The sequence below is a fragment of the Notolepis coatsorum genome (assembly GCF_963971535.1).
Source record: "Notolepis coatsorum genome assembly, chromosome: 3".
Taxonomy (NCBI): domain Eukaryota; kingdom Metazoa; phylum Chordata; class Actinopteri; order Aulopiformes; family Paralepididae; genus Notolepis; species Notolepis coatsorum.
This window is the reverse complement of record NC_140167.1, coordinates 180,869,185-181,013,363: the sequence shown is the minus strand read 5'-3', so window position 1 is coordinate 181,013,363 and position 144,179 is coordinate 180,869,185.

Sequence of the window (144,179 nt, the reverse complement as noted above, 5' to 3'; positions counted from 1 at the left end):
GTTTTCATTCATTCATTCATTCATGGAACTGTTACACTGAGCTTGCACTGAATTTGTTGAGAAACCTGCTTCTGCAGCAGTCTGTGTGTGAGCAACCAGTCAGCAGCATTGTGAATTTAGAGATTCACTAAAAGACACATTGAGAGACAGGTTTGTGTGTGGATTAAGAAATGAAGGTTCACAGAAGAAACTACTGACAGAGAGTGATTTGACACTGGAGAGAGCTGTCAATATCAGTGTAACAATGTTAATGGCATCAAAGGAAGGGCACAGAAAATTACGATAAATCTGGTTTTAAAAGAAACACTGGAAATTACAAAAAGAAGAGACATGTTCATGCTGTTGAACAAGGAGATAGAACAGCCAGTGACTCCTCAGATGAAGAGGAGAGGATAAATCTCCTCCTCTGGTCATTATTTGGGTAGAACACACCTATTTTGAACGCCTTCGGCAGACTTTTTTTTTTTTTTTTAGCCATTTTAATCTAGATTAATCTAGATTAATTCCAGGATTGCAGGTAGATTAATCTAGATTAAAAAAATTAATCTATGCCCAGCTCTAGTATATATATGTGCATAATTTATGTAGGTATGTAGTTGTATATATGTATATAAAATGGCTAGAGAAACTATACAGGGTAACCTACAGTTTTGGCAAATATTAATAAGGTATTATTAAAAAATGTTTTGTTCTGAAAGGAAAGCAAAATAAAAACATTTATAAAAAATAAATAATGTTTTGTTAACTAAGTAATTTTTTTTCAATATAAGTCTAGTAAAGTATGAATTAGTAAAGATAATATAGTATGATCTGATGAGTAAAAAGGGGTGGGATTAAATAAGTGTATGCTTCTTCCCACTCCTTTTCAAATATGTAAATGCAAAAACCTTTCCCCCTCCTCCTCTGTGAATAAGCATCACTTGGGTCCCTGGTGAACTTGAATTGATAGAATGATTGATTGATTGATTGATTGAAAACTTTATTAACAGATTGCAGAATGGGTACAGTACAGTACAGCTCAATACATTAAGGGGATGCAGACCAGAGAAAGACTTTCGTCTTGTTTACATCAGGGTCCCCCATTTTAAATTCATCATAACATATATGACATACACAACATACAGATAGACAGTACTGTTACATCTATACATTTATGACATACCAGATTTGCAAATACAGTACTGTTTGTGATACAAAAAGAGTCCAGAAAAGAGAGTGACTTTAATGGTCATTTATATTAAAATACTCACCTCTGCCAAGACGGTTACTGTATGTTACACACAGGTTTGTCTGTCCTGTGCGAATAAGATATGTTGAAAAGTAATGGTCGGATTGCCATGAAAGTGGCTGTGGACATTCAGGCCAACCAAGAGAAAGAAATAGATTTTGGTGACCCCCATGACCTTTCTTCTAGCACCACTATCAGGCCAAACTTTGAATATTCAAATAAGAGTATCTCCTGACCTATTTGGTGTTGTTTTTTTTGTATTTTATTTTTTTATTATTTTTTAAACACATTTTTGGTGTTGTTGCGTTTCTTAAATGATCAATGTCCAGTACATTATTTGGCTCACAGTCCACCACGTGTTACATTTAGGCCTTTGGCCCTTCATGGCAAAAAGTGTGGGCACCCCTGCGTCACATACCATCACAAAATCTGCTGAGGACATTCATGAACCCTCGAACAAGATACCTATTGATTTTGGTGACCCCATGACCTTTCCGCTAGCACCACCATCAGACCAGTGTATCTCCTGATGCAGCTCCTCATGGACAACACATAGGACCTATGCATTGGATTTGATCTGCCTCATGGTGACGCTATTCTCACAAAACTAAAACCACAAACTCAAAAGCTTGTCTGATCATGATGACACTTTGTCCCTTTGTGACATCCTGCTGATGGTATCAATATATATATAATATATTATTTGTTGATAAACACCCAAATCCATTTTTACCACCCAGTAAAATGTTGTGTGTGACAGTAACAGCAAAGTGTTATTACTAAGCCTTATAATAAATAATAATAATAACTTGGTTTTGTATAGCGCCTTTCATAAAACCCAAGGTCGCTTTACATGGGGCGAAAAACAACAATAGCAAACATGGTAAACAGACATACAACATTCAATGTAGGAAGTTAGGGGTCAAAGGCCATGTTGAAGAGGTGAGTTTTTTGAAGGAGTCCAGAATTGGGGCGTTGCGGAGGTCTGCGGGGAGGGAGTTCCAGAGGGTGGGAGCTGCTACGCCTTGGCGGAGGTCTGCTCTCTACGGAGTACATTCTTCTAGTTCCTTGTTTGGCTCGTAGCGCCACATTAAAATGGCTGCCATGGAATGTTTGACAGTGTCATTATGGATGTCAGTGTGTTGGTTTTGGCCAGAGGCAAAAGGCTGTCTTTACTTACTACATGAGATTCAGAAAACGTACGTGTTTCTATGGCAAAGGGATCAATTGGCTGAACATTTCAGTGGCAGTTGTGACAAACATTCCAACTCTAAGCTGCGACCAGCAGCTCTATAAGCTTGCTCTGTTGATTGGTTGGTTGGTTGGTTGGTCCACAAGTGTCCCCACCCTCTAGCGACCACAGTTTTCATGGAGGCATGGAGGTCAAGTGTGTGTGTGTGTGTGTGTGTGTGTGTGTGTGTGTGTGTGCGTGTGCGTGTGTGTGTGTCGCGGGTGGGGGTATGTGTGGCCGCCTAGTTATAGTTGAAAGTGGGGGTGCACTTTTTTTTTTTTTTTTTTTTTGTACTTTTTTTTTTTTTTTTTTTTTTGTGACAGGCAATGGGTGGTTTGGAGGGGGTCCGGCACGAACCCCTCCATAGCAGATTTTTTTTTCATTTAATGAACCTGTACGTGCAATTTCCTGCAATATAGAGCCTTAAATCATTATATATATCATTCTACATTAAAGGATAACTCCACTATTTTGGGAAATTAGCTTATTTAACATCTTCCCTGGAGTTAGACAAGAAGATGCATACCTTTTTTGTCTCTGTGCGTGCATTTTAGCTTTGGGAATAGATGCTCCGTTAGCATAGCTTAGCTTCATCACTGGAAGTGAGGCAGGACAGTAGCCTTACAGTGCCTTACAGTGTATTGCAAGGTCTGACATTGACCAAACTTGATATGCATGACCTTGGTGGGCTCTAGGTCAACTCCTGAAAAGGGGGTCAATGTCAGACCTTGCAATCAAAAGTTAGGGGCGCACTGAAATTATGGCAAGGGTTATTAGCCCCCTAACTTTTGATTGCAAAGTCTGACATTGACCCCCTTTTCAGGAGTTGACCTAGAGCCCACCAAGGTCATGCATATCAAGTTTGGTCAATGTCAGACCTTGCAATACACTGTAAGGCACTGTAAGGCTACTGTCCTGCCTCACTTCCAGTGATGAAGCTAAGCTATGCTAACGGAGCATCTATTCCCAAAGCTAAAATGCACGCACAGAGACAAAAAAGGTATGCATCTTCTTGTCTAACTCCAGGGAAGATGTTAAATAAGCTAATTTCCCAAAATAGTGGAGTTATCCTTTAAGGAGAGCAATACACTTATGAATACACTGAACCGGTTTGAATACACAATCTTTATGCTAATCTGTAAAGAAAGGGAGAGAGGGGGGGGATATATAATCCAAGTATTTGTGTCTTAATTTGTTATGTTATCCTACACTGCTGTCTGATATTTCCATTACCTGTGACTCTTGGGTCTCTTTCTCTCCTTCTCTGCCTCCATCCCGGGTCTGCACAGTCACCATATCATTCTACATTAAGGAGAGCAATACACTTATGAATACACTGAACCGGTTTGAATACACAATCTTTATGCTAATCTGTAAAGAAAGGGAGAGAGGGGGGGGATATATAATCCAAGTATTTGTGTCTTAATTTGTTATGTTATCCTACACTGCTGTCTGATATTTCCATTACCTGTGACTCTTGGGTCTCTTTCTCTCCTTCTCTGCCTCCATCCCGGGTCTGCACAGTCACCATATCATTCTACATTAAGGAGAGCAATACACTTATGAATACACTGAACTGGTTTGAATACACAATCTTTATGCTAATCTGTAAAGAAAGGGAGAGAGGGGGGGGATATATAATCCAAGTATTTGTGTCTTAATTTGTTATGTTATCCTACACTTTAAGCTGTCTGATATTTCCATTACCTGTAACTCTTGGGTCTCTTTCTCTCCTTCCTGAGTCTGTACAGTCACCATATCATTCTACATTAAGGAGAGCAATACACTTATGAATACACTGAACATCATTATGAAACATTTCTATTGCACCCTTACTTACAATTCATTATGAATTGAAAATGGGGGACCCTGATGTAAACAAGACGAAAGTCTTTCTCTGGTCTGCATCCCCTTAACAATTGTGTGTATTGAGCCGTACTGTACTGTACCCATTCTGCAATCTGTTATTGATTGATTAAAAATGTTATTAACATATTGCAGAATGGGTACAATTAGAGCTGCCGCGGTATTGATGTTTTCCTTACCGCACACATTTGCGAAATATTTCCTACCGCTGCGGTTATTACCGCACACACACACACTAAAAAAAAAGTTTGAATGCATTTTTTTTGTAGTCTACTCTTTATAGCATATAGCCTGCCTCTAGTCTAAATGTCTATCTTTAGAGGATGACTTTGCAGCATGAATATTGTTTGGGATTCGGCAAGCACGCATTCGTTAAAAGTGAAACACGGATTCGAAGTATCCCCTCTGTGTCGCGGGCAGGGGTGGTAGCGGCGCGCGCGCCGGTTACCCCCCGACCCTTTCTTCTTCTTCTTATTATTATAACGTTACTACTTATGATTACAAAGGCATTCGTTTTGTGGCATTACGTTATATAGTTACACGTTCGTATTTACCGGACCATAGCAAGGCAAGCGTTACTCAATTCATATCTCAGTTCCTTTCTTTGCTCAGAGCGTGCAGAGTTGTACCCATTCTGCGGTCTGTTAATAAAGTTTTCAATCAGACAAGTGTATAGAACGAAGGGCTTTTATTATAACATTTCGTTGCAGTAAAATCATTATGCCTCGTTCCCTGAGGAGCGACGGTACGTCGGTAATCCACTCCGGTCTCCGGTGGGAGCTAACGTATATTAGCCGTGTTGTGACTGAGCTCTGATCAATGGCTGAGATTCAGGAAGTAAAAGCACTGCAAGACGATCCAAGGTGTGACGCGTCTCTCTTCTGACCAATCAGTGGTCTGCAATGTTTCACATGACTTTTCTGGTACCCAATAGGGTCGCTTGGAACCTCGATAGAGGAGTAGGGTATATCTGCAGAGCCGCAAGCCCAACGAGAGAAGGCCGGGTACTTTATTATTATAAAAAAAAAACAGCGGTGACGCGGTATTCAGCCTACTCTTGCGGTGGGCGTGATGTAACAGCGATACCGCGGTAATGCGGTAATCGCGGCAGCTCTAGGTACAATATAGTACGGCTCAATACACACAATTGTTAAGGGAATGCAGACCAGAGAAAGACTTTTGTCTTGTTTACATCAGGGTCCCCCACTTACAATTCATAATGAATTGTAAGTAAGGGTGCAATTAACACCGTGCAATCCATTATTTGTGGAGCCCGCCCTTTAAGTCTTTGAGCTATTAGGCTACTATAGGGTTCTTACTTTGCGTTTTGGTGTACTGAAAAATGCTCTGATGTCTGTATTTTTTCTTTTTTCTGCCATGGTACCTGGTTGGCTGGACACACACACACACACACATTTTCATTTCAGGTATTGTACCTTAAGATAATTGAAAATCTTGATTTACCGTAAATCCTCAAATATAGGTCTTCTATTTACCTCAGCTGCAAAGAGCACCAGGCCTTTATTAGAGAGACTTGTTATATAAGAGGCAGGCCTTAATTTCTAAAACTGACACTCATGGACATAATCCCTTCATTTTCAGACTTTTATTGCATTATTATTATTATTATTATTATTATTATTATTATTATTATTATTATTATTATTATTATTATTATTATTATTATTATTATATTTTTAATGCGTACATTGTCTGTCTACATTTATTTAGACTAGCATTGGTATTTAAATATTGAGTGCAGTTGAGTAATTGTGGGATTAACATAATTCACACACTGAACAGAGAACAGAGATGGAGGAGAACAGAGAACAGAGATTATTATTATTCTAGATAATATGACAACGTTAGCTAGCGGCTAACGCCAACGTAACGTTATATTATTATTATTTATTAGTTACGGACTTACGGTATGACCAGATGGCATTTCGGACCGTGAAACACTTTTATTGTAGATGTGCTACCACTCGACAGTAAAGACATCATGTCTAACATAATAGTTTGTTTGAACAACTGAACTTACTTAGTGGAAAATCCTGCTGTTGTTGTAACTTGTGCGTTGTGCCTAAACTAGTGTTCACGAATCACGCTGCCTGCCTGTGTACCAGCTTACTGTTACACCTGGAGTGGAGGCTGCAGGCAGCGGCGCGCTGTGCAGACTGGAGTGTGAGCCGGCCGGGCTCCACTCTGTCTATGGGACTGGATCAAACCATATCGGGCAGGGGGGTGTCGCAATCTTTGGAAACTTAAAAACTTGCTATTAAGTGTCATTGCGTATTATTAATTTGATTGAAATTACGTAGTTATGGTTAGATAATATTTATATATTGGGGGGTGTAACTGAGGGGTACAATTCCCTGACTGTATTGATAAGTATGGTATCATTAAACCACTACCGCTTTATGTACTTTAACTACTGGCCACACAGTACATGATATAGATATGATGAACACTTTCCCACCATGAAACCAAGTCCACACAAATGTATAAGTCGAATATTTAATATATAGCAAAGGGTATATACAACGTTCACTTAATGACATTTATGATTTGAATGCACTTGTAAGGCAAATGAGTATTCGTAGGCAAATCAACATTGAATGTCCAATCTCTGGTTACGCAGGAAGCAAGTATACAACCTGGTTCTTTAGGGAACTATAGCGATGGTACTTAATGATTATAGCTGGATATACTAAAGGGGGGTCCTGCTGGTTGTAAGTCAGTAGGGGGGGGGGGTTTAGGAGAGCCGCCGGCGATACCCCATCTGGCCAACGATTTCTTGGGAGAATTCAGAGTGCTGAACACGGTGCCCACAGAACCTTGGTCCACAGATGAATACAGTTGGGCCCTCTTGTAGACGGTAGCTGCCGGTCCACAACGAAGAGACGTGAGGCGACCTCACTCGGGGTAGAGCGCCGTCTCACCTGGACTCCTCTCGGGGGGTAGTTCCAACACTCACCAGTGTTGGCTGTTATCCATGGCATAAATCAAAGCACCCAAAGCAAGTAGATAATCCAAGCCGTGTAGGGCTCGCCGTCGTCCGAGTAAGGTAATCCAATGTGCAGGTCCACTCGTCCTAGCCCAGAACTCCTCGGATGAAAGCACCACACGTGGTCTGCCCAGCCTGGTTAAGACTCTAGATAACGCGAGGAAACGATGGGGGTACTACTCACTGTATAACTCTAACCGAACGATGCACCATACATAATAGACTATTATTAACTTAATAGAAATACGTCCCACTCAACGGTATAGTGCCAAACTATGACAATTCAACTATTAATCCACACGATGTCTCAATGCCATTCTAAGGCCAAGTTGACCATACTGCACCACACGTGGATCGTGGGTGAGGCTTAACGTCTTGCCACTAGGTTGGAGGGTAAAGAACTAAGGGCTAAGGGACTAAAAGAAAGTTCTACTTTACTTGCGCCATATATATATGCGCTGTGAACAAATAGTACCATTCGTATTTCGCCAGACGTATTCCTACGCGGAACCGGGCTAGTAACGACATGTTTGTCGGCACGATTGAACTTGAACCAAGGGGCTTGGCTGCTGGCGCCAAGTTCTTGTCCAATGAGAGAATGAAACTATTATGGGCTGTTAGTAGACTAAAGGGATATTCAGTGTATATGTACAAGGAATATACAAGGGATATCAAACGATATACAAATACTATTAAATATATATCCATAAATAAATATATATATTCGGTTTAATCTGATCCTTCACAACAGCCGCACCCTAATTAGTCCCACCTAATTAGCTAAGCAGAGACAGATTAACCGCACTGTCTACCACTCAAGGTCCGCTGTAAGGGTCAGTCAACTCACAAAGTCGTGGGGTCATGGTCGTCATCGATAGTGTCTGGGAGTCTGGGCAGTTCTATTAGCCTCGCCACGGGTCGTGTGTAAGTTCGCCCTTGGACGAGCACCTCAGCTGCTCGGACCTTGCCATCGGCACCGGTGATCACTTTGCTTACGCGGCCAGCCGGCCACATAGCTCTGGGTAGTGACTGGTCGATAATCATGACGACTGTTCCTTCTGTCAAATTGTCTCTCTCTTTTACCCACTTCTGGCGGGTCTGTAGAGACGGTAGGTAGTGGAGTAGAAAGCTGTTCCAAAACTTGTCAGCTAGTACTTGACTGTACCTCCACATTCTTCGGCCGTTCGCTTCTTCAGGCCTGTACATTGTCTGGGGTAGCGCAGGGTCCAGCCGCCCCATCAAGAGTGTGTTGGGGGTGACTGGGTCGACATCTGCTATATCACTGGAGACGTAGCCGAGGGGCTTGGAGTTCAATACTCCCTCGATCTCCGTGAGGACTGTCATTAAGACTTCTTCCGCTACAGTCTGGGCCCCAAGCACGGCGTACAGGGCTGTCTTTATAGAACGTACTTCTCGTTCCCAGGTTCCACCGAAGTGGGGTGCGTTCGGGGGATTAAACTGGAAGTCAATCTGGGATGGAGCGAGGTGGGTCTTAAGTTCTGGGCCCATAGCTTGGAAGCTCTCTCTCAGCTCTCTTTCTCCGCCTTTGAAGTTTGTCCCGTGATCAGACAACAATGTAGACGGTTTTCCTTTCCGTGATGTGAATCTTCGGAAGGCCATAAGGAATGAGTCTGTGCTCATGGTTGGAAGGAGTTCGATATGTATCGCTCTGGTGGTCATGCATTTGAATACAATACCCCACCGCTTCTCGGTTCCTCTTCCTTTCTTTATATACAACGGGCCAAAACAGTCCATGCCTGTGGAGTGGAATGGCTTGTCGCCGAGTCGGAGGCGACAGGGAGGTAGGTCAGCCATCCGGGGTATGCTGGGCTGCGCGCGCCACTTTCGGCAGTCTAGACAGGTTCGCTGGAAGCGTCGCACTGCTTCTCTTCCTTGAAGTATCCAATAGCGACGTCTGATCTCCGCGAAGACTCTCTCTGCTCCTGCGTGGTGTACATCCTCGTCGTGTCCATAGCCTCTCGACATGCTGCAGGAGAGTGGTGTCTTCTTCTGTCACTCTGGAGTGGAGGCAGCTAGTGGCTGCTGTTCGGTTGAGAGATTTAGCGAGGGGGCCTTGTAGTGTCCATCCTAGGCGGGTCTCGACTGCTGCAGGACAGCCTCTGGGTCCTGTATGGACCCGGTCTATCGGGACTATGAGGTCTGCATGGTCGGAGCCTATCAGCAGGGTCGGGGTGGCGCCGTCTATGAGCGGGATAGGTAGTTGACGCAGGTGCACATATTTATCCATCAGCTTGGCGATGGGGTAGGTGTACTGTGATAGTCCTATTTCTTGGCTGGTGAAAGCATTTGTAATCCTATACGTCTCTCTGGCTGCCCGCTTGCTGCGATAGTGAAGGAGACATTCTCGCCTTTTATCGTCTTTAAATCTCTTCTTATTGTCCGAATTGTCATTTGGTTCTCGCTCCCCCGCAGTCCCAGCTGGGCCGCAGCGGACGCGAGCAGAAGGGTCTTCTCTGACCCGTCATCAAGGACGGCGTAAGTGTCCATGACTTTATCTTGGTAGCTCAATGTTACACGGACTACCTTTAAGAGCACTTGGGCGCCGCTGCTGCTGGCGGGGTCAATGTACATGACACTTGCCTTTGTGCTGCTCGATGGTGCAGGTGCAGGCTTTCTTCTGTTACTGTCGTGTAGGACATCTAGGTGGGCTCCGTCACACCGACTGCACCTCTTCTTTAGGCGGCACTCGGCTGCCATGTGACTGCGCGCACATCGGTAACAGCGCCTGTTGGACTTTATCCATTGACTCACTTCTTCTGCATTCATCTTTGTGAACAGGTCACATTGTGACAGCCAGTGTTCCTTCTCGCAGTACGGGCACACCATCTTCCACTTCTCTTTTCTCGAGGGGGTACTGTGGTTCTTACTGCTCGGTACTGATTCTGATTGGTGCATGACAGTCACCGATCTTCTTCCATCGTTTATTCTCCTGGGTCCCTCTCTGGAGCTTGGTGTGCTCCGCACGAACGTATCCAGTCGTAGGCTGCTGACTTCTCTCGCCAGGAAGTCGGCTAGATCGAGGAGGGATGGTTCGGGACCGTTAGGATCACGGTGGTCTCTCTGCCGCCTGAAGCGCTCTTGTCTGGCGGGTGGCAGCTTCTCTAAAATCCTCTCGACGTTAGAGTTGGCGTATAGCTCGTGCATACCCTTTTCTCGTTGCGCTCCCAGCATCCCTACCAGGGACTGCACTTTTATAGACAGGTCGTCTAATGAGCGATTGTCTGTTGCTGGGGGTAGGCGGTCAATATGCCTTATCTCTTGGATTACGTAATCCCATATACGTCCATATCTCTGGTCCAGCGCTGCTAGAGCCGCGGTGTATGGGGTCGTAGAGGTGGCATAGGCTAGCGCTATATTGTGCGCTCGGGGTACTTTCAGGTGCTTCAGTAATATTGCATACTTGTGGCGTTCATCAGCGACATCCACCATCATTGTCTCTAAGCACATCCGGAGCTCCGTGTACTGTGCTCGATTCTCATAGGTGAAGTCTGGAAACGTCGGTGTGCCAATGTATGACGCCGTGGATGGCTGATACATCGGCGAGCGTTGGGGGAGAGGCCTCCTAGGCGAGTCTCCTCTTGCGCCTCTCTGTGGGCTGGTACCGGCAGGGTACCATGGCCCGCTGGTCCAGGTGCTATTCCTCGGGGCTGGTCGTGCGTCATGCTCACCCGTGAATAGAGTCGGGGGTCTGTAGCGCAGCGCCGCGGGGGTATAGCCTGGGCTGTACTGGACCTCCTGGTCCGGTGGAGTACTGTGCTGTCGTCGGGCTTGGTTCTCCTCCTCTTCCTCTTCTTCTTCTATCAGGTCCTCTAGATCCTGTAGTCGTTTATTTAGCTTCTCCGCAGTGTATGCCGCTCCTTCCTTGTAGCTGGGTCTCGCTTGGACCGGTCGGGGAAGGGGGTCTGCGGGGGGTATAGGCTTGGTCTGTTGGTCAAGTTCAGGGTCGCTTGCTCGGTTAGGGGATGCTGCCCTTGACTGTTGTCTCGACGAGTTCCTTGAACCCCTGGCGGAGGGAGAGGGTGTTGCCTTGGTGATCAGCTGCTCCATTAGCTGCGCTTGTAACTTGTCGCGCTCGGCTTGTAGTCTGTCGCGCTCGCCCTGTAGTCTGTCGCGCTCGGTTTCGCGCTGGATGAGAGCGAGGTCGCGCTCTGTTTCTCTTTGGGCACCGGCAGCGGCACGCTGGGTGTCTGCTCGGTCTCTTGCCATATTCTCTTCCGTCTGAAGGCGTCTCATCTCCAGGCGTATGCGCTCTTCTTCGCTCCGTTGCTGTGTCTGGAGTCGATCGCGTTCACCCTGAAGTCGATCGCGTTCACCCTGGAGTCGATCGCGTTCGGTAGAAGCTGTCAGGCTGACGAGGAACGCCTGTGATAGCATCCTCTCCGCTTCGCTGGGGGAAGACGGTTGTAGAGGTGAGCCGCTCCTGGCTGTACTCGTTGGGGAGTCCTGGAGCTCTATCTCCTCGGCGCTCTCCTCATCTTGTTCCGTGCAGAGTTCTCTCTCTGTAGGGTTGTCTTCCTCCCGGGGCTGGTCGGGGACTACTTCTTCGGTATTGGCGGGGGGTAAAGGCATGTCAGCTCCCTCCTGGTCCCCACCGTGAGCTTGGTCAGTTACATTAGAACCCACTAGGGCCTCTGTGGTCGGGGTAACCTGGTCGTTAAGGTCAGACATAATTTTACTTTCTACTTTTACCGCGTTTACCGTTTGTCGAAGGCTAGGTAGTTGACTGACAGCGTAATCCTCTAAGTACTGAGGTGTCTGTCGTCTGCGCCGCGGGCGTTCTACGTTAGGAGGACCGTTTCGTGGAGTGTTCATCATAGGCCATTTCAATATTAATAACACTATATTAATATTACACTAGTTACCCTCCGGCTCGAAGGACCAATTGTAACTGAGGGGTACAATTCCCTGACTGTATTGATAAGTATGGTATCATTAAACCACTACCGCTTTATGTACTTTAACTACTGGCCACACAGTACATGATATAGATATGATGAACACTTTCCCACCATGAAACCAAGTCCACACAAATGTATAAGTCGAATATTTAATATATAGCAAAGGGTATATACAACGTTCACTTAATGACATTTATGATTTGAATGCACTTGAGTATTCATAGGCAAATCAACATTGAATGTCCAATCTCTGGTTACGCAGGAAGCAAGTATACAACCTGGTTCTTTAGGGAACTATAGCGATGGTACTTAATGATTATAGCTGGATATACTAAAGGGGGGTCCTGCTGGTTGTAAGTCAGTAGGGGGGGGGGGTTTAGGAGAGCCGCCGGCGATATCCCATCTGGCCAACGATTTCTTGGGAGAATTCAGAGTGCTGAACACGATGCCCACAGAACCTTGGTCCACAGATGAATACAGTTGGGCCCTCTTGTAGATGGTAGCTGCCGGTCCACAACGAAGAGACGTGAGGCGACCTCACTCGGGGTAGAGCGCCGTCTCACCTGGACTCCTCTCGGGGGGTAGTTCCAACACTCACCAGTGTTGGCTGTTATCCATGGCATAAATCAAAGCACCCAAAGCAAGTAGATAATCCAAGCCGTGTAGGGCTCGCCGTCGTCCGGGTAAGGTAATCCAATGTGCAGGTCCACTCGTCCTAGCCCAGAACTCCTCGGATGAAAGCACCACACGTGGTCTGCCCAGCCTGGTTAAGACTCTAGATAACGCAAGGAAACGATGGGGGTACTACTCACTGTATAACTCTAACCGAACGATGCACCATACATAATAGACTATTATTAACTTAATAGAAATACGTCCCACTCGACGGTATAGTGCCAAACTATGACAATTCAACTATTAATCCACACGATGTCTCAATGCCATTCTAAGGCCAAGTTGACCATACTGCACCACACGTGGATCGTGGGTGAGGCTTAACGTCTTGCCACTAGGTTGGAGGGTAAAGAACTAAGGGCTAAGGGACTAAAAGAAAGTTCTACTTTACTTGCGCCATATATATATGCGCTGTGAACAAATAGTACCATTCGTATTTCGCCAGACGTATTCCTACGCGGAACCGGGCTAGTAACGACATGTTCGTCGGCACGATTGAACTTGAACCAAGGGGCTTGGCTGCTGGCGCCAAGTTCTTGTCCAATGAGAGAATGAAACTATTATGGGCTGTTAGTAGACTAAAGGGATATTCAGTGTATATGTACAAGGAATATACAAGGGATATCAAACGATATACAAATACTATTAAATATATATCTATAAATAAATATATATATTCGGTTTAATCTGATCCTTCACAACAGGGGGGGATATATCATATGATCAAAAAGTGATGGAGCAAAGAGACAAGTTTGCTCCCCCAAGTTCAATAGTCCTAGAGCACGTGCATCGTCTGCTCTATTACGTAGGCGTCTATATATGTATGTGTGTTGATGTACCTACGGGACCCTGAGAGGAGGACACGCCCAGTGATGGTCCTGATGAGGACCTAGATGCTTACCTGGCCGTTTTAACAGGCAAGTGTAATTCCAACTGTGTTGTGTATTGGACTCTCCTATCGCAGTACTGCGCCATGCTGTCCCTTCTTCCCTCTTAGATGAGGTCCATGGAGTCCCGGTGGGAGCATGGGGAGCCGTCCTGGGATGGTGATATGTGCAGAGGCCAGTGACAGCAGGCGAGTGCGGGCCACCAGGGGGGGATAACCTATTTGCAGTCGTACAGTCTACACATGTGGTCCCTCTTTCTTACACAGCCGGGGTGTGCCGCTGGAGGGAGCAGGAGATGGATTGGCTGGCTGGCGTGGAGGGACGGTACCCGGAAGGATGGGGCGCTGTTGAAAGGAGGATTCGTGTTTGGCAGTAGGCAGAACAGAGTCGCACGCACGACACCAGGAACGCGGAACTGCGGAGATACGAGGACACGCTACCCTTCTCTTGTGCCTTGTTCCACAGGAGACACTTACTTCTCCAAGCCTGCTGTGTTCACTTTCTCTCTGGGGAACGAGTGGAGCCGAAACCAAGAGAGAGACATTGTAGCCACGCTACACGCCATGAGTAAACACAAAGTATCGGTATATCTGCACCGGATGAATGTACTGTTTCCCGAGCTATCAGTAAAAGGAATATATAAACTGTGCTATAAGGAACTTTGGATAATACAAACTGACATTACAATTGAAGAGAATTGAGAGCACCGCATGCTGAAACGCTGCTACTATTACGCGATAGACAGGGGTTATAATGTTCTTGGGGAGGAATGAGAACAGGTGCACTTCCAATGCAGCTGTAGGCAGGGGACACAGGTCTTGTGTCGCTGAGAGAGAGCAGGGGTACTCCTTGTTAGGCGCGAGACGTCCAGGCAGGAAGGGCGCTGGATCGGGGGTCCTGGGGCACAAGAGACAGGAGGTTAGAGAAGGGATACAACAGGAGTAGATACAACAGGTGGAATTGTCTTACCTAGGTAGGCAGTTTAACACTGCGACGCCGGATGACAGGATCTGCCAGGTGATATAGGGACCGCCTGATGAGGGAATCCCTTGCAGCCGCGCTGATTGATCCTCAACTGGCAGCGCGGGAACGCTCCAGCAGGAAGCCCATGTATGGGCACGTCCGGATGACGGCAGAGGAAGGCCCGAGCCCCGATCGTGACATTTTCAGCCCGGGGCCGTGGGAGAGAGAGGGAGGGGGGGAGAGACCCTCCCCGCCCATGTGCCTCCGGGCCGCGTTATATCCTTTTTGTCGTATTGTCTACCAACTATGACCAGCGCTTTTCACTGCCCCAACCTAGGATAGGATGTGGGAGGAACATTCTGGCCCCAGACCTAAACCTCGTAGCACCCCATACCCACTACCCTAGACATGCCCCCTTATCTTTGCTGTGTGCCACCAGTGTGTATTGTTCCTAATAGTACTTGATTATGTGCTGTGATTGTGACTCCCTGAGACCAGATGTGTGGTATTTATTAGGGGTGCACGATATTGATTTTTTGACCCCGATACCGATACCTTTCTGCTCCTCAAGGCTGATACCGATACCGATAACCGATATTTATTGTATTATTAAAAAAAAAATTATGTTTAAAAAAAAAATTCAACATGAAACAAAACATATCACAATACAATAATAATACGTCAAATGTATATACTCTCTTTTCTGGACTCTTTTCGTATCACAAACAGTACTGTATTTGCAAATCTGGTATGTCATGTATAGATGTAGGCAGTACTGTCTATCTGTATGTCATGTATGTCATTATGTTATGATGAATTGAAAATGGGGGACCCTGATGTAAACAAGACGAAAGTCCTTCTCTGGTCTGCATCCCCTTAACAATTGTATGTATTGAGCTGTACTGTATTGTACCCATTCTGCAATCTGTTAAATAAAGTTTTCATTCATTCATTAATTTGCTGTCTCGTTATAACACAAACAGCTCACCATGAACCATGACAAGCTTAATTACGTTAGTTAGCATCCAAGCTAGCGTGATAACGTTAGTAGTTAGAAACGGCTAGGCTGCCTGCTTACCTGCAATAATGTTGTCATCGTCCTGGACAGATAGACTTGTTAAATCATAATATCCACACTTTGTGCTGGTCCTCAGTAAATGTCCCGCCGCCCGCCGGCAGCTGGTTTTGGATTAGTTTAGCCTTTAGCTGCTCGGCGTCGTCGGATTTTAATACACCATCGTAGCGGTGGTGATGTTTCAGGTGACTTATTATGTTGGATGTGTTATAGCTTGTTGCCCCTTTCCCTCCTCGTGGAACTTCTGCATTTGTTACAAATAGCAAGCAAACTGTTTTCCTCTGAAACTTTGAAAAAGTCCGACGACGCCGCCATCTTTTTTTACTATCTTGCCTCAGTCTGAATGTCACCTGACTACGTCACAGCCAAGAAAGGAGCGCTGGATTTGTGAAAAACTCCCTCTTCCTAAACCACACGCTATCAGTCGTACCACAGTACTGGCAAAACGGGAGGAGGCTATAATAAAAACAAGCGCCCTTCATCTCAATCCACCCACAACGGATTTATTTTAAATGTATTATATATTATCGGAGCTATCAATAACGTTATCGGGTTTATCGGGATGACGTCATAATTGCTGATATCGGCCCGATAATTATTGTGCATCCCTAGTATTTATATTCTCAGGCTATGTTTGTAGTGTAGTGTGCAGTGTGATTCTGGATTCGTTTGTGACCATTTCCAGACCTGGGTACAGTATCGGCACCATTTCCCACGTGTGCAGTGCTTCAGGGGCAGAACAGATAGTGGGGGTGGGAGTAGCAGCTTGGGGTTGGCCTACAGTGCAGAGAAGCGCTTCCTCTCTTATTCACCCTAGGCCTACGGGCACTGGTCTTTTAGATTAGGTTAGTTAGTAGTTATTTATCTAGGTTTATGAACTTGTATGCTATATATATATATTTCCTGTAATAAAGCATTTCTTATTGTTTCGTAAACATTCTCCCGTGTCTGTTTGTGGTCTTGGGGAAATTCATGTGTGGTAGGTCAGCTGAGCCCTTTGGGAAGTGTATCCGTGCGTTTGCACACTTTAACCCTAGATCTGGATACTTCCCATGGGGGTCTGGTGACATGTGTTTGAATGCATGCATGCGTACCATGTTGCAAATATTGTGGATCTGCACTTAGTCTTAGGCCATGTTTAGACGGAAACGCTAGCAGGTGAATCCGGAAAAATATTTTTTTGGATGTGCCTTTTGTTTATACGGCAACATCGTTTTTGCGGGGAGAATCCGCAAAAAAGTGAGACCACCTTCCTGGGTGGAAATCCTAGAAACGATACATAGATGGGAGGCCGAGTCTCTCTAAAGTGAACTTGATTGATCCATGTTGGCAGACTACACAATTCTTTGTGTGTAATATCTAGTTATTATGTTGAGTCAAAATACGTTTGTTGGCCAGCCGTCTGTTGGTCATCGGTGTTCGTAATCTTACATTTAGATTCAATGTTTGCTCATGCATATCTTGGGACACCTCTAGCTGATAAACCAATCAGGATACAGAAACGGGAAGTACGGACCCCAAAATTGTCAACAAGAACGGAGAATCTGACTGGAACGCTAGCTGTATTATACATCGCAACATGACAGTAAATACTATTGTAATAAAACGTTCAAAACTATGTTCAATTTGTGTATTGTTTTGTTACTATATAAGATTGTATTTCGCACTGTATTAACCATAACGACGTCACAGATGAGCTTTAGATGGTAGATGGTTAACGTGATACGTTAGATCCGACGGTCCGACCTAAATACTATTGTAATAAAACGTTCAAAACTATGTTCAACTTGTGTTTTGTTTCTTACTATAAGATTGTATTTCGCACTGTATTAAGCCATATCGACGTCAGGTGAGCTTTCTAGCCATTAGATTGTTAACGTGATATTAACGTTAGATCTACGACCACAATTTGATTCCAAGTTTTTACATACCTCACTTTGTTGGTCTCTCACGAAAGTCTTTCTCTGGACTGCAAATATACTGTCTCATAAATATACTCTTCCAATATATAAATATACATATAAATATATTGTTTTAGATGCTGTTGTCACTATGAATTACAAATGAGGGACCCTGATGTAAACAAGACAAACGTCTTTCTCTGGTCTGCATCCCATCTGCAATTGTTCTGGACTCTTTGTATCATAAACAGTACTGTATTTGCAAATCTGGTATGTCATAATTAAATGTATAGATGTAGCAGTAGGCCTACTGTATCTGTATGTCATGTATGTCATATATGTTATGATGAATTGAAAATGGGGGACCCTGATGTAAACAAGATGAAAGTCTTTCTCTGGTCTGCATCCCCTTAACAATTGTGTGTATTGAGCTGTACTGTATTGTACCCATTCTGCAATCTGTTAATACAGTTTTCAATTAATGTCAGACGTCCTCTCCATAAAAAAAAACATTGAATTGCTCAGAATTTTAAATTATGTCCCCAATAGGACATAATAATATTAATATTATTCCCCGGTATGACACAATAAACACAGAATGAATGCTACCAAAGAGAATGCTATATGCAATTTGTGTATAAAGTGTGTATTAATCCTGTAACATGAGTCAAGGTCAGATCTAGCCTGGCATAGAGAACAGAATGTTGATTTTTTTTATGTTCAAGTTTCTTTATTAGTTGTCATACAGAAGTACAGAATACTTTTATATAAAATGCTTCTTTCTGTTTTGCTCCAGAGATTGTGCTAGATAAAAATAGATAAGTATAAAATAGAAGTCAAGTACGTAGACAATTGTTCAATATATACATACAATGTACAATGCAGAGTAGAAAAGTAACTGAGTTACAATACAATATACTATACAGTACAATGCAGAAATGGGATGAGGTACAATTTACAGTAAGGTGTAATGAGGTATGGGTTGTAGTGCAAATTCTTTGCCAATAAATATAAAGTGTGTTTAGGTGTTCTAAAGTGGGTGCTGCAGTCAGTTGTTTGTTTAATAGTGAGTGTGTGCGTGTGGATGTGTGTGCTGTGAGTGCATTTGATGGTTGTTACATAGTGTTATTGTCATTTGTATGTGTGTAATGTGTAACTAGTACAATGGAGGGGTGTCCAGTCCAGGGCCCAGAGAGTAGAGAGCTGTGTGAGTCGTCCCCGGACAGCTTATGTGAGACCATCCTTGTTCAAAAGTTGAGCTCTTGCAGATTAGCCTGGCCCCACTTCTATCCAGAACAATATATAAAGGGACTGCACATTGTTTATTCACTGTGCTGTTTACCATGGCCTCTCATTCAATCATGATATTAATTGTTTTGGGAAATACAGGTCCTGCAGTTGCCACTCTGATAATGGTTCTTGATATAGAGCAGTCACCTCAAGAGCTCAATCTTTGAGCTTGCATGATTGATTACTATAGAACCCTCAGGCTAGGGTTAATTAGGCCTAGAATATATCTGTCGTGTGGTCCAGGGTTGAGCATCTGGGGAAACAGAAAAACAATCAATACATTTTGGAACATTGTTACTACAATAGATAACGTTATTCATCATATTAACAGATTGCAGAATGGGTACAGTACAGTACAGCTCAATACACACAATTGTTAATGGGATGCAGACCAGAGAAAGACTTTCATCTTGTTTACATCAGGGTCCCCCATTTTCAATTCATCATAACATATTACATACATGACATACAGATAGACAGTAAACAACAGCACAGGGACCATCCAATATCAAACTATTGTTAAGGGGTTGCAGACCAGAGAAAGACGTTTGTCTTGTTTACATCAGGGCCCCCCATTTGTAATTCATAGTGACAACAGCATCTAAAACAATATATTTATATGTATATTTATATATTGGAAGAGTATATTTATGAGACAGTATATTTTGTACATATGTAACTGTTGTGACAACGTCTTGTGACAAACAGTACTGTATTTACAAATCTGGTATCTCATAAATAGATGTAGCAGTACAACGTCACAGGCAACAACACATACCGCTATACCATAGTGTAACACACAGCAAGAATGTGAAACAAGTTACTATTATTAGTATTGGGTTAGAGTTGTTTGATTTACACTAACGTAATGTTAGATTGCTATCTGAGAAAGTTAAAATGCTAACGTAACGTTAGTCTGTGAGCTGGCTACAATATTTTCCAATGTGTAATCGCCTTAATCGGAAGTCAAAACGGATGCATATAAACAGCTGATGACTCATAACTTCCTATCACGTTTGAATAATGCTGTAGAGTTAAGTAAAAATGCATTTCAATAGTAATGTATATGAGTATTGAGAGCTCAGCTTACCGATGCAGAGCTAAATCCAGTGTTGTCAACAGAACAGACGAGTCGCAAATTTACTTCCTAGTTTCCGGAGCTTGAGGAATGTCATTGGGAGAAATCAAGTCACCTGACGTTGTAACGCGTTTTGATTGGTTCCGCAGCAACGCCCCTTTTCACAAACGTAGGTAGTTTTTATCTTATCAACACATTAATTTCATAAAGATATGACCCACCAACCGTTGCCAACAAACGGAAATGTGTTATTATAGTATATTATGTAGTTCATATTACAATAACATATAGTCTGTTTAACCAGATCAATCATTTCATTAACGGAAGCCTCTAGAGACCTTCGGCCTCCCATCTAACACCTTCGCGCTACCATCTGAACAGTCAAACCGCATAAAACTATGACGAAAGGGTTGTCAAGGCTCTCGTCGCGTACTGCTTACGTCACAGGCATGCGCCAGTAGCCTAGAAGCGTAAACAAAGCGAACAAGCATGTCTGATTCTATCCACGGAGATCACCTGAAGGCTACATTGGCAGTACTTTTAAATACACAAGAATCAGTCCAGCGGCTATCGCAACTATTAGTGACTGGAGCCACTGTCTGTGTGACTGCTTTGGTCCAATCACATTCCCCCACCCACAGTCTGCGAATCAGAGGCAGAGTAGGGCGGGTCTTCACAGCATGCCTGGTTGTCTCAACGACCTGAGGCAGTGTAGCGTATGGGTTTTCCCTAACGGAGTTGCACTTCCGCGTTCGGTTTGCGCGATCTGATTGGCCACTGACGTTTCTGGTCATGTGACATCTGCGCCAATCGTGTGACAGCGCGGCTCCGTCGTCTCGAGTCGACTACACTTTTACAGCCTCGTCTGCACGCAGAATTCCATCCCAAAACACTAGTCTAAACGCAACATTAAAAGTGAGACCGCAAGACGACTTTTGCGGTTTCTGTTCAGACTCTCTCCGTCTAAACATGGCCTTAGTCTCATGCGCTGTCCACACACAAAAGTGCACTCATTCCCATGGCAACAAAATTCTATCGAGGCCATCTTGGGTGTACTGAACGGAAATTATGGCGCACTGGAGGCCATCTTGTGTGTACTGAATGGAAATGACCATGGCGCACTGGAGGCCATCTTGTGTGTACTGAATGGAAATGATCATGGCACACTGGAGGCCATCTTGTGTGTACTGAATGGAAATGACCATGGCACACTGGAGGCCATCTTGTGTGTACTGAATGGAAATGACCATGGCACACTGGAGGCCATCTTGTGTGTACTGAATGGAAATGATCGTGGACCGCTGACCTTGGCTTTGCCGCTCTAGTCACTGTCTCCCTGGGGTTCTCTCAGCTACACCATACTCTTGATCGACTTCTCCTGGATTTTGAAAAATGAGGTGTACTTTCTAATGGCTCATTTAGCAGGAATGCTATCACAGTGCTGGGTGTTAGTTTATCTTCAGCATATTAAAGGGGTTAGGTGCGCTTGATGAGGAGCGATGGCTGGTGTAGCCGAAGCGACGCTGCGCATGACAGCTGGCTACTAATTTGCAGATCCATCACCGGTGACTTTGAGGTGTTTGATGGTGTGTGGCCAGTCCTACTTCTTTTGAGGATGTGTCTTTACACAGACATCCTCTGAGCTTGTGCACTCATGGGGCCGATACCAGAGATGAAGGATAGTATAGATACAGTAAAGATACTGTAGTGAACTGTAGGTGAGTGTATAGATACTGTAGTGAACTGTAGGTGAGTGTATAGATACGAAATTGTAGGTGAGTGTATTATCATACTGTAGGTGAGTGTATAGATAGTGAACTGTAGGTGATCATAGATAGTGAACTGTAGGTGAGTGTATAGATAGTGAACTGTAGGTGAGTGTATAGATAGTAAACATACTGTAGGTGAGTGTATAGATAGTAGGGCTGACCCCTATTAGTAGATTAGTCGACTAATCGGTCGAAAGGAGCCGTAGTCGACTGCCAACCTCTTAGTCGAATAAAAAAATATATATATATATATATTATTATAATTTTTTTTATCATTCTTTCCAAAAGAAAAGAGGCCTAGAAGCGTGGCTAACGCTAATGGCACACATACCAGAGGCTAACTGCCTAAGAAAACAGGCACAGAGGCACTGAAAGAGGATTTCACCCATCTAATGAACACACTAGACTAGAGAAATATCAAGATGTATCCATCAGTGGACCAATTGCATGCTTTTGCAGAGGACAAGAAGCCTTCAGTCCGGTTTAGCTACAATACGCGTTTGGTAACAGCTCCGCTCCCGTCAACGTTAATTTCGTTCAAAAACATTATTTTAACAAATACCAATGAGATTAAACCACATCGTATGTATTAATAGGAACTTCTACTAACTATATCAAAAGACATAAAGACTCAACATGGTGGGTAAGGATGAGAAAAGGGTTGGAAAGAAACACGAAGCAGCAAATCCAACGGCGACGATTGAGACACGCTCAAGAAAAACAACAGTCGACACGGCAGCAGATCCGTTGTTGACAACCCCCGATGAGAATATACCGGGACCATCGATGACTGGCCCCGAGAGGGAGACAATAGAGGACAACATAACGGGAACGACAGGAAAAAGTACCGTGAGGGACAAAGCAGAGGATTTTGAGAAGATAATAGCCAACAAATCCATCGCTCCCATCACTGCACCTACAATATCAACTGACACAGGCAGTGCAATTACTCAACCCGACTTCAACTCTCTGACTATCCTGATGAAAGAACAGATGGTCGCTTTCAAATTACACGTCGCACACATCGATACTAAATTCGAACACATCGATGCTAAATTCGAAGAAGTTATGAAAGCGGTCGCTGTACAGTCCACGCGAATCACGACAGTGGAGAATACGGTGACAGAAATGACACGGGTAGTCAAAGAGAACGAGAATAACGTCAACGATGGATTGACAGAGTTAACGGAGGAGATAAAAAAGGTGGAAGAAGCATGTCGGATAAAAATACAAGAAGTCAAAGATGAAGCGATGGAGAGGCTGCTCGAGACCCAACGTTACTACAGGCGAAATAATATCCGCATTGTGGGACTTGATGAATCAGTCAATTGCACAGACGACAAGTTCCCAACAGTGTTAGCAGAGATTTTGGGTAACAACATTCTAACCACAGAGCCGATAGTGGACCAATGTTACAGAATCGGTACTCGAGAACAAAGAGGCAACGGTCCAAGAGTCATCATTGTTACTCTGCGCAAGACGGCAATAAGAGATGACATCATCAGAGTTGCACGCAACCAAAGGGGTAAACTGAAATATGGTGAAAATTCAATATTCATCTACGAAGATCTATGCAAAGAGGCCATCGCTCAGCGTTTCCCCTACAAGGAGGTGATGCAGAAATTGTTCAAGTGTGGCCTCAGACCAAGGCTAATATACCCGGCACTATTATCGATCGTGGGAAAAGACGGCCGGAGGGAAGGATTACGCACGCCTAAAGACGCAGAGGAATACTTGAATCTACATGGAGCAGATCCCCCAGGGCAGAACGCAACACTGTCTCGCACCAGATAAGCCTACTCATCTCTCTCTTTCTCTTTGTATTTCAGTATTATAATGACTTTACCACCACTCTACAAAAGTAGCAGATGATATGCATGCCGGCAACACCAAGGCACAATGCTTATAATATGGTTCGTAATGCATTATATTTACAGACTTCTGGTCTCCGTGGAGACAAGAATATATCATTGACACTGTGAACAATCTGGAATATTCTGGGCTCATCGCTCGACTGCTCTGGGACAATGAATGAATGAATGAAAACGTTATTTAACAGATTGCAGAATGGGTACAATACAGTACGGCTCAATACATACAATTGTTAAGGGGATGCAGACCTGAGAAAGACGTTTGTCTTGTTTCCATCAGGGTCCCCCATTTTCAATTCATATAGACATATATGACATACATGACATACAGATAGTCAGTACTGCTACATCCATACATTTATGACATACCAGATTTGCAAATACAGTACTGTTTGTGATACAGAAGGAGTCAAGAAAAGGGAGTATATACATTTGACGTAGAAACTGTACATTGGACACTAAGGAATATCCCGAAAATACAAGTAGTCAAGAACCCTGGGTAGGAAGATCATTCTGGAACATAACAGCAGTCTGTTTGTATATACTAGGGCAGGGGTTCTCAACCTTTCTGCTGCCAAGGCACCCCTGTGTTCAATAAAATATTCCAGGGCACCCCTACATACGATAAAGACTTTTTCGGTCCTGTCTTTTTTGCTACAATGATGATACAATGATTCTTTATTTGCCGTGCTGTCGTTGAGATGTTTTGTTGTTTGTTTGTCTTTGTTGCTTGTTGGTGAATCTGCAAATATGAATTGCCCCACGCGGGATCAATAAAGTTGTCTGAATCTGATGACAAAAGTGCTTGCTTTCAAAATAATGTTTATTTAAGAAAAAACTGAAAATCATGTATTTTTTTTTTAATACAGAAAAGGATCACTAAAGTGCTATCTGTTGCAGCTGCACTGTTCTCCATAAAAATAGCATATTTGGATAAGTTTGACAATTTCTCAAAAACAGAAAATCATGTATTTTTTTTAAATACAGAAAAGGATCACCAAGTTACCATTTCTCAAAAAATATAAATAAATACAGAAAATAAGCACTCGTTCACTCAGTGGACATTTCTAGCTCAATGCGAGGTCCGCTGCTGCTGGCTAATAATACGGTCAATACGTGGGGAGATCTTTGACAAGGCAACACGCATGTCATCATCAAGGCTCAACTTGGCCCTATATTTTGTTTTCAGAGCTGTCATGGATGAAAAGCCAGCTTTACACAGATATGTGGGGCTGAATGGTATCAACACCTTAACTGCAGCATCATGAGATACTTGGTACTCAGCACCACACTCTGAAACTAGCTCTCCAGGTGGTATCAGATGAGATTTCAATGAGTTCTTCCAAGAGTTTGGATGGAGATGTGTCAGGAAGCTTTGTCTCAATGTTGTCTGTAAAGTCTTTTTTTATCCAGAGTGACTTAATGATTTTCAGATTTTTAGAAATGGTCAAACCTATCCAAATATGGTATTTTCATGGAAAACAGTGCAGCTGCATCAGATAGCACTTTAGGGATAATTTTCTGTAATCCAAAAAATAATTTGGATTCACTATAAAGTGCCTGTTCACTATAAAGTGCCACGTTTTGATATATTGAGCTTTAAACTTTAAGTAAATTTTTTGGAACACGCAACCTAAAACACCTTCCTCTCCCAAACCGTTCCTGCAATTGTTTTATGTTGCATGATGATCATGGATACATTTATTATGTATTGTATTTTTTATGTTTAAATATCAACATAATCTGTCTGTCCACCCTCAGTACATTTACTATCAATATAATATAGTAGTCTGACTTCATCATATCTTTTCAAACGCACACACATAGAGGGAGAATGCCCCCCCCCCCCTCCTTCCCAGTCCTCCTTCCAAGTCCCCACCCTGCTGTTCTCTGTCGCTCTGAACAGGGCTTGTTGTTAGCTTATGCTAAAGGGACATTAATTCCGGTCTTAAACACAACGTGGCCACAAAGGAATGGCAAGGATTGCAAAGCATGTTATATGCATTTGACCCGTTGCGGAATAAAACAGCAGGGATTTGTTTTGGGTCGCAAAAACACTATCCTTGCTGTGTTTCAATGTCCGCGTTCCAGATCCAGAGTACGCTACTACTGCTGAGCTGAGAGACGCTAAGCTCACTGCTCAGCCTGCTGTGTTGAGATGCATCCTTATTGGCTGTGTGCTGTAGAGCGGATATGAGTCACGACACCACGGAGTTTCAAAATAAGAGTATCATAATGACCTAAATGTTGCTAGCTTTCGGAGCCTAGTTATTTAGCTGGAGCTGCGCGTGGGCAGAAATGAGACCCGCTATAGGATTTTCAAAATAAGACTGTTGTCATTCTATATTTTTAAAGAACATTGCCAGGCATCTCGCGGAACCCCTGGCAGCTCTCCGCGGAACCCCTGTGTGCCAGGGAACCCCTGTTGAGAACCGCTGTACTAGGGTATTCTACAACCTTCTAGAATATAATGCACCATTACAACGAAGGCCTGCAACTTTAACATTAACATCCGGTGTGTATAAGCATATGATCAATTGACTGAAGTTTAATCAGGCCTTGATAAGGCTTTAAAAAAAATCTGCCACATCTAAATGTATGAGCACAACAAGGTTATTCTAATAATTAAAATAATCACTCCACTGATTTAGAGATTGGCACAATGTAGCTCTAAAAGTCTCTGTTTTTCTCTTTTATCTATGTATTCAATTTTATTCTAGTGGTTTCTCCACGTTGAGTTTTATTTTAGCTCTCACTCCCTTTTTTTATCTTACATTGTTCTTTTCAATTTTTCTTCATTTTAAGGTGTTAGTGTTTGTCTACAATCTTTTCCTTTTTCTGATGTTTCCTACATAAGTTAGTAGAAGGTTCAAATGAATATATCAATGAAGGTATTCTTTTTTTTCATTTTTCATAATATTTTACTACATTAAGGGAAGGCGCAAGACCAAAATCGACATTCTATTGAATTAGAATGGAAATGTTAGATCCTATGGCAATTAGCATAGGACGAGTAGGATTACAAAGCTCAGTTTGGGCAATCCGGTGGCCTAAGGGAGGGAGTCATACGCGGAGGATGTGTCTAAGGAACACAGGCCTGTACGACTCTCTGGGAGAGGGGGAAAAAGGGGATTTTTATTTTGTATATATATATGTTTTTAAGCACGGCTCTCAACGGGACCTCAATAATTGGATGTACATCTATTGTAGCTTCGCACTCCAGAAGCATTACCAAAAACTACACTACAACATGTATAGATTATGGCTAGTTTGAATATAATGATATGGAACACTGGTGGGATAAATAAACAACACAAACGCAAAAGCGTGCTCACACTGATGAAAAAGGAACATGTGGACGTGGCTCTACTAAGCGAAACGCACATTTTAGAGGAAGACATAGATACGTTAGCGGACTACACATATCATAATATTAGTCACTCTTCTTTTGGTACGAGAACTCGAGGTGTAGCCATAGTCGTTAGACGTAAGTTAAATATTGAATTAAAGGGAGTATGGTCGGATGCAGATGGTCGTATAACTATAGCTATGATTGTACACAATAACAGGAAAATAGCGTTGGCAGCGGTATATGCCCCAAATTTGTACGAAGAGGGTTTCTTCTCTACACTAACCAATGCAATGTTAGACCTTCCCGATTACTCATTTATAATAGGTGCAGATTTGAATGCCATTTGGAATCCAAGGATGGACAAATCTTACCTCGCCTTTTCCAGCGAACAAAAGAATTCATCTAAAGCATTAAAGGATTGGTCGAAGATTACAGGTGTAAATGATTAAGCGATCACTTAATCCCACGACCCGAAAGTACTCTTGTCGATCGGCGAGACATAACACATTATCCAGAATAGATTATGTCTTTGCATCCCTGAGACTATTTGATAAATATGAAGTGGAAATGATACCCAATGCACTATCAGATCACTGTTATTTACTCCTAAAAGGAACATTTGGCATACTATCTTCCCGAGCCCCAAGATGGCGATTTAAACCGATGCTGCTTAATAACAAGGAATTCATTACACAACTAAAAGAAGCTCTTATAGTATTCCTACGGGATAATGCAAACTCGGTGCAAGACCCCAGAATAATATGGATGTCAGTAAAGGGAATGATCAAGGATTTCACTGATAGCTTTTCCTCCAAAATGCGCAAGAATCAATGCACAAAACTGTCTGAACTGGAAACGCTTTACTCAACGTTATTTAATTCTCAACTCGACTAGAAAATCAAGTTAACATACTTAAAATAGAGATCAATGCCATATACCAGGGCTATTCAACTAAATTGTTCAGTGGGCCACATTGTCAGAAACCCAAGGGGCCAGGGGCCGGACTGCCACGGCGCCTCCCCGTGCTATGAATATATGTACACTTGACACAACACGCAACCACATTTTCACAACTTTTATTTAACTACATTGCAAAAGTAGTATACTTTTCAAAAAAAGTGCTTCATTTATGTGCCACATCTGCAACATCTCCTGCAAAAAGTGCTTCATTTATGACTGTGCAACAACTGCAACATCTCCTCTTCAACATTTCAATATAAAAATAAAATAAAAAAGAAACAAGTGCATGATGTGCATCTGAACATTCTAACATCAACACTTGAACAAAAAAACACATTTATAGTGCAGCTGAGCTTATGAAAAAGTGCTTCATGTCTGTGCAACAACAGCAAATCACAGCATCTTATTAGCACTTATTGTTCACTCTTAACTCTCAAACATCAGGGGGGTGGGGGGCAGACAGGCCTAGCCTACATACACACATCTAATGAGAGCGATTGCACTTCTTTGACTGGGCAATGGCAGAGAAAGAGGGTTCATAGGAAGTGAGGGCTACCCGCAAACAGTGATGCAAATGCTCATTTGTCAAGGAGGCACGGTTGCTTGTTTTAATGGCATTCATGTGAGAGAAACTGGATTCACAGGTGTATGTTGAGCCAAACATTGTTAGCACAGATATTGCCAGCGTTTTTATTTTGGGGAATGTCTTGACATGAATACACTTTATCCAAAATGTTGTGGTGGATTCATTCTCAAGTGCCTGCTTCAGAGCAGATGATGCTTGCATGTCAATTATTTCAAGTTGCAGGAGACCTTCATCAATGTGAAGTGATGCAAGGAACTCTTGTCCTTTTGTGGAAATAGCAGCTACATTGGCAAATGGGTTGCTCACAAAATGCATCAATTCTCTGGACATGTCAAATTCATCAAATCGACTTGCAAAGTTTTCCCTCAATTTATCAATGAAATCTGTCATTAATTGAGTGACTTGTGGCTCAATTGTGCGTGTTAACGTTGACATGAAAAAAAATATATATTTTTTTTATTTTTTTTATTATCATGTAATCTTCGGCGGGCCGGTCAGAATCATCCCGCGGGCCGGATCTGGCCCGCGGGCCGCCAGTTGAATAGCCCTGCCATATACAGACAACAATCGGAAATACAAATACGCAGCACAAGACAACAGCAGTACTCCCAAGGTTCTAAACCTAGTCACCTATTAGCCATGCGATTAAGAATTAATGCAAAATTTTGAACTTGAAACAGACCCTGAAAAAATAAACGATACATTCAAAGAATTCTACTCCAACTTATATAAATCAGAAACGACCTTCGATCAAAACAAAATGGACACATATCTTAATCAAATTACTCTCCCTAAACTTTCAGGGGATGACGCTAAACAGTTAGAAACACCGATCACACTAGAGGAACTCAAGAAGGCCATATCCGAAATGCAAAGTGGTAAGGCTCCTGGAAGAGACGGTATACCACCAGAAATGTACCTTTCTTGTTGGGACATAATTGGACCCTTATTACTAAATATGATCTTATACTCAGTCAAGGAGGGGAACTTCCATAAAAATGACAATATTGCACTCATAACAGTCCTTCTCAAAAAAGACAAAGACCCCACCGAGTGCGGTAGTTACAGACCCTTAAGCCTCCTCGGAACCGATATCAAACTGTACTCTAAGGTATTAGCCATCAGATTAAAAAAGCATATGACGTCTTTAGTTCATCCGGACCAAACTGGCTTCATAAGAGGCCGCCTGATCACTGATAACATAAGACGAATACTGCACGTACTAGATGCCGACAAGGACGACACCATACCTAAGGCGATACTGTCCCTGGATGCTATGAAAGCCTTTGACAGGCTGGAATGGTCGTATCTATGGGCAGTATTAGAAAGGATGGGGTTAGGAAAAGGATTCATTGATATGATTAAAGTACTATACAAAGACCCATCGGCCATGATTACAACAGGTACAATCATCTCCAAAATCTTTCCGGTATCACGCTCAGCCAGACAGGGTTGCCCTCTTAGTCCCGGACTATTCGATCTATCATTAGAGCCTTTAGCACAATATATAAGACAATCCCAATCCATAGAACCAATCGTAATCAAGGGCACACAACATAAAATTAGTTTATATGCAGACGACGTAATATTGTTCATGCAAAACCCCAACACCACATTGCCTCATCTGCTCAAGTTGATTGAGAACTTTGGTGATTTATCGGGATTTAAGATAAATTGGCCGAAGTCGGCTTTCCTTCCACTTAACACCCCTGCAAAAAAAGATATAACCCTCCCAGGAGAGATACCTATGGTAAAACATTTTAGATGCTTGGGAGTGGAAATATTCCCCACCATAAGACAAACGGTGAAGCACAATTACACAAAAATCCAAAACAAAATCAAAGACGACCTTGATAGGTGGGCAAAACTTAAAAACTCAGTACAGGCACGGATATCAATAGTTAAGATGGATGTACTACCTAGAATCAACTTCTTCAGGTCAATGCTACCGTTACCCCCTCCAGAGGGTTACTGGAAAAGATTACACTCCTCCACATACAAATTTATTTGGAATAACAAACCACCACGTATAAAAAGATCCACCGCACAGAGAAATAAAGCAGACGGTGGCATGGCATTTCCAGATTTTTTCCACTATTTTAAGGCGTACACATTAAGACCATTGACAACATGGTTTGACCCCCAAGCATTAGTATCCTGGAGAAAATTTGAAGAAAACATAGTAGCCCCACATAGACTGAAGGACATAGCATACACTAAACTACCAATCAAGCACTGTGAACGGAAATTTGGCCCCATAATTACCCATGCGATCCGGATATGGCGTGAAACACAAAAAAAATATCCTATCCCACAAAAATGGCACAATCATACTCCCTTATTCAATAACAATGCACTCTTAATTGAAAAACGACCTATAAGATTCCCTATATGGGAAGAGCAAGGCATACACTCATTAGGGGATGTTTTTAACAAACAGGGTTTTTGTAGTTATGGAGAAATATGCAAAAAATGTAATCTCACCATGTCCACATGGCTTTTTTACATACAGTTACGGCTATGTTTGAAGTCTCACGGTGTTCCATTAGACATACCAATTGAACACCACAGATACCACAAATTCTTCTATGAAAGAGAGACATCGAGAGGTTTTGTTTCAGATTTTTATCATCAATTACTAACGTCCTCGTATGAAACCCTCCAACTAGACTCTGTCTGGAGGAGGGATATACCAGACCTGGAAAGTGACTTTGATTGGCAAGGAGCCTGGGCAAATGTCCGACTTACACCAAGGAACCCGGACCATCAACAAATCAATCTTAACTATATTCACAGGACATACTTGACTCCTATAAGACTGAACAGAATGGGTCTTAAACAAGACTCCAAATGCTCCCAATGTACAAACGGGGACGAAGGGACATTTATGCACATGTATTGGGACTGCCCACCAGTTAAGACATTCTGGAAAGATGTGACCCAACAATTATCAAATCTCGTATCTTGGAATATACCTGTACACCCCTCTGTATTACTATTGAATGATGTTTTTGAGTTTGCAGTAAATCCACAGCTAAAGAGATTGGTTTTATCGGGTATCACAGTAGCTAAAAATGTGCCGGAAAGTTTGGTTTCTTACATATCTCGATGTGATTTATCAAGAAATATCTACAGCAAGAATTCTGGGTCTCAATGAATCCAAAATGTCAATGTGGTTAGAAGTGGTGGAGAGAATAAAAGCTAGCTTATAATGGTAGTGTCTGGTTAGGAGCGAGGGATAATGGAGGTACTATCCAAAGAGGGGTCCGGGAGGGGGGGGTTCGAGCTGGAGCATATGTGTGTAGGTTTTTAGATAACAGGTATTAGGAGTATATCCTGTATAAGACATTGTATAATTGGTAATTTCGTTGGATATACACTGTATATTAATGCTTGTGTATCTTATTGTGTGTTGTCATGTTTGTTTATATGTGTGTTTAAAAAAAAAAAAAAAAAAAAAAAAAGCCTTCAGTCGACTCCTTCAGACATTAAGCACCCCCCACAGCCCAAATGGAATTATTTTTTTTGTATTATTAAAGAAAATATAAAAAATATTATACTTTTTATTTTATTATTATTTTATTTTTTGACCAATAGTCGACTAACTGCAAATTTTGGCCAATCATAGTCGACCATCCAAATCCTTAGTCGGGGACAGCCATAATAGATAGTGAACATACTGTAGGTGAGTGTAGATAGTGAACATACTGTAGGTGAGTGTATAGATAGTGAACTGTAGGTGAGTGTATAGATAGTGAACATACTGTAGGTGAGTGTATAGATAGTGAACTGTAGGTGAGTGTATAGATAGTGAATATACTGTAGGTGAGTGTATAGATAGTAAACATACTGTAGGTGAGTGTATAGATAGTGAACATACTGTAGGTGAGTGTATAGATAGTAAACATACTGTAGGTGAGTGTATAGATAGTGAACATACTGTAGGTGAGTGTATAGATAGTGAACTGTAGGTGAGTGTATATAGATAGTGAACTGTAGGTGAGTGTATAGATAGTGAACATACTGTAGGTGAGTGTATAGATAGTGAACATACTGTAGGTGAGTGTATAGATAGTGAACATACTGTAGGTGAGTGTATAGATAGTGAACATACTGTAGGTGAGTGTATAGATAGTGAACATATTGTAGGTGAGTGTATAGATAGTGAACATACTGTAGGTGAGTGCAGGGCCGCCTCAGGGGGTGTGCGAGCAGTGCGGTCGCACAGGGCCTCGCGGGAAGGGGGGCCTCGCAAAAAATTAAAAATAAAAAAAAATAAAAAAATATATATATATATTTTTTTTTATATTATTTTTTTTTATTTATTTTTTATTTTTTTGCGAGGCCCCCCTTCCCGCGAGGCCCTTTTTCATCACAGACCTAAAATCTAGTTTTGCTTATATGCTTATATATTTCACATTAGACACGTTTGTAGAATGTGTCTGACTTCCTGCCTCTGCGGCTCTGCAGACTGCAGTTTTCCGGTTTCTGCGGATTTGCTGCTCTACAGATTTTAGGATAGTGTTTCCGGGCTCTTCTCGGACACACGAGGTACATGGATGATCTAATTCAGCGCTATTCAGAGGAGCGAGGCGAGTGGATGTCTTTTCAAAAGAAGGAGAAGAGAACTTGTGAGCAGATAAATCTGTTAGGCAGCAATACGCCGAAAGGTGTCCAGTCTGCCGGAAAGTACTCGAAGAAGAAGAAGAAGAAATTACACTGTGGGCCAAGAAAGTCTCCTTCCAACTTGACCATTGGCGCCGCGTTGATACTGCGTTATGGTGAGTCAACCTATGATTATATTCCCGCCGTGGACCTGACCTATCTCTCTTTCTCTCTCTCTGGAGCCAAACTGGTCGACTAGCTAATATAGTACTACTAGTAGCTAACGGTGTGTGCCTGGTGAGAGCACCTGGCTGTATGTAGCCGCATAGCTTGTTAGCTGTTAGCTAACGCAGAAGCAAGCTATGCGGCTACATACAGCCAGGTGCCTGATTGAGCTAACTGTTAGCCAGTTAGCTGTTTAGCGTCAGCTGGGAACGTTCGTTTGATGCTATCAGTTAGCCTTGAGAATAGCAGGCCCTGGCACTCTGACTACGACATCATCTTTGACAGAAGATGTAGTCGGGCCTGCACCATGACAAGGCTCTGGCCATAGCTTATTTGTCCCGACAGAAGGAGGCCTTTCGTCAACGTGGAGACCTGTGTTGCGGCCTTTCGCCCTGCGTTCCTTTTGTGCAGGTAAGATTAATGAAAATGTCATGACATTACCCCACTCTTCCTTCCTTCCCCTCCCGAATGTTTTGTTAATAACGATGTTTTTTTCCAGGCAAAACATATGCTACTTCACAACATTTGGAGATACGACATGTGCTGTGTGTGAATGGTCGTTTGTGTAGCTTGGGTAGCGTTGGGCCGTTGGCCAAAGCTGTGTGTGGCCTGGTGTCACAGTACCTGGCTAGCCTATTTAGCTGATGTCGGCCATTGGCTCCTTGCTGCTTTGGTTTCTCTGGTATAGACCCTCTTCTTGTTGGATTTAAGTGTTGATCTTTGTCCTTTTGAATCTCTCATACATGCTCTAGTCTCTCTCTAACACACACACACACATGACAAACACACATGTTCTCTCTCTCTCTCTCTCTCTTTCTAACACACACAGTCTGCCTATGGCGGCCTTTCTCGATGGCTAGGCTGTGCTCAAGGATCTTCAGTCACAGTGCTCAGGTATTCTGCCACTGTGTACTCTCTGTTTAGGGCCAAATAGCATTTCAATTTCTTTCCAATGTGTCTCTCTCTCTCTCTCTCTCTCTCTCTCTCTCTCTCCTCTCTCTCTCTCTCTCTCTCTCTTGGATTTAAGTGTTGATCTTTGTCCTTTTGAATCTCTCATACATGCTCTAGTCTCTCTCTAACACACACACACACATGACAAACACACATGTTCTCTCTCTCTCTCTCTCTCTTTCTAACACACACAGTCTGCCTATGGCGGCCTTTCTCGATGGCTAGGCTGTGCTCAAGGATCTTCAGTCACAGTGCTCAGGTATTCTGCCACTGTGTACTCTCTGTTTAGGGCCAAATAGCATTTCAATTTCTTTCCAATGTGTCTCTCTCTCTCTCTCTCTCTCTCTCTCTGTACACTGTATATTGACTGTAGAACGGGAGCTCTCTCTCGCTCTCTCTTTTGCTATATGTTGACTGTATCATGCCCCGCCTCGGGCAGCGCTATTATTTAAGAATATGTTGACTGTATAAAAAAAAAAAAAAATATATATATATATATATACATATATATATATATTTTTTTTACCTTTGGGGGGGGGGGTGGGGGGGGGGGGGGGGGGGTGGGGGGGGGGCTTGCGTTAAATCTCGCACAGGGCCTCGCATTTCTCCAGGCGGCCCTGGGTGAGTGTATAGATAGTAAACATACTGTAGGTGAGTGTATAGATAGTGAACATACTGTAGGTGAGTGTATAGATAGTGAACATACTGTAGGTGAGTGTATAGATAGTAAACATACTGTAGGTGAGTGTATAGATAGTGAACATACTGTAGGTGAGTGTATAGATAGTGAACATACTGTAGGTGAGTGTATAGATAGTGAACATGCTGTAGGTGAGTGTATAGATAGTGAACGAGCTGCATAGACACCTCTGATGTGTCTTTGAGGAGAGACACGTGGAACACCAGCTCTGTCCAGGCTCCTCAGCTCTAATACAGGAAGACGGGCCCCCGATGGAAGCAGCATGTCCTTTCCGAGCAAGAGCAATTATGAAAACCATGGAAGCGTAAAGGCTGTGGCCAAGAGAACGGAGAGAGAGCCTTTGATCCGACCGGCTTCCTATTTAAATCACAGCTCACCTCCACTGTGGACGCCCTCCTCAGCTAATGTAAACTGGCTCTTCAAAAGGAGGCCAGCGGATCGGCCAGCAGACTCTGTGGGACTTTCAAAACATCGCTCTTTTCCCTTCCTCTTCATCAGAGGTGAATGGGGGTACTTTTGGTTGGGGGGAAAAACGACTGGCTGGTGAGCGACGTTTCTTTTGATGTTGTTTGGATGGTGCAGCAATATTAACCGCGGTTATGCAGCGAAATGGGAGCAGCATAGAGACTCCAGGGAAGCTGAATTTGCTTTTTAGCTTTATCAGAACAGGGTACAAACTATTTGTAAACACTCACTGAAGCCTATCTGGAGTGTACTCGACAAGCTAAATCAAATTGTGAGGTTTTGAAACTGCTGAAAGTATTGTGTGTAGGTGGTTAGAGAGGTTGGTAGAGAGAGGAGATAGATTTATCCACCAACAAAAGAGCAGAGAGCACAGAGGGTGGCGTTCCCCTTTAGAATAAGCTTCAAATACTGATTAAGGATGTGATCACATTGGATGCCTTTTTCCTGCGCTCAACAGGGTGCAACGAGCGATACCACCGATTAGCGTTGCTACCTCAGCTAACGTGGCATAAATGACATACAGTACGTTACTACTCACAGCCCTCCAGGCGTTGCTGTTCATATCTCGGTCGTGGACTGGTTCGTACCAACAAGGTTTGTCGGAAACTGCCAAAATGAGCTTCTCCTCCGTTATTGATTGGTTTGTTTTGCTGACAATTTCTCGTCAGGTACCTCAGATTTCTAATCCCTGCCCTCAATTGATTTGATTGGTCCATCGTCAAGAAGGTGACATTGATGTTTGACCGCGGCTAAAGTTGAAACCTTTTCAACTGAGAGCATCCCCCCCAAAAAGTGTTGCTTCAAAAATGCAAGGCGCGTAGTTTGGAGGAAGAGGAAGACCATAGAAAACAGGCGCAGGCACGTTCAAAAAGGCGTCAAACTGTGATCACAGCCTTACATGGGATTTCTTTTGCAGTGAAGAATCGATAACTTTGTAATTTCAAGAGACTGAGAGCAACGCAGGCCAGTTTGCTGTACCAAACAAGTATCAAGGAAACTTGTACCCATATGGTAAATGGTGCATTTTATATAGCAGCTTTTATCCAAAGCACTTTACAATTTATTCCTCACATTTGACCCATTCACTCACACATTCACACACCGACGGCGGAGGCAACCATGCAACGTGCCAGTTAGGGGTACACTTCAACACGCTGCCCGGGAGGAGCAGGAATCGAACCGGGAACCTCCGGATTACCAGACAACTGCTCTACCTCCTGAGCCACTGTACTGTGTATCAATTCCAAGAGGATACACCTTCATTACCAAAAACTGAGTTTTGGCTGTGGGCCCCGTCAGGCAGACAGCAGACATGCCACATGTCAGTGTGAGTGTCCAGCCTGGACTGGCGGTTTCATTAACCTGTCTTTGTCCCTGTGGTGCAGCGGAGCGCTCATACCAGCTGTTACCACGTACCAGCAGCCTGCCAAGACCTGCTGTCTAACGCCAAGTCTCTGTCCCATGCCAAGTCCCTGTCCCACGCCAAGTCTCTGTCCCACGCCAAGTCCCTGTCCCACGCCAAGCCCCTGTCCCAGTCCGCCCACCTGAAGGATGGCCCTGTCTAAAAGAGCGGAGCAACATACTGGACATGTGTCTGCATGTGTGAATAAGAGAGAGAAAGTGAGAAGAAATATTTTATTTTGTGTGTGTGTGATGAATATTGAGGAGGACGTTTTAGTGGCATGCCAAGTAATCTACCCAAAGGATTTGTAGCCCCTATAAATATCATGTTCCAATGGAATAAAATAGATGATGAAATATATATAGATGTAATAAAATACATATAAATATATATCCCCCTTTAGTTTCCTGTGGAACAAAATACACAAAGACATAGCACTGGTGAAAACATATTGCCTCACCTTTGTTTTCAAGCACAGTTGTATCTAATAATGCAAGAACATACTGGTGAGTGTATAGCTATAGTGAACTGTAGGTGAGTGTATAGCTATAGTGAAATGTAGGTGAGTGTATAGATAGTGAACATACTGTAGGTGAGTGTATAGATAGTGAACATACTGTAGGCGAGTGTATAGATAGTGAACATACTGTAGGTGAGTGTGAGTATCAGATCAAGTATTCTGTTCCATTCTATTTAACACACACACACACACACACACACATACACACACACACACACACACACACACACACACACACACACACACACACACACACACACACACACACACACACACACACACACACACACACACACACACACACACACACACACACACACACACACACACACACACACACACACACACACACACACACACACACAATCTGATTTTCATACCATTTGTAACACAGATCCAATCTTTTCATGGTTTTCCAACCAGATGAGACCGGATATGTTACGCGTGTCTCAACCCTGACACAGATGTGATATTTGGTTAGGTGATTTGTGTCTGGATGGTTAAATATCATGGACATACACAGAGGTCGTATAAAAACGAATCTTCCATTAAAAAAAATCTGTATATTACAACTGGCTCAGGAATTTAAACACACATGAAGTGACCTCCAGAAGTCCCATTTAATCTCCTTCAACAGGGAACTGTATCATTTATATGAACTGTATAATTCAGGTAAATCCTGTGTGTGTGTGTGTGTGTGTGTGTGTGTGTGTGTGTGTGTGTGTGTGTGTGTGTGTGTGTGTGTGTGTGTGTGTGTGTGTGTGTGTGTGTGTGTGTGTGTGTGTGTGTGTGTGTGTGTGTGTGTGTGTGTGTGTGTGTGTGTGTGTGTGTGTACGTGTGTGTGTGTGTGTGTGTGTGTGTGTGTGTGTGTGTGCTGTGTTTACCCTGAACATGAAAAACTACATTGTTACATAAATCTCTCTGGTTTTTCTATTTGTGCTCTCCGACTTTCTCCCTGCCTGCTGAGAGGTTCAGCTAGATAGAGGTTAAGACTGAGGGGCCTTGTGAATTCATACGTCGGAGGAAATAATAGTTGGAGAACACATTGTACCATACATAAATGGGATGGATATTTGTGTGTGTGTGTGTGTGTGTGTGTGTGTGTGTGTGTGTGTGTGTGTGTGTGTGTGTGTGTGTGTGTGTGTGTGTGTGTGTGTGTGTGTGTGTGTGTGTGTGTGTGTGTGTGTGTGTGTGTGTGTGTGTGTGTGTGTGTGTGTGTGTGTGTGTGTGTGTGTTTCTCCAGCACTGAACCGGCTGACCTACTGATGGAGGGCAAGAGGAAGGTTGGAAAGATGTAGTAAGAGAAGCAGACTGTTGAACACAGGCACGTGCACACATAGAACCCAAGGGGTGCTTGAGCACCTGTCTTTTTGAGCCTCATAAAAAAATGTCCGTTACGCATATAGACTGCATATAGATATTATACTCACTGAGGGACACGAAGAAGTCAAGTCCGATGGGATTTGGGAATCTCGAATACAAATCGGGATTGGAATAAAAAATGCATTTATATTAAACAATACAGAATATACAGCACTTCTTGGGGTCTGTAGGGTAAGCACTTATTCCCTCCGCCCTGAACATTTATGGAGATGTATGGGCCTTTTAAGTCAGTGATAAAAATGTCTTTCAAGGATAAGTGAGCTACTGCACTGATTATTATAGTTCAATATTCAATATTTTATCACCAAAACCCCCCAAAAAGCATAAAAAGTGCCCCCCCCCCCCCCCCCCCCGCCCGAAAAGGGCCCTTAAAAACCGGGCTTGTGCGCCATGCGCGCTCGGTTAAAACACACACAGGTATAGTGCCCTTTTCAGCCTTTGAGCACCTGCCCCTCTAAAGTCCTGTGCACATCCCTGAGTGGGTGTGTATCTGTTAGTGGCTTGATGTGATGGAAATTAGTCAGAAGGATTACGACAAACATCTGTATCTCCAGTATACACCCTCCCAAGTGATGATGTTTGGAGGGCGTGGAGGAGATGTATTATAGGACACGAGTGTCAGCTTCCTCATGGTTTCATTGATCCATTGGTGGACCAACATGGTGGACTTGATCACCTGCAGTGATGTAGACATCCTTGTCATCTGGGAACTGTCCATCTGTTAACAACTTATTTGACAGGAATGAGAAAATGTCTAGTTACACCTGGCGCGTAACAAAACACTTGACGTGTATTGTGTCTAGCACAATAAAAGCTTTCCCAAGCTCTGCATGATGTTTGAAGTGCTGCATTCTCAGCTTATTTGCTGTCTTCTTCTGTGTTTTCTTCTCATGGAACAAGAGTAAGTTATTTCATCAGAAGTCTGTCATTTGATTCAAGCACTCTTCCTGAAATTGTTGTACTGCTCTTGTCCCGTAGACTCGAGTTGATGGACAGATAGGGCAGCAGCCGCAGACTCACACACCTTATTGTCTAATGTAACCAGGTCTTTACTGCCCTCCTCAAATCGATTCCCATTGCTCAGCAACACCTCCATGGTCTTTGGCATGGCGTTGACATTGGTGCTGAGATGCAGATCCTTTCTTGTGATGAGGATGTTCTTCACAATCATCGTTTGTTCTTCACAATCAACTGTTGTTTACAGCTCTCATATCTAACTCTAGTTCTCCACATATTTATTGTCTCATTGTGTGAAATATCATATAAGATATGCTCCAATCCTGTTTATTTTATTCTAGGTTCAATAGAATAAAAGTTATGAAGCGTAATTCGAAATAAATACAGAAATTGCAGCCATCTTTGATTTTTGCCATACCAGAATATTCAAAACATCAATATTTGAACTCCAGTTGATTCCTCAGACAGTATTAACTTAAAATAGCAATACAAAATTATATTACACAGCAATTGTGTGAACATTAAGAAGTTTTTAAAGAATTCATGATTTCCAGTTGATTCCTCAGACAGTATTAACTTAAAATAGCAATACAAAATTATATTACACAGCAATTGTGTGAACATTAAGAAGTTTTTAAAGAATTCATGATTTCGATTGTGGCCATTTTGGATACATTTTTATTAAATTCAACTGGTTTCTTGACACTCAAGCCAAAATTGTTCTATAGATACTTATCTTCAAATTAGAAGTGAAAACGAAACTTTCGCATATACATTTTAAATTGCTGAGTGTCCAGGCACCCCACTATCAGAAAAGTGTGTGGTTTTCTGGTCAGCAGGAGATGTGCATCTCTGGCAGCTTATGGTCAGTGGCATTGTTCGTCAAATAGTGTTGAACTTGAGTGTTACACCCTGAGTGCATAGTATAATAGACATATTAGCATGGTAGGTAGTAGTATACGGATAGTAACATAGTACATAAGGTACTAGTAAAAGACAGTTATTTATATATATATTAGGGATGCACCGAAAATCCGGCCACCGAAAATTATCGGCCGAAAATGGTTAAAAAGGCCCTTTCGGCTTTCGGCCGAAAATATATCAATTTGCAATTCGAAACTGGCCCCTGCAAATGTCCCAACCCAACCCCCTCCAATGTACAGTAAATGACCAAGTATGGCTTTGTCAATATTCCAATGTGACTTTTTAATGCCACTCAGAATTAAAATTGTATACCAATTTCACAATAACAAAATGGCAAAAATCACGCAACGACACCAATTAGTTTAAGTTTAGGGACACATTGGTCCAAAGATGTTTATTAAAACATAACTTGGAAACTTAAAAAAACTTGAACTTAAAGGAGTAACTGGATTGGATGAATTTCAACAAAGGGGTGACAAACATAAATAGCAAATATAGCTATAAAAAATATACCAGGGGCCAAGCAGCAAGTGCAACAGCCACATTTCCGTCAGAACACATACTACCATAGGACTGATACCTGTCAGAACACATGACTATTACTGTAGCTAAGGGGCTACACAACCCTGACTGTATTGAGATATGTTAGATTAAACCACTACTAAAGAATATGTTAATGGCCAGACAGTATAAGTACACAAAATGGCGGACACTCTATTAACGGCGCGGGGACAGGGATACAAGTAGAACAAGCATTTTAATAGTCATAGCAACATACATAGTATATATCACGGTTCTCTTTAATAATAGAATGTCAGTGCAACAAAGTCAGAGGTAACGATAGTTCCTATACTACGGATACTCGACCGGTGGAGCTCTGAATGGAGTGAGACGAAGCGAGGCGGAACAGGGAAAAGCAAGATGGTGGCTGGAGACGGTGGTTCTCTCTAGAGCTCCTGCTCCAGAGAAACTGTAGACTGGTGGGATAATCCTGTCGTCGCTGGGAGAAGGGGTCTCGTACGGAACCGGTCCTTGTATTCCTAGCGCCCGATGGCAGGGTTAATAGCTATTAATCCAAAAGCCCGTTGGCATAGATGATAGCTAGTTAGCTCCGTTTGTACATGAAGCTAACCCGCAGGCGGTCTCCAATGAGTAGTTATATCCAAACGTCGCTGGGTTTAACTATAAGTCTCTCCACGTTACTTCGCTTACACAAGTCACTATACTGTGCCAATAATGGCTCGACAATATTATAGTGGTATCTAATTAGCCATACGGCTCTATAACGATACACTGCTCTCGGTCTGTGTACAACTGCACCAGACGTCTTCTCTCTCGCTCTGTTAGTTTTCCTGTTATGCTGCTGCTGCACGTCTTCTCCCCACACACTCTATATTAGTTCCCTGTGGACTCAGCCTGTTCACCTATACAGATCAATGCGCTAGCTCCCTTGTCCGGGCATGCCTGAACATGTTCTGAAACATGTCTAGAGGGGGCGCGCGCCTGGCGTTAAGAATGGGACATATACAATAAGGCGAATGATAAGTACTGTTAGGCAAACAGATGACGTAAAGATATATATCTTATATATATAAACAATATATAAGTTATACAAAATAATAAACGCAGACTTTCAGTGTTAATCTGGACCTTCAGAACAGCCGCCCCCTAATTAGTCCGAACCTAATTAGTAAATAAAATGTGGGGCACAGATTAATATTAAGGGTCAAATCAACTTCTCCATAATGGGCTGTGGGGGGTTGGAAGTAATCTATAAAGTCGGTGGGTTATCGTCGTCGTCAGGGGGGTCAGGGAACGCAGGAAGCTCTATCAACTTAGCTACTGGTCTGGTATAAGTCCGCCCTTGGACGATAACTTCTGCCGCTCTGACCTTCCCATCTGAACCATTAATCACTCTGCTCACACGGCCGGCTGGCCACGTAGCTCGGGGTAGTGACTTCTATTATCATCACGACGGTCCCCACGGTCAGGTTGTCCCTGTCTTTCACCCATTTCTGACGGACTGGAAGGGAGGGTAAGTAGCGTAGGAGGAAGCGGGCCCAAGACTGGTCGGCCAGTACTTGGCTGTGTCTCCACATTCTCCGTCCGTTCATCCCGTCCTGTCTGTACACCGTCTGAGAAAGGGCAGGGTCCGGCCGCCCCATCAAGAGGTAGTTTGGGGTGATGGGTTTAATGTCAGCTACGTCGCTTGGAACGTAGCCGAGGGGCTTGGAGTTCAGAACTCCCTCTTCTCGAGCCCTCAGGTAGGCCACTGATCCGTACGCCACTTCTGAGGCGTCGCTGAAGACGTGCAAGTCTATCTGACACGTCTCCAGTCGCACGGTAGGGGGGAAGTAACTCCGCAGGATGGCCACCTCGCGGAGTAAGACAAGTTCATCCTCCCACTCTCTCCATGTGGTAGCTAGGTGCTCGGGTATGGGGTCGTCCCAGCCCTGCTCCTTGTCCCACAGTTCTCTCACCAGCATCTTCGCCCGGGTGGTGTAGGGGAGGATACATCCCATTGGGTCGTACTGGCTGGCGAGTGTTCGGTACACACTCCGCCGAGTGGTCAGTCTAGTCGTGGACGTCTCCTGATCCGTCCTCAGAGGTGTGTGTCGGTAGTGAAGCGAGTCCGTCTTGAAGCGCCAGACGAGGCCCAGAGTCATCTCTTGCGCTTCGCCTGGGGTGCGCCATCCAGGTCTCGCTGCTCGCGGCCTTAGTCTCTGGAGGGAGGTGCCGGAGAACTTGAGGGTCGCTACTGGCCCACTGTCGGAGGTCGAATCCACCTTTGGCTAACAAAGCTCGTAGCTTCATTAGGATGCTCTCTGCTTCTTCTGGCGTGGATACGCTCTGTAGGCAGTTGTCCACGTAGAAGCTTCGTTCAACGCTGTGTCGGACATCATCGTCGGCTCTGGGGTCTTCGGCCACGTGCTTCTGTAACGCGAACGTGGCGCAGCACGGGCTGCAGGTGGTGCCGAAGGGGAGTACCTCCCATTGGTATATCGAGGGGCGTTCGTCGTCGAGCCTCTCCCTCCACAGAAACCTCAGTAAAGGCTTGTCTTCCTCCATCAGTCGAACTTGTAGGAACATCCCCTTGATGTCGCCGCTGATGGCCACTTTGTCCTGACGAAAGCGTATCAGGACGCCGAGGAGGGAGGGTCCGAGTGTCGGGCCGGGCAGGAGTAGGTTATTCAGATTCTGCTGTCCAATCTGATAACTGCACTTGAACACGATGCGGTTCCTTCCGTTGTGGGTGACCTTGTGGTGGGGCACGTACCAGGACTCTGTCGTCCCTTCTGCCTCGTGGTCATCGATTTTCTTTATGTGGCCGGCCATTACCAGCTTCTCGATCTCGGTGCGATAGATCGTTGCTTGGGGGGATCCTTGGCGAGGCGCCGCTCAGTGCTCTGTAGGTAGTGGTGCGTCGCTCCCTTAGGCACATGTAGAGTGGGCATCCCTTCCCGCCTCAAGAGTGGGGTCGCGTATCTTAGCACTCCGTCGACCTCGACCCTCGTAGTCTTCTGCTCGAGTAGAGCTATGGCATACTTGTCCTCTTTGGACCGAACCATCTTGCGTTCGTTCTTGAATGGCAGCGAGTCTAGTGTCCATAGACTCTCAACGTGCTGTAGGAGGGTATTGTCTGTGTCGCTCACCTTGGTGTAAAGGCAGCGTGTGGACGTTGGTCGGCTGGAAGGCCCGGAGAGGGGGCCCTGGAGCGTCCATCCCAGTCGGGTCTTAACCGCGGCTGGGCATCCTCTGGGTCCGATGTGGACCGCATCAGTTGGGACAATGAGGTCCGCGTGGTCGGAGCCAATGAGTAGGGTCGGTGTAGCGCCGCTAATGAGCGGTATGGGCAGTTGGCTTAGGTGGTCGTACTTTTCCCTCAGCTGTGGGATGGGGTAATCGTAGCATGACAAACCTATGTCGTAGCTCGTGAACGCCTTGCTGATGCTGTACCGCTTCTCAGGCTGGTCGATCGCTGCAATGGTGAACGAGACGTTTTCACCTTTGATTGTCTTTAAGTCTTGACGAATGGTACGGAGGGTCATGGTCTCCTCTGGGCCCCGCAGGTCCAACTGGGTCGCGGCAGAGGCGAGGAGGAGTGTCTTCTCCGACCCGTCGTCGAGGACGGCGTAGGTGTCGAGTACCTTGTCCCCGTGACTGAGGAGTACTCGTACTACCTTGAGGAGCACTCTGGAGCTCCCACTATTCGCGGGGTCGATTTGGAGCACTTCTGTTCTCGAGTTGCTTTGTGGAGCTGAGTTTCGCTTGTTGCTCTCGTGCAGTGCTTCGAAGTAAGCGGCGTCACGCTTGTTAGCCTTAATCCACTGATTTACTTCGGCGGTGGTCAGTTTCTTGAATGCGTCGCACTGTGACAGCCAGTGTCCGCTGTCGCAGTAATAACATGCGATCTTCCATTCCTCTTCGGCGGGGGGGTTGTGACTCTTCTGTCGTGACACCGACTCGGCCTGGTGCATCACTGTGATGGGCCTGCTTTGGTCTTTAAACGTCCTCGGTCCCTCTTTAATGTTGGAGCCACCCCATGCGAAGGTGTCAATTCTTAGGCTGCTAACCTCCCTGGCTAGGAAGTCAGCGAGATCCAGCAGTGACTGTTCTGGGCCATTCGGGTCACGGTCGTTTTGTTGCCGCCGAAAGCGTTCTTGGCGGAATGGGGGGAGCTTCTCCAATATGTGCTCCACGTTGGAGTTGGCGTACAACTCGTACATCCCCTTCTCTCGTTGGGACCCGAGCATCCCTACTAGGGACTGTACCTTGACGGATAAGTCGTCCAGGGCTCGGTTGTCTCTAGCCGGGGGGAGACGTTCGATCTCACGTATCTCCTGAATGACATAATCCCACGTACGTCCGTAACGTGCGTCGAGGGCAACCAGGGCGTCAGAATAGGGAGTTTGTTAATTGGAGTATGCCAGCGCTATGTTGTGCGCTCTAGTTACCTTGAGGTGCTTAAGGAGAATGGCATACTTGTATGACTCGTCCTGTACTCCGGACATAATTGTCTCTAGGCACATACGCAGCTCGGTATACTGCGCTCGGTCTTCTCTTATGAAGTTTGGGAATGTGGGTGTCCCAATGTAGTGTGCCATGGATGGCTGCGACACTGACGCATGTGGGGGAGAGGCATCCGTGGCGAGTCTCCCTGTACGTTGGGTCGTTGGTTCGTGCTGGGCGGGAACCAGGGGCTGGGTTCCCAGGCACTATTCCTCTGTGCCGTCTGGTGCTCGAACTCCCCACTGGGACGTGTTGGGGGTTCATAACGCAGTGTGTCGGGACTGAGGCCGGGGCTGCGCTGAGCCTCCTGGTCTGAGATGGGGTAGTGCGGGTGGGCTTTCTGTCCTCCCTCGTCCTCCGTCAAGCTTTGTAGTCGCTCGGCTAGCTGCTCTGCAACGTAAGCAGGTTCTTCCCGTAGGCGGGGTCCCGTGTAGCTTTGTCGGGGAGGGGAGGGTGCCCTCGACCCTTGTCGTGATGATCTCCGGGAGCTCCGGGTGGAAGAGTGGGGAGTCACCCTCTGGAGCGCTTGCTCCATCATTTGTGCTTGTAGGCGGTCTCGTTCTGCCTCGCGCTGCGCATTGGCGCGGTCTCGCTCCATGGTTTCTTGAGCCTGGAGGCGCCTCTCTTCCAGTCTGAGATGTTTGCGCTCACTCTCTCGTTGCGCCTGGAGGCGATCCCTTTCCGCCGAAGCGGTTATCGTGGCGTCAGCCTGGAGGCGACTCTCTTCCAGTCTGAGATGTTCGCGCTCACTCTCTCGTTGCGCCTGGAGGCGGTCACGCTCACCCTGGAGGCGGTCACGCTCACTCTGGTGGCGATCACGCTCACTCTCTTGTTGCGCCTGGAGGCGGTCACGCTCACCCTGGAGGCGATCCCTTTCCGCCGAAGCGGTTATCGTGGCGATCAGGACTTGCGCTAGCCTCTGGTCGGCCTCGCTTGGGGATGACGCTGATGATGGTGATTTGGAGTTGGCAGGGCTTGGCAGTGACCTGGTCTCCTCACGCGCTCCGAGGTCCATCTCGGAGGCGCTGTACTTTGTCTTCTCCCGCGCTCCGAGGTCCATCTCGGGGGCGCGGTGCTCTTTACTCTGGTGCGCTCCGAGGTCCATCTCGGGGGCGCATTCTTTACCTTCTTGCGCTCCGAGGTCCATCTCGGGGGCGCGGCGTTCTATGGGTATAGTCAAGTCGTGCCCCGCTTGTCCCCCCCCGTAAGCTAAGTCAGTTTCACTTAAACTAGCTTGGGTCTCTACTTCTGGGGTTGACAGGTCTATAAGGTTGGGCATACTTGAGCTACCAATGTTATCCTTGCTTAACGTACTCGTAGATAAGCTAGGGGGTAACTCTACAGCGTAGCCCTCCAAGTGGGGGGGGGGGGCTGACGCTGGCGCCTAGGGCACTCTAATGGGGGAGAGCCGATTGGAGAGTGTCCGCCGCTGGCCATATTATCACTAATATTATTATTATTACTGATACCCTCCAGCTCGAAGGACCAATTTTAGCTAAGGGGCTACACAACCCTGACTGTATTGAGATATGTTAGATTAAACCACTACTAAAGAATATGTTAATGGCCAGACAGTATAAGTACACAAAATGGCGGACACTCTATTAACGGTGCGGGGACAGGGATACAAGTAGAACAAGCATTTTAATAGTCATAGCAACATACATAGTATATATCACGGTTCTCTTTAATAATAGAATGTCAGTGCAACAAAGTCAGAGGTAACGATAGTTCCTATACTACGGATACTCGACCGGTGGAGCTCTGAATGGAGTGAGACGAAGCGAGGCGGTACAAGGAAAAGCAAGATGGTGGCTGGAGACGGTGGTTCTCTCTAGAGCTCCTGCTCCAGAGAAACTGTAGACTGGTGGGATAATCCTGTCGTCGCTGGGAGAAGGGGTCTCGTACGGAACCGGTCCTTGTATTCCTAGCGCCCGATGGCAGGGTTAATAGCTATTAATCCAAAAGCCTGTTGGCATAGATGATAGCTAGTTAGCTCCGTTTGTAAGTGAAGCTAACCCGCAGGCGGTCTCCAATGAGTATCTCTCCACGTTACTTCGCTTACACAAGTCACTATACTGTGCCAATAATGGCTCGACAATATTATAGTGGTATCTAATTAGCCATACGGCTCTATAACGATACACTGCTCTCGGTCTGTGTACAACTGCACCAGATGTCTTCTCTCTCGCTCTGTTAGTTTTCCTGTTATGCTGCTGCTGCACGTCTTCTCCCCACACACTCTATATTAGTTCCCTGTGGACTCAGCCTGTTCACCTATACAGATCAATGCGCTAGCTCCCTTGTCCGGGCATGCCTGAACATGTTCTGAAACATGTCTAGAGGGGGCGCGCGCCTGGCGCCTACGCCGTTAAGAATGGGACATATACAATAAGGCGAATGATAAGTACTGTTAGGCAAACAGATGACATAAAGATATATATCTTATATATATAAACAATATATAAGTTATACAAAATAATAAACGCAGACTTTCAGTGTTAATCTGGACCTTCAGAACAATTACCATAGGACTGATACTGTGAGGTTTTGTCCGCTGCTCACCTACTCGCTCTGTTCCTTTAAGCTTACTCGCTCTGTTCCTTTAGTTTTCTGTTAATCAATTGCATTCTCCTCACCTCACTAGCCCCCACCCTCGCGTTCGTTTGCTCTCAGCAGCCACACCCTTGGACTACCTGTCATTATGTGTTTGATTGGTCTTGTGCCGAACACACACTTCTAGTTTCAAGTATCAATTACCTTCACGCACCTGAGGTGCATTCTAATTAGTTCCCCTGTGGGCTTTAAGTACCTCGCTCTCCCCTCAGTTCCTGTCGGGTCGTCCCGTATCATTCCTTATCATATCTCTATCACCTAACTCCTTCGGGAGTTACTCTGTCTATAGGCTCCTACGGGAGTTCTGGTTCTGTCTGCTGTGTTATCTCCGGCGTGCAAGCTTTGGCCACCTGTCGCCGTTTGCCTGGATGGAGACATTGTTACTACGCTCTCTAATCCTCTACGGGAGGTATTCCAGTGTTCCACTTCAGACCTCCGCGCAGCAGACGTCCAGACGCGCATCCAGACCTCCGCGCAGCAGACGCCCAGACGCGCATTCAGACCTCCGCGCAGCAGACGCCCAGACGCGCATTCAGACCTCCGCGCAGCAGACGTCCAGACGCGCATCCAGACCTCCGCGCAGCAGACGCCCAGACGCGCATTCAGACCTCCGCGCAGCAGACGCCCAGACGCGCATCCAGACCTCCGCGCAGCAGGCGCGCTCTTCCGCGCAGACGCGCTCTTCACTCCAGACGCGCATTCAGACGCACTCCAGATGCGTCCTCCGTACCGGCGCATACTCCAAGCAGACGCGCACCCCTCAGACCTCCGCGCCAGATGCGCCCTCCGTACCGGCGCGTACTCCAAGCAGTCGCGCACCACTCAGACCTCCGCGCCAGATGCGCCCTCCGTACCGGCGCGTACTCCAAGCAGTCGCGCACCACTCAGACCTCCGCGCCAGATGCGCCCTCCGTACCGGCGCGTACTCCAAGCAGTCGCGCACCACTCAGACCTCTGCTTGGACACCCCGTTCCCCGTGGCGACGCGCTCGCCCTGTTGATCCTGCTCTCTTTACGCACAGCGCCTGGGTGAGTTTTGCAAGACTGTCTTTTACCCTATTCGTTTTTCGTGTGTTTAAGACACTGAAGATATCCTGCTTTTTGTCAGACAGTCTCTCACCCAGCATCAGCTTTTTGGATTGTTCATTGGGATAATATTTGGCCTTAACATCGCTCACTGTGTGTTTACACACCGAAGATATTATCACTTGGATTTGTATTTTGGGACTTCGCTCACAGTGTTTATTTGCACCGAAGATTCTATCACGTGGGTTTGTGTTTGGGACGTTACTCACAGTGTGTATATACACCGAAGATTCAGTCACTTGGATTACTCTGTTTTTGGGACAAGTCACCTCTTCTGTCACCTGCTCTGTTCCCAACTGTACTCTGAGCTAACCCGCTCCCTCTCTCCCTCTCGGTCCCGTTTACCACCTCGGAGATTCTGCCGAGAGAAGTCTGCAGAGCGGCTCTGACGTCACCGTCTGCTTCCCCAGTCTAACCATCCCGGGAGAGGCTGCAGAGCAGCAACATTCATGAATGCTTGTATCCCAGGCGTTGTCTGTTTTCTCTGTCCCTGTAAGCAGCTCCAGCCCTCGCCCTGTTCCAAGGCCTTACCCTGTTTTCCTAGTCCTCCCTGTCCCCAGCCGGCCTCCGCGGGCCTCTGTCCCTGTTTCCCCACTCTAGTCCTCCTAGTCCTCCCTGTCCCCAGCCCGCCTCCGCGGGCCTCTGTCCCTGTTTCCCCACTCTAGTCCTCCTAGTCCTCCCTGTCCCCAGCCCGCCTCCGCGGGCCTCTGTCCCTGTTTTCTCCTCCTAGTCCTCCTAGTTCCTCCCTGTCCAGTCCTCCTAGTCCTCCCTGTTCCTGCCTGTTCCCTTGCCCCGGCCCGGTTCCGTTAGCCTTCCCTTAGCCTTCCCTTGGCCAGCTCGCCTCTTAAAGGCACTGTGCCTATTTTCCCCTTTCTTGTTTTCTAGTATTTTGTGTTCTCCCTTAAAGGGACAGTGCCGTTTTCTGTGTGTTTCAATAAATGCCCAGTTCTTGGCTTACTCTCATACCTGTCTTGTGTTGTGCGATTGGGGTCGGTTACAAACCATAACAGTACGACCCGACCAATCGACGACCCCAGCCAGCACAGACGGCGTATGTTGAGTTTGCCTTTTTTTTTTGTTCCCTCTAGTTTCCCTATTAGCCCTGTTAGCTCCCTTGTTAGCCCTGTTAGCTCCCCTGTTAGCCTGTTGACTCCCCTGTTTGCTTCCCTGTTGGCCTCGTTAGCTCCCCTGCAGCTTGTTAGGCCTCTACTACCAGCATGGCCCCAGTCTGCTAGCTTAGCCCCGGCTGTTAGCACAGCCTCTATGTTAATGCAGCCCTTGCAGCTAGCATAGGCCCTGTAGCTAGCCATGCCCTGGCAGCTAACCCAGTCCCTCAGCATGGCCCCAGTCTGCTAGCTTAGCCCCGGCTGCTAGCACAGCCTCTATGTTAATGCAGCCCTTGCTGCTGGCATGGGCCCTGTAGCTTGCCATGCCCTGGCAGCTAACCCAGTCCCTCAGCATGGCCCCAGTCTGCTAGCTTAGCCCCGGCTGCTAGCACAGCCTCTATGTTAATGCAGCCCTTGCTGCTGGCATGGGCCCTGTAGCTTGCCATGCCCTGGCAGCTAACCCAGTCCCTCTGCATGGCCCCAGTCTGCTAGCTTAGCCCCGGCTGTTAGCACAGCCTCTATGTTAGTGCAGCCCTTGCAGCTAGCTTAGGCCCTGTAGCTAGCCATGCCCAGGCAGCTAACCCGGTCCCTCTGCATGGCCTCCACTTTTTGTGTAGCCTTCCCACTGCTAGGACTGCTCCTTCAGCTAGCAAGGTCTGTTTTTCCCACTGATAGGACTGCCCTTTCAGCTAGCAAGGTCAGTTTTCTCCCACTGCTAGGACTGCCCTTTCAGCTAGCAAGGTCAGTTTTCTCCCACTGCTAGGACTGCCCTTTCAGCTAGCAGGGTCAGTTTTTTTCCCACTGCTAGGACTGCCCATTCAGCTAGCAAGGTCAGTTTTTTCCCACTGCTAGGACTGCCCTTTCAGCTAGCAGGGTCAGTTTTTTCCCACTGCTAGGACTGCCCTTTCAGCTAGCAAGGTCAGTTTTCTCCCACTGCTAGGACTGCCCTTTCAGCTAGCAGGGTCAGTTTTTTCCCACTGCTAGGATTGCCCTTTCAGCTAGCAAGGTCAGTTTTCTCTCACTGCTAGGACTGCCCCTTCAGCTAGCAAGGTCAGTTCCCCACAGCTAGGACTGTCCTTCCAGCTAGCTTGTTCTCTCATGCTGGTCCAGCCCTGTCTGCCAGCCTAGCTCCGGCAGCTAGCGCAGCCTCTATGTTTATGTAGCAGTACAGCTAGCATAGGCCCTGTAGCTATCTGTGCCCTGGCAGCTACCCTTTCCCTCTGCTAGCCCCTTACCGGAGCTCCTCTAGTTACCCCTCAGCTCCTCTAGTTGCCCCTCTGCTACCCTGGTTACCCCTCAGCTCCCCTGTTCCTTTGCTAGCCCCACTTTGTTGTAGCTTCCCCTGCTAGCATGGCCCGGTACCCTTTTGTTTTGTTGCCTTGTTTTGTCCCCTGCCGCTCTGTCTGTATTTTTGGGTCGCCGGGTGGCTCCCGTGGAGGGGGGGGTACTGTGAGGTTTTGTCCGCTGCTCACCTACTCGCTCTGTTCCTTTAAGCCTACTCGCTCTGTTCCTTTAAGCCTACTCGCTCTGTTTCTTTAGTTTTCTGTTAATCAATTGCATTCTCCTCACCTCACTAGCCCCCACCCTCGCGTTCGTTTGCTCTCAGCAGCCACACCCTTGGACTACCTGTCATTATGTGTTTGATTGGTCTTGTGCCGAACACACACTTCTAGTTTCAAGTATCAATTACCTTCACGCACCTGAGGTGCATTCTAATTAGTTCCCCTGTGGGCTTTAAGTACCTCGCTCTCCCCTCAGTTCCTGTCGGGTCGTCCCGTATCATTCCTTATCATATCTCTATCACCTAACTCCTTCGGGAGTTACTCTGTCTATAGGCTCCTACGGGAGTTCTGGTTCTGTCTGCTGTGTTATCTCCGGCGTGAGACGGGGTGCAAGCTTTAGCCACCTGTCGCCGTTTGCCTGGATGGAGACATTGTTACTACGCTCTCTAATCCTCTACGGGAGGTATTCCAGTGTTCCACTTCAGACCTCCGCGCAGCAGACGTCCAGACGCGCATCCAGACCTCCGCGCAGCAGACGCCCAGACGCGCATTCAGACCTCCGCGCAGCAGACGCCCAGACGCGCATTCAGACCTCCGCGCAGCAGACGTCCAGACGCGCATCCAGACCTCCGCGCAGCAGACGCCCAGACGCGCATTCAGACCTCCGCGCAGCAGACGCCCAGACGCGCATCCAGACCTCCGCGCAGCAGGCGCGCTCTTCCGCGCAGACGCGCTCTTCACTCCAGACGCGCATTCAGACGCACTCCAGATGCATCCTCCGTACCGGCGCATACTCCAAGCAGACGCGCACCCCTCAGACCTCCGCGCCAGATGCGCCCTCCGTACCGGCGCGTACTCCAAGCAGTCGCGCACCACTCAGACCTCCGCGCCAGATGCGCCCTCCGTACCGGCGCGTACTCCAAGCAGTTGCGCACCACTCAGACCTCCGCGCCAGATGCGCCCTCCGTACCGGCGCGTACTCCAAGCAGTCGCGCACCACTCAGACCTCCGCTTGGACACCCCGTTCCCCGTGGCGACGCGCTCGCCCTGTTGATCCTGCTCTCTTTACGCACAGCGCCTGGGTGAGTTTTGCAAGACTGTCTTTTACCCTATTCGTTTTTCGTGTGTTTAAGACACTGAAGATATCCTGCTTTTTGTCAGACAGTCTCTCACCCAGCATCAGCTTTTTGGATTGTTCATTGGGATAATATTTGGCCTTAACATCGCTCACTGTGTGTTTACACACCGAAGATATTATCACTTGGATTTGTATTTTGGGACTTCGCTCACAGTGTTTATTTGCACCGAAGATTCTATCACGTGGGTTTGTGTTTGGGACGTTACTCACAGTGTGTATATACACCGAAGATTCAGTCACTTGGATTACTCTGTTTTTGGGACAAGTCACCTCTTCTGTCACCTGCTCTGTTCCCAACTGTACTCTGAGCTAACCCGCTCCCTCTCTCCCTCTCGGTCCCGTTTACCACCTCGGAGATTCTGCCGAGAGAAGTCTGCAGAGCGGCTCTGACGTCACCGTCTGCTTCCCCAGTCTAACCATCCCGGGAGAGGCTGCAGAGCAGCAACATTCATGAATGCTTGTATCCCAGGCGTTGTCTGTTTTCTCTGTCCCTGTAAGCAGCTCCAGCCCTCGCCCTGTTCCAAGGCCTTACCCTGTTTTCCTAGTCCTCCCTGTCCCCAGCCCGCCTCCGCGGGCCTCTGTCCCTGTTTCCCCACTCTAGTCCTCCTAGTCCTCCCTGTCCCCAGCCCGCCTCCGCGGGCCTCTGTCCCTGTTTTCTCCTCCTAGTCCTCCTAGTTCCTCCCTGTCCAGTCCTCCTAGTCCTCCCTGTTCCTGCCTGTTCCCTTGCCCCGGCCCGGTTCCGTTAGCCTTCCCTTAGCCTTCCCTTGGCCAGCTCGCCTCTTAAAGGCACTGTGCCTATTTTCCCCTTTCTTGTTTTCTAGTATTTTGTGTTCTCCCTTAAAGGGACAGTGCCGTTTTCTGTGTGTTTCAATAAATGCCCAGTTCTTGGCTTACTCTCATACCTGTCTTGTGTTGTGCGATTGGGGTCGGTTACAAACCATAACAGATACCTGACCTGTCAGAACACATGACTATTACCATAGGACTGATACCTGTCAGAACACATGACTATTACCATAGGACTGATACCTGACCTGTCAGAACACATGACTATTACCATAGGACTAATACCTGTCAGAACACATGACTATTACCATAGGACTGATACCTGACCTGTCAGAACACATGACTATTACCATAGGACTGATACCTGTCAGAACACATGACTATTACCACCCTCCCCAGGGTATCAAAAAAGTTAACCAACAAACAAGATTCTTGTACCGGATCTCCTCTCTGGTAAACAAGAATGCCCTGAAGACTCTAACAGGAGCACTCATTCAAGGGTACTACGACTATGCCTGCACCTCATGGTACCAAAGCACCTAAAAGGCACTAAAAACAAGATTACAAACATCACAAAACAAACTGGTCAGACTACTGCTTAATCTCACTCCTAAAACCCACTTTACCCCTGCCCACATTCAAAACCGCTCTTAAAGAGCACCTACGGGAGGCTGCAATTCGAAACTGGCCACCGTAAATGTCCAACCCCCCCCCCCCCCCCCCCCCCCCCTCCTAATGTACAGTCTCATCCCCATCATATGTATATATTTTCTGTTATGATCTCTGGGTAACAGTACTGTATATTTGCATATGTCACAAATGTAACAAGTCAAGTCAAGTCAGTTTTATTTGTATAGCACATTTCCAGGCAGCGGTAGCTGACACCAAAGTGCTTCACAAGCAGGTTGATAAAAACAAATTAGTGTGAGGCAAGGTATAAGATTAAAAGAAAGAAATAAAAAAAAAAACATGGCAAAGCAATGAAAGCAACAAAACAAACAATATGGTGCAAGATATAAGATTAAAAACATAATAAAGCAATGAAAGTAATAAAAACTGGTAGGACACAGTAAAACAAAGAGGATAGAAGGGTCAGGGGTCTAGTGGTAGTTAAGTAGGGGGGAAGGCCAAGGAGAACAGGTAGGTTTTCAAGAGTGATTTAAAAGCCTGTACGGTCTGAGCAGTCCGTACGCTGAGGGGGAGGCTGTTCCACAGTCTAGGCGCTGCGGTGGAGAAAGCTCTGTCCCCCCTAGTTTTGAGCCTGGTTCTGGGTACCACCAATAGCATCTGGTCAGCTGATCTGAGGGATCGTGGGGGGTGTGGCGGTGCAGGAGCTCGGACAGATAGGAGGGAGCCGTGCCATTTAATGATTTAAAAACATTTAGTGCTAATTTAAAATCGATCCTGAAGCCAGTGGAGCGAGGCCAAAACTGGGCTGATGTGTTCGTATTTTCTTGTTTTGGTGAGGAGGCGCGCGGCTGCGTTCTGCACCAGTTGTAGGCGGCGGAGGAGGGACTTGTCAATGCCAATGTACAGAGCATTGCAGTAGTCGAGGCGGGTGGTGACAAAGGCATGTATCACCGTCTCTAAGTTACTTTGGGAGAGGTATGCCTTTGTCTTCGCCAGGAGTCTAAGGTGATAAAAGCTATTTTTCACTACGGCGCTGACCTGTCTATCGAATTTAAAATTACTGTCGAAGATGACCCCGAGGTTCCTGACAGAGGTGGAGAGGTTTGGGCCCAGGGGACCAAGTGCGTCAATGAGGGGGGGCGGGGGGGAACTATTAAAAACAATTACCTCGGTTTTCCCTTCATTCAATGTCAGGGAGTTTTCGGACATCCAGCACTTGATTTCTGCCAGGCAGTCAAGCAGTGGTTCTATTGATGTCTTCCCTTGGGTGGGCTTTAAGGGGAGGTAAACCTGCACGTCATCGGCGAAGCAGTGGAATGAGATCTTGTGTTTTGCCAAGATCTGGCCTAGGGGGAGTATGTATAGGAGGAAGAGAGTGGGACCCAGTATCGAGCCTTGGGGCACCCCGCAGGTGAGGGGGGCCACAGAGGAAGTGAGATCACCGAGTTGGACAGAGAAGGTCCTATTACTCAGGTAGGACCGGAACCAGTCTAAGACGGGGCCCCTAAGGCCTACGTAATGCTCGAGGCGAGCTATAAGGATGTGGTGGTCTACCGTGTCAAAGGCGGCTGAGAGGTCAAGGAGTAATAGTAGGGATGAGTTTCCTGCATCAGCAGCTGTAATCAGGTCATTTAAGACACGGAGGAGAGCAGTTTCAGTGCTGTGTCGTGGTTTAAAGCCAGATTGGAATTTGTCATGGATGTTGTTGTGTTCAAGGAATGATTGTAACTGTATGTAGACTATGCGCTCCAGGATTTTTGATAAAAATGGTAGTTGTGAGATGGGTCTAAAATTGGCGAAGACAGAGGGATCGAGGTTGGGCTTCTTTATCCGGGGCTGGACCACAGCGTGCTTAAAGGCAGCCGGGACACATCCAGTGCTGAGGCAAGCGTTTAGTAGTGGTAGTAATGTGAGGAGGACAGGGTCAGGTAATTCCTTTAGAATGCGTGAGGGGAGTGCGTCTGAGGGGCAATTTGTTGGTCGCAGGTGTTTAATGGCATCAGAGAGGGAGGAGAGGGAGACCGGGGCAAACTGGTCAAAAACAGCAGGCAGTGGGTGGGGGGGGAGGAGGGGGGGTAGGGGGGACAAGGGGAGCAAGGGGGAGAGAGATCTAAGGGCAGAGACTTTGCTGATGAAGAAGTGTTGGAAGCCTTCGCATAGGGCTAATGAAGGTACAATAGAGGGGGTGACACAGGGGTTGGTGAGGGAGTTTAGGACTTTGAACAGGGCCTGGGGTTTGTTTGAATTTGCTATGACTAAGTTGGAAATGTAAGCTGTACTATATCCTGTATGTCATGTATGTCCCTATGCCATAAATGTCATGATGTCATGTATGTTGTGTATGTCATAAATGTCACTATGAATTGAAAATGGGGGACCCTGATGTAAACAAGACGAAAGACTTTCTCTGGTCTGCATCCCCTTAACAATTGTGTGTATTGAGCCGTACTGTATTGTACCCATTCTGCAATCTGTTGAATAAAGTTTTCATGCATTCATTCATTCATCCAGTTGTTTTGTTTTTGTGGTTTGGTTGATTGAATGAAAACCATCCATCTGCGACACAACGGTGGCAGCAACACGTTAGCATTATGTCGAGTGCATACTACACTACACGTATGAACTCGACATACCGTTAACGTTACTCCGTTTCCATGAATTGTTTAATTAGCAGCAATTTGTTGTTGAAAATTTTACGTTAAACCGGAAATGGAAATGCGAGGACAGGAAGCCGTCATGAAATCGTTGTAGTCATATTGTAGTCTTTTAGTCTTATTTTTTTATTGATCTTTTTCCCCCTCCATTTTTCCTCAGATTTTCTCCCATCCCAATGTTAGTCGTTATGCCAATTCCCAATCCCCTTCCTGGTCGCTGCGCACTTACCCCCCACAGTCGGTCTGGGAGAGTGGAGGCTATCACGTGCTTCCTCCGACACACGTCCAGCCAATCAACCGCTTCTTTTCACCTGGCAGCGCGGATTCTCATTGAGAGGGCGTAGCGTGTGGAAGGATCACACTATCCCACTCAAGTCCTATCCGCGCTTAGCAGGCGCCCCGACCGAACTGTAGGAGTCGCTGTTTACAACGACCCGGACCCACCCCGCCAGCTTCTCCCACCCTCTAATACTGCCAATTGTATTAGTGTGAACGGCCAGCCAAGCTGGTGACAACCCCGGAGCTGTGAGCTGGATTCGAACAGGCGAATCTAGCCGCTCCGGGGTTTGGTGACGAACGCAATCTCTGTTACGCCACCTGACCGCCATGTCTTTTAGTCTTATTAACTAAAAGATTTTAACAAAATAAAAAGCAGCAGCACTATTGCATAACTGAGTCATGTTTGCTATGTATTTCTTTCTTTAGGGGAGTAGGACATTTGTTTCACAGTTTTAGCATGATGTTTTATAGATGGCTAGGTTAAACAAGAAAAGAAAATGCACTTGACTTGAATGCACATTTTGTTGTATGCAAAGAGAAAATGTTTAAATTGTACAATATTTCAGCAGTCAGTCTGGAATTAATGTATGCATTCAAAAGTGCTGAATAAATGTTTTATGGGCCCATAATAGTGATTATTAATATTATTTAAGTTAAGTATTTTGCCATAATCAGGTAGCTAAAAAAGTAAATAAAAATACATTATATATATATTTATATTAATCATTTTCGGGCTTTCGGCATTCGGTTTTCGGCCAACTGTTTCCTATTTTCGGTATCGGTTTCGGCCAAGAATTTCCCATTCGGTGCATCCCTATATATTATATTGTAGAAATCATCGGAATAGAGAAACGCACAATTTCTATCAGTTGACAACACAAAGCCGTGTGTCATTTATTTCGCAGTAGCACAAGTGACAGAACTATGCCGGGCTAGCTTCTGACAGCTCGTAGTAATCAAACATTTATCAATGAAACCCCACACAGGGCGTCTCCTCTCAGCCCAACCCCAAAACCAACCTCATTAACCTGTTCCACCCCAGGTGAAAATCCGCATAAAATGTATACCTAGGTAAATGGAATATTGCTCCACTTCTACAAGGGCTATTTGCATATTCTTGGTATCTAGGTACATCTATGGACCTCAGTGAATGTATTCACAGTGTCAGAAATATTGTGTCTATTACTAGGCTTGCTTAAATTGTGATGAAACAAAGGAAAATATGAATTATGATTTTTCTTTGCATCTTTGACAGTGAATAACACCATGATAATAATGACCAAACTTAAAAAACTGCCACTGACCTCGTTCAGTACCCTCTTGAGATCATGTGTACAAAGACTCTAAGGAAATTAATAAAGGGAAGATGATAAAACCGAAGGTTCTGTATATACATTACTGAATTCTCCCATCCGGACCAATGCAATTTGAAATATCAAGTCAAGAGTCAAGAGTTTTATTTGTCACGGCATACAAGTATACAATGAAATGCGGGTGGTCTTGCCCGCAACGATGTGCAATACAGTGGTACAACATGTAATAGAATCCAATAAAAAACAACATTGTGCAATAAACAGGTAACAGGTAACAGGTAACATGGTGGGACATCTCGGTATCTGTACATAGTTATTTACAGGGCATATAGGACATGCTAGGTAGCTTAGGTAGTGCAATACACTGTTACTGTTGTTATACTAATATTAAAGTGACCTTTCCTTTTTGGCCATAAGTGTGGGCGTGTGCGGCATGAGTGTGTATCTGCTCATGTTAAAGTGTTAAAGTGGCTACTGGTGTGTGAGCGTGCACAGCGTGCGTGTCATGTGTGTGCTCATGTGTGCTTGTGTGTGGATAGATCAGTGTTCTGTGGCACTCAGTGTTCATTGTTCAAGGCTCTGATGGCCTGGGGGAAGAAGCTGAGCCTAAGCCTCTCTGTCCTAGTAGCTGGGGTTCGCAGGCGTCTGCCTGACCTCAGCAGCTGGAACAGGCTGTTATTGGGGTGGTGGGGGTCTTTCATTATTCTGCAGGCTCTGGATTTGCACCTCTTGTTGTATAGAACCTGCAGGGGAGGTAGTGCAATACCCGTGGTACGCTCGGCTGAGCGCACCACTCTCTGTAGGGCCTTCTTGTCCTGTGCCGTGCTGTTTCCATACCAGGCAGTGATGTTTCCAGTCAAGATGCTCTCTACAGCTCCGGAGTAGAAGGACTGGAGTATCTTCCCCGATACTCTGAACTTCCTTAACTGTCTCAGGTGGTAGAGGCGCTGCTTCGCCTTTTTTACATTATTTTTTACATTACATTATTTTTATATTATTATAGAATATAGAATATATGCTTATACATTACATTATTATAGCCAATTCGCACATTTATATATATATAGTATCTTTCAAATGCCCGAGTTCAATTTAGATTTAGTATCACCAGGCGTGCATAATAACAGATACTGATATCTACTGTAATCGACTGTACTTTTTTATTTCTCCCACAGTGCAACCGTTTTGAAATCTAATAGTTCCTACATGCTAACAATAGGGAGGAGAAACTAACTGCATTTCAATATTTGTCAAAAACGTTAACTTTTGTGGCTTATTATCGCAAATTATTATTGTTATTGACATATTCATACTTCAACTTTGAACCCCCATAGAACTTGAAGGGAAATGTAGTTCGGAAAGATTTCAACACTGATCCACAGCTATGCATGCCCTTGACAAAATGGCAGCAAAAAAACTATAATTCCCATGGTTCAACATTTTCAAAATAGTCGCCGTCTCGGATTATACTTCAGCAAAACGAGAAAGTAAAACGATATAATGACACTTTTAACCTATTGCTAAACTAACGTATTGATGATAATATACATTCTACATGCTTTTGTGACATGTTAGTGATGTAAAACGTTTAAAACGTTTAATTTTAAAATCGCAAATTTATTGCATCACTCATAAAAATATGAATATATGATCATAATGTCAAAAGGGGTGCCCCATCAACACATCAAAACAATACCATGGGGAATTATGTCTCTATAGAACCCACTACAATATAAATATAATATTTATTAATGTTATTTATTTATTTATTTGCATCTCAGATATTGATTGAAGAGGTGTGTTTCTATATGGGTGACATGTCCCCATACACAGGGCATACGAGGGCATTCGCATGCAGTCACCAGCTCTCCACCCAATCCAATGCCTATATGGGAGATTTCCCACAACCTGTTAAGACGGCACTCTTACGTTAAGACAGCACTCTCTTATGCCACCATCGCCAAAACACCAAAAGAGCATCAAATCACTGACCTCTAGGACCATCATTCAGGTCAGTTAGATTAGATTACATTGAGGGCGGCTACGTGGCGTAGTGGACAAGGCGCTCGCCACGAAATGCTGGAGACGCTGGGCTCGTCAGTTCGAGCCCAGCGCTCCACATTTGCTTTCAGTTTAGCTGGTCGTCCGTACTAATACACATTGGCCGTATTAGGGGGTGGGAAACTGATAGGTGGGGATCGGGCGTTGTGGACAGCGACTCCTACAGGTCGGTTGGTGCGCCTGCGCAGTAGAATCAGGAAGTGTCGGGGGCAGCGTGAGCCTCCCACGCGTTACTCCTCGCCACTGAGAGATCGAGCTGCGCAGGTGAAAAGATGCGACTGCTGTTACCTCAAGTACCGGAGGGGACTTGTGCTATGTATGACTTAGTCCACATTGCAGCCGGCTTGTGGGAGGCAAGAAACAGCGTCTGTGACAGGGGAGGGTTGAATTGGATGATACGAAATTGGGATGGGAGAAAATATAGAAAATGGGAGAAAAAGTGGATCAAAAAAAGATTAGATTACATTGAAATGTATTGTCATCATACAGCATAAGTACATTACAATGAAAATAAGGGTGGCGTCCAACCCCACTGAAAATGTAACAGTAATGTGCAATAGTAATATTAATATAGTGATTAAGCTGGGTATAAGATATATACATTTGTTCTACTGAGTATAATGCTAATCACATGTATGTACAGAGTTGTAATATATTTAAATGTTTCAAAAATGTTCTTATGTAACCCAGTTGCTATTGCATGCACATATGTGTTTTATTACACGTATATTTACATACATACCAACTATTCGCCTGTTTTATTCTCCACCCATCCATAGCAACACTATTATCACCGACATCCAAGAAGGGGGATCCCCACTTGAACGGCCCTTCTAAGGTTTCTCTCCTCCACATCGCCTGTGGTGCTTTTTTCCTATTGCTAGGTTTTTCCTTACCTTCGCTGGGGTATGTCTGGGAGTGTTGCATTTATTTATTTTACATTTATTTTGGATTTCATGGTGGGTTTTTTGTTCTTGATTTATTGGGATGTTTCTTCTTGAATAGTTTAAAGAAGACCATGGGGACATTAACTTGTGATTTCGGGCTTCACAAATCAATTTGATTTGATTTAATATGCATTTATATGTCCAGTGATACAGGTATAAAGACGCTATGGTCAGGCACTCTACTACTGGCCCCTGAGCAGCTAACACTGGAGCGGTTAAAGCTGAGGTGCCTTGCTCAAGGGCACAGTTAGCAGGCACGTGCACACATAGAGCCCAACGGGTGCACAAGCACCTGCCCTTTTGTGCCTCATAAAAAAGTGCCCTTTTTATGCCAATAATTTTTACCATATTTTCTTTTTTACCTCCATATAGAGAGAGTGATCTGCAATCTGCTTGGGTTGGGGGTGCAATTCCTAACAGGCTCAACCATATAGATAAAAGTTCCCATATTATGTGCATTACACAAACTAAAAACAGATATTACATTACATTACACAAACTAAAAACAGATATTACATTACATTACACAAACTAAAAACAGATATTACATTACATTACACAAACTAAAAACAGATATTACATTACATTACACAAACGAAAAACCGATATTGTCTGAATTACTAGAAGAAAGAAATGCACCACCTTTAATTTATTAATTTCTTAGGATTTCCTTTGGTCTAATAAATGTTTAAAGGGGAACTATTTTACTATAAATTTCACTATTTATTTTACACAATTCCTGTGAGTCTATGGAACACCTCTGTACTTTTTTTTTTTAATTCATTGTTTTGTATTTTTAATCAAGTACTCAAAAACAGCATTTTTCTACCTCAAGATCTTAAGCCGTTTTGAGCCTGGGCACCTAAACCATGGTGGGGCCTGATGATTATCATGCAGCGGAGTCTCTCTGACATCACAGATCAGCACATTTTCAGATGACTCAGTTCAGTGAGGGTGAATATTGTGAGAGGAGAATTGGAAGAATGCGCCAATATGAGAATTAGAGACATAGATCATATTAATATAAGTCCACATAGCTATGAAACAATGCTAAACACTGAAAAAGGCCATTTATAAGATAGTTCCCCTTTAAGGTCCTTAGATGGATCCCCTGCTGCCTCCTCCTCCTCTTCCTCCTCCTCATCTTCCTCATCTTCCTCCTCCTCCTCCTAATCCTCCTCCTCTTCCTCTTCCTCATCTTCTTCCTCCTCCTCCTCCTCATCCTGCTCCTAATCCTCCTCTTCCTCCTCCTGCTCCTCCTGCTCCTCCTCCTCCTCCCCCTCCTCCTCCTCCTCCTCTTGCTCCTCCTCCTCCTAATCCTCCTCCTCCTCCTCCTCCTCCTCCTCCTCCTCCTCCTCCTCCTCCTCCTCCTCCTCCTCCTCCTCCTCCTCCTCCTCCTCCTCCTCCTCCTCCTCCTCCACGGGGAGCAGCGTACTGGCTCATATTAAATGGCAGGCCATGCATTATGCAGCAGCTTCGGCGACCGCGCTGGATCTTCATGTTCTCGGCTACAGTCCACCTATCGCTGCTCTGGTCGTAGCACTCCACGCCACTCCAGCCTCCGACCACGAAGAGCAGGTTGTCCAGCACCGCGATGCCAAAGTTGATGCGGGGGGTGAGCATGTTGGGCAGGGCACTCCAGGAGTCAGTCAAGGGGCTATAGGCCTCCGCGCTAAGCAGGTGGTTTACACCGTCAAACCCTCCCACCTGAGGACAGGACACATGAGAGGAATGTTTTAGTGTGTGGTTAAGGCAGGCAGGCAGGCAGACACTGTATTAATCCATTTAGGGAAATGAGGGCATCACAGAAGCATTGAAAGTCAAATGATACATATCTATAAAAATATCTAGTATAAAGCATTTGTCTCTCTGTGCACCTACCACATAGACGTGTCCTCCGTACGCAGCGACTCCCACTCCGACACGCCTGCTGCTCATGGGGGCGATCAGAGTCCACTGGTCAGTGTCTGGGCTGTAGCACTCAGCTGTGAGCAGATACCCCGTCCTGTTGAAGCCACCACAGATGTAAACCTGTAACAAGAAAGAATATTCTAATTTAGTTTATATATTCCATTTGATTTCATTCTACTTTAAGTTTTCAAGTTTCTTTAATAGTTGTCATACAGAAGTACAGAATACTTTCATACAAAATGCTTCTTACTGTTACGCTCCAGAGACTGTGCTAGACAAGATAGTATCAAATAACATAGTATAGCATGTAAATTAGAAGTAGAAAATGAGGTCCCAGTGTTCAGTATAGACATATGTACAATGTTCAATGCAGAATAGACGTAACTGAGTTACCATATAATATACAATACTATGCAGTGTACTAATGTACAATACTATATAGTGCAAAGCAGAAATGGGATGAGGTACAATTTAGGTAAAATTTACAGTAAGGTGTACGAGTTGTAGTGCAATCCTTCATCAATAAATATAAAGTGTGGGGAGTGGGTGCTACAGTGTGTTTGTTTAAAGTGAGTGTGTGCTATAAAGTGTGGGGAGTGGGTGCTACAGTGTGTTTGTTTAAAGTGAGTGTGTGCGTGTGGATGTGTGTGCTATGTGCGTTTGATGGTTGTTGTTGTGTAGTGTTCATTGTTCGTTGAGCAGCCTGATGGCCCGGGGATAGAAGCTTCTTCTGAGTCTTTCTGTGCTCGCCTTGAGACTCCGGTATCGCTTGCCTGACCGCAGCAGTTCAAAGAGGCAGTTGTTCGGGTGACTGGAGTCTTTAATGATTCTCTTAGCCTTGCCCCTGCACCGCTTGTTGTAAATGTTCTGGAGGGTGGGGAGCCCCCCTCCAATTGTGCCGAACGTGTCACTCTTTGTAGTCTGCTTCGGTCTTGTGCAGTGCTATTCCCAAACCAGGAGGTGATGTTGGCAGTCAGGATGCTCTCTATTGTACATGAGTAGAAGTTCTTAAGGATCTTCTGACTGACTTGGAACTTCCTTAGGCGCCTGAGGAAGTAGTGGCGTTGTCGTGCCTTCTTCACAACACTGTCAATGTGTGTGGTCCATGTCAAGTCCTCGGATATGTAGGCTCCGAGGTACTTAAAGCTGTTGACTCTCTCAACCGGTGCCCCGTCGATGCTGAGGGGGCTGTAGTCCTTGACCCCCGACCTCCTGAAGTCCACAATCATCTCCTTTGTTTTGCTGATGTTCAGGGAGAGGCTGTTTTCCTGGCACCATCCCGCCAGGACCTTGACCTCTTCCAGGTAGGCCCTCTCGTCGTTGGCAGAGATCAGGCCCACCACCACTGTGTCGTCAGCTAATTTGATGATTGTGTTGCTACTCCGCTGAGCAACACAGTCGTGTGTGTACAGGGAGTAGAGGAGGGGACTCAGAACACAGCCCTGGGGGGCCCCTATGTTGAGGGTGATGGATGAGGAGGTGCAGTTGCCTGCTCTCACCACCTGGGGTCCCCCCCATTAATTGTCTGTTAATGTTGATGCACCAAAGGACCCAGACACATCTTTTGTATGTGCAAGCTTACTTGGCAATAAAGACATTTATGATTTCTGATCTAACGTTCCTTGTGTTCATCTAGCACCCTGTGTCCCTCAGTTCCACCTACCTTGCCCTGGAGGGCTGCTGCGCCGGCGTGGCTCCTGCACTCCAGCATGGGTGAGATCACTGTCCACTGGTTGGTTTCAGGCTCGTAGCGCTTGGCGGTGTTCAGTTCGCATCCTCCAATGGCGTAGATGCAGCCGTCCAACACGACCACGCTGAGCTCACTGCGGCGTGAGTGCATGGGAGCTGCCTGCAGCCAGCTGCGAGTGACGGGGTTGAACCTGCACACACTGCTGAGAAACTCTACACCGTCCCAGCCGCCAAGGCAGTAGACCAGACCGTGGAGATAAGCGGTGCTGTGGCAGGCCCGGGGACTCTCCGCCTCAACGCTCACGTCCATCCATCCACCGGCTCGGATATCGTAAGCCTCCATGGTCAGGCTGCCTCCACTAATGTCTCCGATGGCCAATAGGACCTCCTGGGGCAGGCGTGGACGCATCAGGGGGTTTGGGAGCCTGTTGGAGCCAGGGGGGTTCAGGACACTGAGGATGAGGGGCCTGCAGTCGTGGCTGTCCTTCACCACAGGGTTGTTCTGGACGTTGTTCAGCAAGTAGTCAGGCCTCATCAAGCCCATGCAAACCTGGGAAGAGACAAGCAGACACCGGGTACAACTTAGACATCGGTTGTAGACGGTTTCTGTTGCTAGGGAACAGTTTGGACCCAAATGTTTGAGAACCACTGTACTAGGGAACCTAGTGTTGTTTTAATGTAATGCACAGTAATACAATTAGTTACCTTGGGCAGCAGCAAAGGGATGTGTGTTTTACGCTCCTCACAGGAGTGGTCGATCCAACGGAGGACGGCCTCGAACACTGTCTCCTCGCTCTTCACGTTCAGATCATCCCTCTCGATGATGTCCACCAGTTGCTGCAGGGACAGCTCCACAAACGCCTGTGAGACGCGCAGCATCTCCTCAAAGTGGCACACGATGAAGAGATGGGCCTTGCGCCTCAGGTCAGGGCAGTAGTAGATGGCCGCAAACCTCCAGATGTCGACACAGTTTTCCAGAGACAGCTGGCCTTCTAGGAAGTCAGAGCACGCTCCTACTATGCCAGTGACGAGAAGCTGGTCTGCAGCCACCAGAAGCTCTTCCACGTTCTCTGCTGTCACCAGCACAAAGCGTGTGTAGGCGTACTCTATGATGAGCTGCATCATACCTGGGGACACCCCAGGGATGGTGTAGACTGTTTTCTCTGAGTCGCTCCAGCGAGTGAAGAGGGCTCTGTGGGATGCAGAGTATAGAGATATCTGATGAGTAAACAGTAAGCAACATTCTAGTAATATATTTTCACAGTAGAAGTATAGTATCTTTTTACAGCAGAAGTACAGTATAGTATCTGTTTACAGTAGAAGTACAGTATAGTATCTGTTTACAGTAGAAGTACAGTATAGTATCTGTTTACAGTAGAAGTGCAGTATTGTATCTTTTTACAGTAGAAGTACAGTATAGTATCTGTTTACAGTAGAAGTACAGTATAGTATATGTTTACAGTAGAAGTACAGTATAGTATCTGTTTACAGTAGAAGTACAGTATAGTATCTGTTTACATAAGAAGTACAGTCTAGTATCTGTTTACAGTAGAAGTACAGTATAGTATCTTTTTACAGTAGAAGTACAGTATAGTATCTTTTTACAGTAGACGTACAGTATAATATCTGTTTACAGTAGAAGTACAGTATAGTATCTGTTTACAGTAAAAGTACAGTATGGTATCTGTTTACTAAACAAGCTAACCTGAACCAAGCTAACCTGAACCAAGCTAACCTGAACCAAGCTAAACTTACCTGAAATAGTCACTGCAGTCACACAGGAGGGCCTTGTGGGCATTCAACTCAGTGCTGTTGACTTTAATAACCACATCACAGAACCTTCCCTCCAGACGCAGCCCATTAAGGATTGTACAGGACATTGTTTCCTTTTCCATATGGGGATTTTAAATTGTATCTACAGAATATATTCAAGCTTACAGACAAATAGCCCGAAACAACAAGTGAGATCTTCACTTGTCTTCTGAGATGTGCGATCTTCTTCTTCTTCTTAGAGATCTGCGATCTTCTTCTTCTTCTTCTTCTTATTTGAATTTCCGGCAGTGTAGACGCATCGTGGCGTATTACTGCCCTCCACAATTCTTGCTTCGCCCACACTTGAGAAAGTTTACACTCCTCTTCTTCTTCTCATCTTCAAAACACATTTCTATCGTCTCTGTCTCCTTCTTCTCTGCTCCTCTTGTCATCAACTCATCTGCGATCTTCTTCTTCTTCTTCTTCTTCTTATTTGAATTTCCGGCAGAGTAGACGCATCGAGGCGTATTACTGCCCTCCGCAATTCTTTTTATGGGCTCTTCTTCTTCTCCTTCCAATCTGAGAACTTCTTCTTCTTCTTCTTCTTATTTGAATTTCCGGCAGAGTAGACGCATCGTGGCGTATTACTGCCCTCCGCAATTCTTTTTATGGGCTCTTCTTCTTCTCCTTCTTCTCTTTCTTCACCTTCTTTTTCTTCTTCTACTGGACCCCGTCATCAACTACATTGTCCATTGGAGTGCAGCTACTGCTGCTACTTCCTGCCTGAGCCCCCCTCCGCAGGACCCTCCTTGCCCCCTGCTATCTTATCCTGGGCTGCTTTGTCCCTCGCAGCCTTGTCCCTCGCAGCCCCCTCAGCCAATTCTTTACACACCTCCTTCCAGTCCAGACCTTCCAATCCCAGATGTTGAACCGCTATCCTAACAATCATCTTCACCATCTCTGTTCTACCCGTAACCTCTGCCATACCAGTAACTACCCCTGCCACGAAGGCCACAATACCTAATTTCTCCTCCCTTCCCCTGTCTCTTTCCACCTGCTCTACCCTCACTGCCAAATGCCCTCCTTCAACCCCCTGCACCCTTTCTTGGCTCCCCTGTCCTGCCCTGCTAACCGCCCCAGCATACGTCAACTTACCCTCCCTTCTCTCTCTCCGATCCGCGACCTGCTTCATCATCACCTCGCACCCCCGAAACGCTACACTATGCTCCCCACCACAACTACAGCACTTCGGCTTCACTCCCTCTCCACATTTCCCATATTCATGTTCCTCGCCACACCTAGCGCACCTCATCCCCTTCATACACGTGGTAGCTATATGGCCAAACCCCTGGCACCTATAGCACCTAAGAGGATTATGAACAAATTCCCTAACCCTATACATCCTACGCCCTACTAACACCTCCCTAGGAACAACCCCACCCTCAAACGTAATCACTACCGTCCCCGTCACTGCCCTCTCCGCTCCCCTCTTCATCCTTGCTGCACTCTTAACTATGCCATTACGCCTGTCCTCCTTTAGCTCTTCCACCAGCTGCTCTACTGTAACCTCGACCGGTACCCCAACTATCACCCCCTTACATCCCCCCCCCCTCTTCTCCCCTACTCTCGCCACCTTACTTATACCCACCCCCCCAATGCTCTGCATCTTCCTAGCCACCTCCACCTGCCCCTCACTACCACACCCTACGGCCAGATTCCCATCCCACAAAACTCTCGCGTACTTTACCTCCCCTAATTGCTCGGCAATGAGTTTGGGCCACTCGAGCCTACCTACTTTGCTCTCACCCCTCTCCCCCTCAAGCCTGACCACTATATGGATCACTTCCGCTTTTGCCACATCTTTTCCAGCACCCTCATCTCCCGGCCCACTTGAGCTATCGTCCCCCACTTTCTTCCTCTTCCCCCCTTCTCCCCCACTCTCCTCCCCCCTACTCTCACCCGACCCCTTACCCTTGCCCTGGCTATCCCCATCACTGTCGTCCCTCTCCGTCTGCTTCTTCCTCTTCTTCCCCACCGTTTCCCACACCTCCTTCTCCATCTCTTCTTTCTCCCTCTCCTCCCCACTGTACTCCATTCCGTCATCGCTATCTTCCTCGCCCTTCCCACCCCATTTACTTCCATCACACCATTTACTTCCATCACCATCCTCCCAATACCCTGGACAGCCGCTCACAGAATTGTTGAATATATACTGTACATAAATGTTCTAGAATGTTTGATTATGACATCATACTGTGACATCACAGATGTTCTAGAATGTTCTATTATGACATCATACTGTGACATCACAAATGTTCTAGAATGTTTGATTATGACATCGTACTGTGACATCACAATGGAACATGTTTGAGGTCCATTTGAATATGTTGACATTAAAAAGAACAAATAAAATGATAAAAAACGACATAAAACAATGATACAAATTATAATAAAATATTTAAGTAACATTTATAGAAATAAAGAAAAATAAGACAATGAAATAAAGATAATAATTCATTTAAAAGCTATTTTAAAAAGGTAAGTTTTGAGCAGTGCCAACCGAGTCTGCTGTCCTAACAGACTTGGGGTCTGTAGGGTAAGCACTTATTCCCTCCGCCCTGAACATTTATGAACATGTATGGGCCTTTTAAGTCAGTGATAAAAGTGTCTTTCAAGGATAAGTGAGCTCCTGCACTGATTATTATAGTTCAATATTCAATATTTGATCACCAAAAAACCCCAAAAAGCATAAAAAGGCCCCTCCCCGCCCAAAAAGGGCCCCCAAAAATAGCACAGGCCCAGTGCCCTTTTCAGCCTTTGAGCATCTGCCCCTCTAGTCCTGTGCATGTCCCTGGTTGAACATAACTGGAGCGTGAAGACGACCACAGAGAAGGATGAAGAAGGGATGAAGGAACAAAAAGACTGAAGGAAGACAAGAAGAAGACCATGAAGAAGTGACAGGAGAAGATGCAGCAGCTCTGGAGTCATGGAAACACTCATAGGCGGCGCGTCAGCCGGACATTTGGGTAGGCTATATCGCTATATCAATTTTTTTTCCTTTTTTGTCAATACACACACCCACTAGGGACTAGGCTATGCAAGGCGAGCCCCACTCATTTAATATATAGTGCAAATTAAGTGTTCAAATGAAGGCATCCAATAATAGATTAACCATTGTCTTACCTTAAAGGATAACTCCACTTTTTTTTTAAATTAGCTTATTTAACATCTTCCCTGGAGTTAGACAAGAAGATGCATACCTTTTTTGTCTCTGTGCGTGCATTTTAGCTTTGGGAATAGACGCTCCGTTAGCATAGCTTAGCTTCATCACTGGAAGTGGGGGAGGACAGTAGCCTTACAGTGCCTTACAGTGTATTGCAAGGTCTGACATTGACCAAACTTGATATGCATGACCTTGGTGGGCTCTAGGTCAACTCCTGAAAAGGGGGTCAATGTCAGACCTTGCAATCAACAGTTAGGGGTGCACTGAAATTATGGCAAGGGTTATTAGCCCCCTAACTTTTGATTGCAAGGTCTGACATTGACCCCCTTTTCAGGAGTTGACCTAGAGCCCACCAAGGTCATGCATATCAAGTTTGGTCAATGTCAGACCTTGCAATACACTGTAAGGCACTGTAAGGCTACTGTCCTCCCCCACTTCCAGTGATGAAGCTAAGCTATGCTAACGGAGCGTCTATTCCCAAAGCTAAAATGCACGCACAGAGACAAAAAAGGTATGCATCTTCTTGTCTAACTCCAGGGAAGATGTTAAATAAGCTAATTTAAAAAAAAAGTGGAGTTATCCTTTAATGCAGCAAAATGCGACGTTTCAATGATCTTTTCTGCTTTAACTTTGTCTGTCTCTCATGGCGCATTGTTGTTCTTAGCCAGTTTCGTATGTGATGTGCTTCATTGCTGAGAAAGACCGTTCACAACTTGAATCACAAGTAGCGGTGCTGACAGCAATGAAGGGGACGTTTTTCCTCATTTGGATCGCATCATGCTTTGAAAACAATGTACATACAGTAGCTCTAAAAAGTTTCCACAATTTGATTAACTCTGACTCTCATCATGTCCTCTTAGAGCAGCGGTTCCCAAACTTTTTTGGCTGTGCACCCACCCGTCACCTCCTGACCTAGCTGACGCACCCCCCCCATGCCCAACATAAAAAAGGCGACAGTCTATTCATAGGCCATCATATGATTGGCTACATTTTTTAACCTGAGCCTACGCGTGATTGGTTACTGCCTGTACCTGGAATGTTAAACGCCGCCTCCTAGCCGATTGACACCTTCGTCGTTGACACCTCGGCCGGCCAGCGGGCTTCAGCACAAGACACACACAATATAGTAGCCTATATAATGCTGCGCTGCAGCCTGCGCACATATATTATAGATACATTTCAAAATTCCCAGCATAACATTTGATTTGGGTAGGCATAGCCTAGCCTAGCCTTATATACCCGCCGCCTATGGAAACACTGTTAACAACTGTTACAAAGGATCAGATTAAACCGAATATATATATTTATTGATTGATATATATTGCATAATATTTGTATATCGTTTGATATCCCTTGTATATTCCTTGTACATATACACGGAATATCCCTTTAGCCTAGTACAGACCATAATATTTCATTCTCCTATTGGACAGCGGTCCACAGGCGCCAAGGCCATGCCTCCAAAGTCAGGTTCAAAGTCACCGCCGGGGACATGCCTGGACATGAACGGTATTGCGCAAGGATATGAGACAGGAATAAAGCTGGTACTAGTTTATTCATCTAAGCGTATAAATACGGCGCAGGTGAATACAGAAGCACTTAGTCAGAAGTCTTAGTAACTAAAGTAGAAGCCTCACCCACGATACGACGTGCGGTGAAGTATGGCCTGTTTGGCCCCAAATAGAGCATTGAGACCGCGTGCGAATTAATAACTGAATTGTCACAGTTTAACGCTGTACCGTCGAGTGCGACCTATTCTATTAAGTCAGTAATAGTCTATTTGTGTATAGTGTATCGTGCGGCTAAAGTTCTACAGTGACCAGCATCACCAACGTTTTCCTCGTATCAGCTAGAGTGCTTATCCAGGCTGGGCTGCTTATCATGGCGCTTTCACCCGAGGAGCCCTAGACGAGGACCGTGTGGACATGTACACTGGATTATCTACCCGACGACTGCATAGCCCTTTTCGGCTGGACTATATTTGCTTTTGGTCCTGTAATTAATGGAGCGGAGAATCGCAGACACCCACAAGTGTGTGGGATTTACCCTGTGAGGAGCCACGTCGAGTCTGCCCCTCAGAAGCCTGTGGCAGGCTAGCTTTCTTCCATGTGGAGCTACATGCTACGGAGAACAGCTGTATTCGTCTGTGGATCAAGATCTTATTGCACCGTCTCCTGTACTCGGAGTCTCCTTATCATCGTTGACCCAGACTCTACTACCGACAGATCCTCTACCCTTGCTGGCTTACAACCGGGGGGACCCTTCCAGTATCTCCCGCTATATTACTAGTGTACCATAGATATAATTCCCTAAGATTCAGGTTGTATGATTACCTCCTGCGTAATATGAGAATGGACATTCGTTATTGATTTGCCTACGCACATTCCTTTGCCTTATAAGCGCATTCAAAGTGAAGTAAAGTAAAGTATATTATGTACCTTTTGCTGCAATAAATACTTAAATACAGCTTTGTGTGGAACCGATTCATTGTGGGGAAGTGTTCATCATTAGATACCTGTGTACTGTATGGCCAGTAGGAATGTACATAAAGACGGTAGTGGTTTAATGATACCATACTTATCAATACAGTCAGGGAATTGTACCCCTCAGTTACAATTGGTCCTTCGAGCCAGAGGGTAATTAGCGTAATATTAATATAGTGGTATTAATATTGACATGGCCAATGATGAACACTCCACAAAACGGTTCTCCTAAAATAGATCGCCCGCAGCGTAGACGGCAGACACCTCAGTACTTAGAGGATTACGTTGCTGATATACTACCTAGCTTTCTACAGACGGTAAACGCGGAAAAAGTAGATAGTAAAATTATGTCCGACCCTATCGACCAGGCCACCCCGCCAATAGAGACCCTAGTGGGTTCTAACGTAACTGACCAAGCTCACGGTGGGGACCAGGAGGGACCTGACATGACTTTACCCCCCGCCAAGACCGAAGAAGTAGTCCCCGGAGAGCTCCAGGATAAAGACAGCCCTCCAGGGATGGAACTCGACCCACTACAAGAAGGGGCGAGCACCCCGAAGATGGATCTCCTCGACTCGCCACAGGAGAACGGATCTCCAACGAGTACTACCAGGAGCGGATCACCTCAACCAGCGTCTTCCCCCAGCGAGGCGGACAAGATGCTGGCACAGGCCTTCCTCGCCAGCCTGGCAGCCTCAACAGAGCTGAGATCGACTCCAAGCACAGACGCTTAGTGAGCGTGAACATTCTTCCATGGAAAGAGAACGCCTTCAAGCGCAGCAACGGAGTGACGAAGACCGTATACGTCTAGAGATTAGACGCCTTCAGACGGAAGAGAATATGGGAATAGACCGGGCCGAAGCCCAGCGCGCCGCCGCCGAAGCCCAGCGCGCCGCTGCCGGTGCCCAAAGAGAAGCAGAGCGCGACCTCGCTCTCACCAAGCGCGAAGCCGAGCGCGACCGATTACAAGCGCAGATAATGGAGCAGCTGATTACCAGGGCAACACCCCCTCCCTCCGCACGGGGCTCCAGGGCCTCGTCAAGACAAGGGTCAAGGGCACCCTCCCCTACCCGATCAAGCGACCCTGAGCCCGACCACCAGAGAGAGCCTATACCCCCCTCCGAACCCCTACCCCGACCGGTCCAAGCGAGACCCAGCTACAAGGAAGAAACGGTCTACACCGCGGAGAGGCTAAACAGACGACTACAGGATCTAGATGACCTGCCAGAGGAAGAAGAAGAGGGAGAGGAGGAGAGTCAAGCCCAACAGCAGCACAGTACTCCACAGGACCAGGAGGTCCAGTACAGCCCAGGCTTCACCCCCGCGGCTCTGCGCTACAGACCCCCGACTCAATTCACGGGTGAGCTTGACGCACGACCAGCCCCGAGGAACAGCACCTGGGTACGCGGGCCATGGTATCCAGCAGGTACCAGCCCACCAAGACACGTAAGAGGAGACTCGCCTAGGAGGCCTCTCTTCCAACGCTCACCGATGTGCCAGCCATCCATGGCATCGTACATTGGCACACCGACGTTCCCGGACTTCACACACGAGAACAGAGCACAGTACACAGAGCTACGAATGTGCTTAGAGACAATGATGTCCGATGTAGCTGATGAACCGTACAAATATGCTATCCTACTAAAGCACCTCAAGGTGCCCCGAGCGCACAATATAGCGCTGGCATATGCCACCTCTACTACCCCATACACCGCGGCTCTAGCAGCACTCGACCAAAGATATGGACGCATATGGGACTACGTAATACAAGAGATAAGGCATATTGACCGCCTACCCCCAGCCACAGACAATCGCTCACTAGATGACCTGTCTATCAAGGTACAATCCCTGGTAGGGATGCTGGGGGCGCAAAAGGAAAAGGGTATGCACGAACTGTACGCGAACTCTAATGTCGAGAGGATTTTAGAGAAGCTTCCGCCCGCCCGACAAGAGCGCTTCAGGCGGCAAAGAGACCACCGTGATCCTAACGGTCCCGAGCCATCCCTCCTAGACCTAGCCGACTTCCTAGCGAGAGAAGTCAACAGCCTACGGTTGGATACGTTCATGCGGAGCACACCAAGCTCCAGAGAGGGACCTAGGAGAGCAAACGATGGCCGCAGATTGGTGACCGGCATGCACCAATCAGAATCAGTACCGAGCAGCAAGAACCACAGTACCCCCTCGATGAAAGAGAAGTGGAAGATGGTGTGCCCGTACTGCGAAAAGGAACACTGGCTGTCACAATGTGACACGTTCAAGAAGATGACCGCCGACGAGGTGAGTCAATGGATAAAGTCCAACCGACGCTGTTACCGATGTGCGCGCAGTCACATGGCAGCCGATTACCGCTTAAAGAAGAGGTGTAGTCGGTGTGACGGAGCCCACTTAGACGTCCTACACGACAGTAACAGAAGAAGCCGAGGCCCTTCTGCTCAAGCTCCGCGCCTCACTGATCAAAGGCGGCTTTGATCTCAGGCAGTGGGCCAGCAGCGACCCGCAAGTATTGCGCAGCCTCTCCCCCGAGGACAAGGCAGCAAGCAGCGAGACCTGGATGGCGACCATCCCAGGAGAAGCCCAAGAAATGACATTAGGACTAGTCTGGCGCTTCAAAACAGACTCGCTCCATTATAAACACACACCCCTGACCAAGGAGCAGGGAAGGTCGACTGCACTACCGACCACAAGACGGAGTGTATACAGTGCACTCGCCAGACAATATGACCCGTTGGGATGTATTCTACCTTACACCACCAGGGCAAAGATGATTGTAAGCGCGTTATGGGACAAGGACCAGGGCTGGGACGACCCCATACCCGAACACCTTGCCTCCACATGGAGAGAGTGGGAGACAGAACTCAGCTCACTCCCAGGTGTCAACATACGCCGCAGCTACTTCCCACCCACAGTGAGGCCGGAGATGTGCCAGATGGACCTGCACGTCTTCAGCGACGCCTCCGAAGTAGCCCACGGTTCGGTGGCCTACTTGCGTGCCCGAGAGGAGGGAGGAGAAATACATACTGCTTTCATCCTGGCTCGCTCAAGAATAGCCCCACGCAAGCAACAATCTATCCCACGTCTAGAGCTCTGCGCAGCCCTAGCAGGAGCGCAACTCGCCACGTTAATCCAACGTGAACTCACCATCCCGGTGCAAAGAACAATCTTGTGGTCAGACTCCACGACAGTACTCACATGGATCCGGTCTGATTCGTGTAGATACAAGGTCTTCGTGGGAGTCAGAGTCACAGAGATTCAAGATTTAACAGAAGCAGCAAGCTGGAGGTATGTGGACACAAAACACAACCCAGCTGACGTCATCACCCGGGGAATGTCCCTGGATGACCTCACCCATCACAATCTATACAGTGACGGGCCAGAGTTCCTCAAGCTCCCGGAAGAAGAGTGGCCTACACCCACCCCACGGGAAGCGAGTAAAGAGGAGGCAGAGAACAAGAAATCTATGTTCTGTGGATTGACCACACTCGTCTCCACAGACCCCGACATAGACGATTGCCTCACCCTTGAGAGTGCGCAGCTAAAGACATTCCTGTGGCACCACCCAGAGGTTCAGCTCACTACTGACATTACCGCAGCTAACTACGAAGAAGCAGAACTTCTTCTCCTACAACGAGCCCAGAGAGACTCGTTTCCCGATGAGCTAGACTGTCTACAGGGAGCAAAGCCCGTCCCGTCAGACAGCAGATTGCTCCACCTAGCCCCCGAGAGCGACGCCCATGGTCTCATCAGAGTGGGTGGTCGTCTGCGGAGAGCTCCAGACTTACCGGATGACGTCAAGTAGGGCTGGGCGATATGACGATATTATATAAATATCGGGTACAGTTCATTAACGATACACTTTTTTAACGTATTGTGGATATCGTGATGTTTTGCCCAAGAGGATTGTGTCGCGTCAATCTGGTCCACACCCGTTCAAACTTTTGAACAACGCCGCCCCCACACACACTACTGCATCAAAGTTACTAATTATTATTAACAAAGGCATTCGTTTTGTGGCATTAACGTTATATAGTTACACGTTCAATAACATTAGCGTATTTACCCAAACATAGCAACGTCCGATGACGACAGATAGCAAGCGTTACTGTTCATATCTCAGCCCGTGCGGAGTTGTGCATGCCCATTCTGCGGTCTGTTAATAAAGTTTTCAATCAGACAGATGTATGGAAAGGCTTTTATTATAACATTCGTTGCAATAAAATCATTATGGCTTGTTTAGTCATGCTGCGGTGCGCTGGTAATCACTCGGGGATTGGGAGCTGTTGTTGTCGTTGAGCTGAGCTCAGCTCTCGTCAAAATCAATTGCGGAAGTAAAAAACGCATAGAGCTTGCCGATTGGTGCTAAGAACAGCAGGGCGGGTTCAATCGGTGTGACGTAATTGGCAGACTCGACTGTCAATCAAAATTATTCTCGAATGAATGAAAACGTTATTAACGATTGCAGAATGGGTACAATACAGTACAGCTCAATACAACAACAGTGGACTGGGGGATGAAGACCAGAAAAAGACTTTCGGCTTTTTTACATAAGGGTCCTCCATTTTCAATTCATCAAAACATTTAGAGACATACAAATATACAGTAGTTTCATAAAAATGCTAAAATGCTATTTATTGATTGATTGATTGATTTAAAACTTTATTAACATATTGCAGAATGGGTACAGTACAGCTCAATACATACAATTGTTAAGGGGATGCAGACCAGAGAAAGTCTTTCGTCTTGTTTACATCAGGGTCCCCCATTTTCAATTAATCATATTTCATATCTAAATCATATAATATCTCATTGCTAAATATATGCAATATATAATCTAATAATCCAATAATCTAAATCTAATATATAATATAAAAATGCTAAATGCATGGGTATTTTATTTAGTCTTTAATGTTAGCTTGCAAACTCAAATACTGTCTTGGTAAGCCTCATAATGAATTGTTTGGGGAAAAAAAGAAAAACATCGTGATGTGTATCGTGTATCGCCGAAAGGTCAGAAAATATCGTGATATCATATTTAGGCCATATCGCCCAGCCCTAACGTCAAGTACCCGATAGTCTTAAACAGCCGACACAAGGTCACAGAGCTGATCATAAAGAAATACGACGAGGATGTGCATCACGCCGGGGCAGAGAGAGTCTTTGCGGAGATCAGACGCCGTTATTGGATACTGCAAGGGAGAGAAGCAGTGCGGCGTTTCCAGCGGACTTGTCTAGACTGTCGTAAATGGCGAGCGCAGCCCAGTATACCCCGGATGGCTGACCTACCTCCCTGTCGCCTCCGACCCGGCGACAAGCCTTTTCACTCCACCGGTATGGACTGTTTTGGCCCGCTGTATGTAAAGAAAGGAAGAGGGACCGAGAAGCGGTGGGGTATTGTATTCAAATGCATGACCACCCGAGCGATGCATATAGAACTCCTTCCAACCATGAGCACAGACTCATTCCTTATGGCCTTCCGAAGATTCACAGCGCGGAAAGGCAAACCGTCTATACTATTGTCCGATCACGGGACAAACTTCAAAGGCGGAGAAAGAGAGCTGAGAGAGAGCTTCCAAGCTATGGGCCCAGAACTTAAGACCCACCTCGCTCCATCCCAGATTGATTTCCAGTTTAACCCCCCGAATGCACCTCACTTCGGTGGAACTTGGGAACGAGAAGTACGTTCAATAAAGACAGCCCTGTACGCCGTGCTTGGGGCCCAGACCGTGGCGGAAGAAGTCCTAATGACAGTCCTCACGGAGATCGAGGGAGTATTGAACTCAAAGCCCCTCGGTTACGTCTCAAGTGATGTAGCAGATGTCGACCCAGTCACCCCCAACACACTCTTGATGGGGCGGCTGGACCCCGCGCTACCACAGACAGTGTACAGGCCTGAAGAAGCGAACGGCCGAAGAATGTGGAGGTACAGTCAAGTATTGGCTGACAAGTTTTGGAACAGCTTCCTACTCCACTATCTACCGTCTCTACAGACCCGCCAGAAATGGGTGAAAGAGAGAGACAATTTGACAGAAGGAACAGTCGTCATGATTATCGACCAGTCACTACCCCGAGCTATGTGGCCGGCTGGCCGCGTAAGCAAAGTGATCACCGGTGCCGACGGAAAGGTCCGAGCAGCCGAAGTGCTCGTCCAAGGGCGGATCTACACCCGACCCGTGTCGAGGCTAATAGAGTTGCCAAGGCTTCCCGATACTATTGATGACGACCATGACCCTATGACTTTGTGAACTGCCTACCCCTCACAACAGACATTGAGTAGTGGACAGTGCGGTTAATCTGTCTCTGCTTAGCTAATTAGGTGGGACTAATTAGGAGGCGGCTGTTACAAAGGATCAGATTAAACCGAATATATATATTTATTGATTGATATATATTGCATAATATTTATATATCGTTTGATATCCCTTGTATATTCCTTGTACATATACACGGAATATCCCTTTAGCCTAGTACAGACCATAATATTTCATTCTCCTATTGGACAGCGGTCCACAGGCGCCAAGGCCATGCCTCCAAAGTCAGGTTCAAAGTCACCGCCGGGGACATGCCTGGACATGAACGGTATTGCGCAAGGATATGAGACAGGAATAAAGCTGGTACTAGTTTATTCATCTAAGCGTATAAATACGGCGCAGGTGAATACAGAAGCACTTAGTCAGAAGTCTTAGTAACTAAAGTTGAAGCCTCACCCACGATACGACGTGCAGTGAAGTATGGCCTGTTTGGCCCCAAATAGAGCATTGAGACCGCGTGCGAATTAATAACTGAATTGTCACAGTTTAACGCTGTACCGTCGAGTGCGACCTATTCTATTAAGTCAGTAATAGTCTATTTGTGTATAGTGTATCGTGCGGCTAAAGTTCTACAGTGACCAGCATCACCAACGTTTTCCTCGTATCAGCTAGAGTGCTTATCCAGGCTGGGCTGCTTATCATGGCGCTTTCACCCGAGGAGCCCTAGACGAGGACCGTGTAGACATGTACACTGGATTATCTACCCGACGACTGCATAGCCCTTTTCGGCTGGATTATATTTGCTTTTGGTCCTGTAATTAATGGAGCGGAGAATCGCCGACACCCACAAGTGTGTGGGATTTACCCTGTGAGGAGCCACGTCGAGTCTACCCCTCAGAAGCCTGAGGCAGGCTAGCTTTCTTCCATGTGGAGCTACATGCTACGGAGAACAGCTGTATTCGTCTGTGGATCAAGATCTTATTGCACCGTCTCCTGTACTCGGAGTCTCCTTATCATCGTTGAGCCAGACTCTACTACCGACAGATCCTCTACCCTTGCTGGCTTACAACCGGGGGGACCCTTCCAGTATCTCCCGCTATATTACTAGTGTACCATAGATATAATTCCCTAAGATTCAGGTTGTATGATTACCTCCTGCGTAATATGAGAATGGACATTCGTTATTGATTTGCCTACGCACATTCCTTTGCCTTATAAGCGCATTCAAAGTGAAGTAAAGTAAAGTATATTATGTACCTTTTGCTGCAATAAATACTTAAATACAGCTTTGTGTGGAACCGATTCATTGTGGGGAAGTGTTCATCATTAGATACCTGTGTACTGTATGGCCAGTAGGAATGTACATAAAGACGGTAGTGGTTTAATGATACCATACTTATCAATACAGTCAGGGAATTGTACCCCTCAGTTACAACAACCAAAGAAGAAGACTCTGGAGTCATGAAAAAACTGTTAACAACCAGAGAAGAAGACTCTGGAGTCATGAAAACACTGTTAACAACCAGAGAAGAAGACTCTGGAGTCATGAAAAAACTGTTAACAACCAGAGAAGAAGACTCTGGAGTCATGAAAACACTGTTAACAACCAGAGAAGAAGACTCTGGAGTCATGAAAAAACTGTTAACAACCAGAGAAGAAGACTCTGGAGTCATGAAAACACTGTTAACAACCAGAGAAGAAGACTCTGGAGTCATGAAAAAACTGTTAACAACCAGAGAAGAAGACTCTGGAGTCATGAAAAAACTGTTAACAACCAGAAAAGAAGACTCTGGAGTCATGAAAAAACTGTTAACAACCAGAGAAGAAGACTCCGGAGTCATGAAAACACTGTTATATATCGTATTTGCTTCGCGACCCGCTCTGAGCCTTATGAGATATCCCTTATCTCCTATGATACCTATTGTATCTCCCACGAACAAAAACTACATGCACCCCACCTGTATGGGGCCCCGCCCCCATGGTGGCACTGCCCATATAGCCGTGACTCTGGTCACCAAACACCCTTCCTCTATTTTCGTCCCAGCGTAATGGCTGCGTGCACCATACGATAACTAGTAGGATGAAAAGATTAAGGAAGGTTCGTAATGTTGAGGGCTTACCGGAGGTTGCTGGCCCCTGGCATCTTCGACGCATGTTTTCGGCGACACGACGGGCCTATGTTGATGTTCCTCGTTTGATGACAGCACATCCAGGTTCAGCTGTACAAGACTGGCTGTCGGGCCAGCTTGTACTCAGGTAGGCCCTGTGTCTTCAGGCATGGGTATTAGTGTTAGTAATGCTGGTTTGTTTTGTTACACAACCATGTTGTGTGTTGGCGCCGGGGGCAGGATGGTTTGGTGAACGTTCACTGCAGGGAACGGTTTCCAAGCTGTCTTGGGCGTGCTGCTAAAACATCTAATGCTATGCTACATGCTATCGCTAATGCTGCATGCTATTACTACTGCTAATTGCTACGCTGTTCTAATGTCTCCGCCGTGAGATGTTGTCACTCTCCCTCCTCTTGCCCGGTTCATCAATGAAGGTCAGTCGGTAGCTGTTGTGTTTTTTTTTGCTGAGTCCTATTTACCTTTTTTCGGGTAAATGGGTTGACAACAGGGTAGGCCGTGGCTAGGGTTCCTAGCCAGGTATGTTACCTTGTGTTCCGGCGGGGTTTGTTGAACGGTGTTCCCATCTGGGTTGGCGTCGGGTAGTGGGGCTATGGGTCCAGCCGACATGGTAAACATGTTGCGTGTCTGTGCGCAGGCAATTGTTGTTCTGGGTCCCACATCGCCTCGCGCTAGGCTGCAGTAGTATAAGGGCAGGGCCGCCTGGGAGAAATGTGAGGCCCTGTGCGTTTTTAGACGCGAGGCCCCCCACCCCCTAAGGCGGCCCTGTGTAGTGGGCTATTGTTTCGTTTTGTCACTCTGCTATGAGAAGGTCTGTCTTGCTACAGTTTTCTCTCCTCTCAACCATTCATACTGACGGTCAATCGGTATACTGGGGGAGTAGTGCGGGGGGGGCTTTGTTTACCTTTTTTGGTAAATGGGCTAAACTAGGGCTGGTGTCCTGTTGTGAATATTTTGAATGAAGGCGGGACTAGTTCGCTCTGGTCCGTCTCCCCTTAACTTTGTGTGTATGGGTTTGCTCATTCTACAGTATTTTGTGGTTTAGTTCTTTTATTCATTTAACCTTTTCATGGTGCACACCACAGTGGAGGTTGCTGTTTGCAATCACCACTGGTGCTCCGTGTTAACATCAGTCCTTTGTTTTTGACATATTGAAACAATGCCCCGCCCGGCCGACGCCATGGGTGGGTCGGCCTGGCGAGTGGCTGGTGGCCTGTTAAGGCTTGTACCGCCACGGTATGGAATTGGCAACGATTAGAACTGTGTTCGAATTGCTGTTTTTTTCTATTAAAAAAATGGTGTCTGGTGGAGGGGCCTTGAGGGCCAGCCGACGTCGACACATCGCGCGAGGTTGTTGACGTTATTAGCTTTGACCCAGCCGCAAGCTATAACCGCTCAGGGTTCCCCTCTCCGCAGGGAATTTTTTGGTCTTCTGCTGGAGCGCGGGCGGTATTGTCCTAGGCCCTACACCGCCTCACACCGCGCAGCCAGAAGAAGAGAGAGCACGGCCTCGTCAGCGGCAATGACGAGGCCCTCGACAGGCGGCCATGTTTTTCCCCGCCGGAGGTATCCTGGGCGTTGATTCGACAAGGTGTCCACAAGGCCGACAGCCTTGGCGGCCGAGGGATCGGCCATGTAGGATGGGTTCGGCTTGAACAAACAAGCCGTCACCGTCCTGCCGCGAGCAGCCCGCTCTCCGATCACTCCCTTCCCCAACACCAGCGGAAGAAGTGGGCTCTGATTGTTTCCTTTGGCTGCGGGCCGCGTGCCTTCGTTGATGCGTGGGCGGCCCCCCCCTTTTCGCTTCTCATGGGGACAGGGGCTGACACCCAGTTGATGGCTGAACCTGGGTCTGTCCGTGAGAATGTTGTGCTGTCAAGCGGCTCCCACACCTTGAACTGTGTTGGTTGAGCCTGGTGTTACGTCTGTCAACTTAAGTGTTGTCAGCAGGGGGGCTCGAAACCTTTTGAGGCACACAGTGCGGGCTTCCCCGGCCTCGCCTTCACCAGGCCAGGTATCATGTTGGTGCCTCCCACTCCTGAAATATTGGCAAGTGGTCGCAGCTCACATGATTTGGGGTGGTAGTAATATCACTGCAGGGCTACGGTGTGTAGGAACCCATGGAGGCCTTACACCTTGCATGTCCGGCTGCAGAACAACTCCTTCAGCATGTTCTGGAGGGGTGTTCAGTGGGTTTTTTTTTTTCATCGGAAGCCCCCCGTATCAGACCGGCCCTTTCTGTCGGGGTTCCCCCTTGGGTGCGATTGCCTCGTGGGTGGTGTCAGGGTCAGGTGTTCCGACACGGAACGCGCTCCTCGCACGGTTCCAGGTTTTGGCTACGCACAGCGGGGGGACCGGGCCAACTATCTACAGTTCCTGGCGGACCTGCGCCACGTGAAGGCGGGTGCGTTGGGAGTGTCGTCACATATGACTACGGCAGTACCATATGTCGAGGTGGATGGAGAGAACGCTGTGGCGGGGACTTGTGTTTACACAACCCCACCCGTTTTCAGGTTTGGTACAGACCCTATTGTCAGGGTCTCCAGCAGTGACAGCTCTGGTCAACGAGATCCAATCTCTGTGGACGAAGCAAGCCATCGTCGTGGCGTTCTCCTCCCGGTGTTCTCTGCCCGAGAAGTTGGGAGGGAGGGGTGTAAGACCCAGGCTGGACCTGTCCCATGGGAAGGTTCAGCATTTTTTGGATCGTCTCCTACCTGTTGAACACTGTCAGGTGGGGGTCTGGTTCTCCTCCATAGACCTGTAGGATGCGTATGCGCATCCCCGATATTCCATCCTAGGGCTTACCTACGCTTCCTTTGCAGGGTTAGCGTATGAGTACCAGAGGCTGCCGTTCGGTTTTCTCTGGCTCCCCGCATCTTCACCAAGTGCGTGGAGGCCGCACTGGGGCCTCTGCGTCGTCCGGGGTTACGGAGTGTTCTGCCCTGATGACGTTCTGGTCCTTTGCGGTCAAGGTGGATCGTCAGGTCTCGTACCAGGCAGGTCTCTACCAGCCTGGGGTTGCTGTAGACTGGATGTAGAGTACTCCTCTTCCCAGTCAACGGTTGGAGGGCTATGGGCATCCATCTCAGAGCGTGTTGTCAACACGCTCGGGAGGTTCCGTCCTAGGACGGTTACGGCGCTGTCTCACGTCGCGTTTTCACCGACGCCTCCCTCGCTGGTGACGCGTCGGGCCAACGCAGTAGGGGGCAGCTGGCAAACCATGCTGCCCGGTCTGCGCTACGTTCAATGTGTTGGTGTTGAAAGCGGTCCTTCTGGTCCACAAATGGTGTTGATCAGGACGGACGATACGACGTCAGTGTCGTGTATCGACAGACAGGGAGGAGTATGCTCCCCCTGTCTGCACCAGGCGGCGGGCGGCTGGCTATGGGCGTCCTCCATCTGCGTGGCCTGAGGGCTCCCCACATCCCCGGCAGGGAGAATGTGGGTGCAGGTGTACTGTCGTGGGGCGGTCCTCATCCTGACGGGTGAGGATTACGTCTGGACATGGCCAGGCAGGTCTGGGACCGATGCCGTGCCGCCAGGGATTCTTCCCCATACATCTGTTAGGTCAGTTGTTGGGACGGGTACGTTGAGGGGCGCAGGTTCTTGATCCTGATGGTGTTACCATCTGGAATGCGCATGCTCCCTCCACTGTCGCGCTTACGCGGGCAGATGGCGTATGTTCCAAGTGTGGTGTAAGGCGGGGGGCCGGGACTCAGTCTCCTGCCCCCTGGATGCTGTCCTTAGTTACCTCCAGTCTCTCCTTGATAGACTGTCGGCTTCGACGGTGAGGGTATATGCAGCAGCTATATCCTCCTATCATGAGGGGTTTGAGGGGATGTCTTGTTCAGCCACCCTCTTGTGAAGCGTTTCCTGCTTGGCGCTCAACGCGTTAAGCCGGTGCAACGCTCCTTGGCTCCGACTTGGGATCTTCAATTGGTCCTCGGTCGGTTGTCCTTGGCCCCGTTTGAGCCGCTCGAGCAGGCGCCGTTGGGACAGCTGTCCTTCAAGACCGCGTTCCTACTGGCTGTCACTTCCGCTAAACGCGTAGGTGAGCTCTGTGCTCTCTCGGTACGTCCAGAGTGCCTGTCTTTTCGGACCGATTGCGGTGTCACTCTGCGACCTAATCCTGCTTTCGTGCCTAAGAATATCCGGAGTTCCTTCCGCTCCCGGGATATTGTGGTTCAGGCGTTTCGTCCTCCTCCTCACACTAGTGAGTTAGATGCGTGTCATGTCCAGTCCGTGCTTGGGGATTTACCTCAGCCGTACTCAGGACTTCAGGGTTACCAACCAGCTTTTTGTCTGTTACGGTGGGGCTCGTGCTGGTAAGGCACTGTCGGAGCAGCGCCTGTCCCATTGGTTGTGCGAGGGTATTACCCTCTGCTACACGTTGGCTGGGCAGGATCCCCCTGGGGGCATCAGGGCGCACTCCACTCGTGGGGTGGCTGCCTCTGCCGCTCTCCTGGGTGGGGCCTCGGTGGAGGACATCTGTGCTGCAGCTTCATGGTCCTCCCCGGGCCCCTTTGTAAGGTTTTACCTCATGGACATGACCGGGGGTTCTGTCTCCCAGGCGGTTCTGGGGTCTGTGGCCTTTCCTGCTTCCCGTCCTTTGGTCGGGTAGCAGGAGTGTATGGGTATGGGCCACAGTGTGTTGAGTCACACGTGGTTCCGCCTGTACGGTGTGTTCAAGGGGTTCTAGTTCCCTCTTGTTCGCATTCAGGTGGAGTTGACTGCGCCCCCCCCTTCATTAGGAAGGATGGGGTGACAGGGCTCCCCGCACCCCTTGATGTGGGCTTACGGGTCCTCAGGGGGTACATTTGTCGGGCCTCGCGTCCGCTCTTCCCCATTATCTCATAAGGCTCAGAGCGGGACGCGAAGCAAATACGATATATAACGATAGGTTATGTAGATAACCTAGTTATATTAGTATTGGCTGAGCGTCCCGCTCTGCGCGGCCCTGAGTTCCCTCTTGAGGGATCTTTTCCTGGGACGGGTTTTGGCGAGGAAGGGTGTTTGGTGACCAGAGTCACGGCTATATGGGCGGTGCCACCATGGGGGCGGGGCCCCATACAGGTGGGGTGCATGTAGTTTTTGTTCGTGGGAGATACAATAGGTATCATAGGAGATAAGGGATATCTCATAAGGCTCAGAGCGGGACGCTCAGCCAATACTAATATAACTAGGTTATTGAAAAGCTACAGGTCGCCTCTATATATCTCAATCACCTACTCGAGATATAAACCCGCGGCCGCTCGATATCCCCCGGCGAGGTGCTAAACTCGCCAAGTTCTCGAGTCAATTACTATTTCTGGCTAGATTACTTCAAGTCACTGGTCTAGTTATATCCAGTTGATATGAAATGTAATCATGAAGAGTTGTTAATCTCTTCTTGTTTGAAATAAACCGAATGTATTGTCTAGGAGAACTCTTATATGCCTATAATAAACATATTATATTATTATTATTACAATCATCATCATTATCATTTTACGAAAGGACTTGTAATACTGCTAATTTGAAAGCTCGGTTGTATTACTACTTTGTTAATAAGTATTACCACTGTACTAACACGTAATCATTGTTTGCACGCCCCAGCCCCTCCTGTCCTCCTCCTCCTCCTCCGTCAGCGGAACCGACCGTCTAACCCTGCAGTGATTCAGACGGTCGAGGTCCCACATAAGACAGAGTCCGTCTGGACACAGAGACACCGGAACCCGCAAACAACACACATCTCCATGCATAGTATTTCTACAGTACATAGCATATACATATATATATATATATATCTTTTAGCTGAAAAGCATTAACCAGTCTATTGATTCAATCTGTAGTACATGCTGCCAGTACAAATAGTCACCTTCAGAGGAAATCAGGGCGCGGCTGGTATTTGCTGGCATTGCTGGCAGGAATCAGTCCAAGAACTCAATGGATTATAAAAAGTCATTTTTATTTCAATGAAGTTACAGAAAAAGACTGTATTGGAAATATCCATTACAGTTTAAAAGATTATATAAAACAAAACATGTCATCTCTTAATCTCGGCTTGTGCCTGCCAAAGCCAAAACCTGCATCTTGTCTTCCAAAGTAACACAATGGTAAAATCTTCAAAATCTCTCAAAAATCCAAAATCTGACTGTGATCTGGCCAGTTGGCCTTTATAAAGGGCTTTGCTTTGCTTATTGGTCCAAATACAGCGCTGTCACTGTGATGTCATTTCACCAGCCAGTCAATGCACAATACGTAGGGACTAGCTCTCCTCCCATTCTAGTCATTACATCTACTGGGAAAACCCCATTACCTCAGAACATGAATGCATGTCTGTTCTGCTTCCTCACTGTAAGGGTTAACTTCCTGACTCCCCTTCGTCCTCCATGGGCCTCTTTGTTGGAGAAGTAACAGATTACCTTGTGTTGGAAAATACCCATCCGTTACTTAGCAGAGACCAGAGGCTCCAAGGTTGTCTTCACATTCCTCAGTGGCCAAGCAGTATTGAAGTGAAAGCAACTCACACCTCCAGCATGAGTACATAGTACATAACCCAACACATACTACAGATATATACAGATACTCTGATTGATCACACATCATATATGTATTTTGTAGTTTAAAGTATAATATGTATGTATATTTTTGTATTATAATGTATAAAGGGTTAACTCTTGTAGGCAGAAATTCACTCCTCTGCTCACATCCCAGCCTGTGTGTGGGTTACTCCCTTTTTTTTGCACATTCCAGAGAAAGGGACAGAGAAATGGACTCCATGCATTATCAAAAGGTTTCTGTTTCCCGTCTGACTGCATATTAACTGTAGTGTAGTTTTAAAGTGTTTAAAGAATATACAGGTCACATACATAGCTCCAATCATACACAACAAACACAAGAACACTATATGACTTGTGGCACTTAACATGTGTTTACACATAACATGTTTCTACTCAATTCCTTTCTGACTGGGCGTTTACCAGCCAGAAGGCCTATCACATCTAGACACATATAGTAACATATATAACCCATAAGATTTAAAACAAATATATACAATAAACTGATTGATAAACTGAAATTGATTCCATTGATTCCATTGTCCAGGAAGAATCTACAGACATTCCCCATAATCATATATAAGATCAGGATGTCATATTACCCAGTGTCACTTAGTTGGCTGTGACACTTTACACCCCCTCTGTCATCCTGGTCGGTCATTTTCCATTGTCTTAGTAGCGTCTATACTGGGGGACGAGATGGCGACTGCGGGGTCACGTGGCTGTGACTCTCCACACCCCCTCTGCCATCTTGGTACCTTGTTACCCTGGTAGCCGGCGGGAAGACTTGCATCTGTTGTTCCCTGGCTGGACGGCTCGACAGGATAGGGGTCACATTGTTGCTTGGTATCCGGCGGGAAGACTTGCATCTGTTGTTCCCGGCCGATGCACCCAGGTTGTTGTCGTCTTGGTCATCTTGGGGTCACCCCCTCTGTCCTCTTGGATCTCTCCCATAGTTTGAGGTAGGTTGAATTGTCACTTCTCGGGCGACCCCACGGGTCCCTGAGAATTGTAGCAGCAGTCCTTTATTGAAGGGTGGTTGGCCTGGTTGTGTGACCCTGTCCGTAGGCCTCGCAGGACATCACAGATACAGTCCACAGAGGACTCATTTCTTTTCTCTCTTTCAGGTCCATTCAGGGCTCTCGTCGCCCTGTAACCTGGGTCCAGGCCGATGTCTCTCTGTCCGGTCTAGGAGGTCTGGGAGGTCTGGGAGGTCTAGGAGGTCTGGGAGGTCTGGGAGGTCTAGATGAGGACCTTGAGGATGCTCTGGAGCTTGACCTATCCCGGTCTTCCTCCATTTCCGAGTTCTGACCTGAGTCTGAGTCAGTATATTCCTTCTTGCCATTCGCTGCGTCGTCCACTGACTCCGGGGGACAGCCCCCCCCCGTCTAAGAGTGTGGCACTGGTTCAGGTTTTGTCCCTTTACCAGTGCACCTTTACCAGCGCACATTGTTCACAGGCCTTTCGGACTGTTATCGCTCTTTGTTTGGCTTTAGGTATGAGAATGTTGTTAGTTCTCAGGTATACCAACATCCTCTTACTTCCGGCATGTCCAAGGTTATCATATACCTGTCTGATCATGTGAGTAGCCTCGTCCTGTTAGCAATGGCTAGTTAGCCTGCTATTCGCTCCTATTCGCAATGGCTATTTCAGCCTGCTCGCAATGGCTATTTCAGCCTGCTATTCACAAAGTAGAGTTTTTTCTACTTAAGTTCTGACTTTAAGTAAGCATTTAGTTACTTCAAGTTCAAGTGACTTTAGGGCTCCCTAGCCCTGTTAGTCGCGAGTAAACGCCACTTCAAGTGGTTTCTTATGAACCCTCTCTTGTTCCTGATAGATTTTTTACCTCTTAGGCTGTCTGCTGCGCTTTGCAGACCTCTACGTCACTCATTGTTCCAGATCTCGAGCACTTAGGAGGAGTCTTGGTTGGAGAGGATTGCTTGCTGATAAGATCACACTCGAGTAAGGTTTTAACTCAAATCTGTAATAAATTTTACTCCAGAGGCCCCTGACCGCAGTTATTTCAGTTCATATTCTTTCGGCTTTTGATACCTATTCAATTAGCATAAAGCCCAACTCACGGATGTTCTAAGCCCCAGAACCTCCAATCCGTTTTGACAGACCTATAAACCAGTGACTCGGCCGCCCAAGCACTACAGCGTCCTGTATGCTGAAGCTTCCGAGTCCCCACAAATCTGATAGGCACGTCGGATATAGAGACCCTGATGCTCGCTCTGTCCCCCCGCGTCAAGGTGCTAAGCTTGATGAGAGTTTGCAGAGTCTCAATTTTTATCCATAGGCGCTGGTGAGTGTACATCTCACGCAGCTGATATGGTTGGTACAGGTGCTAACCTACCAGATGGTAGCTGTCAGGAAATCCCCTTTGCATGAAATAGATTACAAATTCTTTCGTCCTCTTTACTCTGGTTTAGAGAAAAGACGGACATCTTTACAGTATTTGTGTTGAGAAAGCATTTTGACTTGGTCATACAGCATGCATTCCGTCCGTAACTGGTCTCGGGACCATGCTGCGCATTTGGCTGCAAGGCGGTTACCCCCTGGTACACCTATGAATAGCTTTTCAAGCAGTAAGCCTGATCTTTGCCTAGGTGTTCCACGTATGACTGATTCTGCTGCAACAGTGAGAGACAAGCTCCCGTCTCGCACCTGTGGGATTAGTTTCTCCACCATATTTTCCCCTGGATCTTGACCGGGGATTCTTACTTCCATTTCCATCATTTGGGCCATTGAAGCCCCTTCGGGGATCTCCAGTCCTTTGAGGTGTTTCAAAATGCGAGCGGCCTCCGGGTCATCATAGAGAGGTGACCCATGGAAAATCTGAGCACACTTATGGATATAAGCAGCCTGGGTCTCCCCTTGAAGCATTTCTGGGGCTAGTTTTTTGAGCACTTGGGTTTTGCTTAACAATTCTTGTGCTTTGTTGCCTTCTCCATATTGGGTGCTGTCATACAGACTCCTGCCTGTATGTAAACTCTTTCCTCTTGGCCGGTAAATGTCTCCGGGAGATTGGGCTAGTATGGAGTGAGGGCTCACTTCCGGGCGGTGTTCCTCTGTGCTGTGTCTCAGGGCTCGGATTGGGCTTATGGACGGGGCTTCGTTCAACCAGTTTCTTTCTCTCCTGGCTATTTCGGCTATGGCCTTGTCCCGTTTGTACACCTGTTCACGTAGTACGTCATAGCCAGCATGTAAATACGCATGCTTGTATGGTTCTGTTACCCCAGGGTGAGACAACACTTTTTCTGCCACGGGTGACCGGGCTAAGGCCTGAGCCGTTCCCCATCTCACGGGATATGCTGGCATAATATCCCCTGTTTCCTTTCCTTCCAAGTCTCCTTCACTCTCTTCGGAGACGTCCTCCAATCCTGAGCTCCAGGTCAAGCCTGAGGGTGACTGAAAGGTGGTGCCTTTCAGAGTAGGCCCCTTGCCTATAGGTCTCAGTTTGACCGGTTTCGCTCTCTTGTTTCGAGGTCTAGGAGGTTCGCCCCTCGGGTACCGAACTCTCTCCCTAGATCTTGATCGAGATGAAGACCTGGAGGATGCTCTGGAGCTTGACCTATCCCAGTCTCCCTCCATTCCTGAGTCCTGATCTAGATCAGTATACTCCTGTTCGCTACTTGCTGGGTCGTCCCCTGACTCCGGGGGACGGCCTAGAAGTCTATGGATACTCCTGTTCTGAGATCGCGCAGGTTCCGCCTTTTCAGGTTCGAACTGTACTGTCGGTCTCCTGGGTGTGGATGATCTCCCTCTCTCCGCTGCTCGGGAGGAGTTCTGGGGGCTGGACCTTTCTTTCCTGGGTACGGGTCCCGACCCCTTAGGGTTCGGAGGAGGAGTGAGAGGTACCAATGCAGGCTCATCGTCCTCGTCTTCCTCACCCTCCCCGGCTCTATCCACGGCCAGGGTTATTGCCTCATGGTCCCTAGGTTCCACCATGAGACGGATCTCCGTGTGCCCTGCACTCCTTAGGCTTGAGATCGCGCTGATTACGGCTTTCCCCAACCATATGCCTCTTTGGCCATATCCTCGAGACCTGCCCCACATCAGATTTATGGCTAGTCGGTAGGGCATGTCCTTAGTACCATGGCCAGCATAGATTTCCCTTTTCTGCAGTAGTTCCTTTATACGGGACACCAGTCTGTCCCAGTTTATGTGTGAGGACTTTATCTCCTTGTATTGGTCTTGGCTTAGTGTCATATGGACAATTTTCTCCGCGTGAAACACCTCATAATCACACTCTGTGATTACTGCCTTGCCTGGTTTCAGGGGCTTTTTGGTCCTTTTTTCCATTACCTGTTTCCTCAGGTTCCGGTAGTAAGAGCCTCCTGCCGTTACCATGCTTGTTTCCCATCTACCATAGTTCGTCAATGACGGTCCAGTGAAGGTGAGGATTGACCATGGTGTATCAGAGTTATCGGTCCAGACTGGGTAGTTAGTGACTGTTATGTTGGGTGATTGTCTGTGAGACCTTGTAGATGTCACTCTCACCCCTGAGTGTTCACCACGGGGAGATATATAGGTTGCTCTCGCTTGCCTCACTTCCTCGTGAACACGTGGTCCTGGGCTTATGCACTGCAGGGAGTGATCTCGCCCTGGTGTGGTTGATCCCCCCAGTGTCGGGAGGTGTCCCCTGAGTGTATATTCTCCCATTTCGTGTCCAGAGGGGGCTCTCATTGAGGGCGGAGCCCTCTTATCCATATACATGGAAGTGGGAGCAGGCAGTGTTCGGCCTGTTTCCTCATATATCCTTCCTTGTCCTGACCGGGGCCACGTAATTTGAGCCCTCTGGTCTGAGTGACTCACTGCTTCCCTTGGTGTTCCCGAGGGACAGACTGTCCGGTTTCTGTACGCCAGCTCCTCCTGAGCTAGCGTCTCTAGCATCTGTTGTGCTAGCGTCTTCCGTGCTAGCATTTCTTGTGCTAGCTTCTCTTGAGCTAGCATCAGCTGCGCCAGCTCCTCCTGAGCTAGCGTCTCTTGCACTAGCATCTGCTGTGCTAGCATCTTCCGTGCTAGCATCTGTTGTGCTAGCTTCTCTTGAGCTAGCATCAGATGTGCTAGCATCTGTTGTGCTAGCTCCTCTTGAGCTAGCATCTGATGTGCTAGCATCTGTTGTGCTAGCTTTTCTTGAGCTAACTCCTTCTGCGCCATCTTCTTCTGAGCTAGCGTCTGCTGTGCTAGCTTCTCTTGTGCTAGCTTCTCTTGAGCTAGCGTTGGTTGCTAGCTCCGGCTATTTAGCCTGCTGTTAGCTCCTGGCTTTGTTAGCCTGTGGTGAGCTAGTTAGCTTTTGGCTAGTTAGCCATCAATCAGCTCCTGGCTTTTTTAGCCTGTGGTTGGCTAGTTAGCTCTTGGCTAGTTAGCCATCAATTCACTCCTGTGAACGGCCGTTTTGGCAGCGTGTCACGTAGCCTTGGGCTAGGTAGCCATCCAGTTAGCATTCAGTTAGCTTGTGGCTAGTTAGCCTGCATTCCTGTGAACGGCCGTTTTGGCAGCGTGTCACGTAGCCTTGGGCTAGGTAGCCATCCAGTTAGCATTCAGTTAGCTTGTGGCTAGTTAGCCTGCATTCCTGTGAACGGCCGTTTTGGCAGCGTGTCACGTAGCCTTGGGCTAGGTAGCCATCCAGTTAGCATTCAGTTAGCTTGTGGCTAGTTAGCCTGCATTCCTGTGAACGGCCGTTTTGGCAGCGTGTCACGTAGCTTTGGGCTAGGTAGCCATCCAGTTAGCATTCAGTTAGCTTGTGGCTAGTTAGCCTGCATTCCTGTGAACGGCCGTTTTGGCAGCGTGTCACGTAGCTTTGGGCTAGGTAGCCATCCAGTTAGCATTCAGTTAGCTTGTGGCTAGTTAGCCTGCATTCCTGTGAACGGCCGTTTTGGCAGCGTGTCACGTAGCTTTGGGCTAGGTAGCCATCCAGTTAGCATTCAGTTAGCTTGTGGCTAGTTAGCCTGCATTCCTGTGAACGGCCGTTTTGGCTGCGTGTCACGTAGCCTTGGGCTAGGTAGCCATCCAGTTAGCATTCAGCTCGTTCCTGGCTTGTCAGCCTGCATTCCTGTGAACGGCCGTTTTGGCTGCGTGTCACGTAGCCTTGGGCTAGGTAGCCATCCAGTTAGCATTCAGCTCGTTCCTGGCTTGTCAGCCTGCATTCCTGTGAACGGCCGTTTTGGCAGCGTGTCACGTAGCCTTGGGCTAGGTAGCCATCCAGTTAGCATTCAGCTCGTTCCTGGCTTGTCAGCCTGCATTCCTGTGAACGGCCGTTTTGGCTGCGTGTCACGTAGCCTTGGGCTAGGTAGCCATCAAGTTAGCATTCAGCTCATTCCTGGCTTGTCAGCCTGCATTCCTGTGAACGGCCGTTTTGGCTGCGTGTCACGTAGCCTTGGGCTAGGTAGCCATCCAGTTAGCATTCAGCTCGTTCCTGGCTTGTCAGCCCGTGTTCCAGTGGGCTAGGGCTATGTAGCCTCCTGTAGCCTCCAGTTAGCATTCAGCTCGTTCCTGGCTTGTCAGCCTGCATTCCTGTGAACGGCCGTTTTGGCTGCGTGTCACGTAGCCTTGGGCTAGGTAGCCATCCAGTTAGCATTCAGCTCGTTCCTGGCTTGTCAGCCTGCATTCCTGTGAACGGCCGTTTTGGCTGCGTGTCACGTAGCCTTGGGCTAGGTAGCCATCCAGTTAGCATTCAGCTCGTTCCTGGCTTGTCAGCCCGTGTTCCAGTGGGCTAGGGCTATGTAGCCTCCTGTAGCCTCCAGTTAGCACCAGCTTATTAGCCGGCGCTGCCAGCCTGTATGGCTGCGCTGATGTCTCTCTAAACTGCCAGACATTTTAGAGAGAGGTTTTTTCTTTACTTTCTTTTTCTTTAATCCAATTTTGCGGCCTCAACCGCTCCACCAGCAATGCCCCCACTATGCAGATGCCTTTAATTTGCCACTGCTCTCCACCGAGGGCCATGCAGATCAATATCCTTTGACTGGTGTATTCTAAAGCTCGGTTCTCCGTTTTTTCAATATTTCTAGTTTATTTTATTTTGGCTGTTATCTTACCGATCTCAGCCCTAACCCAAGGGACGCCATGAAAAGCTACAGGTCGCCTCTATATATCTCAATCACCTACTCGAGATATAAACCCGCGGCCGCTCGATATCCCCCGGCGAGGTGCTAAACTCGCCAAGTTCTCGAGTCTATTACTATTTCTGTCTAGATTACTTCAAGTCACTGGTCTAGTTATATCCAGTTGATATGAAATGTAATCATGAAGAGTTGTTAATCTCTTCTTGTTTGAAATAAACCGAATGTATTGTCTAGGAGAACTCTTATATGCCTATAATAAACATATTATATTATTATTATTACAATCATCATCATTATCATTTTACGAAAGGACTTGTAATACTGCTCATTTGAAAGCTCGGTTGTATTACTACTTTGTTAATAAGTATTACCACTGTACTAACGTAATCATTGTTTGCACGCCCCAGCCCCTCCTGTCCTCCTCCTCCTCCTCCGTCAGCGGAACCGACCGTCTAACCCTGCAGTGATTCAGACGGTCGAGGTCCCACATAAGACAGAGTCCGTCTGGACACAGAGACACCGGAACCCGCAAACAACACACATCTCCATGCATAGTATTTCTACAGTACATAGCATATACATATATATATATATATATATATATATATATATATATATATATATATATATATATATATATATATATATATATATATATATCTTTTAGCTGAAAAGCATTAACCAGTCAATTGATTCAATCTGTAGTACATGCTGCCAGTACAAATAGTCACCTTCAGAGGAAATCAGGGCGCGGCTGGTATTTGCTGGCATTGCTGGCAGGAATCAGTCCAAGAACTCAATGGATTATAAAAAGTCATTTTTATTTCAATGAAGTTACAGAAAAAGACTGTATTGGAAATATCCATTACAGTTTAAAAGATTATATAAAACAAAACATGTCATCTCTTAATCTCGGCTTGTGCCTGCCAAAGCCAAAACCTGCATCTTGTCTTCCAAAGTAACACAATGGTAAAATCTTCAAAATCTCTCAAAAATCCAAAATCTGACTGTGATCTGGCCAGTTGGCCTTTATAAAGGGCCCCAGATCTCTTTGCTTATTGGTCCAAATACAGCGCTGTCACTGTGATGTCATTTCACCAGCCAGTCAATGCACAATACGTAGGGACTAGCTCTCCTCCCATTCTAGTCATTACATCTACTGGGAAAACCCCATTACCTCAGAACATGAATGCATGTCTGTTCTGCTTCCTCACTGTAAGGGTTAACTTCCTGACTCCCCTTCGTCCTCCATGGGCCTCTTTGTTGGAGAAGTAACAGATTACCTTGTGTTGGAAAATACCCATCCGTTACTTAGCAGAGACCAGAGGCTCCAAGGTTGTCTTCACATTCCTCAGTGGCCAAGCAGTATTGAAGTGAAAGCAACTCACACCTCCAGCATGAGTACATAGTACATAACCCAACACATACTACAGATATATACAGATACTCTGATTGATCACACATCATATATGTATTTTGTAGTTTAAAGTATAATATGTATGTATATTTTTGTATTATAATGTATAAAGGGTTAACTCTTGTAGGCAGAGATTCACTCCTCTGCTCACATCCCAGCCTGTGTGTGGGTTACTCCCTTTTTTTTGCACATTCCAGAGAAAGGGACAGAGAAATGGACTCTGTGCAGCTCCATGCATTATCAAAAGGTTTCTGTTTCCCGTCTGACTGCATATTAACTGTAGTGTAGTTTTAAAGTGTTTAAAGAATATACAGGTCACATACATAGCGCCAATCATACACAACAAACACAAGAACACTATATGACTTGTGGCACTTAACATGTGTTTACACATAACGTGTTTCTACTCAATTCCTTTCTGACTGGGCGTTTACCAGCCAGAAGGCCTATCACATCTAGACACATATAGTAACATATATAACCCATAAGATTTAAAACAAATATATACAATAAACTGATTGATAAACTGAAATTGATTCCATTGATTCCATTGTCCAGGAAGAATCTACAGACATTCCCCATAATCATATATAAGATCAGGATGTCATACTACCCAGTGTCACTTAGTTGGCTGTGACACTTTACAGTTCTGTATCGTTAGTGGCTTAGCTTGGCATCACTACTGCACTATCTCGCGTACGTGCACGCGTACTGAATAAACCACAAATGTACCTCTAATACCAGTATTAGTCTGACCACACCCCTCATCAGCTTACCTTCATAAGCAGGTGTGTGGTCACCTGCTCTCCTCCTTCTCGCTTTCACCACAAGGAAGAAGTGCCTCGGTAGATCCCCACACTTGACACCATGATGGAAGAAATTGGATTAGGAACAGCTTGGGAAACAAGGATACGTTGACATCATATCTTTATTTTCTCTCTCACTATTTTCGAGAAAATACGGCGATATTGTCTTCGTACTGGAGTGTCTAGAAGATGATGATCATTCTAAAAACCCTCCACCGGTTTTCGTATTGGGAGCACGCCGCTGCATGCTTCTCAACTGCAGTTCCTTGCTGTGTTTGTTGGGGTGAAACCTGTCAGGCCACAGCTGAACTGTCGGACATGCCGCTGTTGTGAGGAGCGGTGCGTTCCAGGTTGGGTGAGTAGTGTTTGCTGGCGGGCTCCACTTGTCTGTTAGTGCTATGGGGGCTACTTGACAAAGTTTATGGAAACCGGCCCCAGGCTAGGGTCCTTTGTTTAGCCGCCTAGGCGACAGAAGGCCTTGGTCTGGCGACCATTATAGTTTTAACTAGTGGGCCGCGACCATTGACACTGGTGATCCCTGTGTGTTCTGGACGAGTGGATTCTCTCTGTCACCGTGTTAAGACCCCATCTTTCATATCCAAATGAGAGTATTCCTTCACGAGGGGATATGTGCATGTAATGTGCGATAGCGGCAGATTCATGTTCAAAGTCAGCTATACAGGCCAGTTGGTACTGTGCTGATTCCGCCGGACGTGGTAATGTCACCGTTGTGAAGCGGTGTTGACGTCTTGTTTTCTCTTTTCTCTTAAAAAGTGAGGAGGGTTCAGAACGGCGGCCTGTCTGGGTGAGTGTTATGTCATTGTTTACATGTTCATAGCTTACGGTTAGCCGGTCAGTGGCCTGGCGCGGGGTAGCTTAGCTTCTCGCGCGCCGCCGGGAGCTCGCTTCTGATCGCGTGCGTCGTTAGATCGGCGTCTCGCGAGCGGAAGCAATAGCACCCGAACGGTTGGAGCAGCCGTTAGCTTGATGCTATTCTGTTGAACGTGCTTTGATTTTAACATGTTTTACACTCTTGACCACGACGTCATCCTTGACAGGGGATGTTCGTCGACCCTGCCTGAGCCTAGACACGGATTGCGTCAACAAAGAGGACTGTAGCGACTGGTGGAGCGGCGACGCTGCCCGGATCGAACAACACAGGACGGCTGTGTTCTACGGTGTCTTGTGACTGCACTTCGCTGATCTGCGTTCTGGGTAGGTACGGGGTTGGCCAGACCTCATAACACGTCTTCTGGTTTTACTTTGCTAAATGTATTGTGAATAACGGTGTTTTTTCCCAAAACGTGTGTTGTTGCAATGCATTTGGGATACGTTGCGGGTTGTGTGTGAGCTGTTTTTGTCACTGGCAGTTAGCTTCTCCGTGCAGATCGTGATGTATTGATCTGGTTGTTGTGTGAGAAACATCATGGTGTTTATGTGTACCGTGTACTCACTACTAAGGCAACTAACCTATGAAGCTATGCTTGGTGACAAGTGAGTAAAAGAATGTTCTTTCTCAGACTGTAATGACAATGAACAGTGAGTTCACACATTAACAGGTTTTCCTGTTTTAACTGGCCGTATTGAGGGTAAAATAGGAGGATTGTGTTTTTCCCCCCCGGTTCCCTGGGGACTTTATCACCTCCTATCAGACATGTTGTGCATTAATTGTGTCTTTTGTGTGGTAGGGATACGATGTAACTCTTAGCTTGATTGCTGAGGTTGTGCTAAATCTGCTGGAGAAACTTATTTCCTAAAGGGAAATTGGTTTGGTTGCTGTCATGTGTGCTTAGCAAGGCCTGTGGTCGATACTAATCAAGAATGATGTATTCTCTCATTGTGAAAAAAACGGCGTTCCTCTGTTGAGTGTTTTTGCCATTTTTTGTAGGTGATGATGGGTTGTGTGTGTCATGTGACCTACAACTGGGTTGTACTGGCCACAGAAGCACATGTGTATGTTGGACCAGGGTTCTTAGAGCCTTCTCTATTCTGTGTTTTTCCTTAGTAAAAATCAGATAGCAGGTTAGCTCATGCGCTGTGTGGAGCTGTGAAACGCTTCATAGAGCTGACTATGACTGTGTCATATTCTCTTTTTGTCGTTACGTCGTATCATGGGTGTGGGGTCGTAAAGGGGTGAACTGGTAACCTTTCCTCTCCCCATTGTTCTGTCGGTCAGGGGTACACCCCCTGTCCTTCAAGGTTCCCGTCACGTGGCGGTTCGGCACGTTACGGGGGGGGGGGGGGGGGGGGAGGGAGTTCCTGGTCCCACGGCCTGGTATATTGGGCGTGTGCACCGCAGGAATTCCCCCGCCATAGAGTACGTCACCGTGCGCGTCTCTGTTGGTAGGACTTCCGTGTGCTGTTCAGGTCCATGTGATGGATCTGTTTTCAGGGGGGGTGGTCAGGGCTCCTCCTCACCAAGCGCCTATTCAGGCCTTCTGTGAGTTCGGACTCCTTCTTCCATGTGAGGAAGCCTCCATCAGAGTACAGAGCCTTCCTCCTCAGATTGTCAAAGTGAGTGGACCCTCTAGACGGGTCCTTTTCTATTGTATGTATATTCGATTCAATTCGTTTATTGAGTGTGTATGGGTTCAGTGCCTCTTCCCCGGAGGCCCTAAAACCAGTTTTTTACATGGCTCGAGGTGCAATATATTCTTTTCAATCTGTACAGCTCGCGTGGGAAGTCTCTCTGGGGATCCCCGTCTCTTTCCTATGGGAGGGTGGTGGGATGTAAAAATGTGAACATTTTTTACCCCGGCTGTGTAGACTGGGATACATACTGTTGATGCTTCCTTCTTTCTATTCCAGAAGTGTTGGAGTTAGGGAGTGTCACACCCCTCTTGTCGTTCCCCTGGGCGCCTTGGGGATTCAATGACAGGTCTAAATAGCCTGTTCATTGATGGGGGTGTGTCCCGACGCACGTATAGTGCTAGCTCGCTGTAAACAGGCGATTGACTGGCACGCCTTGGTTGCTTGTGGTTGAAACAGCGTTTTTATAAAGCAACTGAGATGGGGGTTTTTCCTCTTCCGACGACCACATCCCATGACCTGGGTGGGTTGTCGACGGATTCTCGTTCATGTCTGGGGGATGATGACGGGATGGATCTGAACATATGTAGTGGGGTCTCACGCCCTTGGGGTGGGCCACCAGGCGCGGTTCGTCCGAACGTCTGGGTGGCGCCTTCTTTTCATGTTAAGATCAACACGCATATCTGCCCTTCTCCTGGAGTAGGCATGTCGGCGTGGTTAGGGCACGGGACTGGTTCTGGTCACGCTGGTCCAGATCAGTTGAACCCGTTGTCCGCCGGGGATGCAGATCTGCTGTTCTGGTACCCTGAGGGACTTGGGCTTTTTTCAGGGGGAAAAATGCCAGGTCGGTCTGGGTGTCACAGGGTTAAGCGCTATGGAGACCCTGGTTGGGTATGTTTTTACTCAGCACTGTCGTCATGGCTTACAGCCATGCCATTCTGTACGCGCTCGATCTCGTCGGATCTCGGCCGCTACACAGGTTGGTCCTGGTTAGTACTTGGTTGGGAGACCGCCGGGGAATACCAGGTACGGTGTGCTTAGGGGCTGGTTCTCCATTATTTTTCGCTCCTCTCTCACGCATGGCGAAGAGGGGCCTGTGGGGGTGGTTTTTTGACCTCCTCTGGTGACCCTGTGCTTCCCGTACCGCCAGGCCCGGTCCGAAGTGATGTTTGCGACCCGTAGGCCTGGGTTAACCCTTTTTGGAAACTGAAACACTTGTACTGCGGTATAGCCGGTGTATACCCGCAGGTGTGTTTTGGAGTTTTTTCTTGAGGGGTTATAGGAACAACCACCGCATTGGGTAACACCGAGGTGGTTGATTCCCTGGTGTGTTGGAGCAGTGTCAACTCCCGGGTTCACCGTTTGAGGGTGCCCCTGCACGTTCATGACGTCTGCCAATCGTGTCAGCCTTCTCTGCCTCGACCCCTCTGGGTGGGGGTGGTTAAATGGAGGCTTGGTCATGCAACACCGCCAGCTTACGCTCCTTCCGCCGGGGCGGCTGTGTTCAGCTGTCCCCTCTGGCGCCTGTCTCGTCCGCAGTCTCCAGGCTAGGGTTAACAGCCTGTTGCCTGGTTTTTCCCCGGTGCGCTGCCTGCTTCCGTTGGTTAACCTTTTTTGTGTGCTTACGGCCATGCTGACTGCCTGTTCTGCAGGGTCAGTGTGCCAGGCGGTGTACTATTGGGGGGACGGGGCCCGCTCAGCTTACGGCCATACCGACCTGAACACGCCCGATCTCGTCCGATCTCGGAAGCTGGGCAGGTTCTGGCCTGGTTGGTTCCGCCTGGGAATACCAGGTGCAGTAACTGAGGGGCCTTTGTCCGAATACGCTGGCGATGTGGGGGGCGGGGCACTACGTGCCCACCTGGTGGGGTCTTGATGCTGGCATCATGGACTTCTCCGGGCCCCCATTCTAGGGAGTCCAGTCCTTTTGGTGGGTCTGGGTCTTCCTTCGTGCTCCGCTGCTACGGCCTTGCCACGGGGTTGGGTTTGCCCTTGACCCCGTGATTCTGGGGGCAGTAACGAGGTTGTTCCTCCGTTCGTTCCCGGGTGGCATGCGGGTTGTGCGTGTGTGTAGTCGTGGGGTCAAGCCACGGTCTGCTCACCCTGTGCGTTGAGTTGCTTGAGTGCCTCTTCGCACGGTCGGGTCCGTCGCCCTCCCGTGACGTCCCTAATAGGGGGGCTACCCTCCATTAGGGGGGGTCGGGGGGGCTCGGCCCTCCCTGTTCTGATGGTTTTGGGGGGCTGTCAGCGGGGTGTATTTGTCAGCCAAGTGGCTCCGCTTGGCCTCCCTTGTGCAGTAGTGATGCCAAGCTAAGCCACTAACGATACAGAACGTTAGGTTATGACTATAACCAAGTTCTGTTAGTTAGGGGCGATGCTTGGCATCAGACGGCCGCTGCAGCCCTTGTCCTCACCTTGTGGTGAAAGCTTGGGAAGGAGGAGAGCAGGTGACCACACACCTGCTTATGAAGGTAAGCTGATGAGGGGTGTGGTCAGACTAATACTGGTATTAGAGGTACATTTGTGGTGTATTCAGTACGCGTGCACGTACGCGAGATAGTGCAGTAGTGATGCCAAGCATCGCCCCTAACTAACAGAACTTGGTTATAGTCATAACCTAACGTTATCTACATAAGCTATCGTTAACAACCAGAGAAGAAGACTCTGGAGTCATGAAAAAACTGTTAACAACCAGAGAAGAAGACTCTGGAGTCATGAAAAAACTGTTAACAACCAGAAAAGAAGACTCTGGAGTCATGAAAAAACTGTTAACAACCAGAAAAGAAGACTCTGGAGTCATGAAAACACTGTTAACAACCAGAGAAGAAGACTCTGGAGTCATGAAAACACTGTTAACAACCAGAGAAGAAGACTCTGGAGTCATGAAAACACTGTTAACAACCAAAGAAGAACCAAGGGGTATTCAAACAAGTGTCCTCTCTCACAAGCCTGTTAATGACTTGCAGATTGATAGAATGACCCGGTCCATTCGTTATGCTCCTAGGCACAGTGGCCTTGTACTGTACGTTTGCAGACATTTATTATCCATAGCCTGAAAAGTACAGGAATCCATCGGACCGTCGTTAATAGCTGCTGCTGTTTTAATAATATAGCAGCGTTCACAACTGGACGCAGCAGACGTGCACAAAGTGTACAAAGTCTTTGTAGCCTGGCTGCCTTGCATTTTGAAATACATTTGTGGAGAACAGAAACAAAGGGCTGATTAAAATATATTCCCTCATCTGCCCTATAGTGACCGCAGGGTCTAAGCACCTGACTCAACAGACTGATTGGCTGGAGGGGCTGCTTGTCTCGCCCATCATCACGCCGACATGTCCCCCGGGCCCAGACCTTCTCTCTCTCTTCTCTCCATTGCAGTTTCTCACCTCTCACCTCTCTCTCTCTCTCCTTTTTACAAAATATTTTAGGTGGCATTGATTGTGTTTCATGGTGTGGTGTGTACGGCAGCGTGGCTACATGAGTAGAGCTCCGGACTCATGATCGGGAGATAACCGGTTCGAGCCCCGGTCAAGGCTGTTGTCCGAAAGTGCTGTTGTTGTCGTCCAGCAGGGGGCACTCTGTCCTCTGGACTAGTCAGTAACAATGCCCCTGTTACACCATATAGCTGCGAGTGATGTCCTTTGGATGAGTCGCTAAACCGAGGTCCTGACTGAATCTCGGTCGTTAAAGAACCCAGGACACCTATCACAAAGAGTAGGTAGGGGGTTCCCCGACGTTCCTGGTCAAATTCCCAATCAGGTCTCTGACATCAAGGCCACCTAATCATCCCTTAATTGGCTGATATCAATCCCAGTCTCCTGAGCCGTTCAGCCATTGTGTAGTGTGATGTGTGCCTGGTGCCAGTGTATGGCAGCCATTGAGCCTGCGTAGCCCAAGGTTGGGTGCTACCAGTGGTGGTGAAGGAGGCAATTTCCACCCTACATTGTGGGGAGTGCTTTGAGTGTCTAGAAAAGCGCTATATAAATGTAATGAATAATAATTATTATTATTATTAGTTAAACTTGATCTCCAATCCATGTAAATATTTTGTGTGTTGGTCGCTCTCTGTCCATGGTGCTGAAATACATGCCAAAATAGATAGGATGAAAGCTCTCTCTAAGTCGGGCATTAGGCATTGTGGAAGTGAGAGAGATGTAGATGGGTTTGTATTGTGTTAAGAGAGAGAGTGTGTCTTTATTTTAATTGTGCCATATACTTTGGATATTGCTGAAACAATGCCACATGTTTTGCATAATACATTAGCATATTCAAAACACATTAAATATTAAAGGGAATAAAAACTACATAACAGCCTTAAGAGTCAAAAGAGTTGACTTCTACAGCCTTAAGAGTCAAAAGAGTTGACTCCTACAGCAGTGGCGTCGTTAGCCCTGGGCGCCCCGGATGTTTTTCTCCTAGCCCCGGATCTAAATTTTTTTTGATGGCATCATCCCCATTGTCTGTGCTGAATGTTTGTTAGTGTTTGGTATTTTTCTTTGGTTTTTAGTACTTTTAAACATTGATTTTTAGCAAGTAGTAGTTTTCATTTGATCCTATATAATTTTTTCATTCACCGATTTGTGGACTTTTTTTTGTGTGTCTTGAAAGGCGCATTATAAATCAAATGCATTATTATTATTATTATCATCCAGGAGGGAAAAGACACTTTGGATAGTAGAGACTGCATCTCTGCCTGTCCTGGCCAGGAAACACTTTGCAACTGTGATCTCCTCTGGCAGTAGTTGGATATTGTAATGTGTGGCGGGTTGCAGCAATTCCACTGAGAGAAACTGGTCTGAGGCTGGATAACATGCCTGTATGCCTCTCATACGTTGTTCTCCAACTCATGAGAACCTGCTCTCAAGCTCTTGCAGCATTCTGTCGAGGAATGGATAGAACAGTCTCTGTCTCAGCTGATCTCCATGAGGTCTGAGCTTGTGCCACAAGATGACTCAACTACATACTCGTCCATCCTTTTCTGCTTCCTCCTTTGGCTGGTAGTATGTTCCTCAATCCAAAGGCCATTACATATGGCCTTTGTCCTGTCATACATGTCCACTGCCATCTCTGAGGTGCGATAACCTTTGAGTGTGTCCTGCACTGTGCTTTTAAATAGTACAGATAGGTATTGACTTTAACGCAGCAGCACCTGGAGCCATCCATACCCATGTCCAGTGTCCACTGACAAAGACATGCTCATGATACGTGATAAACTATAATAAGCTTTAATCGAACCCTGGTTCATTTCCTCGGATAGTCCAGTTGGTTTGGGGTGGTGTGAAAGCTCATTCACTCTTGCAAGTGAACCCTGCTGCGGTTCATTTGAGATGTGAATGCAAAGCGGACCAAAGGCAGGAAAAGACCCCAAAATCGAATCTTTTTTTTATGAGAAGACTGAAACATTATGTATATAATTTTTCCGATTGCTTAAGCACGATTTTGAAAACAGGGCCCGGTGTTTCAAAACACTACACACAATTAGCACAACCACACACACAATTATCAGAACACCTCAGGGCCCCGTTCCATGTACCTGGATAACTGAGTTAGCCGGATAACTTTAGCTGGATAACTGGGTTAGCCGGACTTTCCGGTTTCATGTACGTGGATTTTCCAGATCACCATGCCAACAGATCCAAAAGTTTGAGCCTGCTCGAAAGCAGAGTTCAAGTTCAAGTTAGCCCGATCACGCAGAGCCACGCCCCCGCAAAGAAGTGACAGCTCGTTTCCTGAAACTATTCCCACAGTCTACGATCTGCATTATACCATTCTGAATTACGTTTTTGTGCTCCATTCTTCCAGAGGGGGCTTTTGAAATGTAAAATAGACCCAAAATGCTGATATTAAATTCACTTTGTCCTAAATAATGCACGTTATATACCGTGGCGACGGTGGCGCTCGCTCGTGCGATGTACACAAAAATGTGGTTATTTTAATTGTAACTGGGATTAAGATGTCTGATGAGATGCGCTGTTTGACGGATTTGAGAAATTGAATGAGCCGTTGACGTCACATGAATGAATGAGGATAAAGAAATAAAACTTCATTCAAAATAAGGAATATTCTAAACACGGGTCTCTCGTTCATTAATGTATAAACAATGAATTTATCCCATCTGGCACAGTGGCCCAGCGGTAGTGCTCAAGCCTGCCAACCTTGCGACCCGGGTTCAAATCCCAGTGTTTCCAATATGATTTTTTTGAATATAATATTAATGATTATACGCCAAAGTAGCCTGGTTTTAAGTTAAAATATTATAAATCTACATGCATTGAGGATGTCATTCTTTATATAGCTCTCAACGTGCACCAAATTGAATTATTCCTATATTGCAAAAACAAGGAGACGACTAGGGTCTTGAACCCCGGTCGTCCGTGTGAAAGTCAAAAGAACAACCCGTTAGACCACATTGGAGATAAGTTAAAGATTGACTATACATCAATCAATGGGCAAGAGGGCCGTATCGTAATTCTGTATAACAGTTAACTAATTCTTTTCGCTAGCAAGATCTCATTTGATTATTCAATCCAGCAGGCAAGTTTAAAGAAATATAATCTGATTGATTGAGGTAATGAGGGACTTAGAATTAGCCTATAGATAACGCATTTAACTTGTCGGCGAGGCGATTGAGCCGTATTGCAATCTGTCAATAAAGTCTTAAATCAATTAATCAATCAATGCCGTTGAGAATCAGGGTCTCTGCCATCGATACGTGCTGGATTTTCACCTAAAACGGCCGCGCGCATTTAGCCTGACTCGCAAGTCTGGCTTGAGTTAACGAGACTGAATCCACCTTTGTGAAACAGGAAAATCCCGGCTTCGAACATCGGGTTAACTGAAGCTGGATAATGGACATCTTGATCGACTTAGTTGAACCACGTACATGAAACAGGGCCCTGATCCTTTGCTAAATTAAACACAAACTATACACTAATTTATAAAAACTACATTTTGTTACCATATGAAACACGTTTCATATGACTTAATTCTGTTTGAACCAGTTACACACTGCTGTGCTTAACCTAAAACACATTTAGCAATTCTACTTCTCAGTGATTAGAGTACTGTAAGTGAAGTACACAGAGAATGTGCAAATATACAATAAATTCACCAAACACTACACAAGACCAATGCTGTAGACTGATGAAAATATAATTAATTTATCTCCATATCTATCTAGGTCGTCCTCGGACGGGCCCTCCATCGGTGCTTCCAGTCATCCCGATCCTCCATGCATCTGGCTAGCTCGCCGGTGCTTTCTGTTCCCGCATCTCTCCTGAGTACGTCCACGTAGGTTATATTTCGTATTTGCATCGCGTCCCGCTCTGAGCCTTACGAGATACTCTGTGATACATATTGTATCTCCCACGAATAAAAAACACATGCACCCCACCTGTATGGGGCCCCGCCCCTAATGGTGGCCACCACCCATATAACCATGACTCTGGTCATGAAACACCCTTCCTCTGTTTTCGTCCCAGCGTATTGGATGCGTGCACCATACGAGTCTAGCTGAATGAAAAGATTAAGGAAGATTAATAATGTTGGAAGCTTACCGGAGGTTGCTGGCCCCTGGCATCTTCAACGCATGTTTTCGGCGACACGACGGGCCTGTGTTGATGTTCCTCATTTGATGACTGCACATCGAGGTTCAGCTGTACAAGGCTGGCTGTCGGGCCAGCTTGTACTTAGGTAGGCCCTGTGTCTTCAGGCATGGGTATTAGTGTTAGTAATGCTGGTTTGTTTTGTTAACACAACCATGTTGTGTGTTGGCGCCGGGGGCAGGATGGTTTGGTGAACGTTCTCTGCAGGGAACGGTTTCCAAGCTGTCTTGGGCGTGCTGCTAAAACATCTGAAGCTATGCTACATGCTATCGCTACTGCCGCATGCTATTACTACTGCTAATTGCTATGCTGTTTTAATGTCTCCGCCGTGAGATGTTGTCACTCTCCCGCCTCTTGCCCGGTTCATCAATGAAGGTCAGTCGGTAGCTGTTGTGGGGTTTTTGAGTTCTATTTACCTTTTTCGGGTAAATGGGTTGACAACGGGGTAGGTCGTGGCTAGGTTCCTAGCCAGGTATTTTACCTTGTGTTCCGGCGGGGTTTGTTGAACGGTGTTCCCATCTGGGTTGGCGTCGGGTAGTGGGGCTATGGGTCCAGCCGACATGATAAACATGTTGCGTGTCTGTGCACAGGCAATTGTTGTCTTGGGTCCCACATTGCCTGGCGTTAGGCTGCAGTAGTATAAGGGCAGGGCCGCCTGGGAGAAATGTGAGGCCCTGTGCGTTTTTAGACGCGAGGCCCCCCATCTCCTGGGGCGGCCCTGTGTAGGGGGCTATTGTTTCGTTTTGTCACTCTGCTATGAGAAGGTCTGTCTTGCTACAGCTTTCTCTCCTCTCAAACCATTCATACTGACGGTCAATCGGTATACTGGGGGAGTAGTGCGGGGGGGGGGCTTTGTTTACCTTTTTTGGTAAATGGGCTAAACTAGGGCTGGTGTTCTGTTGTGAATATTTTGAATGAAGACGGGTCTGGTCCGTCTCCCCTTAAACTTTGTGTGTATGGGTTTGCTCATTCTACAGTTTTTGTGGTTTAGCTCTTTTATTCATTTAACCCTTTCATGGTGCACACCACAGTGGATGGTGCTGTTTGCAATCACCACTGGTGCTCCATGTTAACGTCAGTCTTTGTTTTTGATATATTGAAACAATGCCCCGCCCGGCCGACACCATGGGTGGGTCGGCCTGGCGAGTGGCTGGTGGGCTGTTAAGGCTTGTACCGCCACGGTATGGAATTGGCAACGATTAGAACTGTGTTCGAATTGGTGTTTTTTCTATAAAAAAAATGGTGTCTGGTGGAGGGGCCTTGAGGGCCAGCCGACGTCGACACATCGCGCGAGGTTGTTGACGTTATTAGCTTTGACCCAGCCGCAAGCTATAACCGCTCAGGGTTCCCCTCTCCGCAGGGGATTTTGGTCTTCTGCTGGAGCGCGGGCGGTATTGTCCTAGGCCCTACACCGCCTCACAACGCGCAGCCAGAAGAAGAGAGAGCACGGCCTCGTCAGCGGCGATGACGGGGCCCTCGACAGGCGGCCATGTTTTTCCCCCGCCAGAGGTATCCTGGGCGTTGATTCGACAGGTGTCCACAAGGCCGACAGCCTTGGCGGCCGAGGGATCGGCCATGTAGGATGGGTTCGGCTTGAACAAACAAGCCGTCACCGTCCTGCCGCGAGCAGCCCGCTCTCCGATCACTCCCTTCCCCAACACCAGCGGAAGAAGTGGGCTCTGATTGTTTCCTTTGGCTGCGGGCCGCGTGCCTTCGTTGATGCGCGGGCGGCCCCACTTTTCGCTTCTCATGGGGACAGGGGCTGACACCCAGTTGATGGCTGAGCCTGGGTCTGTCCGTGAGAATGTTGTGCTGTCAAGCGGCTCCCACACCTTGAACTGTGTTGGTTGAGCCTGGTGTTACGTCTGTCAACTTAAGCAGGGGGGCTCGAAACCTTTTGAGGCACACAGTGCGGGCTTCCCCGGCCTCGCCTTCGCCAGGCCAGGTATCATGTTGGTGCCTCCCACTCCTGAAATATTGGCAAGTGGTCGCAGCTCACATGGTTTGGGGTGGTAGTAATATCACTGCAGGGCTACGGTGTGTAGGAACCCATGGGGGCCTTACACCTTGCATGTCCGGCTGCAGAACAACTCCTTCGGCATGTTCTGGAGGGGTGTTCAGTGGGGGGGCTTTTTTCATCGGAAGCCCCCCGTATCAGATCGGCCCTTTCTGTCGGGGTTCCCCCTTGGGTGCGATTGCCTCGTGGGTGTGTCAGGGTCAGGTGTTCCGACACGGAACGCGCTCCTCGCACGGTTCCGGGGTTGTCTACGCACAGCGGGGGGACCGGGCCAACTATCTACAGTTCCTGGCGGACCTGCGCCACGTGACGGCGGGTGCGTTGGGAGTGTCATCACATATGACTACGGCAGTACCATATGTCGAGGTAGATGGAGAGAACGGTGAGGCGGGGACTTGTGTTTACACAACCCCACCCGTTTTCAGGTTTGGTACAGACCCTGTTGTCGGGGTCTCCAGCAGGGACAGCTCTGGTCAACGAGATCCAATCTCTGTGGACGAAGCAAGCCATCGTCGTGGCGTTCTCCTCCCGGTGTTCTCAGCCCGAGAAGTCGGGAGGGAGGGGTGTAAGACCCAGGCTGGACCTGTCCCATGGGAAGGTTCAGCATTTTTTGGATCGTCTCCTACCTGTTGAACACTGTCAGGTGGGGGTCTGGTTCTCCTCCATAGACCTGTAGGATGCGTATGCGCATCCCCGATCTTCCATCCTAGGGCTTACCTACGCTTCCTTTGCAGGGTTAGCGTATGAGTACCAGAGGCTGCCGTTCGGTTTTCTCTGGCTCCCCGCATCTTCACCAAGTGCGTGGAGGTCGCACTGGGGCCTTTGCGTCGTCCGGGGTTACGGAGTGTTCTGCCCTGATGACGTTCTGGTCCTTCGCGGTCAAGGTGGATAGTCAGGTCTCATACCAGGCAGGTCTCTAGCAGCCTGGGGTTGCTGTAGACTGGATGTAGAGTATTCCTCTTCCCAGTCAACGGTTGGAGGGCTATGGGCATCCATTTCAGAGCGTGTTGTCAACATGCTCGGGAGGTTCCGTCCTAGGACGGTTACGGCGCTGTCTCACGTCGCGTTTTCACCGACGCCTCCCTCGCTGGTGATGCGTCGGGCCAACGCAGTAGGGGGCAGCTGGCAAACCATGCTGCCCGGTCTGCGCTACGTTCAATGTGTTGGTGTTGAAAGCGGTCCTTCTGGTCCACAAATGGTGTTGGTCAGGACGGACGTTACGACGTCAGTGTCGTGTATCGACAGACAGGGAGGAGTACGCTCCCCCTGTCTGCACCAGACGGCGGGCGGCTGGCTATGGGCGTCCTCCATCTGCGCGGCCTGAGGGCTCCCCACATCCCCGGCAGGGAGAATGTGGGTGCAGGTGTACTGTCGCGGGGCGGCCCTCATCCTGACGGGTGAGGATTGCGTCTGGACATGGCCAGGCGGGTCTGGGATCGATGCCGTGCCGCCAGGGATTCTTCCCCATACATCTGTTAGGTCAGTTGTTGGGACGGGTACGTTGAGGGGCGCAGGTTCTTGATCCTGATGGTGTTACCATCTGGAATGCGCATGCTCCCTCCACTGTCGCGCTTACGCGGGCAGATGACGTATGTTCCAAGTGTGGTGTAAGGTGGGGGGCCGGGACTCAGTCTCCTGCCCCCTGGATGCTGTCCTTAGTTACCTCCAGTCTCTCCTTGATAGACTGTCGGCTTCGACGGTGAGGGTATATGCAGCAGCTATATCCTCCTATCATGAGGGGTTTGAGGGGATGTCTTGTTCAGCCACCCTCTTGTGAAGCGTTTCCTGCTTGGCGCTCGACGCGTTAAGCCGGTGCAACGCTCCTTGGCTCCGACTTGGGATCTTCAATTGGTCCTCGGTCGGTTGTCCTTGGCCCCGTTTGAGCCGCTCGAGCGGGCGCCGTTGGGACAGCTGTCATTCAGGACCGCGTTCCTTCTGGCTGTCACTTCCGCTAAACGCGTAGGTGAGCTCTGTGCTCTCTCGGTACGTCCAGAGTGCCTGTCTTTTCGGACCGATTGCGGTGTCACTCTGCGACCTGATCCTGCTTTCGTGCCTAAGAATATCCGGAGTTCCTTCCGCTCCCGTGATATTGTGGTTCAGGCGTTTCGTCCTCCTCCTCACACTAGTGAGTTAGATGCGGGCCTTCACCTGTCATGTCCAGTCCGTGCTTGGGGATTTACCTCAGCCGTACTCAGGATTTCAGGGTTACCGCCCAGCTTTTTGTCTGTTACGGTGGGGCTCGTGCTGGTAAGGCACTGTCGGAGCAGCGCCTGTCCCATTGGTTGTGCGAGGGTGTTGCCCTCTGCTACACGCTGGCTGGGCAGGATCCCCCTGGGGGCGTCAGGGCGCACTCCACTCGTGGGGTGGCTGCCTCTGCCGCTCTCCTGGGTGGGGCCTCGGTGGAGGCCATCTGTGCTGCAGCTTCATGGTCCTCCCCGGGCTCCTTTGTAAGGTTTTACCTCATGGACATGACCGGGGGTTCTGTCTCCCAGGCGGTTCTGGGGTCTGTGGCCTTTCCTGCTTCCCGTCCTTTGGTCGGGTAGCAGGAGTGTGTGGGTATGGGCCACAGTGTGTTGAGTCACACGTGGTTCCGCCTGTACGGTGTGTTCAAGGGGTTCTAGCTCCCTCTTGTTCGCATTCAGGTGGAGTTGACTGCGCCCCCCCTTCGTTAGGAAGGATGGGGTGACAGGGCTCCCCGCACCCCTTGATGTGGCCTTACGGGTCCTCAGGGGGTACATCTGTCGGGTCTCGCGCCCGCTCTTCCCCATTATCTCGTAAGGCTCAGAGCGGGACGCGATGCAAATACGAAATATAACGAAAGGTTATGTAGATAACCTAGTTATATTAGTATTGGCTGAGCGTCCCGCTCTGCGCGCCCTGAGTTCCCTCTTGAGGGATCTTTTCCTGGGACGGGTTTTTGGCGAGGAAGGGTGTTTCATGACCAGAGTCATGGTTATATGGGTGGTGGCCACCATTAGGGGCGGGGCCCCATACAGGTGGGGTGCATGTGTTTTTTATTCGTGGGAGATACAATATGTATCACAGAGTATCTCGTAAGGCTCAGAGCGGGACGCTCAGCCAATACTAATATAACTAGGTTATCTACATAACCTTTCGTTAATGTGGGACGTCCTCGTGATCGATGCCCGTGTGTTGGTTCCCACAGCACAAGTTTGCTGGTTGGCATCTCATGGTGTCTCTGGCAGTGACCTGCCAGCCTCATTCTCCTGACTGCCACTTTATCGCTCACCTTTAGCACCCCCCCATACAAGTTTGCATTAGTGACATGCTCATCCCTGTTGATGTTGAGCACCACACGCATCATTCTGGGGTAGCACCCATCCAAGGACTTCTGCAGGGTGGGCTTCAAGGTCCAGCATTCACTGCCATACAAAAGGACAGACTCAACTGTTGCATGAAAGAAGTTGAGCTTGATTTGACGGGGGAGGTTGGATTTCCACACACTGGTCATGCCGTTCAGAGCAGGGGCGTTTTTAGGGTTAGAAAACATTGGGGGCTTCAGCCTGGGGGGGTGGAGGGGGGGTTGCCCCCCCCCCTTTTTTTTTTTTTTTTAAACACAGAAATACGCAATTTTAGAGTAATTAGAGATGAATACTGAATAACTAGAATCATTAGAGGTTCTCAAAGTGAGGTCCAGGTCCATGAGAGGCATCTGGGCAGTCCCCATAGAAATTTCAAAGTTAACAGGACCAAATCATCAGTTTCTTATTTTATTTATTTAACCTTTATTTAGCCAGATAAAACATTGATCTGGTCCAAGAAGCCCCAACAGGAGTACAAATATACACATATATATACATATATATATATATAATATATATACATATACTGTACATACATACACACATATACACCAATAACAAAATAAAAACACAGTTAAGAATCATACACATAAGCAAATAAACAAACAAACAAACATATGCACAGCCTATGTACAAAAGAAATAAACAGTTAATCTCTAGTCTTTACAGTTTTCTTCAATTGCATAAACACTCAAATCAAAAGTATTACACAATTATCAAAACCTTACATTCAAGGAGCAAAATATAGGCCCAGATTTGCACCCCTACAATGTCAGCCTCACACTTTTTGCAAAACAATACACACAGTGATTTGCAAAACACTAAACACACTTGCATTACATTAGACACAGAATGTCAAATTACCACACATATGAGCCAATTGGTTAAACACAGCCATCAGATGCACAAACACACCATTGCTTAATTGTAGATACACCAATCAGGTTTAAGCACTATAAAAATGCAGCAGGTGAGTTCACCTGTCTTCAACCAAAATGGAAGGAGAGTGAAGTACTGTACACAGAGAATGTGAAAATATACAATACATTCACCAAACACTACACAAGACAACCAATGATGCAGACTGATGAAAATATACATTTTCTCCCATTTTACCAAATCAGTCAACATGTCAACATGGAGAATCAGAACAAAATATTATCTTGCCAGATCCAGCTAGGCAAAGAGATAATGTATAGTATTTTCTGTTTACATTTTTTCAAAAAAAAAATTGTTTTACTGTAATTTTAACCTGTACTGGATACAGTATTTTATGTGTGTCTGATATTTGCTGAGCTTACAGTGTTATGCACATAGTAGCATGAAAACTGGGACATGTATTGTTGTGATTCTCCATGTTGAAATGTTGACTGATTTGGTTATATGGAGAGAACATGTTATTTTTTCATCAGTCTGCATCATTGATTTGGGTATATGTAGATAAATAAATTATATTTTCATCAGTCTACAGCATTGGTCTTGTATAGTGTTTGGTGAATTTATTGTATATTTGCACATTCTCTGCGTACTTCACGTACAGTACTCTAATCACTGAGAAGTAGAATTGCTAAATGTGTTTTAGGTTAAGCACAGCAGTGTGTGTAACTGGTTCAAACAGAATTAAGTCATATGAAACGTGTGTTTTATATGGTAACAAAATGTAGTTTTTATAAATTAGTGTATGGTTTTGACAAGTGTTTAATTTAGCAAAGGATCTGAGGTGTTCTGATAATTGTGTGTGTGGTTGTGCTAATTGTGTGTTTTGAAACACCGGGCCCCGTTTTCGAAATCATGCTTAGGCAATCGAAAAAAAAACTGTATTGTGTGTTTCATTATATACATATGTTTCAGTCTTCTCATAAAAAAAAAATTAGATTTTGGGGTATTTTCCTGCCTATGGTCCGCTTTGCATTCACATCTCAAATGAACCGCAGCAGGGTTCACTTGCAAGAGTGAATGAGCTTTCACACCACCCCAAACCAACCGGACTATCCGAGGAAATGAACCAGGGTTCGATTAAAGCTTATATAGGACACTGGATATGGGTATTGTTACAAAGGGTCAGATTAAACCGAATATATATATGTATTACTTGAGATATATTGTATAATATTTGTATATCGTTTGATATCCCTTGTATATTCTTTGTATATATACACGGAATATCCCTTTACCTAGGTACAGGCCAGACCATAATATTCGTTCTCCTATTGGACAGCGACCCCTAGGCGCCAACGACCATACCCCCAATGGCGAGTTCAAAGCCACCGCCAAGGCTTGTCTCAACATGTCCAGGTTTGCGCAGTAATACGAGACAGAACTGAGGTTGGCACTAGATAATTCACCTTACGTATAAATACGGCGCAGGTGGAAACAGCAGCAGTTCAGTTCAGTTCGTTCAGTTCAGTTCAGTCAGTTATACCCATCTTATTGTGCTCATGGACTTACGCTCTTGACCTACTTAAGTGTTCTTCGCCTTATAAGCGCAATTCATAATTCTCAATTTGTAACCTATCGTTGCTGCTCTAATAATAAATCCCTCCAAATAGAACTTTAGGTGTCATTGTTGTATTCTTGTGTGGGTGTTCACCAGATATACCGTGTACTGTATGGCCAGTAATTAAAGTACATAACTAAGTAGTGGTTTAATAATACCATACTCTCAATACAGTCAGGGAATTGTACCCCTCAGTTACAATTGGTCCTTCGAGCCGGAGGGTATCAGTGTAATATCTAATATAATATTGATATTAACCATGGCCAGCGGTGAACACTCCCCAAGCAGCTCTCCCGAGCTAGAACGCCCGCAGCGCAGACGTCAGCCACCTCCCTATCTAGAGGCATACGCTGTCAGTCTAATACCTAGCTTTATAAAGACGTTAAATGCGGATAAAATAAATAAAGCGGATAGTCAAAGCATGTCAAAACCTACCGACCAGGCGACCCTGCCAGTAGAGAACCCAGTGGGTTCTAACGTAACTGACCAAGCCCACGGGGGGGACCAGGGGGGACATGACATGACTATACCCCCAGACAACGTCAACGGGACGGTCCCCAGAGAGCTCCAGGATAAAGAAAGCGCTCCAGGGACAGAACCCGACCCACTACCAGAAGAGAAGCGCGCCCAGGAGACGGACCTCGAGGCGCGCCCAGAGAACAGATCTCCAACGAGCACTGCCAGAAGCCGATCACCTCCGTCAGTGTCTTCCCCCAGCGAAGCGGACAAGATGCTGGCGCAGGCATTCATCGCCACCCTGGCAGCCTCCACCGAACGCGATCGACTTCAAGCGCAACAACTAAGTGAGCGCGAACATTCTACCATGGAAAGAGAACGCCTCCAGGCTCAACAGACGAGCGAGCGCGAACACGCTGCAATCGAGCGAGAGCGCTTCCAGGCGCAACAAAGGAGTGAAGACGACCGCATAAGACTGGAGACCAGACGCCTTCAGACGGAAGAGAACATTGAAAGAAGCCGCGCTGATGCACAGTGCGCCGCCGCCAATGCACAGCGCGACGCCGCCCATGCCAGCGCCAATGCACAGCGCAACGCCGCCAATGCCCAGCGCGAAGCAGTGCGCGACGCCGCCCATGCCCAGCGCGAGGCAGAGCGCGACCGGCTGCAGGCGCAGATGATGGAACAATTGATTGCCATGGCGACACCCCCTCTCTCCGCACGGAGCTCCCGGAGATCATCACGACAAGGGTCTAGGGCACATTCCCCTACCCGACCAAGCGACCCGGGACCCCGCCAACAGGAGGATCCTGTCCACGTCTCCGAACCCCCTCCCCGACCGGTCCATACAAGACCCAGCAACCGGGAAGAACCGGCCTACGTCACCGAGAGACTGACTAGAAGACTCCAGGACCTAGCAGAGGAAGAGGAAGAGGAAGAGGAGGCCCAGTACAGCCCCGACCAGCAGCAACGTACTCTGGACCAGGAGGCCCAGTACAGCCCCGACGTCAGCCCCGAGCCACGGCACTACAAACCCCCGACCCAACTCACGGGTGAGTTTGACGTACAGTCAGCACCGAGGAACAGCACCTGGGTACCCGGCCCCTGGTACCCACCACGTACCAACCCACGACAACACGTACGGGGAGACTCGCCCAGGAGGCCTCTTCCCCAACACTCACCGATGTGCCAGCCATCCATGGCATCGTACCTTGGCACACCGACGTTCCCAGACTTTACGCGCGAGGACAGAGCACAGTACACGGAATTACGGATGTGCTTGGAGACTATGATGTCCGACGTCCCCGATGAGTCGTACAAATATGCCATCCTCCTCAAGCATCTCAAGGTGCCCAGAGCGCATAATATAGCGCTGGCATATTCCAACTCAAGCACCCCATACTCCGCGGCTCTAGTGGCCCTCGACCAGCGCTATGGACGCATATGGGACTACGTGATACAAGAAATAAGGAATATTGATCGTCTCCCCCCAGCCAAAGACAATAGAGCATTGGATGACATCTCTATCAAGGTACAATCCCTGGTAGGGATGCTGGGGTCCCAAAGGGAAAAAGGGATACATGAACTGTATGCTAACTCTAATGTAGAAAGGATATTAGAGAAGCTCCCTCCCGCCCGACAAGAGCGCTTCAGGCGGCAAAGAGACCACCGTGATCCCGACGGTCCCGAGCCATCCCTCCTAGACCTGGCCGACTTCCTCGCAAGAGAAGTCAGCAGCCTACGACTGGATACGTTCGTGTGGAGTGGACCAAGCCCAAGAGATGGACCTCGGAGATCTGACGATAACCGCCGGTCGGTGACCGTTATGCACCAAGCCGAATCAGTACCGCAGCACAAGAACCACAACACCCCCTCGACGAAAGAGGAGTGGAAGATTGAATGCCAGTACTGTGAAGGGGAACATCGGCTGTATCAATGTGACACTTTCAAGAAGCTGACCACGGACGAGGTGAGTCAGTGGATCAAGGCCAACCGCCGCTGCTTCCGCTGCGCGCGCAGCCATATGGCAGCTGAGTGCCGCTTAAAGAATAATAATAATAATAATAATGGATTAGATTTGTACCGCGCTCCACATTCGCGAGAATCTCGGAGCGCTTACAGGAGACAAATACAAAAGTTAAATGAATAAAACAATTTAAAATGAATAAAAACAATTAAAAAGACTAACAACCAGTAAAATGGAAGAACCTAAGAGTAAAATAAAATAAAAATAATAGTAAAATGAATAGAAGTAAAAAAATTAAATAAAAGTAAAAGAAAATTCAGGCAAAAGCCTTGTTAAAAAGAAATGTTTTTAGGCCCCTTTTAAAAACCTTGACGGATTGTGGTGCTCTCAGGTGGATGGGGAGAGCATTCCACAGTCTGGGTGCGGCGGAGCAGAAGGCGCGATCACCCATGGAGTGCAGCTTAGTCCTGGGGGCTTTGAGGAGGTAGGCTGTGCCGGAGCGGAGGGAACGTGAGGAGGACTGGGGGGTGAGGAGTTCCTTGAGATAGGCAGGGGCACCACCGTGTAGACACTGGTGAGTGAGGAGGGACACCTTGAACTCAATTCTGTGTTCCACGGGGAGCCAGTGAAGGGATCTGAGGGTGGGGGTGATGTGATCATATTTGCGCACCCTCATCAGGATCCTAGCAGCGACATTCTGAATGGTTTGCAGTTTTTTAATGCTTTTGCTAGGAATCCCGATGAGGAGTGCATTGCAATAGTCCAGCCTGGAGGAAACAAAAGCGTGGACGAGTTTCTCCGAGTCTGCCAGGGTGAGTGAGGGGTGGAGTTTGGTGATGTTACGGAGGTGAAAGAAAGAGGTCTTGCAGAGGTGTTTGATGTGTGTATCATATGTGAGGTGGGGGTCCATTTTCACGCCCAAGTTGGTGACAAGGGTGGAAAGGGGAATGTCCTGACCGGAGAAGGAGATGGTGGTGATGGTGGTTGACCGGACCTGGTGTGGGGTACCAATCAGCATGGCTTGTGTTTTGGAGCTGTTGACCTGGAGAAACCTGTGGTTCATCCACGCCTTAGTCTCCTCCAGGCAAGTGGTCAGTGTGGGGGGTGATGAAGGTGATGATGGTGTGATCCGGATATATAACTGGGTGTCGTCAGCGTAGCAGTGGAAAGACACACCGTGCCGGCCGATGATGCGGCCGAGGGGGAGCATGTACAGGGTGAACAGCAGGGGGCCGAGGACGGATCCCTGGGGGACACCGCAGGTGACAGGGTGGTTGGAGGATGTTGCGCCTCCGAGGGAGACACACTCAGTCCGACCAGCCAAGAGGGACTGGAATAAGCCAAGGGCTAGGTCGCGGAGTCCGACATTGGAGTGGAGACAGTCCAGTAGAATGGGATGATCCACCGTGTCGAAGGCTGCCGATAGGTCGAGAAGGACCAGAATGGATGGGGTTCCCGCATCCGCCGCCATCAGTAGATCGTTGGTTACCCTGACCAGGGCTGTCTCTGTACTGTGCGCGGAGCGGAAACCAGACTGGAACTTCTCGAAGATGTTGTTGTCTCCGAGGTGTGCTAGGAGCTGCTTCGCAACTACCTTCTCCAGCACCTTGTAAAGGAACGGGAGGTTGGAGATGGGCCGGTAGTTGACGAGGGCCTCTGGGTCCAGGGTGGGTTTCTTCAGGAGGGGGGTGATGATGGCAGTTTTGAGGGCAGGCGGAACGTGGCCAGCCTGCAAGCAGAGGTTGATGGTGCTGGTCATGAGGGGGCCAATAGTGCGGATGTTGGCTTTCACCAGGGCTGTGGGGAGGGGATCCAGAGCACACGTGGATGACTTCATCCTCCCGATGATGGCCTCGACCTCCCGCTGCGTGGTGTCGCTGAAACAGCGGAGGAGCTGGGAGACTTCAGGCTGTAAGACAGCAGGTGGAGCAGGTGAGGAAGAGGAGCCGGGGAGGAGAGAGCGGATGCCCTCAACCTTGGATGTGAAAAATGACATAAAGTCATTACATCGCTTCTCAGTGGTCTCTCTGTGTGCCTGGGTTTGGGGTTTGAGGAGGTGGTGTATGGTGGAAAAAAGCTGTTTGGAATTGCCGGGGCTATTGTTGATGATGTTGGAGTAGAACCGTGACCGAGCGTCCTTCAGGGCTTTGGAGTAGGCCTTTTGGTGCTCTCTGTAGACCTCTCTGTGCACGGTGAGTCCCGACGCAGTGAGGCGTCGCTCAAGGACACGGCCAGCCACCTTCATCTCCCTCAGCTCGCCGGTGTACCAGGGGGCAGAGCGTGAGAAGGTGACCATCTTGGATTTCACGGGGGCGTGAACATCCAGGAGGCCACTCAGGGCTTTGTTGTAATAGCCTACCAAGTCACTGGCTGAGGAGAGGGCAGGAGGGGCAAGATGTTGAAGATCCAAGGCCAGAGCATCCAGGTTGATGTTTTTTATGTTTCTGAAACATATCTGGCGCTTGGGCTTTGAATGGGTGGGGGGGGGGAACAGCATATCCATGGAAACGGCCATGTGATCCGACATGCCTGGGTCGTATACACACAAGTTGTTAATAGTGGCAGCAGGGTCGGAAATCACAAGGTCAAGTGTGTGCCCCCTGTCATGTGTGGGGACGTGCACGTGCTGTGTCAGGTTGACACTGTCCAGTATTTGTAGAAACTCTGAAGCAGAGTGGCATGAGGGGGTGTCAACATGAATGTTGATGTCACCGAGAATTATCATGTTTGCAGATGTAGTACAGAGGGTGGTTAGGAGGTCATGTATTTCGGGAATAAATGCTGGGTTTGGTTTGGGTGGCCGGTAGATGACCAGTATGGTCATGGGGAAGGGGGGTTTGCACCTTGCAGCAAGGCATTCGAATGAGGAGGGCTGGGGCAGGGGGAGGGGGGTCAGCTCTATTCCATCTCGATGTAGAATGGCCACACCGCCGCCACGTCGCCCAGTACTGCGGGCTTTCTCTAAGTAGGTGTAACCGGGGGGGCAGGCTTCATTCAGGACAGAGTAGGTCCCTGGCTGATGCCAAGTCTCACAAAGACACATTACGTCTATCCCTCTGTCCAGAATGTGCTCATGGATGGAGCAGGAATTTGATGTGAGGGATCGAACGTTTAAAAGTTCTATTTTAACAGTGGACGGTGTTGTGTGTTTTTGGAGGGGCCGTAAAACACTGGAATCCACTCCGTGTTTTCTGTGCCACCTAGTGCTCGTAATGTTCACGGAGCTACAAGGCTGCAGAGAGGGAGCGCTCTGATGACGTCGCACCACTGCGACAGTGGGGATTGACTGACCAAGCAGTGGGGCTCCGTGCTGCTGTTGCTGCGTGTAAACAACTTTCCTCTGGGCACTCCTGTGGAAGTACCGGGGCCGGGGAAGGAGTTTCAGTTGTTTGATGGTTGGAAGGCAGGTTGGAATATGTGTGCAGTTGAGTCGCAGCAGCTGCGAGATGGAATATAGCCGCATTCCGAAGGAGGAAGAGCCGATCATGACGCTAGCTTCTAGCCATGAAGCACTCGTACGGAGGTGGGAAGCTGTGGCAGCCTGGCGGGTGATAGATGGTGCCGCTTGAGTTCGGCGACAACACCGGGATGGTCGGTGTAGAGAAAAAAAAGAAGCACGCCGGCAGGTAGGCAAACCACTCTGTGACCGGAAAAACAGACAGTTTAACAGGTTCCAGAGGGGGGCTAAGAAGCTAAAAGCTAGAGGCTAAAAATGGCTGGCTCCACAGGTAGCAGTAGGAGTTTTTAAAAAAGAGTGATCAAGTGATCAAGATAGGTTTAAAAACGACAATAAAACAATAAAATAATTAACATTAAAACTCAACCGACAGTGAGAAGCGGCAGCAAGCAGCGCCAGCGTCCTCTCTCTGTCTTCTGTCTGATGGGACAGACTAAGAGATGCAGCAAGTGTGACGGCGCCCACTTGGAGGTCCTGCATGACATCAACAAGCGTCCGCCAGGACAACAGAGTGGGCCCGTCACGGTAATGTATCAGGCCGAGGCGGTGGCACCAGTACCGAAGATCCACCAGACCGCCCCCTGGTGTACCGACTGCTACAGCAGACACTGGGAGTCACGGTGCTACTCGGACGACCGCGAGTCGGCACCACTCCAGAAGATCCAAGGCAACCGACCAACAGGAGTGCTCCATATAGACCAGCATAGCGGGACCCCCCGAGTGCTCATCAAAGTGGTCAGAGTGCTCCTGAGCTACGAGGACAAGGTCCTGGACACTTACGGCGTCCTAGACGATGGGTCTGAAAAGACTCTCCTCCTCGCTTCTGCCGCAGCCCAGCTGGGTCTGCGGGGTGCCAAAGGAACAATGACAATACGTACCATCAGAAGAGACCAGAAGACCATAAAGGGTGAAAATGTCTCCTTCAAGATAGCAGCGGTGGACCAGCCCGAGAAGCAGTATAGTATTACCAACGTCTTCACCAGCCACGACATAGGCCTGTCACAGTACACCTACCCCATCCCACAGCTGATGGCGAAGTACGTGCACCTACGCAGACTACCTATACCGCTTATCGACGGCGCCACACCGACCCTGCTCATAGGCTCCGACCACGCGGACCTCATTCTCCCAATTGAGGCGGCCCACATCGGACCCAAAGGATGCCCAGTCGCGGTTCAGACCCGACTGGGGTGGACGCTCCAGGGCCCCCTCTACGGACTTGACAGTCAACCCACGTCTACACGCTGCCTACACACAAAGGTGAGCGACACCGGCCACTCTCCCGTACAGCCCGTTGAGAGGCTATTGACATTAGGCGAGAGGCCTGTGAGAGAACCGTGGGCACAAGAAGGAGTTCCGAACTCCACCCCCCTCAGCTGCGCTCCAGACGTAGCTGACCTCGAACCCAGCACCCCAAGCGACTCCTTGATGGGGCGGCCGGAACCGGCCCCTCCTCAGACGGGGTACAGAACAAACAAGAGAAACAGACGGAGGAGGTGGAGACACAGCCAAGCACAGATCAAAGCAGTCTCAGGCCCGCTTCCTCCTAACCCCCCTACCATCCCTTCCAGCCCGTCAGAAGCGGGTCAAGGACGGGGACAACTTAAAAGTGGACACAGTCGTCGTGATCATAGACCGCGTAAGCAAGTGATCACTGGTGCCGACGGAAAGGTCAGAGCGGCAGAAGTGCTCGTCCAGGGACGGACATACACCCGACCCGTGGCGAGGCTGATAGAGTTGCCAAGGCTACCTGACTCCCTTGCTGACGACCATGACCCACTGACTTTGTGAATTGCCCTACTCCTCACAACGGACATTGAGTAGTGGACAAGACGGTTAATCTGTCTCTGCTTATCTAATTAGGTGCGGACTAATTAGGAGGCGGCTGTTACAAAGGGTCAGATTAAACCGAATATATATATTTATTACTTGAGATATATTGTATAATATTTGTATATCGTTTGATATCCCTTGTATATTCTTTGTATATATACACGGAATATCCCTTTACCTAGGTACAGGCCAGACCATAATATTCGTTCTCCTATTGGACAGCGACCCCTAGGCGCCAACGACCATACCCCCAATGGCGAGTTCAAAGCCACCGCCAAGGCTTGTCTCAACATGTCCAGGTTTGCGCAGTAATACGAGACAGAACTGAGGTTGGCACTAGATAATTCACCTTACGTATAAATACGGCGCAGGTGGAAACAGCAGCAGTTCAGTTCAGTTCGTTCAGTTCAGTTCATTCAGTTCATCATTCGTTCAAAGTAACGTATCGTCTTATCCCAAAGTTAAAGCCTTCACCACGAGTCAACGACCAAGTGAAGTGAGCAACTTTGCGTCTAAATAGAGCACTTATAACATGTGCGAATAGGATAGTAAAAGTGTCAGAGTTTAGTGAAATAACGTTAAGTTCGACCTAGTTAATGTGAAGTATAGTGCACCGGAGAATCTACACCGGCGAATGCAGAGCCTTTTCCGGCTGGATTATATTGATTTGGTACTGTGGCTGCTGGAGCAGAGAACCGTCTACCCCACTGCTGTGTGGGGTCTACCCGTGAGGAGCATCACTCGAGCCCGTCTCTAGGAAGAGGCTGGCTGGCTTTCATCCATGCTGTCGCGCATACTGGATTATAGCTGCTGCTTTTGTCTGCCGATCAAGGGAGTAATGTACCGCCTCCCGTAGCTGGAGCTTCTTTATTCCTCGTTGATCCAGACTTTTGCTCCCGTCCACGGAGGACGCCATAGCCCATGTGCTGCACACAGCAGCATCACATCTGGACAAGAGGCAGGGGAACTATGTGAGAATGCTGTTCATCGACTACAGCTCAGCATTCAATACCATAGTCCCCTCCAAACTCATAGCCAAGCTCAGGGACCTGGGCTTGAACTATGACCTGTGCCAGTGGGTCCTGGACTTCCTGACGGGCAGACCCCAGGTGGTAAGAGCCGGCAACTGCACCTCCTCATCCATCACGCTCAACATAGGGGCCCCCCAGGGCTGTGTTCTGAGCCCCCTCCTCTACTCCCTGTACACACATGACTGCGTAGCACAGCGGAACAACAACACCATCATCAAATTTGCTGATGACACAGTAGTGGTGGGCCTGATCTCTGCCAACGACGAAAGGGCCTACCTGGAAGAGGTAGAGAACCTGTCACAGTGGTGTCAGGAGAACTGCCTCTCCCTGAACGTCAGCAAAACAAAAGAGATGATTGTGGACTTCAGGAGGTCGGGGGTCAAGGACTACAGCCCCCTCAGCATCGACGGGGCACCGGTTGAGAGAGTGAACAGTTTCAAGTACCTCGGAGCCCACATATCCGAGGACTTGACATGGACCACACACATTGACAGTGTTGTGAAGAAGGCACGACAACGCCTCTACTTCCTCAGGCGCCTAAGGAAGTTCCAAGTCAGTCAGAAGATCCTTAGGAACTTCTACTCATGTACAATAGAGAGCATCCTGACCGGCAACATCACCTCCTGGTTTGGGAATAGCACTGCACAAGACCGTAGCAGACTACAAAGAGTGACACGTTCAGCCGAACGCACAATTAGAGGGGGGCTTCCCACCCTCCAGAACATTTACAACAAGCGGTGCAAGGGGAAGGCTAAGAGAATTATTAAGGACTCGAGCCACCCGAACAACTGCCTCTTTGAACTGCTGCCGTCAGGCAAGCGATACCGGAGTCTTAAGGCGAGCACAGAAAGACTCAGAAGGAGCTTCTATCCCCAGGCCATCAGGCTGCTAAACGAGAAAAAATCGCTAAACGAACAATAATCACTATGCAACAACCATCAAATGCACACAGCACACACACCCACACGCACACACTCACTCAAACAAACAACACACTGCAGCACCCACTCTCCACACTTTAGATCACACAAACACACTTACACTTTATATTTATTGATAAAGGATTTGCACTACAACTCGTACACCTACTGTGAATTGTACCTAAACTGCACCTCGTCCATTTGTGCCTTGTGCCTTGCACTATATAGTATAGTATTGTATATTAGTACACTGCACAGTATTGTATATTGTATGGTAACTACGTCTACGAACATTGTACATATGTCTAAACTGAACACTGTGACCTCTTTTTTTACTTCTAAATTTTACTATGTTTTTATTTCATACTTATCTTGTCATGCACAGTCTCTGGAGCGCAACAGTAAGAAGCATTTTGTACAAAAGTATTCTGTACTTCTGTATGACAACTATTAAAGAAACTTGAACTTGAAACTTGAACATTCCTCTCCCCTGCTGGCTTACAACCGGAGGGAACCCCCTTAGTATCTCCAGCTGACTACGAGTGTGCCTTATGTAATTCTTATGCTACAGGTGGCGTCAGTTATACCCATCTTATTGTGCTCATGGACTTACGCTCTTGACCTACTTAAGTGTTCTTCGCCTTATAAGCGCAATTCATAATTCTCAATTTGTAACCTATCGTTGCTGCTCTAATAATAAATCCCTCCAAATAGAACTTTAGGTGTCATTGTTGTATTCTTGTGTGGGTGTTCACCAGATATACCGTGTACTGTATGGCCAGTAATTAAAGTACATAACTAAGTAGTGGTTTAATAATACCATACTCTCAATACAGTCAGGGAATTGTACCCCTCAGTTACAGGTATGGATGGCTCCAGGTGTGTTAAAGTGCACATCTTCAATACTGTACTATTTAAAAGCACAGTGCAGGACACACTCAAAGGTTATCGCACCTCAGAGATGGCAGTGGACATGTATGACAGGACAAAGGCCATATGTAAGGCCCCCCCGACACTTCAGTTGCCCTGCCCACCCCCACACCTCTCAGCCCTTCAACACGAGCAAGCCCCCCCCCCTCCATCCCCCCAACTGCCCACGCCCCCCCACCTCTGGTGCAGCCTGTCTGCCCCCTGCGGCTTGAAGACCCGCTCATCCCCCCCCCCCCCCCCCCAACACCCGAAACCCCCACAGTATGGCTCTCTGCAGACCAGGTGAGTACACAGCTGAGCAAGTTACACGCAGGCAAGGCTGCGGGTCCTGATGGGGTGAGCCCAAAGGTACTCAAAACCTGTGCCTCTCAGCTGTGTGATGTGCTCCAGTTCATATTCAATATGAGCCTGAGGCTGCAGAGAGTCCCGACACTGTGGAAAACCTCCTGTGTGGTCCCTGTACCCAAGTGCCCGCGTCCCAGCACGTCCAAGGACTACAGGCCGGTGGCTCTAACCTCTCACATAATGAAGACCATGGAGAGGTTAGTCCTGGAGCAACTCCGCCCGGTGACCAAACCCCACCTAGACCCACTCCAGTTCGCCTACCAGCCCCGACTGGGGGTAGAGGATGCTGTCATCTACCTGCTGAACCGAGCCTACACTCACCTAGACAAGCCGGGGAGCACTGTGAGAATCATGTTCTTTGACTTCTCCAGTGCTTTCGATACCATAAGGCCTGGGCTACTGGGTGAGAAGTTGGAGGCGATGCAAGTAGAGGCCCCCCTGGTGTCCTGGGTTGTGGACTATCTGACGGGAAGACCACAGTACGTGCGCCTACGGAGCTGTGTGTCAGACAGACTGGTCAGCAACACCGGGGCCCCGCAGGGGACAGTCCTCTCTCCCTTCCTCTTCACTGTCTACACCAACGACTTCCACTATCGGTCAGAGTCCTGCCACCTTCAGAAGTTTTCTGATGACTCTGCGATAGTGGGATGTATAAAGGACGGTGACGAGAGAGAATACCGGGAACTGGTAGTGGACTTTGTCACATGGTGCGACAAAAACCACCTGCAGCTAAATGTGGCGAAGACCAAGGAACTGGTGATGGAGCTGGGGAGGAGGAGGAGTGCACCGTGACCCCCGTTTCCATCAGGGGAGTTGATGTGGACATGGTTGAGGTGTACAAATACCTCTGTGTGCACATCGACAACAAACTGAACGGGTCAAAACATGCAGAAGCACTATACAAGAAGGGCCAGAGCCGACTCTACTTCCTCAGAAGGCTGAGATCCTTCAATGTTTGTACAAGGATGTTGAGGATGTTTTATGAGTCGGTGGTGGCGGGCGCCTTCTTGTACGCTGTGACCTGCTGGGGCAGCGGACTGAGAGCAGTGGACAAAACCAGGCTGGATAAGCTGGTCAAGAAGGCCAGCAGCGTGGTTGGGGTTGAGCTGGACTCTCTAGCGAGGGTGGCGGAGAGGAGGAGCCTCGCTAAGCTCCAGGCCATCAGGGAAAACCCCACCCATCCACTATACACAGACTTGGCTGACAGGAGGAGCATGTTCAGTGCTAGGCTCACACTACCCAAATGCAGCACTGAACGGCACAGGAAGTCCTTCATTCCAACAGCCATCAGACTATATAATGCATCACTGTGCCTCACTGCATCACTGAGCACAGAGCGGCAGCTCAATAGTGGCAGGAGGACGCGACTAGCGGCCTCCAGGCTCCACAACAGGGGGCAGCGACGGCTGCCAGACATTGATCTAAGTCTTATTGGAACCCAAGGAGGTCAATACACTACCTAAAGCATACTGCATCTAGTTACACTGAATACTGGAATATATATTTCATATTTCATTTAGTTAGATTTAGATTTAAATTATAATTATAACCAAATTGTTTACCCCATGCTCAGTATGCTCAGTATATTCTCACTGTATTTATTTCTGTATATATCATTTCATTTCATTTTATCCTATTTTATTTTACTCTACTCTTATCCTAGGCAACTTGATTTGATTTGTGTTATTATTCTAATTTGTGACATGTCCTGTCTAAATGTTTAAATGTTGAGCGATTTGCAGTGTCTAATTTCCCACGGGATAATAAAAGTATTTCTATTCTATTCTATTCTATTCTTTGGATTGAGGAACATACTACCAGCCAAAGGAGGAAGCAGAAAAGGATGGACGAGTATGTAGTTGAGTCATCTTGTGGCACAAGCTCAGACCTCAGCTCAGGAGATCAGCTGAGACAGAGACTGTTCTATCCAGTCGTCGACAGAATGCTGCAAGAGCTTGAGAGCAGGTTCTCATGAGCTGGATAACAACTTATGAGAGGCATACAGGCATGTTATCCAGCCTCAGACCAGTTTCTCTCAGTGGAATTGCTGCAACCCCTCGCCACACATTACAATATCCAACTATTGCCAGAGGAGATCACAGTTGCAAAGTGTTTCCTGGGCCCTCATTCATCAATTTGTGCGTAGAACATGTTCTATTTCCACACGTAAGCACGGAGTGTAGAACTAGTGTACGCACAGGGAAGTCGGGATTCATCACACGTGCGTACGCAGGCTCTATGCTCCTCCATGTTGATGAATCCCACCTTGGCTCTGCGTCGAGGCTCGTGCACACTTTCACGTATTTGCATACCAGAAACGCCCCGATTAACCATATACGGTAATGGAATACACCCATGAAATGTGGAAAAATGGACTAAGCCGAGGGAAGCGTGTCATGAGACAGGCTGACAGACGTGTACACTTACGGTGATGTCGGATATGATATCTATTAACCATTGCTGTTATGGTTTGTAACCGACCCCAATCGCACAACACAAGACAGGTATGAGAGTAAGCCAAGAACTGGGCATTTATTGAAACACACAGAAAACGGCACTGTCCCTTTAAGGGAGAACACAATTACTGGATAACAAGAATGGGAAAAGGTACAGTGCCTTTAAGAGGCGAGCTGGCTAAGGGGAAGGCTAAGGGAAGGCTAACGGAACAGGGCCGGGGCAAGGGAAGAACAGGGAGGACAAGGAGGACTGGACAGGGAGGACTAGGAGGACTAGAGAGGAGAAAACAGGGACAGAGGCCCGCGGAGGCGGGCTGGGGACAGGGAGGACTAGGAGGACTAGAGTGGGGAAACAGGGACAGAGGCCCGCGGAGGCGGGCTGGGGACAGGGAGGACTAGGAGGACTAGAGTGGGGAAACAGGGACAGAGGCCCGCGGAGGCGGGCTGGGGACAGGGAGGACTAGGAGGACTAGGAAAACAGGGTAAGGCCTTGGAACAGGGCGAGGGCTGGAGCTGCTTACAGGGACAGAGAAAACAGACAACGCCTAGCATTAATGAATGTTGCTGCTCTGCAGCTTCTCCCGGGATGGTTAGTCTGGGGAAGCAGACGGTGACGTCAGAGCCGCTCTGCAGACTTCTCTCGGCAGATCTCCGAGGTGGTAAACGGGGCCGAGAGGGAGAGAGGGAGCGGGTTAGCTCAGAGTACAGTTGGGAACAGAGCAGGTGACAGGAGAGGTGACTTGTACCAAAAACAGAGTAATCCAAGTGACTGAATCTTCGGTGTATATACACACTGTGAGCGAAGTAACAAATACAAATCCAAGTGAACAGTCCAAAAAAGCTGACGCTGGGTGAGTGACAGTCTGACAAAAAGCAGGATATCTTCAGTGTCCTTAAACACACGAAAAACGAATAGGATCAAAGACAGTCATAAAAACTCACCCAGGCGCTGTGCGTAAAGAGAGTAGGATCAAAACGGGGCGAGCGCGTCGCCACGGGGAACGGGGTGTCCAAGCGGAGGTCTGAGTGGTGCGCGACTGCTTGGAGTACGCGCCAGTACGGAGGGCGCATCTGGCGCGGAGGTCTGAGTGGTGCGCGACTGCTTGGAGTACGCGCCGGTACGGTGGGCGCATCTGGCGCGGAGGTCTGAGTGGTGCGCGACTGCTTGGAGTATGCGCCGGTACGGAGGGCGCATCTGGCGCGGAGGTCTGAGTGGTGCGCGCCTGCTTGGAGTACGCACCGGTACGGAGGACGCATCTGGAGTGCATCTGAATGCGCGTCTGGAGTGAAGAGCGCGTCTGCGCGGAAGAGCGCGCCGGCTCGGAGAGACGCATCCTCCCGTAGAGTATTAGGAAGCGATGCGCGTCTGGAGAGAAGAGCGCGTCTGCTGCGCGGAGGTCTGGATGCGCGTCTGGGCGTCTGCTGCGTGGAGGTCTGAATGCGCGTCTGGGCGTCTGCTGCGTGGAGGTCTGGATGCGCGTCTGGACGTCTGCTGCGCGGAGGTCTGAAGTGGAACACTGGAATACCTCCCGTAGAGGATTAGAGAGCGTAGTAACAATGTCTCCATCCAGGCAAACGGCGACAGGTGGCCAAAGCTTGCACCCTGTCTCACGCCGGAGATAAAACAGCAGAAACAGACAGAGAACCTCCCGAAGGAGTCTTGGTGATAGAGATATGATACGGAATGATACGGGATGATACGGGACGACCCGACAAGGGACAGAGGGGAAGAGCGAGGTACTTAAAGTCCACAGGGGAACTAATTAGAATGCACATCAGGTGCGTGAAGGTAATTGATACTTGAAACTAGAAGTGTGTGTTCGGCACCAGACCAATCAAACACATAATGACAGGTAGTCCAAGGGTGTGGTTGCTGAAGAGCAAACGAACGTGAGGGTGGGGGCTAGTGAGGTGAGGAGAATGCAATTGATTAACAGAAAACTAAAGGAACAGAGCGAGTAGGCTTAAAGGAACAGAGCGAGTAGGCTTAAAGGAACAGAGCGAGTAGGTGGGCAATGGACAAAACCTCACAGTACCCCCCCCTCCACGGGAGCCACCCGGCGACCCAAAAATACAGACAGAGGGGCAGGGGACAAAACAAGGCAAAAAACAAGAGTACCGGGCCATGCTAGCGGGGAAGCCACACCAAAAGTGGGGCTAGTAAAGGGGCAGGGTAGCTGAGGGGTAACCAGGGTAGCAGAAGGGTAACTAGAGGAGCTGAGGGGCAACCAGAGGAGCTGAGGGGTAACCAAAGGAGCTGAGGGGTAACCAAAGGAGCTGAGGGGTAACTAGAGGAGCACCGGGAAGGGGCTAGCAGAGGGAAGGGGCAGCTGCCAGGGCACTGATAGCTACAGGGCCTATGCTAGCTGTACTGCTACATTAACATAGAGGCTGCGCTAGCTGCCGGAGCTAGGCTGGCAGAAAGGGCTGGACCAGCATGAGAGAACAAGCTAGCTGGAAGGACAGTCCTAGCTGTGGGGAACTGACCTTGCTAGCTGAAGGGGCAGTCCTAGCAGTGAGAGAAAACTGACCCTGCTAGCTGAAGGGGCAGTCCTAGCAGTGGGAGCAAACCGACCTTGCTAGCTGAAGCGGCAGTCCTAGCAGTGGGAGCAAACTGACCTTGCTAGCTGAAGGGGCAGTCCTAGCAGCGGGGCAAACTGACCTTGCTAGCTGAAGCGGCAGTCCTAGCAGTGGGAGCAAACTGACCTTGCTAGCTGAAGGGGCAGTCCTAGAAGTGGGAGAAAAACTGACACTGCTAGCTGAAAGGGCAGTCCTAGCAGTGGGAAAACTGACCTTGCTAGCTGAAAGGGCAATCCTAGCAGTGGGAAAAAACTGACCTTGCTAGCTGAAAGGGCAGTCCTAGCAGTGGGAGAAAAACTGACCCTGCTAGCTGAAAGGGCAGTCCTAGCAGTGGGAAAACTGACCTTGCTAGCTGAAAGGGCAGTCCTAGCAGTGGGAAAAACTGACCTTGCTAGCTGAAAGGGCAGTCCTAGCAGTGGGAAAACTGACCCTGCTAGCTGAAAGGGCAGTCCTAGCAGTGGGAAAAAAACTGACCTTGCTAGCTGAAAGGGCAGTCCTAGCAGTGGGAGAAAAACTGACCCTGCTAGCTGAAAGGGCAGTCCTAGCAGTGGGAAAAACTACACACAAAGTGGAGGCCATGCAGAGGGACCGGGTTAGCTGTCTGGGCATGGCTAGCTACAGGGCCTATGCCAGCAGCAAGGGCTGCATTAACATAGAGGCTGTGCTAGCAGCCGGGGCTAAGCTAGCAGACAGGGGCCAAGCTGGTAGTAGAGGCCTAACAAGCTGCAGGGGAGCTAACGAGGCTAACAGGGAAGAAAACAGGGGAGTCAACAGGCTAACAGGGGAGCTAACAGGGGAGACTAACAAGCTAACAGGGGAGCTAACAGGGCTAACAGGGGAGACTAACAGGCTAAACAGGGGAGCAACAAAAAAAAAGGCAAACTCAACCACACCGTCTGTGCTGGCTGGGGTCGTCGATTGGTCGGGTCGTACTGTTATGGTTTGTAACCGACCCCAATCGCACAACACAAGACAGGTATGAGAGTAAGCCAAGAACTGGGCATTTATTGAAACACACAGAAAACGGCACTGTCCCTTTAAGGGAGAACACAATTACTGGATAACAAGAATGGGAAAAGGTACAGTGCCTTTAAGAGGCGAGCTGGCTAAGGGGAAGGCTAAGGGAAGGCTAACGGAACAGGGCCGGGGCAAGGGAAGAACAGGGAGGACAAGGAGGACTGGACAGGGAGGACTAGGAGGACTAGAGAGGAGAAAACAGGGACAGAGGCCCGCGGAGGCGGGCTGGGGACAGGGAGGACTAGGAGGACTAGAGTGGGGAAACAGGGACAGAGGCCCGCGGAGGCGGGCTGGGGACAGGGAGGACTAGGAGGACTAGGAAAACAGGGTAAGGCCTTGGAACAGGGCGAGGGCTGGAGCTGCTTACAGGGACAGAGAAAACAGACAACGCCTGGGATACAAGCATTAATGAATGTTGCTGCTCTGCAGCTTCTCCCGGGATGGTTAGTCTGGGGAAGCAGACGGTGACGTCAGAGCCGCTCTGCAGACTTCTCTCAGCAGATCTCCGAGGTGGTAAACGGGGCCGAGAGGGAGAGAGGGAGCGGGTTAGCTCAGAGTACAGTTGGGAACAGAGCAGGTGACAGGAGAGGTGACTTGTACCAAAAACAGAGTAATCCAAGTGACTGAATCTTCGGTGTATATACACACTGTGAGCGAAGTAACAAATACAAATCCAAGTGAACAGTCCAAAAAAGCTGACGCTGGGTGAGTGACAGTCTGACAAAAAGCAGGATATCTTCAGTGTCCTTAAACACACGAAAAACGAATAGGATCAAAGACAGTCATAAAAACTCACCCAGGCGCTGTGCGTAAAGAGAGTAGGATCAAAACGGGGCGAGCGCGTCGCCACGGGGAACGGGGTGTCCAAGCGGAGGTCTGAGTGGTGCGCGACTGCTTGGAGTACGCGCCGGTACGGTGGGCGCATCTGGCGCGGAGGTCTGAGTGGTGCGCGACTGCTTGGAGTATGCGCCGGTACGGAGGGCGCATCTGGCGCGGAGGTCTGAGTGGTGCGCGCCTGCTTGGAGTACGCGCCGGTACGGAGGACGCATCTGGAGTGCGTCTGAATGCGCGTCTGGAGTGAAGAGCGCGTCTGCGCGGAAGAGCGCACCGGCTCGGAGAGACGCATCCTCCCGTAGAGTATTAGGAAGCGATGCGCGTCTGGAGAGAAGAGCGCGTCTGCTGCGCGGAGGTCTGGATGCGCGTCTGGGCGTCTGCTGCGCGGAGGTCTGAATGCGCGTCTGGGCGTCTGCTGCGTGGAGGTCTGGATGCGCGTCTGGACGTCTGCTGCGCGGAGGTCTGAAGTGGAACACTGGAATACCTCCCGTAGAGGATTAGAGAGCGTAGTAACAATGTCTCCATCCAGGCAAACGGCGACAGGTGGCCAAAGCTTGCACCCCGTCTCACGCCGGAGATAAAACAGCAGAAACAGACAGAGAACCTCCCGAAGGAGTCTTGGTGATAGAGATATGATACGGAATGATACGGGATGATACGGGACGACCCGACAAGGGACAGAGGGGAAGAGCGAGGTACTTAAAGCCCACAGGGGAACTAATTAGAATGCACATCAGGTGCGTGAAGGTAATTGATACTTGAAACTAGAAGTGTGTGTTCGGCACCAGACCAATCAAACACATAATGACAGGTAGTCCAAGGGTGTGGTTGCTGAAGAGCAAACGAACGCGAGGGTGGGGGCTAGTGAGGTGAGGAGAATGCAATTGATTAACAGAAAACTAAAGGAACAGAGCGAGTAGGCTTAAAGGAACAGAGCGAGTAGGCTTAAAGGAACAGAGCGAGTAGGTGGGCAATGGACAAAACCTCACAATTGCTGCCTGGGCAGCGCAAACACTAATAAATACCGCGCTGGAATATGACTGCCTTTTCACGTGTTGTTTGATTAATACCCAGGGATTAAAGTTCTCCTCAATTTTATTCCAAATCACGATGGATCTCCCGTCAATTTTCTACCTGCTGCATATGATTTCTAGAGGCATACTACAATCTATTTTGATGTCAGTATTGGGTAGCAATGAATCTCACTGCATGTATGATGTAGCCTGCCTTTCAATACATGAACTTGAATTCCATCATGTTTGTGTGCGGGACTCACAAGGCTGTTGTCACAATGGGTGGTACCGGTACAGACAGTAATAATAACAGTCCACACAATATCACGATCCATGCCATAGCCTATGTTCTATTAGGACATGATCTGTGACGACAAATGTTCTGATATCATACTCTGACAGCATGCCTATGATCAACAAAAACGCGAACTTGAATCCCATCATATACATAGTCTGTCCACTAATGCGTTTTCTATTCTTTCTTATACAGTAAAAAGGGGGAAGAACACTATATTCATATGACTTGTATTCTGCTTACAGCTTCGAAATTCCACTTGTTTCGTTTAACGTAAAGCCTTTTAAATATAATCAAAGCGTTCCCGTGTTTCTGCGGTCTGCGCAAAATAATAACGAGTTGAGCTTTATGATTTATGATGAATTGAAAATGGGGGACCCTGATGTAAACAAGACGAAAGTCTTTCTCTGGTCTGCATCCCCAATTAACAATTGTATGTACTGAGCTGTACTGTACTGTACCCATTCTGCAATCTGTTAATAAACTTTTCAATCAATCAATCAATCAATCAAGCTACGCGGAGCGCAGTCAGTCAGTAGCCTACACCCCGTATATTCCGATAACGCTATATAAACCATGCTGCATTCATTCTGAGAGAAAGATCTATTATTCCAAATGCTATTTATAGGGTTTTGACCATAATTACACTACTGTTGCTATTTTACAATGAACTATAATGAACTACGGTTCGTACAGAACATGCCAGTGTTATTATGCACAGAAGCTCATTTCCTTGTTGTAATAATATATTCTACCACTGGGCGCCAGGTACGCCTGGTCTGACCTGTGCGTAGATGTAAGCACGGAGTCAAGTTCAAATCGAAATTGATGAATCCCACTCTTTGCTTAGAAATGATCGTACGCACAGGGTAAGCACAGATCTGTGCGTAGAACATGTTGATGAATGAGGGCCCTGGTCAGGACGCGTGAATATTAAAGGCAACCAACTTGTGTTCAGCCTTTCGTTCAGCGTTTCTCTGATTGGCCACGTGACCGCGCGGCAGAGAGTTGCGCCGTTGTAGAATTGTTTACATCAGGGTGAACGCTGTTGTATTCGCAAATATGAGAGCCAGCAATACGCAGCTCCAGTTAACCTAATTTATACCGTAATGAATCATTAAAAAAATATACCGTTAACTGGAATATGTTGTTTCTTTACACATATGTTGGGATTATGTAATTGGTTTGTCATGACAAAACAATAGTTCTGTATCACACTAGCTCCCGCTCTGCGTCTCATTGCATATATCTCGCTTCAGCATATATACACTGAATAAATTTCAAAATGTACCTTTAAATGCCAGCATTCATCTGGCCACACCCCCATCCGCTTACCTATATAAGCAGGGGATGTGCCACACACTCATCTCCTTCTCAAATTTCATCACAAGCAACGTGTTGCTATATGCCCACTTGACGTGGAGAAAAATATTTACTCTGAGGAAAGGAAGAACAAGGAGATACGTTGACATCATATCTTTATTTTCTCTCTCACTATTTTCGAGAAAATACGGCAATATTGTCTTCGTACTGGAGTGTCTGGAAGATGATGATCATTCTAAAATCCTCCACCGGTTTTCGTATTGGGAGCACGCCGCTGCATGCCTCTCAACTGCAGTTCCTTGCTGTGTTGGTTGGGATGAAACCGTTCAGGGCACAGCTGAACTGTAGGACGCGCCGCTGTTGTGAGAAGCGGTGGGTTTCAGGTTGGGTGAGTACTGTTTGCTTGCGGCTCCACTTGTCTGTTAGTGCTATGGGGGCTAACTGACAATGTTTACGAACACCGGCCCCAGTTTAAGGTCTTTTGGTTCAGCCTCTTGGGCAGCAGCGGAAGACCTTGATCTGAAGCCCATTATAGTTTGACTAGTGGGCCACGACCATTAACACTGGTGATCCCTGTGTTTTCTGGACGAATGGATATCTCTCTGTCACCGTGTTAAGGCCCCATCTTTCATAACCAAATGAGAGTATTCCCTCACAAGGAGATATGGGCATAGATGTTCTTTAGCGGAAGATCTGTGTTCAAAGTCAGCTACACAGGCCAGTTGGGTATTGTGCTGGCTCCGTCGGGTGTTGGTAAAATCACCGTTGTAAAACTGTGTTAACATCTTGTTTCTCTTTTCTCTTAAAAAGTGAGGAGGGTTTCAGAACGGCGGCCTGTCTGGGTGAGTGTTATATCATTGTGTACAAGTTCAGGTGATAGCTGCTTAGCTTACGGTTATCCAGTCAGCTGTTAGCTGCGGCGTTAGCCTGCTGTGATCACTGCGTGGCCTACATAGGTTGGGCCTACTGTTAGCCAGTCAGCTGTTAGCTGCGGCACTAGCCTGCTGTGATCACTAGGAAACGTTAGCTTGCTGCTATCGGCCAAGGCCCAGCGTGGGGTAGCTCCGGCTCCTCGCGCGCCGCCGCGAGCTCCCCTCTGGTCGCGTGCGCCGTTCGCTCGGCATCTCGCGGGCAGGGGCAGTAGCGACCGACGGTTGGAGCGGCCGTTAGCTTAATGCTACTCTGTTGAACGTGCTTTGATTATAACATGTTTTAAACACTCTTGACTACGACGTCGTCTTTGACAAAGGATGTTCGTCGAACCTGCCCTGGGCCAGGACGGCAAAGCCTGCGTCAACAAAGGGGACCGTAGCGACGGGTTGGAGCGGCGACGCTGCCCAGATCGAACAACACAGGACGGCTGTGTTTTCTACGGTGTCTTGAGACTGCACTTCGTTGATCTACACTCCGGGTAGGCCTGGTCTGACCAGACCTTGTACACTTATTCTGGCTTTCCCTTCTAAATGTTTTGTAAATAACAATGTTTTCCAAAACGAGTGTTACTGCACTACATTTAGGATACGACGCGAGTTGTGTGTGAATTGTCTTGTCACTAGGTATTTAGCTTCTCCGTGCAAATCGGGTTGTTGTTTCAGATGTGAAAATGATCTGGTTTGTTGTGTTGAGAAACATCATGTGTGTTTACTGTTTATATGTACCGTGTACTCACAACTAAGGGGGTTAACTAACCTATAAAGCTATGCTTAGTGACAAATGAGTAAAGAATATTCTTTTCTCAGCCTGTAATGACAATGAACAGTGTGTTCACATATTAACAGGTTTTCCTGTTTTAACTGGCCGTATTAAGGGTAAAGTAGGAGGATTGTGTTTCCCCCCGGTTCCCTGGGGACTTCTTCATCCTCCTATCAGACATGTTGTTGCACTACATTGTGTCTTTGTGTGGTAGGGATGCGATGTAACCCTTAGCTTGATTGCTGAGGTTGTGCTAAGACTGCTGGAGAAACTTTATTTTCCTAAAAGAAAAGATTGTTTGGTCGCTTTCGTGTGTGCTTAGCAAGGCCTGTGGCCGATACTAATCGAGAATTATGTATTCTCTCATTATGAAAAACGGCGTTCCTCTGTAGAGTGTTTTTGCCATTTTTTTTAGGTGATGATGGGTTGTGTGTGTCATGTGACCTACAACTGGGTTGGACTGGCCACAGAAGCACATGTGTAAGTTTGGTACCGGGGCTCTTGAAGAGCCCTCTCTATTTCTGTGTTTTTTTCCTTAGTAAAAATCAGATAGCAGGTTAGCTCATGCGCTGTGTGAAGCTGTCAGACGCTTCATAGAGCTGACTATGACTGTATCATACTCTCTTTTTGTCATTACATCGTATCATGGGTGTGGGGTCGTAAAGGGGTGAACTGGTAACCTTTCCTCTCCCCCTTTTTTCTGTTGGTCAGGGGTACACCCCCTGTCCTTCAAGGTTCCTGTCACGTTGCGGTTCGGCACGTTACGGGGTGAGGGGGGGGGGGAGTTTCATGGTCCCACGGCCTGGAATATTGGGCATGTGCACCGCAGAAATTCCCCCGCCATAGAGTACGTCACCGTGCGCGTCTCTGTTGGTAGGACTTCCGTGTGCTGTTCAGGTCCATGTAATGGATCTGTTTTCGGGGGGTGGTCAGGGCTCCTCCTCACCAAGCGCCTATTCGGGCCTTCTGTGAGTTCGGACTCCTCCTTCCATGAGAGGGAGCCTCCTTCAGAGTACAGAGCCTCCTCCTCAGATTGTCAAGGTGAGTGGACCCTCTAGAAGGTGTCCTATTCTATTGTGTATGTATTCGATTAAATTAGATTATTGAGTGTGTATGGGTTCAGTGCCTCTTCCCCGGAGAGCCCTAAAACCAATTTTTTACATGGCTCAAGGTGCAATATATTCTTTTCAATCTGTACAGCTCGCGTGGGAAGTCTCTCTGGGGATTCCCGTCTCCTTCCTATGGGAGGGTGGTGGGATGTAAAAATGTGAAAAAAATTTACCCCCGGCTGTGTAGACTGGGATACATACTGTTGGTGCTTCGTTCTTTTCTATTAAAAAAGAGTTGGAGTTAGGAAGTGTCACACCCCTCTTGTCGTTCCCCTGGGCGACTTGGGGATTCAATGACAGGTCTAAATAGCCTGTTCATTGATGTGGGTGTGTCCCGACGCACGTATATTGCTAGCTCGCTGTAAACAGGCGACTGACTGGCACGCCTTGGTTGCTTGAGGTTAAAACGGCGTTTTTATAAAGCAACTGGGATGGAGGTTTTTCCTCTTCCGACGACCAAATCCCACGACCTGGGTTGGTTATCGACGGATTCTCGTTCATGTCTGGGGGATGATGACGGAATGGATCTGAACATATGTAGAGGGGTCTCACGCCCTGGGGGTGGGCCACCGGGCGCGGTTCGCCCGAACGTCTGGGTGGCGCCTTCTTTTCATGTTAAGATCAACACGCATATCTGCCCTTTTTCCTGGAGTAGGCATGTCGGCGTGGTTAGGGCACGGGACTGGTTCTGGTCACGCTGGTCCGGATCGGTTGAACCCGTTGTCCGCCGGGGATGCAGATCTGCTGTTCTGGTACCCTGAGGGACTTGGGCTTATTTCAGGGGGAAAAATGCCAGGTTGGTCCGGGTGTCACAGGGTTAAGCACTATGGAGACCCTGGTTGGGTACGTTTTTTTACTCAGCACTGTCGTAATGGCTTACGGCCATGCCAACCTGTACATGCTCGATCTCGTCAGATCTCGGCCGCTACACAGGTTGGTCCTGGTTAGTACTTGGTTGGGAGACCGCCTGGGAATACCAAGTACGGTGTGCTTAGGGGCTGGTTCTCCATTCTTTTTCGCTCCTCTCTCACGCATGGCGAAGAGGGGCCTGTTGGGGTGGTCTTTGACCTCCTCTGGTGACCCTGTGCTTCCCGTATCGCCGGGCCCGGTCCGAAGTAATGTTTCGTCGACCCGTAGGCCTGGGTTAACCCTTTTTTGAAAAACTGAAACACTTGTACTGCGGTATAGCGGTATAGCGGTGTGTTTTGGAGTTTTTTCTTGAGGGGTTATAGGAACAACCACCGCATTGGGTAACACCAAGGTGGTTGATTCCCTGGTGTGTTGGAGCAGTGTCAACTCCCGGGTTCACCGTTTGAGGGTGCCCCTGCACGTTCATGACGTCTGCCAATCGTGTCAGCCTTCTCTGCCTCAACCCCTCTGGGTGGGTTTTTTTTAAATGGAGGCTTGGTCATGCAACACCGCCAGCTTACGCTCCTTCCGCCGGGGCGGCTGTGTTCAGCTGTCCCCTCTGGCGCCTGTCTCGTCCGCAGTCTCCAGGCTAGGGTTAATAGCCTGTTGCCTGGTTTTTTCCCCGGTGCGCTGCCTGCTTCCGTTGGTTAACCTTTTTTGTGTGCTTACGGCCATGCTTACTGCCTGTTCTGCAGGGTCAGTGTGCCAGGCGGTGTACTATTGGGGGGACAGGGCCCGCTCGGCTGAGGGGCCTTTGTCCGAATACGCTGGCGATGTGGGGGGCGGGGTCACTAAGTGCCCACCTGGTGGGGTCTTGATGCTGGCATCATGGACTTCTCCGGGCCCCCGTTCCAAGGGGTCCAGTCCCTTTGGTGGGTCTGGGTCTTCCTTCGCGCTCCGCTGCTACGGCCTTGCCACGGGTTGGGTTTGCCCTTGACCCCGTGATTCTGGGGGCAGTAGCAAGGTTGTTTCCTCCGTTCGTTCCCGGGTGGCATGCGGGTTGTGCGTGTGTGTAGTCGTGGGGTCAAGCCACGGTCTGCTCACCCTGTGCGTTGAGTTGCTTGAGTGCCTCTTCGCACGGTCGGGTCCGTCGCCCTCCCGTGAAGCCACCAATAGGGGGGGTGCCCTCCATTAGGGTGGGTCGGGGGGGCTCGGCCCTCCCTGATCTGATGGCTGTGGGGGGCCTCAGCGGGGTGTATTTGTCGAGCTTCTAGCTCCCGCTCAGCTCCTATTATGCAATGAGACGCAGAGCGGGAGCTAGTGTGATACAGAACGTTAGGTTATGACTATAACCAAGTTCTGTTAACACTAGTGCACGCTCTGCGTCTAGACGCCGCTGCGGCCCTTGATTTTTCATTGTGGTGAAATTTGTTGGGAAGGAGATGAGTGTGTGGCACCACCCCTGCTTATATAGGTAAGCGGATGGGGGTGTGGCCAGATGAATGCTGGCATTTAAAGGTACATTTTGAAATTTATTCAGTGTATATATGCTGAAGCGAGATATATGCAATGAGACGCAGAGCGTCCACTAGTGTTAACAGAACTTGGTTATAGTCATAACCTAACGAAATCGCTACTTTACATCAGGGTGAACGCTGTTACGCTGCCACCACCCACTTCAATGACAGAGCTCTCATATTTGCGAATGCATAAACTATATCTTAAATTATGGCTATGTGTCTAATATGGCTGTCGCGAAGTCATTGATAAGCGACAGCCATATTAGACCATAATTTAAGATATAGTTTATGCATTCGCAAAATATGAGAGCTCTGTCATTGAAGGGCTTCTACAACGGAGCACGGCCGCTGCTGCTGGAGCTGGACCGAGTCAAGCCGGTGGCGGCGCACGGAAGCCGGGGACAAACCACCGCATCGCCCCGCTGGCGCTTCAGCAGCCTCCACGGGTCCTACTAATCACCCCAAAGTACCAGAAAATACCAGAAAATACCAGAAACTACCCCAAAATACCCCAAAGTATACCCCAAAATACCAGAAACAACCCCAAAATACCCCAAAGTATACCCCAAAATACCAGAAACTACCCCAAAATACCCCAAAATACCAGAAAATACCAGAAACTACCCCAAAATACCCCAAAGTATACCCCAAAATACCAGAAACTACCCCAAAATACCCCAAAATACCAGAAAATACCAGAAAATACCAGAAACTACCCCATAATACCCCAAAGTATACCCCAAAATACCAGAAACGACCCCAAAATACCCCAAAATACCAGAAACGACCCCAAAATACCCCAAAGTATACCCCAAAATACCAGAAACTACCCCAAAATACCCCAAAATACCCCAAAGTATACCCCAAAATACCAGAAACTACCCCAAAATACCCCAAAATACCAGAAAATACCAGAAACTACCAGAAACTACCCCAAAGTATACCCCAAAGTATACCCCAAAATACCAGAAACGACCCCAAAATACCCCAAAATACCAGAAAATACCAGAAACTACCCCAAAATACCCCAAAGCACTGGCGTAACTCTCTCTCAATGTGTGGGGGGGACAGATTTGGGGGCGTGGCGAGTGACGGCGATGGGGGGGGGGGGGGGTTAGGGGGGGGGGCCGTCTACCTAGTTTTTTTTTTTTTAATACCAGGGGTGCAATACCGCATTTTTCCAAGCGGTGGCGCCATTTCTCCATGTAAACGACACACTGAGTGAATGAATGAATGAAAACTTTATTTAACAGATTGCAGAATGGGTACAATACAGTACGGCTCAATACATACAATTGTTAAGGGGATGCAGACCTGAGAAAGACGTTTGTCTTGTTTCCATCAGGATCCCCCATTTTCAATTCATATAGACATTTATGAAATACACAACATACATGACATTTATGGCATAGGGACATATAGGTATTTAGTACTGATACACTGGGGCGACAGTGGCTCGGGAGGTAGAGCAGTCGTCTGGCAATCCGGAGGTTCCCGGTTCGATTCCCGCTCCTCCCGGGCAGCGTGTTGATGTGTCCTTGAGCAAGACACTTAACCCCTAATTGCTCCCGATGAGCAGGTTGGCACCTTGCATGGTTGCCTCCGCCGTTGGTGTGTGAATGTGTGAGTGAATGGGTAAAAATGTGAGTAACAAATTGTAAAGCGCTTTGGATAAAAGCGCTATATAAAAAAGCAGCCATTTACCATTTACCATTACATTTGTGACATAAACGTTTTAAGCGCCTTTGAGGTGCTTTGGTACCATGAGGTAAGCATAGTCATAGTACCCTTGAATGAGTGCTCCTGCCAGAGTCTTCAGGGTATTCTTGTTTACCAGAGAGGAGATCCGGTACAAGAATCTAGTTCGTTGGTTGACTTTTTTTGAGCTCATACAGAAACAAGTATTGTTGTGACAAATAATAAACAAATTTGAAAGGTTTATGGTGAAAGAACATTTATTATATGGTGCTTCAATTAGCAATTATGAACACAGTAATACAAGATATGCACGATAAAAAAAAAATACATGCTAGGTTCCTGAGAAACACTACTATACAATATACAATTTTAGCTCTTAATGTATCTATCACCTTTATCTATCACCAATCACTTTTAATCAAATTTAATTACAGGTACAAAACATTAACATAAATCACTCTTATGCACTGGTACATAAGTTATATAACAAACCTGTTTCTATGTAGACTACTATACAATTTTAACTTTGTCATTATTATACTTAATGTATCTAAACTATATTATACAAGAGCCACATCTGTTCTTTCCTTAAAGTGACTTTATATACCTCATTCCTTTAAAGTGACTTCTCCATTATTTAAATTGACATTTTCACATTTAAACTCATCCAATGCTTCCAAAGACATGTTGTCTCCGATCATGGGCAGAGATGAATTCCTCACAGAGTTCTCTAATGTCAAAGGCATCAACTCTTTCTTGATGTATATGACAAACTGCCACACTGTTCAACCTTTTCTGCTTCATGGAGTTGCGAAGCCAGGTCTTCAACCTCCGGAGTCCGCTGAAACTCCTCTCAGCTTCAGCAGAGGATGAGGGAACAACCAGCAACAGCCTCACAAGGACCTCCACCTGATCAAAAAGACCTCTGACTTCAGGCAACATGCCTCTCAGGATGTCTGCAGCTTCTGTGCTTGATGCATAGGTGTTAATTGCTTTGAACATGGCTAGCTGAACATCCAGCATCCTCCTGTTCATCTCTGGATACTTGTCCACAATGTCATCACTTTCTCCCCTAATAAGCACACCCTCCAACTTCTGAAGCACTTCAAAGCTTCTTTGATTAAACCGCTCTCGGAATTGCAGATCTGCTGTGTCCAGTATTTTGAAGAACTCCCCTCTGAAGAAGTCCACAGAAGTTGCTGGGACATGTGCTGCAGCGTCACCAGTTAGACGTTTTGGAGGGTTGCGGATACGAGGCATTTCCATCGGATCGATGTTTAGTGAGGTGACCAGCTTTGCGGTGTTGTCAAATATCTGTGAATGAATGAAAATTTTATTTAACAGATTGCAGAATGGGTACAATACAGTACAGCTCAATACACACAATTGTTAAGGGGATGCAGACCAGAGAAAGAATTTAGTCTTGTTTACATTAGGGTCCCCCATTTTCAATTCATCATTATTTTGTCAGGATGATTACAATGAGTTTGTATCTTGTTTGCAAATGACTATGTCTTGCTGATGGACTCTGTAAACAGGCTATTGGGAATGGAATGCAACCCATCACATTCACAGGTTTGGTGTGAGTGCTCGGCCTGAGTACCGGTAATCAGACCATGACATCGTTCACACACCAAACCTGAGGGGAGGGGGCAGGGAGCTCTGTGTCTATCCAGCATCTATCCAACCATCCACTACACAGTCAAATAT